Raw genomic sequence first — 134118 nt, 5'->3', positions numbered from 1 at the left:
CATGCTTCAATTTGTTCTTAGAGTACATCAGTTCTCTCTCTGGAGCTAGATAGATAACATTTTTCATAAGTCCTTCGGAGTTATCGTGACTCATTTTATTGACCAGAGTAGCAAAAGCTTTCACTGTTGATCATTGTTACAATATTGCTGTTAATGTGTACCGTGATCTCCTGGTGTTGTTCACTTTACTTTGGATTAGTTCATATAGGTTTTCCCAAGTTTGTCTGAAAGTATCCCCATATACCACAGACTTGTTCAGCCATTCCCCAATTACTGTACATCCCCTTAATTTCTAATATCTCCTCCCACAAAAATAACTGCTATAAATATTTTTGCACATATAGGTCCTTTTCCTTTTGATGAAGGATCTTTTAATATATTAATAAGGTATCTTTGATTAATGATCACATTAAACTGAAACCTTAGCCAAATCTGGAATCTGGGGTGCCTGCAAGAGCATTCCCAACAATTACTGTGAAGCCCTAAATGAGTAACTCTCTTTCAGTGTTAATTGTCTGATTCTTTCTGAAGCCATTTGGAAAAATTCTCTTTCTACTAATACTGAGCTGGCAAATCGCCATTCCTTGAAAAACGTAAGGGCAAGAAGGCTGTCGGATCCAAAGTAGTGTCAGGCTAGATAAATGTTAGTTACACTTTACAGGAGATTAATCCAAACTGAGAAAACTAGTTCTTAACTAGTTCTCCACCCCACCTCCTCACCCTTCTGTTCCCCCAGCAAAAAAAAAAAGAAAAGAAAAGAAAAGAGAAGAGAAGAGAAGAGAAGAGAAGAGAAGAAAAGAAAAGAAGAGAAGAGAAGAGAAAAGAAAAGAAAAGAAAAGAAAAAAAAGAAAGAAAAAGAAAAGAAAAGAAAAGAAAAGAAAAGAAAAGAAAAGAAAAGAAAAGAAAAGAAAAGAAAAGAAAAGAAAAGAAAAGAAAAGAAAAGAAAAGAAAAGAAAAGAAAAGGAGAGGAAAGGAAAGGAAAGCAAAGGAAAGGAAAAGAAAAGAAAAGAAAACCGTCTCTGGGAACATCTTTATTTTTCTCTTTGCATTTAAACCAAAGATCTTAACCTTGGGTCTGTGGTCCCCAAGGACTGATTTCACAGGGTCTCTGAATTTTAAAGAGAAAAAAAATTACACCTTTATGTTCACTAACCTCTAAATGAAATTTAGCATTTCTTTGTAGAAACCGCAACCAACCACAGTAGTATTAGTAGTACTTGTGAATTTGTCCCCAGTTGTAAGGTCCGGGATGCCCCTGGCTGGGGAACCCTACCTTTCCCTCATAGCCATGGGGTTTTCTTTTGATACCAAAGGAAGAGGCCAAGTACTTCCAGATTGACAACAGGTAGTAGTTAATTCATCATTATGAATACTTATAAACAGGGGCAATCTTCAGTTTGCGGCTGTGGCCAGACAGTTCAGTGGATCCCTGCCAAGGACTCCAAAAATCCCATAGTAATTATAGAAAACAAACAGAGGGAGGAGGAGCTGGAGAGTGCCTCACTACCAATTGGTGGTTATTTTTGGTTTTCCCCTTAGTAATGAGCTTGAAAAATGAGCCAATGTAATTCACAAATATAAGTTTCAGTTTAGGGGTCTAGGTCCCATAAGGCCATCATTTTCCCTTCAAACAAATGGGACCCAAATCTTTTGGGGTAAGGGGTGAAGGTCTTGGCTTCTGAAACTGCTTCCTGCTGGCCATGGGCATAGAGCTGTCGCTGCCTCACTGGGTCCTGTTCCAGGGGTCAGACTTGGAACCTGGCTGACACTAAGTCCAGGGCTTAGGGGCCTTTGACTAGTTCCAAGGTTTGTATGCAGCCTGAGCAGTCATCTGGAAGTTGATGGCCTGGACCTTGGAGGGACAAATCTGGCCAGGAGGTTCAGTATACAAGGCCCAGATATAAGGAGAATTAAAAGTGATGTCGAATGGGGGAAAACAAAGTACCTCCCTCTAAGAAGATGGATTGCACTGAAACTCTTTTTCCCAAACTGAACTGAAGATGTTTCTGATTGATTTCAGTAATTCATAGCAATATGTATTCCAGCCTTAGTGTATAGGATAATGATTCACAGGCAGGCAGATAACAAGCCCGAGTACTAATTTACCCAGTTGTTTGGGATATAGAATGACTACTCTTTCGGGTCAAAACAACAAGATCTCACATACTTGTATTGTGCTTCTATCTTTCACTGTGCATTTGCTATGATTAGAGAAATTTGCTATAAAAGGATAAAACTGGGATATGACTATGCCAAGTATGACAGGATTAAACATCCTTAGCTCTGTTTGAATTCAGATGATTCACAGTTTTCCAACCATGCAGTATCAATTCCACCTCATAGCCAGAATCAGGGATAGCCAGGTGGGAAACATTCCTTTTCAAAGGAACACAATGGGGAAACTGAGCCAGGAGGATCCCACCTTAGACTGAGGCTAAGATTGTCCTCTCAGCTTTTCCAGATGCAGACCTCCACCTGTATCACATTCTCTCTGAGTAGCTTCTGGCATTTCTCTCAGATGGTGGATTATTGATTATTGATTATTGATGGATTATTATGATCCATCAGACAACTCAAAATAAAAGCAGTTACAGTCTCAAGAGCTTTTTCCTCAAACAGCAAGTTTCACTAATCACAGTTTGGCAAAAAGTTACCAAGATTTACCTTTCAAATTTAAATCTGTGCTGGTGTAAAAGCCAAATGTTAGAGATCACTTACAGAAACTTACAAATTCTCAGCAAGCCAAGTTTATTGTTTAGGAATTCCATCACCCAAACGAGCTCCTTGGTAAGTTTACAAAATAAGGGACATCAACAGGGATCCCAGAGCAGGGGCTGCCTATCACTGCCATCTCCCCTTAGAGCTGCTGGGCTGGGCCTTTTGACTAGCCCTGAGGACTGCTCTGAGCGGGCAGAACCAATCAGGATAAGGCTTTCACCTCATCACCTCCTTTCCACACACATACTGAGTAGTCAATTACCAGTTTTACATTTTAGCATTAAAAATGACCCAAAATACTTGGTTTTCTAAATGTCACTTAGAAAATATTATAAGACAGGGTTAGCAGGAAAACAATCTTTCCATTGTCTTTTTAGTTTCTCTCATTTCATACTCTAATAACATCCAAGTTAGGAAAAGATGCTTGACAAAGCTGATGCAAAAGTTTACCAGTTTGAAACTTGAAGCAAACCCATTATCACTCAGGCATTTTAATCTGTTGAATGAATTTCCAAATTACACAGAAAATGTGTCTCATAATGAACATATTGAAACCACACTTTAAAAGAGGGAGCTTACCAAGTGCAGAGGCTGGCTGGCTTCTTACCTCCTGCTGCCTTAATCCATCCCCGTCCCCTTCCCTCCCTCCCCAGGGCAGCTGATGCTGCTTGTAGCTGCTGGGGTGCGAGGTAGTAGTGAGCAGGATTGCTGACCACAGGTGATCCTTCCAGGCTTTCTGGGCAGGCTACAGGGTGCCAAGGGGCCCAGAGCCATTGCCAGTCCCCCAGCTGTAGCTGCTGCCATTCTACCCTCCTTCCTTTTGCCAGCTGAGGGAGGGTAAATTCAAAGGTTGGGGAGGGTGACTCAAATTCCCTACCATTCGCAAGCACTCTCTTCTCTTAGTCTGATCATATTCCTTTTGAAGGTCTTGGGGACCAAGTTTTTCCAGTTCTATGAAGATAACCTAGGGGCAAACATTGGGGAAGTCCCATTGAGTCTGCCTGAAGAGGCTGAGGATCCAGAGGCCATGAGGCCAGAGGAGAAGGGGAATCCTGCAGGCATGGGCATAGGGACTGGGAGTCTCTCTGTGAAGGAGGATCCCTGGGTGTAGAGGGAAATTTGCCCATTTCGTTGCCTGTAAGCCTCAGGAAACCAAAAGCACCTATGGTTTCTCAATTCCCTAGCATCCAAGAGAAATAAGAGAATTGGGCATACGTTTCCTGATAGGATGTTCCCTATGCAGCAGAAAGTTTGCCCAGGTCCGAGACAACATACCAAAATTTAGGGAATGCAGCCAAAGCAGTTCTAGGGAAACTTTATATCTCTAAATGCTTTCCTCAATACCACAGAAAAAGAGGAGATCAGTGAATTGGGCATGCAACTAAAAAAGCTACAGAAAGAACACATTAAAAATCCCCAATTAAATACCAAATTAGAAATTCTCAAAACCAAAGGAAAGATTAATACAATTGAAATCAAGAAACCACTGAACTAATAAATAGAATTAAGTGCTGGTTTTATGAAAAAGCAACAGAATAGGTAAACCTTTGATTAATTTGGTTAAACAAAGAAAGAAGAAAAGTAAGTTACTAGTATCAAAAATAAAAAGAGTGAATTCACCACCAATGAAGAGTCAATTAAAACAATGATTAGGAGCTATTTTGATCAACTATATGCAAATAAATCTGACAATCCAAGTGAAATGAATGAATATTTACAACAATGCAAATTGCCCAAATTCATAGAAGAGGAAATAAAATACCTAAATAACCCAATTTCAGAAAAAGAAATTGAAAAGGCCATCAATCAAAAAGCCCTAACAAAAAGTCTCCCAGGCCAGATGGATTTATAAGGGAATTCCACCAAACATTTAAAGGACAATTAATTCAATACTATATAAACTATCTGGAAAAACAGGAAAAGAAGGAATCCTACCAAATTCTTTTTATGATATAAATATGGTTCTGATACCTAAACCAGAAAGACCCAAAATGGAGAAAGAAAATTATAGGCCTATTTCCCTAATGAATATAAATGCAAAAATTTTAAATAAAATATTTGCTAAGAGTTTACAGCAACTTATCACTAGGACATGGCAGTATTTATACCAGGAATGCAGGGCTGGTTAAATATTTGGAAAATTATCAGCAGAATTAACCATATCAGTAACAAAATTAACAGAAATCATATCATTATCCCAACAGATGCAGAAAAAGCTTTTGACAAAATACAGCACCCATTGCTATTAAAAACACTACAGAGAATAGAAATAAGTGGAGTTTTTCTTAAAATGAGAAGTAGCATCTATCTATCACCATCAGCAAGCATTATAAATAATGGGGATACGCTAGAAGTTTTTCTACTAAGATCAGAGGTAAAAGAAAGATGTCCATTGTCACCACTGTTATTCAAGATTTTACTAGAAATGTTAGCTTTAGCTACAAGAGAAGAAAAAGAAATCAAGGGAATTAGAATAGGCAATGAAGAAACAAAGCTATCATTCTTTGTAGTTAATATCATGTTATACTTAGAGAATCCTAGAGAATCAACTAAAAAACTACTTGAAATACTTAACTTCACTGAACTTGCAGCATATAAAATAAACCCACATAAATCATCAGCATTTTTGTAAATTACTAACAAAGCTCTGTAGCAAGAGATAGAGAAATGTGTATTTATCTGATTCCCTCTAATTTGCAGCAATCCCTGATGGCAATGATAGTTCAGTACAGAACTTGAAGCTAGAATGGGTTTCAAACATATTCTACTCTGTATTCCTCATTTTACAGATGAACACAAATCAGATGAAAGGGAGATGTATTCATATCCACAAATGCAATAGTAAATTTTAGTTTGAATTCAGATCCTTAGGATTTTATTCCATTCGTATCCCTAGACACACATTAGACAATTAATAAGTATTTGTTGAATTGAATTGAGTTGAAATCACTGCACATTTTCTAACTGTTGATCCTCATGATATCATTACTCAGTAACCATTTCTTTAAAATGTCAACATTCTATTGGCATAGCAGTGCAGCCATTTAATAAGATACAGGATACTTCTATGGACTGGTCTTGGATTTGCATTTTTCTATTTTACCTGGTTTGGTAAAAGTGCTGGACTTCTTTATCTTCTAGAGAAATCACAGTTCTGCCATGTACTTCTACTTACAAGTCTTTGTATCATTTGTAAGACTGCTTTGGAAAAAGGTAGACACATATAGCCATTGTAATCACAGCTGGGTGATCTAATCTCCAAGCAGCTTCTTCTTTTATAGTTCTTATAGTTAGTCATTTACACACAACACATACACACATACACATACATATGTATCTGTATGTATATTATAAATATATATACATTTATATATGCACGTATATTTTAATAAATATATGTGTGTGTACACACACACATATAAATAACACATACCCCTCTCTCTCTGTCTCTCATATATATATATATGTATGTATGTATGTATGTATGTATGTATGTATGTATGTATGTATATATCCACAATTAATTGTAGCATTCTGTGGTGGGGAGTAGGGAGGAAGGGGAAAAAAGAACAAAGTGAAAAGTGTACAGCAGAGAAGCAAAGAAAACTTACAAGAAAGCAAAGAGAAGATGGACAGATCTCAACACAATGTGTAGTATTTATTACATACACTTTCTTGAAATGGAAATTTATTGCGTGTATTTTGAATCCTCTCTCACATTCTTCTGTGCACATGACAATGCTTGTTTTCTTTTTATTTTGTCTTATTTTAGTTTTAGTATTTAAATTTGTTTCTTTTTTCTTTAAGTTTAATTTTCAAAAAGTATTACAAATGAATAAAAACAAAGAAACAGTCACACTGCTGTGTTTTAGACATTCTACTTCAAAGGCTTCAAAAGCAGTTCACTTAATGTTTGGTGCCCATTTTGTAGCACTAGTTTTGGAAACGGGAGTAGAACCTGTCATGTAGGACAACTGAGTTATATTGGGACTTTTCTGATGTATTCACATATTTCAGCATACATGATACTCCACATATGTTTTTTTTTTCTCAGAAGCCAAATCAGTGAAAGTCTCCTTAAGAAAAATTTGTCCTTAGAGTACAAAAGCTTCATCAAATGGGAACACAGAAAAATAAAAAGAGTGTCCTCAAAGAATATATAACATGTATAGGGTCAGACCAAGCACTGTCAGATTAGGAAGGTCCTTACGTGATATGTAACACTGGGCAAAAATTATTACAATTGAGCCTCAGTTTACTCAGCCAAAAATGAGAAGTAATAATTTCTTCCCTCTCTATCTAACAGCAGTATGATCAAGATCAAGATAGACAAGATGACAATACCTTTGAAGGAATTTTGTGGACAGCAAAAGATTAAGCAATAGAACAGAATTATTAAGTCATCAATATTTGAGGGACAGGCACCAGAAGATCCCAAATTTCCCAATGTATTACCCCACTCTTGCCCTTCACTGACTGCATAGTGCTAGAATCATCTTTTGGATTCATCTTGTAAATTCCTTTGGCTGAGAACAGTATTACATTAATAGTCATTAGGATAATAGAATAAATTAGTTAGCATTGCTCTAGCATATAGTAGGGATGTGTTAGAAGCTGTGGGCCTGAACAAGGCTTTGAGTAAAGGGTGAAAGAGAGATGATTTGGAGAGGGTAGCACAAAGTGGGGTGTGGCATTGAGGACTGAGGGCATTCTGGGACACTCCATGGAGAATCCTTAAAAGGAAAGTAAAGGACACCAAAAACATGTATTGCTTAATTACAGCACCAATTTCCTAAGGATACCTTTCCTGTTTAATCCACCCTTTTGCCCTCCTCAAGGTCAGTCCCATCAAAGGAACACAAATTTAAATTCTTCACCATTTTACCTTAATCAAGAATAGCCACAGCGAGGAACACTCAGAGCAAACAGTCTATCTTGAAACTATCCTAAAGAGGCCAGCAAGAAGTCCTCTCCAGAGTTATAATGCAATGCCCTAGTCGGAACCATCCTATACTGAATTATACATGGGTGCTGACAAGGAGGTAAAGTTTGTCTTCAAGAACCATCTTCCTTTTACTCCTTTCCCCCATATACATTTCTTTGTCACCTTCCTTCCTTTTGAAGGTGATGCCCAGTGGCTCTCTACCACCCCACGGATTGTCATTAAGCTTCTCACCCAAGTCTTCCGTCCTAGACAAAATATCAGTTAAGATTATGTTCTCCCCAATTTAGATTATACATTTCTCTCTTCTCATCCAGCAAATTTTGCATGACTGGCAAGATTTTGTTAACAGGAACGGATTAATTCGAACAAATACGTAAATGACTGGTATTATTTCTTTCAGATATCATTTGTTTTAGCTGTAGAGGCCTACCCTCATGCAATAGGTACCTTCTGTTCTGGTCAGACGTTGTGAGGGTCCTTCCACTGCATCTGGGGCCACTTCCAGAGGTCCTGACCTTTGGCTTGCCCAGGACCCTGATGATTCTGGAGCAGAGAGTCGGGCTGACGACTTTTCATGACTCTTTCTCCTTAAATACAATGCATTTGCAAGTCAAGACATCACCTTCCTAATGTCACTGGTCTTATTGGAGAATGAAGCATGAACAATCAATACCTATAACCCAATTGTACGGATTCATAAAATAATTTAATAGATACGATTCATGTATGATATTGTATATGAGAAGCTAGGCGGCACAGTATATATGTAAATATGGATACAGTATATTTATTTATATATATGCACCTATGTGTGAATAAACACAAGTTACTGCAACAGTTACAATGTAAATACTGTGTTTTCATCATCTTCTTAGATAGCAAGCCCACCTTCTTGACTCCAAGCTAGCCAGGTCGCACAGTCCACCAGGGGCAGGTCCTAGGAGACCTTGCTAAACAGTGAGAAAGAGACTACAGTGGAACCTCTTTGAAGACATTGCTGTCAACTCCACCTGGACCTTGAGGTGTCCTCCCCATTTACATATATATTGTCTCCTCACAGAACCAGCTGCATCACCAGAAGATCTATTTCAACCTTCTGCTACCTCTGGCATTGCAGACCACTTTTCAAGCCAATCTGATTCAGGAAAGTCTGCTGCTAAACAAAGGAAAGGCCTATATGACACTGTGATATCAACAATCAGGCATCCATTTTCTCACACATCTAAGAAAAACAGTCTAGTGGTGAGTCAGGTACTCTGATAGTTTTTCTACCTGCTTTCCACACCCTTACAAGATATAACATTGTGCAACAGTTGTCTGCAAACTTGCTTGGGCTTTTAGCCCATGTTATCATTGAAAAAGAAAACAATTCTGTTGGATGTCCATCTCCCCACAACTAATGAGGCTGTGTGTTACACAACTACTTTTCTTCACACTTACTAGTAAAAGTCACTAGAATTAAGATTCTTTGAATCCTTGCCCCAGTATAATCCTTGGCTTCATTGCTACCAACTCTGAAGCAATGAGTTAATTAATTGTGCCCTTAATGAGGGAATGGCCTGGGTCACAGGACCCCCACCCTCCTCCCTGAAACTGACCAGGGCTCAGGACTGATTCACCAGCCCCTGGGCTTTGGGTGGGCTGCCTGCCCAGATGTCAGGGATCATTGTTGGGGTTGTCTTTGGACAACTCCTCCTCATCTGTCCTTTTGTTTGGCGTTGCAGTGGTGACCAGTGCACTGTTCCTGAGCTTTTTTGGGGTTTTCTTGACAAAGATACTGGGTAGAAAGTAGTTTGCCATGCCCTTCTGCATCTTACAGATGAGGAAACTGAGGCAAACAGTTGTATCTGAGGCTGGATTTCAACTCAGGGAGATGAGTCTTCATGAGCCCAGGCCCAGCTCTGTCCACTGAGCCATCTAACCTGGCTGCCCCCTTGTCCTTCCTATTCTGACATCGAACCTAGGGTGGTGGGGACAGCCCACTTCCACCTTGTCACTCAAGGTGGCTTGGTGACTATTACATCTCTGTACAAGGGAAATTGGAGGGCTTTGGAGGGGGGGTTCCAGTGTGAATCTTTGTAGAACTGTTTGTAGATTGTTTCTTGTGAAGTGATGGGTAAAATTAATTTTTTTTCAGGCTTAATTCGAGTGGGGAAAATGAATACTTTTGGATATATTATTATTATAAAAAAATCAGGTGTTGATGGTTTCTGGTATCCACTAAACAAAACTACTTGTTATTTTGGAACGTGGGAGCTAAAAATCCGTGTTCTTACTTTGGTGACTAAGGACATGTCGCAGCAAAACAGGAATGTTGCTGAGGGGCCAGCACTTAGCTTTGCCCCTTCTTTGAAATCTCCTTTTTTATTTCTGCTTTGTTCTTTTTTACTTTATTCTCTCCCCTACCCCCATGGTTGATCCTCTCTCACATTGTAAAGTTTTGACATTAAAAATCTTGACAAAACTGTATACTTTTTTTAAACTGGGAAATTAAGCCGAAACTTTATCTCCTTTGTTGGAAATGTGTCAAACATACACTGGTGTTGGCAAAGACTGAAACATTTGATGCTTTTTCTAAGCCTTACTATAATATCCCTAAAGGAAATTAAAAGTGTTTGCATGTGTTCATTAAAATCATGTCCTAAATCTTGAATACGTGCAACTGCCCAGCTTTAACTAAGCAACCCTGCCCTTTATTCAATTGAATTCAAGGCCCAGAGAACTCTTGTCTGGTGACAGGAGACCAGAGCACCTGCTCGTCAGAAATCTTTCTGCCCTATGGGAGAGAGGAAGCCCTTCACTGTTTTTAGTGGAATTTAGTTGGATCAAAATTATGTCCACTTTCAACTAAGGTGATACAATTCTGCATGCAGCCCCCCTGGCTTTGGAAAAGACAGCCTAGGGCACCCACGAAGCAATAGTTGGCTGTGGAATTTAAAATCAAGAGTAATCATTTTTTGCTAACTCATCCTTTATTCACATAATACCACCGTGGTTGCTTTTGCTTTTAAGATAGATCAAACTAAGATAATTTCCTGATGTAAGGGAGAAATTTTGCTGCTCAGGAAAGTACTTTGTTTGCCACGTGACGACTGGTGGTGGCACTAGCAAACTGTGATTTTTTTAAACTCCTTACAAAAGCATATATTTGGTTCATTGACAGAACTTTGATGATAGCTAACATTTTTATATTACCTATTAGAAATCAGGCACCGTGCAAGATATCTTGCTTGACAGATGTATCATTTATGCCCATTTTATAATTGAGGAAATTCGGAGGCAGAGACAGAAGGGTTAAAGTGACTTAGTGTTTTGAGTCTCTATTAAACTTGAAGGGTCTTCTTGGCTAACACTTAGAGAACCCTAATTCCTAAATCACATTGATGAGATAATTTTGAAAGTATTAGAGAAAGAATTTGAACCAATGTCTTTCTTTGACACTGATAGTGATGACAGTAACTTTACGGTAATCCCTTAAAAGTTGATACTTTGTAACCAATTTTATAACATTATAACATATTAGGTTAGACACACACATACACCCTCTGCCAAGTTTGATTAAAGAAAGGGAAGAAACTGGGTTCCCTAAATAAAGGCACTCTGTGGCCTCAACTTTTCCTAGGTAACTCTGGGGGAGGACACCCCTTTAGTAGGGTTTACTGAGTGTGCCAATATAGTAGGTTTTTTTTTGGTGTCGTGTACTAAGTCCCTTGACTTAGATATCAGCAGTTTCTTAGCCAACATTTTTATAGCTTTTTAAAAAAACAACAAAAACTCTAATCCTGCTTAACTAAGGAGTCCATTCTCAAGATCAACAGGGAGTGAGTGTTAAGGAGGCAGAATTCTAATTTCCTGGAATGAAAATGAAGGTTGTTTCTCCCAAATTTTAACTGCTTCTGCTTTGAAAGCTGGCTTTGGGGTGCCCAATAACATCCAGCACAGAGCGTGGCACATAGTAGGCAACAGGCATTTAATAAATAAATGTTGATTATTTACAAAACTACTCCCATAAAAGAATGAACAGCTTTTTCATTTTTTTTCTTTTTAGGCAATTGGGGTTAAGTGACTTGCCCAGGGGCACACAGCTAGTATGTGTCAAGTGTTTGGTCTGAGGCCAGATTTGAACTCAGGTTCTCCTGACTTCAGGTGCTCCATCCACTGTGCCACCTAGCTGCCCCAGCTTTTTCATTTGGAAAAGATATTTTCATTCTGCCATTTAGTGGGAAGCAGTATCAATAGTAATGTCAAAACTTGTGTCAAAATTAGCTTTTTTTCCCTGAAATTCTTATAAGTAAAACATTCTTTTAAATTTGAATTAAGGGATACTGAATGCCATATCAAGCTTCAGCTTCCAGGAGTACCCAAACAGCAGTACAAGATTGAATTTAATCTACAACTTAAGGAGGCAAGTATGGTTTGACCTGAGTTTCGTTTTGCTTCTTATATATATATTTCAGTTTTATTTACTAAAATTGTCTCATTTTTAGGCCATACTGACTAATTTAAATTCTCAATTCCAAGTCAGTTAAATGGATCTACGTTTTGTCATCCCACAAAGCTTCAACACAGAGATTTAATTACCATAATTGATTGGTTCTTTCAGTAGGTGTAATTGGCAAGATCTTTCTTTCTCCCTCTCCCTGTGTATTCATATCTTTTTTGTTGTATTCAGCATGTGGAGCTAAGTACATTAAACAAATATATATATGTGTGTGTGTATATGGTATATATAAAAATATGTATATACATATATATACCTTTTTTAAAGATGTTACTGAGAATAATAAATCATGTGCAAAAAGGAGGAGAGTTTCTTTTGGAGCCCCTCTGAGACCCGAATTATTTGATCAAATTTACCTCCCAATACACCTCTTGCAAAAGGAGAAAGCCCAGAGATGAGCAAAACAGCATCCACAACCTGGGTCCCGAGAAACTCAATGATGAAGGTACAATATTTTAGAGAAGCATTTAAACTGTCTGTAGTTTAAATTATGCATTTCTCTATGATCCATACCCTAAATGCATTTTTAAGAAGTAGTGGTATATATTATCCTATCTTCAGAAATGGAGAGAGTGCAGTTATTTGTTGTTATGTTGGCTTCTCATACACTAGTGACTCAAGGTACTCCAGCCTGTAAGGGGAGCATCAGGTCTTCATATAGAAGATGCTTGAACATGCTTGAGTGCCCTGAGTTTCTCTAGGTCTGCTATGGTTATCGCAGTGTTTAGAAAAAAGCTGAGATATAAAATCTCATTTAACATGTGCCATCATACATAGCATGTGATTCACAAAATAAGCAAAACCTTTTTTTTGCCCATTATACACTCTGCCTTAATCAGACCCTAACCTTGCAAGACCTCAGAGCATCAAAGGGAGGTGATGGGTACATTGTAGGGCCTTCCGATTCTAAACATGTTCAGCTTCTGCTTTGTGTTGCTGCTATTAGTTTTATACTTAGGGGCAAGTAATATAGTCCCTGTTTCCTAGGGTCACTGAAAAGAGAGAAAGATCTTTGCTACCCTGACAAATGCTGCTAGGTAAATAAATGAATCGTTTGCCAAGCAACACTGCCAACAGTATGCCCCTGTAGTTATGGTTGCTGCCACTGGGTGCTGGTAGACGGTGAATCTGAAGCACTGAGCTCTAGTAGTGATGGAAAACTCCATTCGTGCTTTTCGAACTGAAGGCAGTGGTCCCATCTACAGCAAACCAGTGAACTTGACTGTCAAAGGGAGATAAGGGGAGATGATAAGGAATCACCATTTGAGACCAGAGTAAGGCTTTTCTGGGGCTCAGACAAAAGGGAGTCAGATAACCTTTGGGGCAAGAGGCTTGCCTTGGGCCCTGCCCCCATCAAAGTTACACACTGTACTGTATAGCCAGGTCACCATGATCGGAAACATAGCAACAGGTGCAACAACAATATGGGGGGGGGTGAGGGGGCGGCGTCTTCAGGAGTTTCAGGCTTGCCAAACCTTCACTAGTTAACAATGGCATAGGGGAGATACCTGAGGTTGAATTCCCCTAAATCAGGTGATTTGTAGTAAACCAAAACTTAGGCCTGTCAGGCTGCTATGCCTGCCTTGAGTCTAATACAATTTCTATTTATTCTTCTAAGAAGTTTTCATGGGACCCTCATCCCACTCAGCCGTATCCCAAACCTTAATTACACTGAGGAGTCTTCACTGGGACATCCCATTCAGTCCTCAACAGTGTTTACATGTTGTTTTCCTCTTGGAAAATGAAACATTTACTGAGAATTCATACTATGTATATAAATGTTGTATGTGCAATTATGCTAACAAGTATACAAGAAGGACCTTCAATATGAACAGAAAATGAATTCTTAACTTAGGTATTGTTATATAATAGAGTGTTCATGTTATATATGAACCCATTTGGGGGGAAACATGACTAAATTCATAGGGGATAGAGAGAGGGAGGTGTTTTGGTTTTTAAAAATTCGTCTAGAGACAGACTTAAAAATCCCAACAATTTGAGGGACATTTTTCATTTTACTTTCAAGTATTCAATTACTAATTAATTGTTAATACAATTGACTAATTACTAGTACTAATATATTCCAAGAAGATATTTTCAAGCCTTCTCTTGTGTGTGTGTGTGTGTGTGTGTGTGTGTGTGTGTGTGTTTCATACAGATATAGACCAGGTGTCTTTCAGAAATATCCCTACAAAATGCACTGAAGAAAATATTGTAAGACCAAATACATCTAAAAAACATGCTGATGCTGATTTAGATAATGTGGAAGACCTTCTCACATGGAGAACGCTAACTTTAGAAACCAAAGAACTGACAGAAGGTGCCACAGACACAATTGAAAAAGCTGTCTCCACCCATGTAGCAGCTGAAGGTAGTGGAGGAGATCTGAGTCTTTTTTCAATTCCCACACATCTAGGGAAGAATGAAGAGTTTTGACTCTCCTTTTAGTGAACTCTGTGGCCTGATAAAAAATGACTTGGACGCCCAGAGCTAACCAACAGTCGATCTGCATGATAGCCATAGAAAACCAGGGCCCTCAAGTAAGGATGATGCAGAGTGGGAAGCAGAGCTTTTTTGTTCCCCCCACTCCAGCACCTTGTGGGGCAGCACTGTAAGGTGTGTCACCATCTCTGATGGGTCCAAAGATAACAGCAGTGCTGGTGAAAAAGAACCCGAGGACCCCTTCTGGAGCAACCCTTTTTTACAGTGGGATGAAAACTTCCTTGATGAAGAAGAGCAGTAATCACAACAACTGAGCACGCCCTCAAAATGGGGGAAGAGCAAAGAAGTACCTGCTGAGAATTCAGGGAAATATAGTAAGGGCCGCGGGAAAGAGGACAAGAGGAGGAGGTCAGCCCTTGGGGGGCCCCTGGTAGATGCCCAAAGTGGACCCTCTCTTCACACACTCTGGTCCCAAAGCAAGAGGCCCGACATATGCTTCTTGGGGAGTGGTGGCAATGCCCACCTGCCCAAACTGAAGAGAGAGGGTTCACCTCTTGAGCAGCCTGCTCTCAAAGAGAGCACAGGTGAATCTGTAGATTTGGCTAAAAACAAAGGAAGTCTGAAGAACAGTGGCAGGAATCCATTTAGTAATAAAAAAGAAAGCTCCAATTTCAGAAGAAACATTAAAAGAAATTGATGATGAACCATATTTCAAGGACTTGTTGGAAATGAAAGTTTCTAATACATATCTTTCTCCCGGACCAAGTAACTCCTCTACCGATTCCACAAAGAACCTGTTGATTTTTCTTCCAAAATTAACTCTAAAAGAGATGAAACCTCTCACAGATGGTTAGATGAGGATGAAGTTGCTGAGATACCTCATTGTGTATCACCTGATATCAGTGACTTTGATATCAGTGATTTTGACTCCTGATTCAAGTACTCACATACTGGGCAAATCTTAATTTCTAAAGAGATTCTACATTTCTGCTATTTGCATGTAGTAGTCTGTATAGTCTACATGTAAGCATGTTTATAAGATACATTTAGTTTGGGTACTTATTTGGTAGCTAAAGGGAGTTTTTCTGATGCAAGTTGATCAGCTCACTTCCTTCCCTCTCAAAATTATTGATTGCCTGTCTCCTCAACAGATCCGCATAATGAAAAGTTACATTTTTAGGGTCATTGATAACTGGTAACCCATCCAAAGATGCCATCAGAAGTGTAATGCAGAACATTATTTTACCAGGTAGTAGAACCCTTTAGGCCATGGAAACCTCCAAATTCCTTAGCAAGACCCTTATCTGGTTGCTCAGGCCACAGCCCTCAGATCATATCTCTGGAAGCCTCCATTATGAGAAAGTTTGCAGAGCATTATCATATCTAGATAGAGGGAGAGGGGTGTCCTTGACCAGCTCAAAAAAAAAAAACCAAAACTCTTTCTCTTGCCTGACTTCTAAGATCCATCCCCCTCCCTGTCCTGTATACTCCCTATATAAACCGTGGTTCGACCCCTGATGGGGGCTGCTTGATTTGGATGTGAATATCCCTGGCAGCCGCGCGCTAATATAATAAAGTCCACAATTTAAAATTATCCTGGGTGGTCAACTCGCTATTTTCTCAGTATAACATTCTGGAGGCCTCAGCGAGATAGCAGCTTACCGTGTCGCTGCAGAGACCCACCTGGAGAGGACATCGGCCTCGGGAGGGGGAATTGTTCTGTTCTGACTTCTAGGGAGCCGGCCCCTGATGATGTTCCAGGGCCCCAGGACTCAGGACTAGGAGAAGCCTCCCTCCCCGACTCCGACTGTACCTCATTTCGGCCCTCGTGGACCTGGTAACCCTCTGGAGGTAAATGTTTGCAAACCTATTTTCTGGTGGGGAACGAGTGCCAGACATGGCAGAGCACCTAATTAGTGCCTCAATCCCCAGGCACCCCGAGACGTCGGGACTATGCCTGTATCTGGTTCCTGGTACCCGGTTTCTGGTTCCTGGTTTCTGTCTTAGTTCTGTTGGGCCTGTGTCTTGTTCCTGGTTTCTGTCTCTGTGTTGCTCTATTAGTTTATATGTGTAGAGATTGTGTTTTTAAGAGATTCTGTTTTGCAATCATCTGCCTGAAGCCACCTCTGTTTCATACTGAAAGACAGGTGTCAGACTGGATTGCAGACAGTTTTCTCCAGACTTCCATTGGGAGGATGTGTTTGTGTTCAGGCTTTTATTGTTTGTCTGTGTCTGTGTTCTGCAATAATGGGGGGATACAGCCAGTACATCATTTCCCTCCCTTTTGGGTTGTTTGCAGCCAGACAGCCAAAGGCTGCAGCAGGACTCTGAAAAGTTGCCTTCATTCTCCTCCTCTCCCTCCCCAAGTAACAGCAGCTTCAAAGCAGTGCATGGATGGGAGAGGGAAAGAGAGAAGAATACTTTATTATTTAGGTTATATGGTTGGTAGAGGGCAAATTGGGAAGGATTTTTGAAGTGTCAGGTCAGAATTAGAAAGGAATGAGATATGTACAGGTTTTAAGGGGATTTTAAATCATTAGAAAGAAAGGCAAGGAAGTTTAAGCATGTAGAAGAGAGGAGTGTGTGTAGAAAATTTTAAGGGAATATGATTTAGTTGCATGGTGTGACTGGAGGGACTTTTGCATGAGTAATAGTTTCTCTCTCTCTGCTTTCTAACTCTGGCCAAGTTTGAGTGTGGAGACAAAGAGAAAAGTTCTTGCGTACCAGAACATAGACAAATGGTTTATGTGCTGAGGACTACGGCTTGCTGGGTTTAGTTGATATTTTCCCACGAGCCCCAGCTCATCCAAATTGGTAAATATGTGAGGTTTTCAATGTCAGCATTTGTTACACTGTTTTGCACTTAGGTACACTGAAGGAAACTCAGACGAGTGGATTGTTTTGAGTGCACAGTGAGGGCAGTTTGAGGAGAGATGGAGGGAATTATGTCCACCCACCTTTCAGGCTAGATCCCTGGGTGGGTTCTTTTAAAGATTGGTCATTATGGGAAAGAAAAAGCAATCAGAATACTGGTCCAGTACATTTCTAAATTAACAAGGGTATTGCATTTGGGAATATATTTTTGTCTACCCCTCCAAAACTAAATAAATAAATAGGAGAGAATGAATGGGTTAGAATAAACTTCCAAATTTTATTTGCTCTTAAGAGGAAGCTTCACCTATAATTCTTATCACATCTGTGTAAAAGTCTCTTGTGTTGTGAAATTCCTGAGGAAATGAGAATCCTCGAGATAAAAACTGAGTACATTTTTAAAGGTTTGATAATATTTGTTATTGTGGTAATGTTCTTCACGCATTATAAAAACTGAATTTTTTTTTCTCTCTTTTTGACTAAGGAGCTTTGTGATGTCTAGGAATTCTGTAACAACTAGGAATTTAGTTTGTTATGGTACTTTGGGAAGTTATTTATGTTACTTGAGGACATTTTACATCAACTTAGTTTTAATGAATTCCATTTTTAAAAGTTTATTTTTACTTTAAGGTAGAAAGGAAAGATATCTATCACCTTAAAAATTTCTAACAAATGTTCTTCATGAAAGTTTAGTGATTATTCCTTCTAACATCAGGATAAACTGTAAGCTTTTTTGGAAAGGGAAATACTTTTTACAAAGTAATGTTTTGCAAAATCTTTTTGTATGATTTTTAGAAGGCCTACTAAATTTCCATTTGCAAGCTAATTTGTTGCAATAATTTAATACTGATAACAATTATGTCTTAATCCACTGTGAATTTTCTACGTTTCATTCCCATGTAAATTGTGTCCTTGAATTGGCCTTAAATGGGTGCTTTCAGAGAAACAGAGTCAATGGTTCCTGCTTCAGGTAGCATAAGAAAGGGCACTGGTCTCAAGAATGTAGGTTTGAAAGTTCAATGCCCCACTCTAAGTTTTAAGGGGTGGACGTAGAAGTGAAAAAGATAGGACAGCTAAAATATCTTAGCAGATTCTGGAAGTTTTTGAGATTGATCATTAAGGAGTTTTTAAACACCTCCTTACAATCTTGTCACTCCCTTACCCCATTTCCTCCCCTTGAGTCAAGAGGGTTTCTCTGTTAACCCCTTTCATCCCAGATCAGATTAGGAAGAGAGTGTTTTACTCCTCCTCCCCTGCCCGCAAATTCACCTTCCTCACCTGGCTATAGGAAGGAAGGGGAGGGGCAGCAGCTACAGCCTGGAAGTATCTTCCAGCACACAGCCATGGGGAGTAAAAGGGGACGGGTCAAGGTAAAGAAGCCCGTCTATAGGGGTGGGAGCGGCTCCAGGAGACTGTTGGACCTGGTGAAAGGGTCTAGAAAGAAGAAAGATTTTTTATTGGGTCAATTGTATTAGTTATGTTGCTGGAAGGGCAATTTCTTTTATAATCTAGAATGTTAAATTAATTGTGTCTTCAAAAAAAAAAGGAGTCAATTTGGCTGTTGGGGCATTTTATATGCTCCTGTTTTGTAACATTTCCTTTTAAATATTGTAATTCAAGGAAGTATAAAATTTACAAATTTTGTCTCTATTGAAAGGGAATTTTCAGTTGAAATTGTCTTGTTATAATTTATAAAATTTGTGAGATTGTTAACTAAGTTATTTGGGGTTATTGTTTTAATATCAAAACCTAAGATTGTTAATTGATTACTTTTGTGTGAAAAGGAGGGGCACATGGCAATTCCCCTTATTTTGTAAACTTGCCAGGATCCCTGGAAACTATCTGTGGTGGGGTGGGCAAGGTCATCTGCTTTGAAAAAAAAAGTGCAGCTTCCATATGTTTGTTTGACATGTGGCATGGGAAGGGAATTTTCTTAATTGAATGGGTTGTAAATTCAATAGAGCGGGAGGGTGTCCAGGTGTCAGTTGAAATTATAGACCAAGATATCTGTGTTTCTTTTACCATTAACATGACATAGCATAGTCTATGTCCATAAGATACGAGGTAAGAAAAGTCCCATTGTTTGGGACTTTTTTGTTTTTCCATAAGCAGAGTGTTTGGTCCCAGACATCTTGGCCTTAGTGATGACACACAGAAAGAATGTTGGTCAGTTCTATCTGGTCCTGGAAAGGGGTGTTTGTGGTTCACTTGAAAAAAAATAAAAAGAATTAGTTCAGGTTTTTGGCCCTTATTAGGGTTCAATTGATTATACTCACCTCAAGATGTTCCCATTGTTTAAAGGAATTATGAGAGCAGTAGTATTTTTCTGTAATCAGTCTCTTACTATTACCAATGTGAGATTAAATTCTTATTATCTAGGATTTGTGATTTTATGGGACAGACATTTACTATTGTTTTGAGCTTTGATTACCAGGGTACTTGTCTGAGTTGTCATAAAGCCAATAGTAGAATGGCATGTGCTGCAGGCTGATAACTGATAAAGGTGGAAGTCTGTTCCTGGGAAGATAACCTGTTCTAGCTTTATACAATGGATTCAAGTGTTTTACCCCTATCTCCTAAACAGATTTGGTCAGTTGGATCTGAGACACTGAGATGGTCATTGCCACCTTCCTTTTCCCAATGAACAAATTTTGTTTTCTGGGGCATGGAGAAGGGAGGTATCTAAAACACCACAAGGGGGCAGCCACGCCCACACTGGAGGGTCCTGGGGCAGGGAAGGGAGTCGCCTGTAAGCTACTGGGGATGCGGCAGCTTTCAGTGGTCTCAACTCCCACCTGAGAGCAAAATTAGAAACAGCTGCCATATCCAGCTTCAGTCTGGAATGGCGGACCTGCTCTTGGAGCCCCTGTAACTGATCAGTGGAACAAGAAACGTGCTCCCCTGCCCCTTTCTAAACCTGTGCTTCAGGTCCCTGGGAGCTGGGTTCAGCCTCAGCCCCCTCAGGTGTGTGTTGTACCTTCAGAAGCACCATCCTGTCTGTTTTAAGGAGGGAATAACATACACATTCAATTGGGTATGGAAATCTGTCTTAGGCTACAAGAAAATAGGGGGAGAAGGGGACAAGAGAGCAGGGGGATGATAGAGAGGAGGGCAGATTGGGAAAGGGGTTGATCAGAAGTAAATACTTCTGAGGAGGACCAGGGTCAAAAGAAAGAATACAATAAATGGGAGGGCAGGATAGGATTAGGGGAAATAGAGATCGTTTTTCACAACATGTCTACTATAGACGTGTTTTACATAACTGCACATGTACAACTTATATTGAGTTGCTTGCCTTTTCAATGAGGGTGGGTGGGGAGAGAGGAAGAGAGAAAATTTGAAACCTAAAGTTTTAAAAACATACGTTTAAAAAAATGTTTTCACATGGTACTGGGAAATGAATATAGGAAATGGGGTACAGAAGTTTATCCTGCCCTACAGGAAAATAGCATGGGAAGGGGATAAGAGAAGGGGAGAGAGATAGAAGAGAGGACAGAGTAGGGGAAGGGATATTCAGAATGCATGCCATCTTGGGGTGGGGGGAGGGGGAAGATTGGGTGAAAATTTGGAACTCAAAAACTTGTGGAAGTGTATGTTGAAAACTAAAAATAAATAAATTTATATTAAAAAAAGATCTGCATATTCATTACCTTTATCTTCAATATCTTTCTCCCACTCTCCCATATCCAGAATTTTACTTTCTTTGACTCTTCCTTCCCTCTCACTTCTCATTTGAATGAATGAATGAAAAAGCATTAAGAGCTTACTGTGTGCAGAGCTTTGCTAAGTGCTGAGGATACAAATAGAAAGAAAGGCACCTAACCTCTCCTTTCAAGGAGCTCACATTCTAATGGGAGAGAGAAAACATAAGCAATTTCAGCTGTTAATGAATTGTTGGCTTGATGACTCATAAAGGGTCCATGGGTTCAGTGGAAAGCATATAGTAACACGTCCTTTGTAATGTTCTTTTCACTGATGAATACACTTATATCCATTTATAATGTTGAGCCATTTGACAATGTGAAGACTTTGATGGGAAGAACTTTTTTCCTGGTTCTTAAGTAAGTGTGACTACTGAGAAGGTGAAGGCTTTAGTACCGGAAAAGTAGGTGACAGGTCCCATCCCCTTCCTGGGTTGGTTTCTGGGATGATGGCTTCAGCGGCTGGGCTTGGAAGTAGGACTGGTTGGTGTAGGGAGTGTTCCCACTCTCTGGGTTCTTGGGCTTACTGGTCCATCAGTGGCAGTTGGTCAGCTGTTGGTGGGGGTGGGGAAGGGGGCCCCTTCCTCCACAGTGATTGCTTCTCTCACTTCTTGCTTCAGGAACTGGGCTAAAGCAGGACCAGTGTTCTAGGGGACAGTGATACTTCTAGGGATCATGGGTTCAGGGTTCTGGGCTATCTTTATGTGAATTAGTCTCATGGGAGGTTGTGGTGGAAGTGCTGGTGGTGGCTTGATTCCCCTGGCACATCCCACCTTGTATGTCTCCCTTCAGGTGCCTTGCTGCATTTGCTATGCTGGCTTGCTTGCCTTGGAGGTGTCAGTTGGTTGGCATTTGGTGGAGATGACATGCCCCATCTTGATAGAAGCTGTTTCCCTGGATGGTGGGGAACTTGTGGATTTCCAGGCAATTTACAAGTCTTTTCAGTTCTGCCTGTGTAACACCTTTCACAAATATCCATTGCCCTTTTTTATTTCCACTCTCATGACATCATGAAGTGGAATGTTTTTCCTATGTTTTTCCTTTCTCTATCCAATTTCTAGTGAATTAGTTTTGTAGGAAATTGAGCAAATGCCCAGTGACCCTTGGGTTAGTCTACCTTTTCAGACTGAAGAACTCACATATATGGCTATTGATCCTCATATGTTCCTTACCATAATTTCAGCCCCTAGAATTTCTTCTGTGTCATGAAAGGAATTAATGTAATCTTCTGGGAGAAGGCAGTTGAAAACCATCTCTAGGTATTCTATTTCTCAGGCACATTTGGAAACAATAACTTCATGGTAGAAGGCACAATCAAAGAGGTAGAAGGTGGGTTGGCTAGTGGAAGAAGCTCTGGGATTTAGATTATAGTCTTGGCTGTGTTTAACTAGTTACATTCTCTGCCTTAGTCAAGTCAGTTAATTTGCATCATGCTTTCCTCATCTGGAAAATTGTGATAAAAATACTCACCCTTCTTTTGTTACAGGATTGTTATGAAGGCAAAGGAGATAGTAGGTGAAAAATCGCTTTTGCAGGTCAAATATTTTCATTATTATCATTATGATGAAGTGCCTTTGGGAACCAACTGAACAATACAGTACAGCAGGATTGCTTCCACCTAACCCTATTTCCTTTTTAGAGTGGTAGCTCATGAGAATGCTGCAGATTTTAATTTGCATCATGATTTCCTCATCAAGAAAATCAGAATGAAAATACAAGCACTATCTTCTTTATTATATAATTTCCTATAAAGATGAATGTCAGGTGAAAAAGCACTCTCATACTTCACATATTTTCGTAATTCTCTTCACTATTATCATTCTTGTTATCATTATCATAAAATAGCTTAGGGAAACAATTGAACAACACAGGAGAGCTGCCGGGTGATACAGTGGACAGAGTTCTGTGCCTGGTGTCAGGAAGATTCATTTTCCTGAGTTCATATCTGGCCTCAGATACTTCCTAGCTGTGTGACCCTGGGCAACTCACTTAACCCTGTTTGTGTCAGTTTTCTCACTTGTAAAATGAGCTGGAGAAAGAAACGGCAAACCACTCCAGCATTTTTGTAAATAAAGCAAAACAAAACAATTGCAGTCCCTTTCATATTTCTCATTTTATCATGTTTTGTTTATAAAGTAAGCCTTTATGATTTTTACTTTTTTGTATTTACCAGGAAATTCTGTATGCCCTAAAGCATGATCAGTTTCTGTTAAAAATCCTAGTTTTGTTTGAGAAGAAAATAAATGTTTTAATATTTCTATTAATATATATTAAATATTTAAATATTTAATTACAACACTATATATGCAGCTCATAAAATAAACCCACATAAATCATCAGCTATATTGCTAAGAAAGCCTTGCAAGAAGAGATAGAAAAATTAGATTTTTAATGTAACTGTAGACAATATAAAATATTTGGGAGTCTACCTGTAAAGATAAACCCAGGAATTATATGAACACAATTACAATACACTTTTCTCACAAAGAAATTCAGAATTAAATAATTTGAAAAATACCAATTGCTTATGGGTAGGCCGAACTAATAGAATAAAAATGAAAATCTTGCCTAAATTAATTTACTTATTCATTGCCATACCAAAACGACTACCACAATTATTTTATAAAGCTAGAAAAAATAATAACAAAATTCACCCAGAAGAACAAAACATCAAGGCCATTAATGAAAAGAAATGCAAGGGAAGGTGGCCTCGCAATACTAGATCTAAAACTGTTTTGTAAAGCAGCAATCATGAAAACTCCTTGACATTGCCTAAAAAATAGAATGGTGGATCAGTGCAATAGGTTAGGTACATAAGACACAGTAATCAATAACACGGAAATCTTTTTGATAAACCCCAAAACTCCAGCTTCTGGGACAACAACTCCATATTTGGCAAAAACTGTTGAGAAAACTGGAAAATAGTATAGCAGAAAGTAGGCATAGACCAACATTTTACACGTGTGCCAAAATAAGGTCAAAATGAATATGTTATTTAGACATAAAGGTTGAACATATAAAGAAATCAGGAGAGCAAGGAATAGTTTACTTGTCAGATCTGTGGAGAAGGTAAGAGTTTATGACCAAACATAAATTAGTTGCTAGGTCATTGTTTCATATTTTAATTCTCTGTCAATGCTTAATTTTGAATCTTGTTGATTTTAAGCATTTCCTTTGAGGTGGAGGAAAGCAAAATCTGTCTTGTAACTTGATAACTACTTTTCACATTGAGTATCTTTACTAGATAGAACCCTCCTATGGGGAAACCTTAGACATGAGTGTTGCAGCTAACAGGTTGAGAGGTTGTGACCCCTCAAAGACCAGAGTACAGGACAGGTCATCTGGAATGAATTCCCAGACTCAAGCATTCTTTAAGCCAAGGTGGCAAAGTTTATTGTTACGCTTTTCAGAGGGCAAGGATTCTTAAAGGATCCTGCAACCTTAGAGAGGTACAGGTAAAGTTTATGTAGGATAAAATGCAATAAAACATGTGTCAAATATGCTAACTAGGTGATTCAGGGCGGGATTAGGAGTGGTTAAGGAGTGGTCAGTTCTCAATTGAAACTCAAGATAAGAAAAATCCCATTATTCAAGAGAGTATCTGGTCCCAGACATCCTGGGCCCAGTGATAACAAACAGGAAGAATACTGATCAGCTCTGTCTGGTCCTGGAATTTGCTGACACAGGAAGGGGTGTTTTTAGTTCACTCAGAGAGAAAAAGATTAATTTAGGTTTTTGGCCCTCATTGGGGCCCAACTGATCCCAAATGATTATCAAGGGACAGTGTTTCTGAGGCTAGGGAGAAATTGGGGTCCAAGTACAAGCACCCAAACATAAGCACCCAAGCATAAGCACACAAGCACCCCAACAGTTTCAATAAATTATTCCTCATAAAAAGCATCTAACTGACCCAACAAAATTCAAAACACAAGAAAAGGTGAAAATTGTGTTTTGGATCTTTCCACCTTTTAAGAAATTATTCCATTAAAAAAAGCAAACAAATAAAACAAGCAACAAAAAGCCTAAGCCCTCAATGTGACAATATAAAAATGGTTGTACATGCACACTCACCCTTCCATTATTTTCCAAATGACAAAAGAAATGAAGAACACACAAATCAATAAGGAAGCAACAAGAATGTCCATTGTATTTAAGAGCTGTGATGCTGTTCGGTATTATCTTCTTTTATTTAGTAGACTGCCACTTGAACACCTAGTCACCCTCTAGTGAAGACCCCTGCTTGAGGTCTGCTAATTAACTTCTTTCTCCTGGTATTGCTATTCTGCATTGCATATGAGAGAGACAGAGAATGAGACAGAGACAGAGAAACACAGAGAGAGACAGACCAAGAGACAGAGACAAAGAGCAACAAATAGTGAGAGACAGAGAGAGAGAGAGAGAGAGAGAGAGAGAGAGAGAGAGAGAGAGAGAGAGAGAGAGAGAGATTCTTTTAAAAAGTACCAAGTTCTGTGACATTGTAGCTCCCTTTACATTAATTCTGAGGCATTCTACTCCCCCTTCTCCTCCCATTCTATGGCGCCTCAAAATATAGGAAATGCAGAGGAAAAACAAGCAGCAACTGCAAGGTGGGAGGATAATTCAAGTGTTGTTAGGTATTCATCAAGGGCTTTTTTGTTTTGTTTTCAATTGTGTTTATATCACCTTAATTTTTATTTTTTTTCTTTTTTGTTTGCTTTCGAATAGTTTGTTTCATTTATGATTTGTTAAACCATATATTCAGTTAATTCATCTTCTCTTTCACTTTTAAAAATGTAAACATTCAGAGATATAAACCTGCCTTTGAGAAAAGCTTTAGTGGCAACCCATCAATTTTGAGATGTAAAAAAACTACTGTCATTATGTTGTACTTTTTATTGTCTTTATGATTTGGTTTTACACCATTCACTATTTCACTAATCCTTATTTACCTTCCACTGAAGTTTACTGTACTTTCCCCCTCATGTGTCCTATTTCATGCTGGCGGACTGCCCGTTCAATTTGGATCAGTCACATGGCACTGTAACCAATAACGCTCGTGAAAGCTTAGGCTGAATTTAGAGACATAAAACCTCCCGAACTAAGCACCAGTAGTGCTGATGGGCTCTGTGCTGGCCAGCTCCCAGACGAAGTACTGTGTTAATTCGGGTGCTGCATTTTAGGAAGGGTGTTGATAAGCTGCATTATATCCAAACGAAGGCAAACAAGACCATGAAGAACTTTAAAATCATAACTTGTGAAGACTAGTTGGAAGAAGTGTGGATATTTAAACTAGATAACAGAAGACTTGGGACACTGTAATGAAGGAAATAGTCTCAGAAAGGTCACACGGAACGCCTTTGATCTGGAGATGTTTAGCCAACAGAATAGAAGACTCGTATGGCACTTGCATGTGTGTATGCATGACATACTAGCTATCTTCAAGCATGTGACGGTAAGTCACATGGAAGAGGCACTAGACTTGCTCTGCATGACTGTGAGGAGCAGAACAAGAAGCAAAGTTTTAAAGTTTTAAAAAGTGGCAAATTTGGGTTTAATGCATGTATGATATAAATATTGGTATGAGCAACGTTGGGGTTACGGAGTCTCCTTGACTTGAGGTTTTCAAGCAAAGGTTGAATGAGTCAGTCAGTCAACAAAAATATATTAAGTGTTTACTGTGTGTGAGACACTGTGTTAAGAGCTGGGATGAGCACTTGTGGGATATATTGTAGAAGACACCCTTGGTCATATGTGGTTGGATCAGATTGTCTCTGAGGTCCTTACCAAATCTGAAATTCTATGATTTTCTGTCTTACTGTGGATATTTTTTTGAACTTCAGTTTACTTATCTTTTCAATACTTTGTTCCCATGCCATTTGGAATATATATTAATATTAATAGGTGGTATAGAGGATAGAGAACCATACTTGGAATGAGGAAGACTTGTTGTTCAAATCTTGCCTTAGAATTTTACTAGCTGCGCAGCCCTGAAGAAGGTTACCTAACCCCTCTCAATCTCAGTTTCTTTGTGTGTAACATAGGGCTAATAAAACCTAGCTCACTGGGTTATTGTGAAGTTTGAATCAGATGATACACATAAAACCACTTTGCAAACTTATATGATTATTTCTACATAACTGTTAGTTATATTGTTATTTGTGGTGCTTTAAAAAATGAAATCATTTTCTTGTTTAACTCTGGTAATATGATATATTTTGGCTTCCACTTATTTGAAATCATCATTGATGCTCCTGAACTGAGGGTCAGCTAAGCTATAAACATTTTCTTCTAGTCTCTCACTTTCAATGAATATATATCCTTTAGGTTTTAGTATATACTCATAGTATATTAGCTTTAGGTTTGTTTCTTTCATGCAACTTTTTATTGAACTATTTTTAAAAAGTGTATTCCTACACTTTTTTCTATTTACATGACAAGTTCATCCCACTTATATAATAAGGATTATGACTGTTAAATTTATTTCCCCCACTGTTTTCAACCATATTAATGTTTTACTATTCGTAGGGTTACAATGACCATCCAAATTGATTAGATCCCAGATCCATTTGAGTTTTAACTTTTACTGAGCATGTAACTTCGCACTTTCACACAAACACATTCCACAACCTCCTTCTATCATGCCCTAAACATGGATCTTTGATTTTACTGAAATGAGATTATCTAAGCTTCTCATCCCCTCTTTTCCTTCCTATAGGTGTGTAGTTTGAAGAACTCCTCAAATCCCTCCAACCTCATCAATAACTTGAATTTTATCTGCAGTACCTACACTCAAGGTACAATAATTCATCCTTTTTCCTCTTTTCAACTCTTTCCTTTTTTTTTCCAGGGTCATCTGTTTTTTTTTTAATCTCTTGTGAAGTACTGCAAAGTCAGTCAGTAAGCACTGATTAAGTGCCTGCTTAGTACTAGGGATAGAAATACAAGGAATGAAACATTCACTCTCAAAGAATTTACATTCAGATGAGGGAACTAACAGGCATATATATATAGCTATATGCAGAAAAAATATAAAAGAATAAATAAAAGTAGCTAAATACAAGATAGGAAGAGAAGACACAAGGAGCTGGGGGGGGCAGAAATCAAGAAGGGTTCATGCAGAAATGCAGAAAGTGGTTCTTGAGCTCTGCTTTGGATTGATAGTATTCAGTGAGGCATAAGTGTGCATGCTGGAAAATGGTTATGGGAAGTGTAACGGCACAAAGCAAATGGAGAAATTTTGAAGAACATGAATAAGCTCACTTACCTTAGCAGCATACTTTCCAGGGATGTACACATTGATTATGAGACTGATGCATATATTTCCAGAGCCAGCTCAGTGTTTGGGACCATCTGAAGGAGACTGTGAGAGGAGGTCTTAGACTGACTGCCAAACTGAAGGTCTACAGAGCAGTTATGATTGGTGGATTCTTTCGATAACTATTTTACCCTCTGGTACTAGGACCTCAGGGCATTTTTCCTTGATGATTTCCTGAAAGATGCTGTTTAGGCTCTTTTTTTCATGATGGCTTTCAGGTAGACCAATAATTCTTAAATTATCTCTCCCGGATCTATTTTCCAGGTCAGTTGTTTTTCCAATGAGGTATTTTATATTTCCTTCTATTTTCTCATCCTTTTGATTTTGTTTGACTGATTCTCGATGTTTCATAGAGTTATTTGCTTCCATTTGTCCAATTCCAATTTTGAATGAATTGTTTTCTTCAGTTAGCTTTTGTACCTCCTTTTCCATTTTGCCAATTCTACTTTTTAAGGAGTTGTTTTCTTCAGTGTTCTTTTCCCCCCCATTTTGTCAACTGTATTTTTAAAGGAATTCTTCAATTTTTCTTCTACCTTTCTTATTTGACTTTTAAAATCCATGCTGAGCTGTTCCAAGAAGGCTTTTTGGGCCTGGGACCAGTTCATATTCCCCTTTGAGTTTTGGAATTTGGGTATATTGACCTTCTGCCATCTTGATTCATTCGTAAATATAAACCATATAAACAGTACGAGCACAGATAGGAAAAAAACATGACTAATAAGAAAATTACCACAATTGTTAGAATTTTCTTCCATCTCTCCCCTGGGAAGGTGAAGGAAGAAACAACGGCATTTGGGGATTAATAGGTGAGCTGAATTTCTGATCTTGGTTCAGAGACGCATAAACATGGCTTGGATGGTTATATAATATATTGGGGGTGACACTGAATAGAATCAATTACAAAATGGGACCAGAACGATTTATTTTCTCAACTTCTCTTTTTTGTGAAGGGGAGACTTGTGAAATGATGATGATGAACCCACTCTCAATGTCTATTTAACTAGCAAATTTTATCTTAGAATCGAGATGTCCCATGAGGTTCTCTGGAACATATTTTTCTTGGGGCAACCTGGAAAGTGTCTTGTCCTCAGCAGCATCTGTTCAGTAGAATTGTTTTTCTGGTGCCAGTTTGCTTGCAGAGACTCCTTAGATGTTCCTGCTAAGATGTTTTACAGAACAGATCTCAACAGAAACTTGGTATGGCCTCTCAAATTTGACTTCAGACTTATAACGGTGAACATCAGTGTCGGTACCCGCGTCAGAAAACCTAGTTGTTGGTGGGTTTTGCACACCCCATTAGAATGGTTACATCTGAAATACAGCATTGTATGATCTTGTTGCTCTCTCAAAATTTGCCATTGTGATTCTAATTCCTTTTGGAAAATCAGATGCTACTGGGGATTCAATTCTGCATATGAAAATATAAGTAACAGCCCTCTTGCAGGCAGAAGCTTTCCAACTCGGGCTCAATGGTTATAAAAATGAATTTACTTATAAGAGGCTGACTTTATTCCAATTACTGTCTAAGACTTGGGGGGATAACTAAATAATTAATTCAAAAAAGTACATAGCAGTAAGTTGTTTATAATAAGACATATTTTTACCACAGGACACACAGTACAAAAAGGTATTTTTCCACATTAGTAATAAAGTTTGAATGTGATTGACTTTTCCATTAATGTAAAAATATTCCATAAGTTACCTCTAAGAAAACTGATTGCACTGAAATTCTCTTTCCCAAAGCAAACTGAAGATGTTTCTGATTTAGTTTCAGTCATCAGTAGAATAACAGCTAGGTCCTTCAACCAGTTGTACCAATACCCAAGTATTCTTACATCATTTTGAAACACTGAAGGATCTTATTTTACCTTTGCCTAATTATTCCCGTAGTATTCTGAAAAAAATGAGCTATTTCAGGGACCTAATCTTTCACATAACTATGCAGGCAGTCAGGTGACAAGCCCAAGTACTAACTTACCTAATTGTTTGGGTTGTGGATTACTACACATTCAGATTGAAAAGAGCAAGGTCTCACATACTTGCATTGTGCTCATATCTTTTACTGACCACTTGCTCTGATTATTGAAATTTGCTATAAAAGAAAAAAAAAAGCACGGATAGGATTATACCAGCATCAAACTGGTCTTTCAGGCTTAAGACTAAGGGCACATATATAACAGGATAAAGCATCCTGAGCTATGTTTGAATTCAGACAAGAGTCACAGTTTGGCATCCAATCACATAATATCAATTCTCACTCACAGCCAGACGCAGGAATAGCCAGGTGGGAAACATTCCTTTTCAAAGGAACACAAAGGGGAAACTCAGCCAGGAGCATCCCATAGGCCAAGGAGATTTTAAGAAATCTGCCCATTTGATAGGGACCAGACTGACTTTTTTTAAAGAGAAAAAAAGATTATGAGAAGATTTGAATGGGATCAGGGAGTGGCAAATAGGCTAGGGTGGTCTGGAGGTAACAGACAATGAAGGGCTGGGCTGGGTCAGAGATAACAACGAAAGAACAGTTGAAAAGATCATTGAGTATTTAGGTAGGGATGTGTGCAAAAGTTCAAAAGCTAGTTTGTGTTTTTTGGGTCTAATAGGGTCCCCAGGTCCCATACCTGGTCACTTTGACCCCACCACCCTTATTCCCTCAAGGTGGAATAGATTAACCCTGCTACATACCCTTATATCCCAAGAAGGACTGTTCTGAATGGGCAGAACCAATTAGGATAAAGCTTTCACCGAATCCCCTCCATTCCACACACAGTAATCAATGAACAATTTTAGGTTTTAGCATTAAAACAGTAACCCCAAATAACTTAGTTAACAATCTCACAACTTTCATAAGTGATAGCCAAATTTGTTTTAGTTGTAACCTCCTCTTTAACTACAAGCAAAGCTGGAAATACCTGGTTTTCTAAATGGCAGTTGTAAAACATTATAAGACAGGTTTAGCAGGGCTGATAAAATAACATAAATGGTTTTGTTGCAGTCTGAGAAGTTGAGACCCCTCAAGACTAGAGTACAGGACGGGGTCATCTGGAATGAATTCACAGACTCAAGCATTCTTTAAGTCAAATTGGCAAAAAGTTTATTGTTACACTATATAGCAGGCAAGGATTCTTAAGGAACCTGCAAGAGACTGAAGATGGAGCTAGGTTTATATGGAAAAGAGTATGGGAAAGGAATACCAGGGATACTGATTAGGGAATCTAAAGGTCCAGGTGTCTTTGGTAGCTATGGATGGGAAAGTGTAGGGAGTATACCACACATAGAGGGAGATGTCAGAGGATCCTGGGAATCTGGCAGGAGGAAGAGTCCCTGGGCCAGCCAGGGACAAAACTCCTTGGGTAAGACAAGACTCCCCTGTCTCTCTGTCCTGATTAGAGAATGCTCTGCAACAAGGGAAAGTTTACTCACAAGAGAGGAGTTTACTAAGGAATTGGGAGGCTTCCAGAGACATGATCTTAGGGCTGGGGCCTGAGCAGCCCAGCACTCTCTCACTCAGCTTTGTGTAGCTGCACTAGGGAGAGGGATAAGGTCTTGCTGGGGCCCACTCATAAGTAATGCTAGGCACAGTGTTGCTGGGCTGGGAAGAAACTGTCAGAGACAATGTTTCTGAGACTAGGGAGAAATTGGGGTCCAAGGGCAAGCACAGGCACCCAAACACAAGTACCCCATCAGTTTTACACAATTTTCCCACCCTTTTTGTTTCTTTCAGTTCACACTTCAATAACATACAAATTATGAAAAGTTGCTTGACATAACTGATACAAAAGTTTACCAATTTGAAAGAATATTACGTATTTGAACTTGAAACAAAGCCATTACCCATCACATGACCCCAATCTGTTTGAAGGCACTTCCAAATTAACTTATACAGAAAATCAGGCATCTCATCACCACTGACATTGTATACTGGTCATATCTAATTAAGGAATTAATAATAATAGTTAACATTTATAGTGTTTGCCCCCTGCCAGCTATTGTGTTAGGCACCTTCCAATCATGTGAGGTAAACTGAGATAACTTGCTTAAGGTCACCCAGTTAACAAATTTCAGATCTGTGTATTTTCCCAATTTGCCTTAATGCAAAACAGTATGATAAATTCTGGCTTATCTCAAGCATCAAATTAGGAGTGACACATTTCATTGAAAATATGACCAGAATGAATTGTTAACCTTTTGGTCATGTCCCAATTCACACAAGCCTTTTCTCTTTTTGTGCCCAGGAAAGGATCAAGTGTCAGATGTATTCCAAAGTGCATGCCTTATTATTTTTCTTTCCTCTCTTCACCTTGAAACTTTCACTGACACAGCTCCCAAACCTGCCTCTTGATAATCACTGAAACGCAGGTGGCTTACTGCTAGAGTTTCAAAGTGATAGTAAACATTTCTTCTGTTTCAAAAGTTTCCAAACCATTTACTCTCAAACCCTCTGTTCACACAGTTCATATAAACAGATTATGACTTTCTTTCTGCCCATGCTCCTCTTATTCTACATGCTTAAACTTTCTTGCCTTTATTTCTATCTACTTATCCCTCTGGTGGACTTTGATTAAAGCCTCTCTTAAGATGGCACATGTTTTATTTCTTTCTTATTCTGATCCTACTTCTCTTACCCTCCTCTACTGGCCCTTAGCAATCATAACCTATCCTTCACTAAAAATATTTTCTTTCTCTCTCTTTCCCCTCCACTCACTCCTTTGAGGCTGCTACAGTCAGTGAGGGAGAAAGGGGGAGAAAAAGAGAAAGAGCCTTGGTGGTGGCTCCATTTAATGGCTTGAGTGAGGGCTGTCCCATATCTGCCACCAGCCTTATTTCCTAGCTAATCCCAACTCCCCCTGGCATTCCACTGGTATCATGCCCGGCTACACCAAATGTAAGGTCTGGAGTTTCCCCAGCTGGGGAACTCTGTACCTCCCCTATAACCGTGGGGTGTTCTTTTTAATACCAAAGGAAGAGACCAAGGAGCTCAAGGCCAATCATAGGTAGTAGTTTAATCAATCATTATGAATACTTACAAACAAGGGGCAATCTTCAGTCTGGGGCAGCACCCAGACAGTTCTGTGGATCCCCACTGAAGAACCCCAAAATCCTCATGGTAATTATAAAAATAGACAAAGGCAGGACGAGCTAGAGAGTGCATCCCAATTGGTGGATATTTTTGGTTTTCTGCTTAGTAATGAACTTGGGAGTTAAGCCACTGTTATGCCTGAACATAAGTTTGTGTATTGATCATGTCCCAGTCACAATATTCTTATTTTCGTTTTCATAGGTCATAGTATCTTAAGTTTTGACTCAGTGTCTAAGTTATGATTTAGTATCTAAGTTATGATTTGTAAACAGGTCACCACGTTCAGGCTTCCACCTTTCACAGAGTTCAAGTTTTTATGACTTTTCACTTATTACTGTATTTTAAGGCTTTTCCCCAATTTGAATCCTACAAATGGGAATGAAAATACAGGTTGAGGCCAGATTGTGAAAGTTTATGAAAACTAGACAGAGGAGGTCGTGTTTAAAGAGCCCCTTCTGATAAGGAAACTGGGGTAAACAGGGTTAAGTGACTTCCTTAGGGCCAACTAGCAAAAGTGTCTGAGGTCTCAGTTGAACTCAGGTCTTCCTAACTCTAGGTCCAGTGCTCTCTAACCGTTGTGCCACCTAGCTGCCCCCTCCCACACCTTATTAATAAAATAATGGAACTTTATTTGGAATAATTTAGAGACAATAGAGCCCAATTCGCTCCTCTTATATACAGAAACATACATAAGGCATGGTGAGGCATAGAGATTAAGGGACAGGTCCAATGATAAGCATTCGGTACCAGATTTGGGAATGCACTTTTTAAAGCAAACAACACTAAAAAAACATCCACAATAAAAGTTAAACGGTTCATACCCCTCCTACTATTTTCTCTGAACTGAGGTCACAAAATCTACTTCCATGTGGAAGGAACGTAAAAGACCGTCTCCAACCCCGTCATCTTACAAGTAAGGAAGCTGAAGCCAGGCTGGTGCCTCGTCCTCTAAAGAACACACAGGTAGCAAATGTGTGTGTGTGTGTGTGTGTGTGTGTGTGTGTGTGTGTGAGGAAAAAGCCTGCCTATCCTAGTGTGTATTCAGAGGCTCGTCATGTCGCCCTTGGCCCCCCCAGATCAAAGTGAACACAATTTTCTCGCAAACCAGAGGCGCAGCCCGCGGTGTTCTTTAGGGGGAAACGTTCCCACTTGTCCCTTCTGAGCCCCCGTAGTGGAGCGCTGACGCCCGCCTAGGGAAGGTCAGTCAGAGCTTGGCCTAGCGGCTCCCGAAGGGACGGATACTAACGCTCTTCCCCGATGTAGGAGGTACGCGTGTATGCAAAACACAGGCAGCACCCGTGCCACCCCCCCCCCCACCCCGCCTTCCCTCCCCCGCCCCTCTCCTACGCCCCCTGATTGGGTAAGAATGGAGGGCGAGCTTGAACATACACTAGCGGCAGAGTCCTTTGCCCTCCGCCTCCCGCTATAATGAGGCGTCCCGAAACCCACTCTCCCTCCAGCCCATCACTGGCGGCTTCCTCCTTCTGTCTTCTTTCTCCCCGCCCCCACTCTTCCCCCTTCCCCCTCTCCATGTACCCCACGCCAGCCGCCAGCGCGCACTCCTGAATCCTCCGGCGCCTGCGCAGGAGTGGTCGAGCCTCTTCTTGGTGGCCAGCACGTGGGGTCTGTTTGTCCTGGGTGCTGCGGGGTGTCTTTCAGTTGGAGGACTGTGGGACCCGAAGAGGGCGGTGGGCACAGAAGGGCCATGGCGCCGGCAGAAATCCTCGACGGGAAGGTGGTCTCCGCGTAAGCCACAAGTCCTTCCAGCTTGGGGGCAGGGTTAGGCTGCGGGCTTGGGAGGGGCGCACACCCCCTCGCAGCTGAGGAGGGGGCGAGGGGAGGAAGCAGAGCTGTCCCGGGTGGAGCGAAGGCCCCGGAGGAACGTGATCAGGGGCGCGCTTGTGTCCGGAGTCCGGGGGGGGGGCTGAAGTTCGTGGCCGGGCGTCCCCATTCCCCAGGTAGTGAGGCACTCCCTCGGTGACCTGGGCCATGACTTGCCCTTTCCTGTGACCAAAGTTAAGATAGGAGGACCCGCAGATTGCGCCCTGGTTCCCCAGGGACCCCTCCTGTGTCTACACTGTTGGAATCCAGGCAGCCCTTTGGGACGGTCCCCTCCTGGCATCAGGGAATCTCAGCGCTTGTTTGAAGGAAAAAGCCATTTTCTCCTCTTTCCAGCCCCTCGTGTTGAAGGCGGGTCCGTGATCATTTTCGCTGTGGCTGTCCTTCAGAGCCCCCCGGGACCCGGGAGCTGATCAGTCCTTTCTTGGGCCAGAAGTACTCTTGTTGAATGCGTGATTGTGAGAAGCTTCTTGTGGAATCGTGCCGTGTGTTTCCTTTCCACGGAAGTGTGAAACCTAAAGTTCCCCAGGATTGCATTAGTAGAGGAGTGCTTTAATGCCTTACTGTAGATGTGAAGGTTGAAGTTGCGGGCAAGGAAGATGCGTTCTTTTTGAATCCTGTTTGTGGGACCCTTGACCTCGTCTGTCACTTAATAACGGGTACAACTCAAGTAGCAAAGTCCCGCGAAAGCTGTTCTTGGTGTATTAAGAAAGTAGCTGATAGATAGCATAGTTGTTCCCAACCATACTTTGGGATTTAGAGATGCAGAGAGAAATGTCAACTGGACAGTATTAGAGATAGCCAGTTAGGGTGAAGTGTCTTGGACTGAAAACTTGGTGGGCGAAGGGGACAGATCACGTAGCTGAAGAGTTGATGTCTTCAAGTAGACTTGAGAGAAGGGACCGTTTTTTCTTTCCTCATAGTGGGCACATTGATAAAAGCTTGTTGAATTGAATGCAAGTATTTGAAAAGTTGTGATGTTCAACGGGATAAATTTTTTTTCTGCTTGTCCCTACAAAGCAGTGCTAGGAGCAATGAATAGAAGTTACAGAAAGCCTAAGTGAGGCTTGGTATAAGAAAAAGCTTCCTAATGACCGAAAATTATTAACACCAAATGTGAAATGGACTGCCACTCCCTTAATGATTCTAGTAAGGTCAGAATTTTAATGTCTTTACATTCCTACTGGTAAGATATTTACTCTTGATTAGGTTGAGCTGAACTCCCCCCTACCCTCGCACCCAGAGATTTTACCTTGTAAAGAAACCTAGTTGAAGGTGGATCTCAGCTTCTAATGTCCTTGCCCCCTTCCATGGGGATTCATGGCATGAAGGACCAAACAGCCGGAATGAAATGGGTTTTTTTGCCAGGATCGCCGAGGACGGCTGGGCTCTCATGACCAGGCCTTGCTACCTCATGCTACCTTCTCCCCGTCTTTTCCTAAAATTATAAAGAACCTTTCCTGGGTCTCTTAGATGAGAAGTCTATTGTGCTCTGAACTCATGGGACATCCCCCAGGGTGACAGTTTTGCAACCCTTTTATCTCAATTAAAGGTGCTTTATTCCTCAGCTCAAGGCTATGATTTATTTCAGGACTTAATACTACCAACTGAAGTTATCCAGAAGTAGAGTGGGGAAGGGTACTAGCATTTTCTGAGCATGTACTGCATGGCAGGTACGCACCAAGTGCTTTACAGATATTTCACTTGATCCTCACAGTTTTGTGAGGTAGGTACTATTATTGTCCCCACTTAACAGGTGAGGAACCTGAGGCAGATAGGGGTTACGTGACTTGCTAGTGTCTGAGGCCAGCTTTGGGCTGAAAATAGTAGGTTATTAACTCATTCTGGAGGTTTTTCAAGCAAAGATCAGTTGTGTTTTAGAAAGGATTCTTGTTCAAACATAATTTTGTCTATGGCCCTGTCGGTTTGGTAAATTCCCCAACCCCCGTGAAATTCTTAAGGATAGCAATGGTGAAAACCTTAGACTGGTGTCATGAAAGGAAGCACCCACATGACTGGAAGACTGGTGTGAGTTTTGGGGGTTTTTTGGTTTGTTTTTTGAGATGAATAATTAAGGTCTCTGAGGCTTCTTCCAATGCTGAGTTTGAAATGGTAGCTCATTTAGCCTCACTGGGCCTCAATTTCCTTACTTATATGTAAGGTAAAGAGATTGGATTAGGTGATCTCTAAGGTTGCCCTGGCTCTAAATCTTTTAGCGTGTGATCAGGACAGTGGATAGTGTTTTGGGCTTGGAATCAAGTAGGCCTGAGTTCAAATATGGGCTCAGACACCAGTTTATGACCCTGGCCAAATCACTTAACCTCTGTCTGCCTCAGTTTATTCCTCTGTAAGCTAGGGATAATGATAGCAACTACCTTCAGGGTTGTTGTGAGAGAAAATGAAATAATATTTTTTAAATGCTTATTAGCACAGACCTGGCACATTGCAGACACTTAATAAATACATATTTCCCTCCTTCCATGTGTTAAGTTTCTGTTTCTCCTTGTGTGGAATCCTACATCTTCCTTTCTGTTTCTCATCAACATATATTGCTAACTTTATATGTTTCAATTAAAAATAATTTTAATTTTCTATATACTTACAAGACACTATTTCAAAGTATTTTTTTTTCTCAGAGAGCCTTTTTCAGTAAGAATGGTTATGGAAGAGATGAAAGCTGGGCCTCCCACTTGCCCATTTCATTATTTTTATCTCCCCAAAATGACTTGTACTGAAAACTGGACCTTCCATACCTCTGAAATATTTCTCTCATATTTGTGAAAGTGTCACAGAGCATGAAGAGCCGTACACATATATGAAAAATTATTATTGATGATAGAATTAATATCATAGGAATGTGATACTAAAGTGCTTTTTTAATCTAATAAGCACTTAAGTGCCACTGCAAAGCAATGTAAAACAGCCCCTTCCCTCAAGGAGTTCATATTCTCTTATAGTAGGAACTTCATTGATTTTTGAACTAGTTAAATGTGACTTGGGTTATCACTTTGTTGTCATGAGGAGCTGGTTAGCAATCTGGAGGCACTGATACCTGAAGCTGGGTCTTCTGAACCGTCATGTTAGCCACATCTTTTGAACAGTCCACGTTGTTACAGTAGCTAATTCCTATTGGATGTGGTAGTACAAAGTATTTTACTTAGGTTTTGTAGTTTTGTCCTCAGCTATCCTGTGAGATATGTGCTCAGGCATGATCATCCTAATTTTACAGATGAGAATGTAGGGCTCATACCAACTGTCCATGGTCAGTCACATGTTATGTGTCAGAGCCACAATTTGAACCTGTTTTCCAGACTCCAAGCTCAAGTCTACAATTGCATTTGCTTTTTTTTTGCTGCCATGTCACACTGTTGATTCAGATTGCAGTCTACAGAAATCCCTAGTTTGTTTTTTTTAAAACTAGGATTGCTATCTTGGCCTGTCTACCCATTCATATACTTATGCAGTTGAATTTTTTTAACCCAAAAGTAGGACTTTACATTTGCCCCCAGTTAAATGTCATCTCATTAGATTGAGCTCATGCTTCTAGTCCAGAGCAGCAAAGATGGCAGCAGTCAGCAAGCTAAGAATGATGTTTACATTTTTAAAATAAAGTTTCATTCTATTTAAAAATGTGAAAAACATTCTTAGCTCTCAACAGCAGGCTGATTTGGCCTTCACACCATAGTTTGCAAATCTCTGTTCTTTTGAGAACTTTGGGTATTCTGATTATGTCATCCACCTTGTTAGCTTATCCTTACAGCTTTGTGCCACTGTAAGTTTGCCAGCATCTAGGTGATTGATAGAATATTGAACAGGTGAAGTCTGAGTACCAATCTTTGGGACATTCCACTGAAACTTTGGAGAATGGCTTGGAGTGGGAGAGACTTGAGAGAAGGAGGCCAGTTAAGGGGCTATTGAAAAGGTCTGGGTGAGATGTGATGAGATCCCCAACTGGTGCCATGTGAGTGGATAGAAAGTGACACCTACTCAGCAGATATAAAGGCAGAAATGACAAGATCTGTCCACTGATTGGTATTGTGAGATGAAAGTGAGGAGTCAGAGGTGACCCCAAGATTGCAAACATGGATAATTAGAATTGTGGTACTCTCAATCATATTAGGGAAGTTCAGGGAAAGAGTAGAGCTGAGGGAGAAAATAACTCGTTTCTTTTTAGATATACTGAGTTTGAGGTACTTGTAGAACGTCCTGTCAGAAATGCTCAGTAAGCAATTGCTCGTGTGTGACCAGAGGTCAAAAGAGGCATTAGGATTTCATAGAGATGATAATTGAACCAATTGGAGCTAATAAGATCACCAAGTCAGAGAATATAGAGAGAAGAGAGGGCCCAGGACTGAGATAGGGGTCTACCGCTAACAGCCACCAGCACCTGGATTTGGATTGTGAACCTCAAAGGAGTAGTGGTTGTTGAGTGGTGGTGGAAGAGAGAAGGTCTGGAAATGACAATGGAGACTAACTTACTCGTCCTCCAGGAGGGGAGAATTCCAGAGAATCATGAGAGTAGATGCAGGTAGTAGTGAAAAGGATGCTTAGAGGAGGCAGGTGTCTGTGAATGCCTGAAAATGGAAATAGAATCAGAAGTTGTCTTAAATCTAGGGAATTTTGTTAATTGTTGTTCCAGAGGGCACAGTGAAGGGGGCAGGCAGATTTGAAATGGTTGGTTGGCAGTAGCATAGGGTTGAGGCAGTGTCTCTTGAATGAGACATTATAGGGGTACTGTTGAGGTAGATGAGAGTGAGAGGGTAGGTAGCGGGGGTTATTGATGTTTAGCAATGGAAGGATTCAGTATTAGTATGGGGGCGCAGAAGAAGTTTGCTGTCTATTGCCAAATGAGTCCAGGTATTGTATCAGTGAATGGGAGGAAGTCTGTTGAGAAAGATAAGTGAATAGGATATTCAAGGTCTCCGTTTAGTCTTGGGGTCTTCCACCTGGTGAAGTGTTTTATCTAGAGTCTGAGCAGCCTAAGCATCAGCTTAGATATTGATTAGTTTCCAAGGTGCTGGGTTGGGAGTGGAAGGATGTATTGGTTGGGGTAACATTGTGAATGCCACTTATTCATCTACCGTTTCAGCCTAGAGAAATGTCCTTAGACTCTCTTGAGTCAAATTACTGATGGTACTAGGGGTTGAGTCTACATTTTGAACCTTTTGTTGCCCCAAATCTGTGCTAATGATTTTATTTCATATCTTTATTGAAGCAACATTTATCATATTTCCCCACTTAATTAAGCTTAATGCATTAAGGATTGTAGGATGTATTACTTACCTCTTTTCTTCATTGCCTCCTTTTCACCTTGTGCTGTGAGATGCTTGGATTGTACTAGCATCTGTCAAACCACTTTTCCCTTCATTACGTCAATTTGCGGGGTTTGGGGTTTTTTTTGTTTTTGTTTTTTGGCTAGGCAGTGGGGTGTGCCCAGGTAAGTGTTATGTGTCGGAGGCCAGATTTGAACTCAGGTCCTCGTGAATCCAGGGCCGGTGCTCTATCCACTGCGCCACCTAGCTGCCCCTACTTGTCAATTTGGGACAGGGGAATGGGGTGTTCAGTGAATCTGGCTCTTAAGGGCTCCCTGCTTCTAACCCTTGTTGTCACAGTGGAGCCAGGGAATATTGACAAAGCAGCCCAAGGCCTTGATGGGTGGTGTTCTTAGAAATGTAGATTAAATGGCCTATGAGCTAGTGTCTTCACCACCTGGACCATGCAGCTTTCCCTTGGCCTCAAACTGTCCTTTTCCTACACATTTTAACTGTGAAATGGCTTTGTCTTGAGAAGGTAGCTTTTCTGCCACATGTATTTATATTTATAATAGAGACATATATAATATATAATTTTTATATGTAATATAATTTATATTTATAATAATAAATATTTATAATAGCTCTCTTTGTGGTGGCAAAGAATTGGAAATTGTGGAGATGCCCATCAATTTGGGGAGTGGCTGAACAAGTTGTGGTATATGAATGTAATGGAATACTATCGTTCTGTAAGAAATGATGAGTAGGCAGGTTTCAGAAAAGCCTGGAAAGACTTACATGAACTGATGCTGAGTGAAGTGAGCAGAACCAGGAGAACATTGTACACGGTAACAGCAGCATTGTGCAGTGATCAGCTGTGTAGCCTTAGCTCTTCTCTGCAATACAGTGATCCAAAACAATTCCAAAAGACTCGTGATAGAAAATGCCATTTACATCCAGAGGAAACACTATGGAGTCTGAATGCAGATTGAAGCATATGCTATTTTCACCTTTTTTTTGTTTTTTGTTTCTCATGGTTTTTCCCTTTTGTTCTGATTCTTCTTTCACAACATGACTAGTGTGGAAATATGTTTAACATGATTATATATGTATAAGCTATATGAGATTGCTTGCTGTCTTGGGGAGGGGGGAGGGAAAGGAGAGAGGGAGAAAAATTTAGAACTCAAAATCTTACAAAAATGAATGTTGAAAACTATCTTTACACATAATTGGCAAAAGCCAAAATGCTATTATGTGCAACAATAAATAAATTTTAACAAAACCCAAGAAGGTCTGTTTTTCTTCTTAACCAGCCATTGCAAGGAAACTTGAACCCTGAAATAATGCTTGTAGCCCAAATTTAGTCCCAGATAGAATATTTGCCTTTGTGTTTCATTTCTATTTGCAGTATGAATTTTTCATTGCTTTGTAATTCCAAAGAGAGGGTAGGGGAGACTAATCTCCCTATAATGATTTTGGTTTTAATTTCAGAGAGAAAAATACCTATTAATTTCCTAGGTTTTGATTTCTGGTCAATAGTTAAGGGAATAACCATTTATTTTTCGCAAGTAAGAGGGATATTGAAGAGCCAGGTTACCCAAATTGAGGGAGCAAGCCCCAGGTTTCAGACCAGGCCTGGCGATTTTACAGGTATTATGATGTCTCCATTAAAAAAATTTGACCCATAGGAAATAAGCAGTTTTAATTTGAAATACACTAAAGAATTGCCATATTACCTGACCACACAGTACGCATACTTTCAGCTTCCAGATACATTCTCTTACTTCTTGTAAAGTCTTTGCTAGGAATGGATGCTGTATAACATAATTTTCTTCCTTCCCTATTATCTTGCCACTGTTGCTTTTTGTTGCCAATTATTTCCCATTAGAAAGGTTGGGGTTGCTGGAAAAGAAAGACAATTTGAAGGCCTGTGGTTATATTCCCAGCACATATTTTCTGCTATGATTTTTTTTTGTTTTATTTTGTTTTTTGCTTTTTCACAAATTGCCGAGTGAGAATCAAAGGTTTGTTATAGAACTGTGCTAAGAACACCCAGGGACTGGTTAGTTCTTGGTTTATTTGGGGAGATCTGTTAAAGAGAGAAAGCATGTCATGAGTAAATCCAGGTTTCCATAATACTTTTCTTCAGCAGTACTTTGCTTAAAGGCTTCTATGTGACCCTTTTGTACCCTCCTTTTTTGGATGGGTTAACCTTCAGTGTTTTCATTAAGCAGAAAAGCATTGTTTCTACTTGGCTGCTTTGCATGGATTTACCAGGAAATGTATCTATGATGGATTTACCTCAGATATGTTTCTCTGCTAACACAAAGGATAGTGTGGTTTGTAATATAGATTATGATTAGACAAGGAATTGGGGAAAGAAGATTATAGGCTCTTTTAACAATACTTACCCTTGCTTTGTATATATGTCTTGAATGGCCTGTTTCTACTTCACAGGCAGGTAAGTGAAAAAATAGCTGCTTAATAGTCGTGTTGAGTCTGAATGGACAGTTGACCTACAGTAAGACTGACATGTGAGGTATTTATAGTAATTCTGGAATATTTGATTCATTTACAATCAATGATATCAAATTTGATTTTTATATGCATTATTCAGGAGTAAGGATGGTTGTAAAAACTCAGGGAGGAGCCTGGGAGATTTCTTGTTACCATGTTTTGGTTAGAGAAGTGTATTGCACTTTTAGATCTTTGGGTGAAGCTGCCTTTGTATAGTGAACCTTACCCTTGCATAAAACGTCATTTCCATGGAGAAATAACTCGGAGATATAAAAAGACAACTCAAAAATAAACTTATAAGATAAATAAAAGCAAATCTTAGGATGGAAGTAGTATACAGAAAAGTATTGACAAGAGCCTTGCCCTCAACACTTAATCTAATAGGGCAGATAAAACCTGAAACCATGTAAAAAATTAAAATAACAATAAAGATTTTTTAAAGTAGAAAATATTGATTTTCCTTAGAGAATTATCATGATCAGTAGTAAATCCCCTTCCATTTCCCATGCCTCAGAGCTGCCTTATCTGGCACCCTCTTTCCAAGACTATGCTTTTGGTCAAAAAACTCAGATACCAATTCCTTTCCCATTTATATCTCCTTCCACATATATCACTTCAATCCCTTCTCTGCACTTTTATGGCCACCATTTTATTTTATATGCTCAGTGTTTTCCACCTATGTTGATATTTTCACCATATTTTTCCTTTTATTTTTTTGCTTGTTTCCCTTTATTTTTTATATTTATTTTTAATTTTCAACATTCACTTCCATAAGCTTTTGAGTTTTAAATTTTCTCCCCCTACTTCCTCCTCTCCCCCCTTCCCAGATGGCATGCAGTCTAATATAGGGTCTACATATACATTTATGTTAAACGTATTTTCACATCAGTCGTGTTGAAAGAAGATTTAAGACCAATGGGAGGAACCATGAGAAAGAAGAAACAAAACAACAAAAACAACAACAAAAAAGAGAGCAGATAGTATGCTTCAGTCTGCATTCCGGCTCCATAGTTCTTTCTCTGTATGTGGACAGCATTTTCCATCATGAGTCTTAGTTGGCTTAGATCCCAATAAAAAATTTTTAAAGTGTTCCAGACAGTATTAGAAGAGATGTTGTTAGGTCCTATGTGATTATATAGTAAATAATTGAATAGATAGGTAAAAGTGAGCAGGGGCCAAGGGAAGATGCTTTAAGCTGAAGGAAAACAAGTCATGTGTAACTTTAGGATTACCTCCAATGCCGAATATATATACACATATATGTTACAGTGTTCCTCAGATTCCAGAAAAGCAAAGATAAATATTAATCATTAATTAAAATATTGATCCATTGAATCATTGGTTAATCAATTGGTTCCCTTACAAGCAGTAGTCTTTTGTAGTGGTGGGGTCATGGCAAATAGATGATGTTTTAGGTCCTTGAAGTATAAGTAATAATACTAACTCACATTTAAATCATGTGTTTTAAGATTATAAAACACTTTCGGTTCCTGTCATCTGAACTCCCCAACACCCTAGTGGTCCACATCTATACAAATTATTCCCATATTTTTGATGAGAAAAATGAAACTCAGAGCTAAGCATAGGTACTTTAGAGCTGAAAGAAACGTCAGAGATTATCTAGTCTGATCTAGATATTCAAGGCCATACAACTAATAAGCAGCTTTGCTGGAACTTCAATCCAGGTATTCTGACTACAAATTCAATGAGGTGGGTTTTTTTTCCTATTATACCACTACTTTATTATATGAGAATATTAGCAACTAAGGAGGCTGCACCAAATAGGGTTAATCTAGTAGGTCAACCCTGAATATGAAGCCATTCTTTGCTGTTTTTATTTACAGGATCTAATATTTAATAATGTAAAATGAAAAAGTTTGTGAAAGCAGACTAGAGAGAAAAAAGATCTAGTTTTGAGTCATGTTTTTTGTCCAAGAGAACAAAATACATAATGACGATGATAATGCCCATTTTTAGAGTAGCATGTTTTTCCTTGGAATCCAAATAAGGGAGCCAGCTTTCTATTGAAATTGTCCTAGGCATATTGATTTTGTGTATTTCAGTCAGATTGTGTTCCTTGTCTTTTTCCTATAAAAACCAACACAATGCAATCACAGAACTCCCACAACCCGATTTTTAATATTTGTTGTCCATTATACAGGCATTTCCTCAGGTTCTTTACTGATGACTCATGGCATATGAATTTTAAAATAGCAATTCTTTTTTATAGCTGGGCCTGGGACTCCCTTGGTATAGGAAACTCCTGGGGAGGAATTTCCTCTACCAGTACAGTTTAGCATTTCCTGGGATACTGAGAAATTTGGTCTTGCACATGGTAGTAAATCATTTTTGTGATAGCAAAAAAACTAGAAACAAAATGGGTTTCCCATAAAATGGAGAATGGCTGAATACATTGTGGTATAGGTGAATGTCAGTTGGCCAACAAGCATTTATTAATAAATGCTTGCTGTATTCTGGGTAGTGTACTAAGTTCTAGGGATAACAAAGAGAGAGAGAGAGAGAGAGAAGGGAGGGAGGAAAAAGATTGCCCCTGCCTTAAAAGAGCTTACGTTTTAATGGAGAAAACATGCAAAAAGATTTTATATACAAAATATGTACAATGTTAATGAAAGTTAATTTCTAGAGGGAAAGCACTAGCAATGGGGAGGACTAGGAAAAAGCCACTTGCAGAATTCAGGATCTGAACTTGAGTCTTAGAGGAATCCAGTGAGGAAAGAGAGAAATGCATGGGATATTGCCTGTGAAAAGGCGAGGAGTCTGGAGATGACCTTTGAGGAAGAGAAAGAAGGCCAGAGTAGCTCAGTTGTACAGTGCATAGAAGAGAGGAGAGTGTGCTGCAACACTTTTGTCCCTGTGAGAAAGGATGAATATGAGGGATTCAGAGAAACACAGGAAAGTTTCTATTAACATTATCTATGTTGTATTGTGTTTTCATTTATTTTGTTGAATATTGTCTAATTACATTTTAATCTGGTTCCTGCTGGACTTTTGTAGGCAGGAAGTTTGACCACAATGACAACTTTAATGAATGTAAATTAAAAAAAAAACCTAAGAGGCAGCTGAACTCAGATAAGTTGCAGTGCAAATCTTTGCATTTACATTATTGAAATCATTATTTATATTATTTTCCTGGTTTTGCTTACTTCATGTATAAGTCTTCCTGTTTAAAATTGATTTCATATTATAAGATACTGAAGAAATTGTTTCACACTCCTGAAAATGTTTATTGCCAACAAGAGCTGCAGAGTTCTTTGTCTTAGGAAGAAGTTAGAGGTTAACAGATCTCTTAAGACTGTTGTAGAAGCTGTGCAAGCAATCCTTGTAGTTTCCTCAGCCTTGAATGTGAGAAAGGAGGAGGGAATGTTACATTCTTGTTTATGTTTATTGCTTGTTGTCTTTGTTTACTCAGATTTAAAAGACAACGCAGGACATAGGACCATAAACTATATCTAATTAATGATTTCCAAAGGTTGTGTATTTCTGTGTTAAAGTCTTCTAGATACATTACGTACATCCCCCAAAGTTAGCTGTAATAAGATTTGTTTCAATAAAAAACTCTACTTTAGCAAACTCAATTTTAATGGTTCTTCTATGTATTATACCTCATTAAATAACTGTGTTTATTTGTTCTAGGTTGGAGATAGAGATGATTCAAATCTTTATATAAATATGAAGCTAAAAGCTGCTGAGGAGGAAAAATCTACACCCGTACACAGTGATCCCATCACCACTTCTCTCCCCTGTCCCCCAATTAAAATTGCTCTGCCTTTATCTTAATTTGACTTGTACTGCAAATTGTAAATAAGTGGCTTCTAACTAGAGCCTCTGTCTTTTATTTACTTGCTTTGCTTCTTAAACAGAAAGCTAGAATGGAAAAATTAAAGGAACACAATAAATCTGAAATGTTGTGGGGAAATAAATAAATGGGTAATTGTATGGCAGTGGTTCTCAAACTTTTTGAGCTCGCAACCTTTTTACACTCTTAAAAATTATTGAGGACCCTGCCTGAAGATGTTATGGACTATATCCTATCATTGTTGATAATGTTAGGAATTAAAAATATTAGTATTATTATGAAAATAGTTCTGACTTTGTGGACTGCTTGAAAGGGCCAGGGACTCCCAAGGATCAGTCCATTACTTTCAGAATCACTGGAATGCTACAAGTTCCTTTAGGACATAGGAATTTAATGACAAATAATACCTTTTAATCTGTATTTAGTCATTATTACCTAAGAAACACGTCTGTCTCTCAGTCCTCCTACTTCTTCCAGCTAGTTAGATCATTCAACGTGTTTTACATTTTCATTCTTACAGATTGGAATCAGAGCCACACCTATTAAACTACCAAGAACCTCAACTGAGGCAGAGGTAAACTTTTGGGTTCATGTGGAGCAAACCTTCTTATGGTTCCATATCATGGTTATGATTTATTGTCATTTTCAGGGCTAAGGGGTATGTGAGTGTGTGTGTGTGTGTGTGTGTGTGTGTGTGTGTGTGTGTGTGTGTGTGTGTGTATGTGAGAGTATGTGAGATGGGTACATACTTTGCCCCATAGTCAAGGCTGCCTTACTTCAAGGGAAGGGTCCTGTGATGCAGGTGGTTCAACATTGAACACACATCTATTAAGTGTCTGCTATGTTTAGAGCATTGTGCTAGGAACTGAGGGAAATACAAAGAATAAATACCTGATCCCTGCCCTCATAGAGCATACAGTCTAAGGGGTGCTTGTGACAGATACAGTTGTCACATAAAATAACTCAGATACGTAAGAAGAGGTACAAAGAACCTAGTTCTCCACAAGAGGTGCTACATATGAAGTTATATAAAAAGTTCAACATCTATACTGAATACTTTGTTTCTCATAAATGCCCTTTCCTTTACTCCTCAAGGGGTAAATTCTATATTCAGACCTTCATACGTGGAGTTTGAAATATCTTCCTAATTGTTGTCTCAGCTTCCATTCTTTTTCCCCTCTCTCATTCATCCCCAAAACAAGTGCCAAAATCACCTTCCTAAAATACAGGTCACTCCCCTACTCAACAAACTTCTCTTGCCTCTAGAATAAAGTACAGACTCTTCTGTTTGGAATTTAAAACCCTTAGCTAACTTTTCCAGACTGGTGTGATATTCCTCTGTTTATGTAGTCTACATTCCAACCAGTCTGGCCTGCTGTCCTGTTGCTCATACATGACATTCCATCTGGCCCTCAGCCCTTGAATCCATTTCCTCCTCACCTCACCTCTACCTTTTGAATCCCTAGTTTCCTCTAAAGCTCAGCCCAAATGCCATTCCCTACATGAGGCCTTTTCTGATTATCCTGGCTGCTAATAACTCCTCCCCCCAAAAAATTACCATGTATCTGTTTTATGTATTTATATGTATATATTTTGTCTCCTCCTATAGAAAGAAAACTCTCAGGCAGAAACAATTCCATTTTTGCCTTTTCAGACTTTCTTTTAGTAGATTCTTAATAAATGCTTAATGATTGCTCGATAGTAGGCACTTAATAAGTACTTATTCAATTGATTTGTGAACAAAAGCATTCCATTAATAAGATATAAATAATAAAGCTCATGAGAGGGCCCTAAATGTTTAAGTAAAAAGGAAGGCCAAGAAGCAGATCAGCATATTAATTAGAGAACCAGCCTCAGTGTCAGGAGGACCTGGATTCAAGTGTTACCTCTGACAGATTAACTGTGTGCCCTTGGAGAAAGTACTTAATTTCTCAGTGTCCCAGACATCTCTCTAGAGCTATAAAGTACAGAAGTTGCAGTCTTCTATCTAACTATCTGCATTGGTAAGAGCTTCTTCACTGAGAGTGCCTTACAACAATGAAATCATAGATCTAGACCATTTATCCCCAGAGGTTCCCATGCCACCTCTCCCACCCACCGCCCACAAACCTTTCTTTAACTGTTACCTCAACATACCTCTCTAGTATCTAGAGATATCATTGGGAGGTGTTTTGGTCTAACAGGAAAGTTATGTGCAGGACCTATATGGTAGTGGGTTTTTTCTTTGAACTCTGAGCTAAAACTCTTAGAGGGGAAATCAAATTGGATATGTTTTGTCTTATACTGGTTTTCATTCCTACTGTCTGTCTTCAATTTATAAAATTTGTTTTAAGGTTTTAGAGTGCATCACATCTTTGAATGAAGACTCTACTGTACATGGACACCTGGTCCAGTTCTCTTTAGGTGCAGAAAAGACCATTAACACTGAGCTGGTGACAAATAACTATTGCTCCCAAAAAGGATGTGGATGGGTGTGTTTGATATTTTGAGTCACTTCATTTTAAAGCTGTTATATCTTTAGAACATGTATTGGTAACTCAGGGAAACTCCATGCCAATGTTTAAAAAGGTTCAAAGCTTTTAATTGCCTTGTTCTTATTCATTCTGCATTTAATTTAATGTTTCAGATTGACTAGTGTCAGTGCTGGAAAGCTTGCTAGAGGTGACGTATGAGATTATTTTATTCCCTGTACACCTAAAGGGATGCTTGAAACTTATCAAAGAGACAGGTAAGGCTAATTTTTCAGAACCTTCCCCTTTTTTTTTAACATCTTGTATTAATGTTTGTATTTTCTATTCATTGGTTCCGTGTAAGACAATATGCATCAATTCAAGGACCTTTTCTGTACTAGGCACTGCTAGGGAGCTACAAAGTTTATATAAAAAACACGTTTCCTCAAGCTTATATATATCATAACCATTGGAAATATGTTTATGATAAATTAAAAGTATTTTAATTTTTTAGAGTAATGGATCTTTTGATTTAGTTTTCTATGATTTCTTTTTTTCCCCCTTTTTTTCCTTTTTGGTCTTTCCATTCATTCATTATTTAGTCACCAAGCATTTATTAAGCACTTACTATATGTTAGACACTGTGCTAAGGGTTGGGCAATACGAAGAAAGGCAAGAAATTGTTCCTGACCTTAAGAAACTTACATTCTAAAGGGGGAGTCAACATATAAGTGACTAGGTACATACAGATACATATACAGAACAAATGGTAGGTAATTTCTTTTTTTAAAAAAATAACATTTTATTTTTTCCCAATTACATGTGCAAACAATTTTTAGCCTTCATTTTTTAAAATCTTGAGTGCCATATCCTCTCCCTCCATCTCTCCACTCCCTCCTCCCTGAGACAGTAAGCAATTGATATAGGTTATACTTATGCAATCATACGAAATATATTTCCATAGTAGTCATGTTATGAAAGAAAATGCAGACAGAAAAGAAACCCCCCACACAAAAACTGAAAAATAGTATGCTTCAATCTGCATTAAGTCTCCATCTATTCTTCATCTGGAGGTAGATAGTACTTTTCATCAGGAGTCTTTGGAATTGTCTTGGATCACTGTATTACTGAGAGTAGCTAAGTCATTCACAGTTGATCATTGTACAGTATTGTTGTTTCTGTGTACAGTGTTAGCCTGGTGCTGCTCACTTCAGTTTGTATCAGTTTGTGTAAATTTTTAACAGATTGTTTTCTTCTGTTAGTTTTTGTACTTCCTTCTTCAACTGGCCAATTGTGTGTTCTAGGGACTTGTTTCCTTCAGCATACTCTTCTGTTAGATTTTGTACTTCCTTCTTCAACTGGCCAATTGTGTTTTTTAGGGACTTGTTTCCTTCAGCATACTCTTCTGTTAGTTTTTGTCCTTCCTTCTTCAATTGGCCAATTGTGTTTTTTAGGGACTTGTTTTCTTCAGTGTATTTTTTTTCCAACTGGCCAATTGTATTTTTGAAGGACTCTTTTACCTCTCTCATTTGACTATTAAAGTCCTTCTTGAGCTCTTCTAAGAAGGCGTTTTGGGCTTCAGACCAGTTCATATTCCCTTTTGAGGTTTCAGGTGTGGGTCTGTTGACAATGTTGTATTCTTCAGAATTCCTGCCTTCATCTTCACTGTCCCCATAATAAGAGTCTTTGTTCAGTGTTTGTTTTTGCTTTTCGCTCCTCTTGTTTGGCTACGAAGCGTAGGGGGCACTGTCCCAAGCTTCTCATGCTGGGGACTGCGCCTTGGTCACTAACTTTGTGTGCTGCAACTTCAGGTGCTAGCAGCTGGGGGCTATGGGGTCTGACAGCTTACCTGGTGCCGAGCTGGTGTCTGGCATGTGCTGAGGCCAGGTGGCATTTTTCTGCGTTTCCCAGGGCTACATTGGAGCTCATGGAGGTCTGGCTGCTGGAGAATACCTGCCCAAGCAGGGCACACTAAAGTACATGGTGGTCCTGCTGTTGGAGGATGCCTGCCCAGCCAGAGCACACTAAAGCTGAAAGATGTTCAGCTGCTGGGGGATGCCTGCCCACATGAGGCTATGCCAGTGCATGTGGTGGTTCTTGAAGCTGGAATCTGCCAGTTTCCCTAGCTGTGCTAAAGCTTGCATGGGGGTGGGGGGGCCTTGTGTTGGTGTTTGCCTGCTATACCTGGGGCTCAGGATCTCCCACTGGTTTGCTGAGGTGGGGCTTGCTGTTGGCTTGCTGGGACGCCTCCTATCCTAGACTGTGCTCCACTTTTACCTGAATGAGATGTACCTTTCTTGGAGATCCTCCAAGTTTCCTGGGTTAAAAAACTGCTTGCCTCTGTCTTTTCAGTGTATCTACTGTTGCAGGATTTTTCCTGGGGTGCTATTTTCTTGGTTTTTTAGAGGTCAGTGAGGGAGAATGAGAGTGATTTACTGCTTACTCCACCGCCTTCACTCCTGGAAGTCTTGGAAGCCAGACGTACTTCTAGGGACCTGTAAGCTTTCAGTTCTTCCTAGCTGGTATGATCTAAGGAGAGGTGTTTACTACTCTCCTAGTCTGTGCTCTGATCTGGGAGCAACCACAAACATTCTTTTCTGCCCTGGAACTATGAGGAGAGTTCCCCTTCCACTGTGGCTGTGATCTCTGCTATGCCCGTGCTCCTCCTCACCCTGGGACTATCACCCAGGAGTGTGACCTGGATTTGAGTATGGGCAAAGCAACAGAGTCCTGCCTCAGTGCTAGCAAACAGACCCCTGTAATCTTCTCTCCAGTTTTCCATCTCCCTTACTGTCTGTGGGCTGAGAGATCCGGAAGTAGCCACTGCCGCTGTGGATTCAGTCACAGCCATCACCTGCTCCTGGTTTGCTGTGGTTGGGGCAATGATGGCACAGCCTTCACTGGACTATGCTCCCCTCTCACCCAGGTGCAACAGACCTTTCCTGCTGATCTTCTAAGTTATTTTCCGTGTCTATGGGCTGAGAGGTCTGGAAACTGCCACTGCTGCCAGTGATTCAGTTACTTCTGAGGTGTGTTCTGGGTTTTCTGGAGCCAGGTCTACACTGCCATGGCCTGCACTGGACTGGTGCAGTGAAATCTGGGTGTGTGAGTCTATGTTTATATTTAGAGAAGAAAGAGAATAATGATAATAACAATAATGATAGTTGGCATTTATATGGTACTTTAAGGTTTTCAAAGAGCCTTACCAATATTTTATCATCAAAACAACCCTGGCAGTTAGGTGTTATTAGTATCACCATTTTATAGGTGAAAGAAACTGAGGCAGAAAGAGCTTAAGTGCCCTGCAGAGGATCACACTGCTACTGAGTGTCTAAGGCTGGATTGGAGAGCTTGGAGATTCTAGAGTGTAGGTACCACTGGAATGGCAAGAGTTCAGGGAAGATTTAGTAGGTCAGTGTGGTTGGAAAGTAGAGTGCATAAAAGAGAAAAACATGGAATAAGGCTGAAAAAATAGTTTGGACCCAGGGGAGAAGGAAGAAATGTAGTCAGACTGTGCCTTAGAATTGCAGTCCTTCAGGCAATATTGCTTTAGAAGCTGTGTGGAAGATGGATTGGAAAGGGGGAAAACTAGAAGCCAGAAAACCATTAGTGGGCTAGTTTAGCTTTGAAGGGAAAGAGAGAAATAGCCTAGTAGCTTGAGGGGATAGCAGACCCTGGAGAAGATTTTTCTTTGTTTCTTCTTTTTTTTTTTAAATGATAAGGGAAACCTGAGAATGTTTATAGTCAGAGAAAGAAATCAGTGGAGAACCAAAAAAATTGAAGATGCGAGACAAGGAAGGATGATTCCTCTTAATAAGGCCATCCTGTAGACTAGAAAATATATGATCAAAGGCATATGTTCAAGGGTTAGCCTTGGCAGGGAGGAGGTATCCTTGTTCAGGGACAAGAGTAAGAAGATAAGAGATTCTGAAGTTGAAAGAAAGGAAACTAAGGGAGTTCACATTGTATGATCTGTGGTCTTGGAGTCAAGAAGACTCGGGTTTGAACCCTACCTCTCAGGCTTATTTATTAGCAATATAAAAACAGGTCAATCACTTAATCTCCCTAAGTCTCAGTTTCCAAATCTGTGAAAGAGAACATAATACTTATTGTACCTATTTCAGGGGATTGTTATGAGAGCAAAATGAGATAATTTATGTAAAGGACTTTGCAAACAATGAAGATGTAATGTGTAAGAGTGAGTTACCATGAGTATTGATGATTAGAGCTAGCACGGGCATGAGAGATCAATGTCTTGTCACCTATTTTAGCATCCTAATTCTGTGAATAAAATATATATATAACATTTTTCTATTATGCTAGAAATCAAAAGATTCCCTTACACGAGAAAAGGAAGTGCATCAAAATAAGGAAAGAATCTAGTTATGGAACCCACCTTGAAGAATGGTTGGGAGGACCGCATGAGACAATTACTTTTCATGCATTCCTTGCACTTGTCTGTCTGATGTCACAGTATTCCGTTTTATTTAAACACCAGTGTATTTACCTATCCGCCTTTTGATGAGCATTTAGGTTGCTTCTAACTTCTCCAGTAGCAAGGATAACTGGTGTGAACCATGATTCCTGGCTCAGGTTTTGGTTTTCAGACACTCATTCTATATTTTGAACAATACTGGCTATGAGTTAACTGCTAACTCCAACATCCTCTTCTCAGTTCCTACTTCATTTGGCCCTTTTATTCACTTTCTTTTGTTGTTAATCAGTTGTTTCAGTCCTGTTAGACTCTTTGTAACCCCATTTGGGGTTTTCTTGGCAAAGATACTGGAGTGTTTTGCCATTTGCTTCTGCAGCCCATTTTACAGATGAGGAAACTGAGGCAAGCAGTGTTAAGTGACTTGCCTAGGGTCACACAGCAAGTAAGTATCTGAGGCTGCATTGAGGCTGCATTTGAACTCAGGAAGATGAGTCTTCCTGACTCCAGGCCCAGTGCTCTATCCACTGCACCACCAAGGTGTCCTTATTCACTTTCTACCCTGGTGACATTTTTCCGTGAGTTCAGATTCTCTCTTTTGAACTCTCTTTTCCCATGTCATCTGCACCTGAAAATCAAACAGTACGTCTAAAGGCACCACCATCCTTCCAGTCACCTCAGTGTGTAAGCGGGGAATGATTATTGATTCTTGCGTCTAACTCACTGGCCATCCCCAGGCAGTCTCCAGGTCCCGTCCATTCCATCTCCACAGCATTGCTCACATCCCTCTCCTCTTCCCTCACATGGCTCCATCCTAGAGCAGACCCTCACCATCACTTAATTGTGAACTCCTTGACTACAGGGACTGTCATTTGCTTCTTTTTGTATTCCCAGCACTTAGCACAGTGCCTGGCACATGGCAGGCACTTAATAAATGCTTATTGAGTAAATGAACCAGACCACTCTACACACTTCCCTACTGATCCCCCTGCGTCCCTCATCTTCCACACCTCAGTGCAAATAACCATATCACATTAAAGATCTGACCATGTCATGTTCCTTCTTGAAAACATTCCACTGACACAAGGATAAAATACAAGCTCTTTAGTCTGCGTTTAAAGGCTTCCACTCCCTTACTCTGATTTTCCTTTCCAGAATGAATTTGGAGTCGGGAAGACTTCAGTTTGATTTTTCCCCCCAACATACACTGTGGGACTACAGGCAAATCACTTCACCTTTATCATCACCTAGTGCCTGGACTATTAGTCCGTGTTGATGATGCAGCCTGCTGGCTAATCCTCCCTGCTTCCAATCTCTCTCCATTCCAGTCCCTTCTCCACTCAGCTATGAAATTAATCTTCCTAAAGTGCAAATCTGACCATGTCACCCTCTAGTTAATGAAACCTAGTGGCTCCCTATTACCTCCAAGATCAAATATAGAAATCCACTGCTTGATTTAGAAAGTTCTCTATGACTTGCCACCTTTCTACTTCTTACGTATCTTACATATACATTTTCTTCTTACATGTCCCCATGTGCTCTGGGATCCAGAGACACTAGCATCCTTCAGTGCTGCATCTCCAGACTCCAAGCATTTTCCCTGCCTAGAATTCTCTTCTTCCTCATCTTTATGTCTCATATTTCCTGTTTTTGTCTAGGCTTTTCTTTGTATGCCCAGTGCTTAGCACAGTTACCTAGCACATAACAACATTTAATAAATTCTTGTTTCCTTCCTTCCTTCAATCAGGGCTTCCCAAAGAAAATGAATCTAATTGAGTTTGTCTGAGACTTGAAATGAATTTTGCTTGATGTGGATTATATTTAAATTTTCCATGACAAAAAATAACCTCTGTCAATTTCATATCTCAGTTATGAGGATGGAAACTGGCAATATTTTTCATCTTTCACATTAAAGAGGTCTCCTTACATAGCATAATATCGACTTTGACCAGCGTGAGAGGAGACCTAGTAAACTCCTTCTCTTGCATTTCTGTGCCATAAAGAGTTAGTTGAAAGATTTTATGAAACTTCAGCAAAATGGTTATAACAAATTCTGGGAAAACTAACTGAAGAAAATGAAAACAACGAAATATATATCTAATGAAGCTTTCCTACTTTGAATGCCACTTTGAAAGAATGCCTTACATCCTTCATATGACCACACACCATAGTGGTAACCAGAAGCATAATCACTGCAGACAGCACAGAAGTGGCCATCCCTCTTTGAACCTGGGCTGTTGATAATGGACCTGTTAGAACTGTTCCCATTAATTTTTCATTGTCTCTCTAGTGGCAAAGAAAACACCATAAGAAAAGCAGAAGAAAAATTATTTTTAAAGACAATAAGGCAAACATCACAAGAACTCCTTGTCAATTTACTTGACTCTTTTTATTTATCTCTGGAGTTAATGTCACTGTTTTCCAAATCTGAGATCTATATGGACACAAAGAATGGACGTCCTCTTGGAGCACTCAAAGGCCAATCGGTTTATACCACCCGATTCATATTGTAGAAATACAGCATTACCAGTCCATTCGATTGTAGCTTTCGCTGTGCCATTTCATAAGGTAGTCTGTGCAACAGACAAAGACGAGACAAGTATCATATCGTATTTTCAGAGCTGGTTTTATCCAAGGTAGAGGAGGAAGCTATTTTGCTACAGTGAGAGTCTTTTACACACCTTTCAATCATCTTAGTAGGCCTTTATAATGCCTAGTTTCATTCCATAACTGCAGAGAAGGCTTAAACTAACAATAACCTCAGGAGAGGTAATATATACATTTAAATTATAGACAGCATGGTGTATTAAAAAGAGACCTAGACATGCAACCAGATGACCTGGGTTCAACTTCTAGTTCTGACAGGTCCTAGCTTTGTGAACATGTTCAAGGTGTTTAATCTCTCTAAGACTCAGTTTGCTCATCAATAAAATGAGGATAATAGAGGTGTACTGGAGCCAGCTCAAACTGGTTCATGATAACCAGCCTTTTAGTTTTAGTGTGGGCATTTACATCTCAGAAATGAGCAAATGCTACAAATAAGGGCTTGATTTGTTATTTTGTTGACTGTCGAGACTTAAGAAAATGATGGAAAACATGATAATAATGCAGATTGAATTTTAAAAAATTAATATGCATTTTTTTTTTGTTAAACATTTACAGGCACACTGCTGAAAACAATACTTGCATTGATAAAGTCATAGAATCATTGTGAGGGAAGTGTTTGGTAAACCTCAAAAAGACTACATAAATTTACCTGTTTTTAGTATGTGTGTAAAACACAAGGTCCATAAGGGCAGCTTATTGTTTTGTTTTGTTTTTGCTTTATCCTTGTATCTCTAGTATAGTGCCTCACATATAAATGGTATTTAACTACTTGGAAAAGTGGTAGTCAGAAGTGTTTAATGGAAAAAAAGATGTCAAGAAGCAGTAGATAGAGTCCCATTTAATTCTCTATATCCCAGTATAGGATATTCCAATGAACCTGAACTCCAAACATTATCCTTTCAATATTATGTTGTTTCGATTTTTTGTTGGTTTTTTTTTTAGCTATAGCATAGCTATAGATAAATCTGTAAATGTTAAAAGAAAAATAAAAAATAATTTAAAAATAATCATGAAAAATTCAAGCGAATCTCCTGGGACCATAGGTATGGCTTACTGCATATGCACATTGTTTAGGATTGCAGAATTTGTTTTCCTTTCTTGATACTTTATAAGGGATGGCCGTCTGAGAGAGAATGAGAGGAACATAGTAGGTGATATAGATGATATTAAAAAGATATCAATAAAAATTAATATAATAAATTAAACTTATAAAATAAAAAGATAATAAAAAGATACACATGAAACCCCCAAAATGGAAAATGAAAAGGCTGTTTTAAATCTCTCATATTTCAATATGACAAATTTCAAAGCCCACAATAGGAAAAAATGCCAGAATTTTTTTTCCCCAAACATACTTAAAAAGATGGCTCTGGAATGTGATAGTGGCCTCCACAGACAAATACTTCAGTGGCCTGATGATCTCCTGATGTGGGTATTTTCACTTCTAAAGCCAAAGGGACACAACTTTATCTTCTATGTCTTACCCTAAATGTTCCAAAGAGAATTTTTTTTTCACTTTATTTTGTCTTAATAGTTTTTATTGATGACTTTTGGTTTTGCATAACTTCCATTTCGGTATATGTTATTCTCTTCTGCCCTCCTCAGCAAACCAGTATAAATAAATATATATACATATATATATATATGTGTACACACGTATCTATAGCTATATCTCTGTATGTCTGTAGTAGAGATATATAGCTGTATCGGTAGATATAGGTATAATATAGCTAAATATCTACAGATGTACCTGTATAGTGTGGTGTGTGTGTGTGTGTGTGTGTAAAAGAGAAGGGAAAAACAGCAGTTCAACACAACTAAATAACACATCAACACAGGTCTGGCAGAATATACAATGTGCCACACCTATAGATCTACTTTTCTAGCGAAGGGAGAGGTATATTTTTTAGTCTTGTTGAAGAACAAGCTTGATCACTATAATGACAGTATCCTATTTTTTTTGTTGAAATTCTTTCTTTAAAAGTGTTCTTTAGGTCTCTCATTTTCTCAGGAGCCTGGCCCTTTAATGCCAGCTCCTCTGCCTTAAGCTGGGAATTCTAACTTCAAAATAAAATGGAAGGAGGAAATGCAGCTGCCATCCTGCCTTTGGCTTTCTGGGACAGGTCCAGCCCACACTAATCATCTCCAGGAGCCTAAGGGAGGGAAGCAAGACCACAGTCATGGATGACTTGAAATGTTGTTATTTTTGTACCTTTGCTCCTCAGACAAATTAGACATATCCCTTTCTATCCAATTTTTCTTCTTGGATTTTAGTTTCAATATATCTTTATGTTGTGAAAAAAAATATCGTGGTAGCAATGTGTTCCTGCTTCTTACCTCACTCTGTACCAGTTCCTTTCAGCCTTCCCAAGCTTCTCTGGATTGTTCATGTTCATCTTTTCATACAGTGTAGTAAAATTCCATCACATTAATGTACTGTGATTTGTTTAATCATTCCTCAGTCAATGGGTACCTGATTGGTTTCCAGTTCTTTGCCACCTTAAATAGTGCTGCTTTGAATATTTTAGGGATATATAGAACCCTTGGACCTCCTCAGGTCATAGACATTTCTGTTTGTGTCTATGTATAGAAGAATGTGTCACAAGTTTGTGGGAAGAATATTTTGTACCATGCCATCGAAAGAATTACCTAATTCTGTCTACTGGCTAACTGTTAATGAGAAGGACATTGGTGGGGGCTCATATGCTATCAGTTTAGGAGTACTATAGGATTACTCCTAGAACCCAAAGTAGCCGACACATCCTGGGGATGTAACCTGCTAATGTAAATTGAGGGGTATCCCAGAAGGGATGCTAAACAAAATACACAGGAAACTAGCAAAATATATAAGAATAGAAGCAATTCCCCTATAGTTAAATGGTCAGAAGGAATGAACAAGAATTGTTTTGTTTGTTTGTTTTGTTTTGTTGTCATAGGCAGTTGGGATTAAGTGACTTGCCCAGGGTCACACAGCTAGTAAGAGTCAAATGTCTGAAGCTGGATTTGAACTCAGGTCCTCCTAACTTCAGCACCAGTGCTGTATCCACTGGGCCACTTAGCTGCCCCTGAACAGGGATTTGTCAAAAACACTGTCGTTCGTCACTTCTTTGTGACCCCCTTGAGGATTTCTTGGCAAAGATACTAAAGTAGTTTGTCATTTGCTTCCCCAGTTCATTTTACAGATGAGGAAACTGAGGCCCACAAGATTAAGTGACTTGCGTTGCACAGCTAGGAAATGTCTGAGGCCAGATTTGAACTCAGGAAGGTGAATCTTCCTGAGTTCAGGCCCGGCACTCTATCTACTGTGCTATCTAGCTACCCTATTGAAAAGAAAAATTGCAGGCTATCAATGCCCATAAAATGAATGCAGTTATCTATTTTTATCTTTTGTCATCTGGAGGCCTTCATTTTAAAAAACAAATTCAAACTATATTGAACTTGGTTAGACAAACATATAGGAACTTTATGTCTACATGGGTAGATAACCACAAGCATTAAAAAAAATTGTGACAGAGATGGAAGAAATACATAAAATTCCCCTATACTTGAATGCACAGAATTATTAAAACTTTAGGAAAGTTTCAAAGCTTACTCTAACATCTAAACATCCAGATCTTCATCTGTTTTCACAAGACTACATTATTATTTTAGTCCAGAGGTTTATGGTAAAAAAAAAAGCCAACACATTTCCTTCTCTGTCTTCATGTGTAATATTTCACTGAAGTCATACTTTTACTATAATTGTTGCCATGGAAATAAAGGTTCATGAATTCCAAGTTACAATTTCTTTACAAACGGAAGCCAAAGAACCCAAACTGAGAGAAATAGTTTTGTTGCAGGCCCAGATACCTTCATCAAGAACAAAATGAGTTGTGTCTAATCCTTGCTCTACAACCATAATAGAGACCTCAGTTTTGGTCTAGATTGCTAATTTGTATTAAGACTAAAATATTGTGAGTCTGTCTTATTTAACAGCTTTTTCTTGGGAAGGTTTTTAAAACAAATAAAATCTGAAGGTTTTAATGTGAAAAAGTCAATCCAACAGTTAGTTTGTGTCTACACAGTTCTAAGGTTGCATATGTGGGCTGATTAAGTGAATTCACATTTACTACTTACCTACAACTACCCATCTGTTTGGATCAAAGATTCAAACAAATCACTTTATCTTTCAGTGGTAGTTTTGATTGAAATTTACAGACACAGGTATTTGCTTCATTGATTTGGTCTGCCTGTGTAGAACTACATGATTATGATGAAGTATAATTTCAGCCCAATGTAACTGGCCAAATAAGGTCATTTAGGCTAAAAAAAATTCAGTTCATTTTAGAATCTAAATTAATTGAATTAGCTATTGGCAGTAACTTATAGCGGAAAGGAGCCTCACAGAACATGTATCTTAACCCCCTTATTTTACAGATGCGGAAACTGAGGGGGCAGTTAGGTGGCACAGTAGATAGAGCACCAGCCCTGGAGCCAGGAGGACCTGAGTTCAAATGTGGTCTCAGACAAATCTGGTCTGCCAGATGTGCGACTCTGGGCAAGTCACTTAACCCCTATTGCCTCACCAAGCAGATGAGGAAACTGACTCATAGTAACTTGTCTAAAGTTACTGATGGAACAAGTGGCAGGCTTGAATTTGAACCTAAGTCCTTTTGCTCATAATCTAGCTTTCTTTCCACTATACTCTGCCGCCTCCAGGTAATGACTTATTTTTCATTTTACTTTGTAGTATACACAGTTTATTACCTGTGTGGGAACTCTCAATTTAGCCATAAGTTTTAGTCTTAGAGAACTGCTCATTTCATACAGCTATTAAGTATGAAAAAAGGACTTGAACCCATATCTGCCTTATTCCAAATTCACTCTATCTACTTTACCATGGGGCCTGTGTTTAAAAAAAAGTTAGAAAGGAAAATAAAGCCTACTTTTTTTCACCTTTCCCACTAGAAGAATGGAATTCACATATCACTGTCACTTTCAATGGAAATGAAATTCCAAAATACTGACACATTAAAGAGATAATTGGCCGGAACAAATTAATATATCAATACCAGTGAGCTTAGACAAACATATAGGAATTTTATGTCTACATGGGTAGTTAACCACAAGCGTTAAAAAAAAATTGTGACAGAGATGGAAGAAATACATAAAATTCCCCTATACTTGAATGCACAGAATTATTAAAACTTTAGGGAAGTTTCAATTAGTGAGTTTAAGAGATAAAATAAAATCATTACTCACAGGACTCACTTTTAACAAGGCTACAACAGAAGTGAATGCTTGGGGGTAAGTGGGGCAGAGAAAGGATCAGCTACACATAACTGTTTCCAAACAAATGTTTTTCAAACTGAGGGCAGAAGGGCAGGATTCTTGAGGGTGTTTCAAGGTCAGGGAAACCAGAATTGCAGGGTTCAAATATGCTTTTAGTGGTGGTTGCTTGTGTACATACCATATGAACCATTCTCCTCCCCTCACTAAGTCCTTGCCTAGCTCTCATTTCCAGGCTTTACTTTTAAAAAAAATTTCTTATTTTACCAAGATCATCGAGCTCATCATTTCTCATAGCACAGTAGTATTCAATCACAATTATATACCACAACTTGTCCAGCCATTCCCCAATTGATGGGCATCCTTGCAATTTCTAGTTCTTTGTCTCCACAAAGAGAGCTGCTGTAAACATTTTAGAACATACAGATTCTTTTCCTTTTCCCCTAATCATTTTTGGAAATAGAGGTAGTAGTGGTATTGCTGGGTGTGTATAGGCAGTTTAATAACCCTTTGGGCATAATTCCAGATTGCTCTCCAAAGTGATTGGATCAGTTCACAATCCCACCATGAATTAGTGTCCCAATTTACCTTACCCAGGCTTTACCTTCCAATACAATGTTAAAAAGATGGCAATGCTATGACTCCAAATAATTCTTTAAAAGTAGTAGCAGTGATATTCATAAGACGAAGTATAGCCTTGTGATAACAAGTTGAGTCTGGTGAATGACTCATGTGACAGATTTGCCATTGGTGTGACAACCAACCAGAGGTCTAAAATTCAGTGGTGTCAACTTCAAATAGAAGCAGATCCTTTCTGGCCTCATGTTGACTTAGAAAATCACAAATTAACGTTATCTTTGTTGTATTATGGCAGCTAGGTGGTGCAGTGGGTAGAATACTGGGCCTAGAGTCAGGATGACCTGAGTTCAAATTTGTCCTTAGATTTTTACTAGCTGTGTGACCCTGGGCTAAGTGCCTTAGCCCTGTTTGCCTCAGTTTCTACATCTGTAAAATTAGCTAGAAAAGGAAATGGTAAACTACTCCAGGATGTCTGTTATGTTGGAAATCTGCAAGGGGATCTTTATTCAGCTGAATCACCTCTGGGTGACTTCAGGGTTTGTCTCTGTTGAATCTCCTTTTCCTTCTGTGGCTAAATAAATCACCTTCTCCTAACAGTTGAGTGATTTGAGTGTCTCATTTTGTTCCAGTATTGAACAAAAACTACCAAGGGACTTGTTTGAGTCAAGCCCTGCCCAAAACAGCACTTGACTCTTTCAATGAAAAGAGTATGATCCTGAGGCCCAATTCAGGGTGGATAAGGCAAAGCAAAAGAACTACAGATAGTAACACTAATGAACACTGATGAAAAGCTATTAAAAATAAATAATAGCAATGTATCAAAAAGATTAATTATTTTGGCCGATTTATATTCTAGCAATATGAAAATAGTAATTTTATTAGTAAATGGTCCAACAATAATAAATAATATTAATAATGGAAGTAAAGTCATATGAGTGTATCAGTAAAGAAAAATCTCATTTCTATTAAAAATACTAAAGCATATAAGAAGGGAATGATTTTTCTTAACACTGATAAAAGCATTTTTCTCTAAACCAAAGCTAGTTTTGTTTGTCATGAACAAATACTAGACATTTTCCCTAAAAGATCAGGAATGAAGCAAGGATGTCCACAGTCCCCATTATTATTGGACATTACTTTAGAAATATTATCTCTATAGCAATAAAACAAGAAAAAAATGAATAAACACTGGGAAAGAAGAGATTAAAGTATCTCTGCAGGTGATAAAATGTGTTATGTGGAAACTCAAGAGAATCATTAAAAACCTAATGGACTAATAAATAGCTTCAGCAAAGTAGCAAGATATAAGATATAATTAGATATATGGAAATTAATCTACAAAGAGACACAAAGGACTTACACTAATACCATTACAAAATTTTTTACAAAAATGAAGCCAGATCTAAACAATTGGAGAGGTATTCAATGTTAATGGCTTAGCCAGGATGAGATAGTAAAGATTGCAAAATGTAGTTAGCATAATATGAATCCAAATATGAATGAGATATTTTATAGAAGTGGACCAAATAACAGAATTCCTATGGACAAGTGTCAAGGACAGCAAGGAATTAATGTAAAAAAAAATTGTGAAATAATGGCATTGAGAGATCTCAATACCGGAAAGCAGAAATTACCAGAAAGTTCTGATATTTACTGAAAATAGAAGTCTGGTCAGAGGAATAGATTAGATAATGAAGATTTAGAAGCAAATGTGTACAAAAGTCTAACATTCAATAAACCCCCAAACATATTATTAGAGAAGAAATTCATTATTCACCAAAAACTGATGGAAAAATTGTGTTGCAGTTTGATGGAAAATGTAATTAACCCGACACCTGGCGCTCTGTGGGCTGGTTCCAGCTATGCTTTATGAAGTCTCTGGCTTCTCTTTACTAGATGACATGCCACCCAGAGTGGAAACAAGCCCTTGAAGGTCTTAACCCTTTCATGGCTACACCCAGTGTGCTGATTGGTGGTTGTTTAAATTGCTCACTACATCTAAGTCTGACTGTAGGCATGCTCTACTTAATTTTCAGCCATTTCACCAGCTGTAAAAGATGGTGAGTAGAAAGTGATTTCTGCAACATCTTCTCAGGGAGTCATTCAATCAGTAAGCATTTATGAAGCACCTAATTAATATGTTAGGCACTATACTAAGCCCTGATAGAAAGGCAAAAGACAGTCCCTACCCTCCTTTTTCACAGTCTTATGGAAGAGAGAATATGCAAACCATTCTGTACAAATAAGATATATTCAGGATAAATTGAAGACAATCAACAGAGGGAGAGCATTAGAATTAAGGGGGAATCAGGAAAGGGAGATGAAGAAAGGCTTTCTGTAGAAGTTGGGCTTTTCACTGAGACTTGAAGGAAGCCAGGGAAGACAGGAGACAGAGATGGAGAAGAAGAGAATTATAGGCATAGGGGATAGCCAGTGAAAATGGCGTATGTTGGGAGATGGACTGATTAGGATGATGTCTGTGCCAAAAGAGAGAAGAAAATACGTAGGAGAGATGTTACAGAGTTAGAATGGACAGGTCATGACAAGTGGTTGGATATGGGAGTGTGGAGGACACGTAGGTTTCAAAACAGGATGACTGGAAGGATGGTGGTACCTTTGATAGTATATTTTAATTGTTGAATTGGTAATTCAGTATAGTTTTGTGATTACAAATGTAAGAATAATTGCTACATTATTGGTTATGCTTTGTGACGCAATTATATTTGAATATAATATGACATAGTCTTAACTTTATCATAGGGCTTGGGAGGAGAGAGATAATGAATTCTGTTTAGGACATGTTGAGTTTGAGATGTCTGTGGGACAGACAATTTGAGATATCCAATAGATAGTTAAGTCTGGAATTTGGGAGAGATGTAGATGGCCTTCTCAAGGAGTGATATGTGATGTTAGCTAGGGGGATGGATATATCAGGGCACTATGCCCAGGAGCATTCTATGTCTGCAGGGGGCCAAAGAGCTATACCTGGTAGGCCAAAAATTTTCAACTTCATAACTCAGAGAATTCTGATCTGAGGTGAATGTGAAATATCTGTTCATCAGTTCCATAGTTACCTTTCCCTCCTGGGGAGTAAATTAGTTGCGAGGTCATTGTTTCATGTTTTAATTCTCTCTTAATGCTCAATTTTGAATCTTGTTTGTTTTAAGCATTTGCTTTGTGGTGGAAGAAAGCAATACTTGATAACTACTTGTTACAATGAGTATCTTTTCTAGATGGAACCCTCCCTTTGGGGAACCCCTAGACATGCGCCATTCCTAAGATTCAGGAGATTTTCCATGTTGAGGGTATAATGAGCCACAGAGAATGAGGAAAAGCCTACTTATCTCATTCCTGCCAAAGAACATGACCAAAGAGCAATTACAGACTGATGTCTACTAAATAAAAGAAGATAATCCCAAACAGCTTCACAGCATTTAAATACAGTGGACATTGTTGGTGCTTCCTTGTTAATTTGTGTGCTCTTTTGTCATTCGGTAAATAATGGAAGGGTGAGTGTGCATGTACAACCATTTTTATGTTGTCACATTGGGGGCTTAGGTTTTTTGTTGTTTATTTTGTTTTTTTCTAGTGGAAAGATAATTTTTTAAAAGGTAGAAAGATCCAAACACAATTTTCTCCTTTTCTTGTGTTTTGAATTTTAATGGGTCAGTTAGATGCTTTTTTAAAGCATCTTTTTAAGCCTTGTTAAGAGAAACAATTTAGTGAAACTACTTATGGTTTTAATTTGATTACATGAAAAGCCATTATATCTAACTGATATTTTTCCCATCTTTCAAAATTCAAGTTCTGCTTCCTTTGTGAAGACTTCTTTGATCCTCTGAAGTTGATATAATCCCTCTTCTCTGAAAAACCATGGCACTCAGTTTTTAACTGTCTTTGACATATGTTATATGATGTGTTAAAGACTTTTGTGTATTTATCTTATTTTCCTCTAACTTGATTGCAAGCCCATTGAGGCCAAAGATAGTTAAATACAGAACTTGAAGCTAGAAGGGGTTTCAAACCTATTCTACTCGATACTTCTCATTTTACAGATGAAAGAGAGAAGAAGTGATGTGTTCATGCCCACACATGTAATAGTGAATCATAATATGGATCAAGATCCTTAGTATTTTACTCAATCCAGTATCCCTAGCCACATTCCAGGCAATTAATAGTTATTTGTTGAATTGAATTGAGTTGAAATCACTGCAAGTTTCCTGACTGCTGATCCTTATGATATCATCACTCAGCAACCATTACTTTGAAGGTTAACATTCTACTGGCATAGCAGTGCAGTCATTTAATAAGACACAGGATGCTTCTACGGATTGGCCTTGGATTTGCATTTTTCTGTTTTACCTTATACAGTAAAAATTTTGGACTTCTTTATCTTCTAGATAAAGCATAGTACATCATATACTTCTATTTACAAGGCTCTACGTCCATTGTAAGAGTAGTTTGAAAAAAGGTAAGAGACATGTAGCCATGAAAATCACAGCTGGGTGATCTGATCTGCAAGCAGCTTCCTGTTTTATAGTTCTTATATAGTCATATGTGTGTATGTGTCTATGTATGGATATTATAAAAATATATGTATGTATGTACATATGTACATACACACAGAAACACATATTGGTGCTTAATTGTAGCCTTCAGGGGATGGGGTGGGAAAGAAGGGGGGAAAAAAAAGAAAGTTAAAAAGTACACAGAGAACAAAAGAAAACTTATAAGGAGCAAAGAAAAGATGGACATCTGAACACAATGAGTAGTATTTATTATATAGGCTTCCTTGAAATGGAAATTTATTGCTGTATATTTTGAATCCTCTGTCACGTTCTGCTGTGTACATGACAATGTTTTTTTCTTTTCTTATTTTGTATTATTATTTTAGTTTTAGTATTTAAGTTGGTTTTTTTCTTTTCTTATTTTTATTTAAATTTAATAATAAAAAATTTTACTAATTAAAATAAATAAATAAATACTATGTTGTAGACATTATAAAGGCTCCAAAAATTATTCAGTTAATGTTTTATAGCACTGTTTTTTGGAGATAGGTGTAAAACCTGCCATATAGGACAACTGAGTTATATTGGGACTTTTCTGATATAGTCAACACATTTTAGCGGACATAATACTCCACATCTATATTTTTTCTCTGTAGCAAAATCAATGAAACGCTCAATAAGAAAAGTTTGTCTTTGGAGCAGAAAAGATTTATAGAATGGGAACATAGAAAAATGAAAAAGAATGTCCTCAAAGAATACATCACAATCTATAGGGTCAGAGTAGCAAGGTACCTATGTGATGTATAACTCTAGGCAAATGTTATAACTTTTGAGCCTTAGTTTCCTCAGCCAAAAAATGGGAAGTAATAAAAGCTTCCCTTTCTATCTCATAGCAGTATGAGGAGGATCAAATTAGACAAGTTGATAATACCTTGAAGTGATTCTGTGAAGAGTAAAAGATTAAATAATAGAAAGGTATTATTAAGTCATCAGTATTTGAGGGACTGGCACCAGAAGCCAAATGTCTCAATCTGTCACCCCACTCTTACCCTTCACTCACTGTATAGTACTAGAATCATATCTGTTGGATTTATCTTGCAAATTCCTTAGGCTGGGAACAGTATTACCTTAATAGTCATTAGCATAATAGAATAAATTAGTTTAGCATTGCTTTAGGATACAGCAAGGATCTATTAGTATCTTTGGGCCTGAACAAGGCTTTGAGTAAAGGTTGGAAGAGAGATGATTTGGAGAGAGTAGGACAACGTGAGGTCTGACAGTGAGGGTTGGGGGCATTCTGGGGCACTGGATACCACATGGGGAAAGGAAATGGAGAGGACACCAAAGACATACATTGCTTTATTACAGCACCAAATTTTCTAGGGATACCTGGACCGTTTAATCCATTCTTTTGCCCTCTTCAAGTTCAGTCCCATTAAAAGAACACGAATTTCAATACTTCCCCATTTTACCTTAATCAAGGATACCTGCCTTAAGGAATCAAAGAATCTTTCATGGGACCATCCCAAAGAGGCCAGCACAAAGTCCCCTCCAGAGTTGTAATGAAATGCCTCAGTTGGAGCAGTCATATACTGAAATAAACATGGTAGCTCACAAATGTATACATTTTAAACAGGGATGGACCTATGCTACATTGTGAAGGAGGTAAAATTTATGTTCAGGAAACCTCTTCTTTCTACCCTTTCCCCCCACCTTCATTTCTTTGTCACCTTCCTTCCTCTTGAAAGTGATGCCCAGTTGCTCTCTACCAGCTTAGGGATTGTCATTAAGCTTCACACGCAAGCCTTCCCTCCTAGACAAAATCCCAGTTTAAATTATATAATCCCCAGATTGTGTTATGCGTTTTCTTCTCATCCAGCAAATTTTACATGACAAGCAAGATTTTGTTCTCAGGAACTGATTAATTAGAACACAGATGTAAATGAATGATGTTATTCCTTTCAGATATTACTTGTTTTAGCGATAGAGGCCTACCCTAATTTAATAGGCACTTTCTGTTCTGCCCAGAAATTCTGAGGATCTTCCACTTCCAGATGGATTCTTTTGTGAAGGCAAAGTAAGCCATCTTTTGCCTCATTTATAACCTAGCCGTAATCACTGAATGGGTGTTGCCTGAGACAAACTGTAACCTGGGAAAGAGCTTAGCTTAAAAAGGCCAACATCTCCTAGTGCATCCAGAGCCACCTCCAGTGGTCTTGACCTGCCTTGCCCAGAATTCTGATGATTGTGGAGCAGAGAGTGGGGCTGATGATTTTGCACAGCTCTGTCTCACTTCAATCCAATTTACTTGCATGTTAAGACATCACCCTCCTGATGTCACTGGTGCTCTCTGATAATGAAAGATGAACAACAATCAATACCTCTAACCCAACCGTACATGTTAAGATAATTACTTAATATGATTTATGTATTTATCTTTTTATATATGAGCAACTAGGTGGCATGATATGTATGTATGTACATGTGTAAATATACATACATATACATATATACACACACATATGTGTGTATAAACATAAATTACTACAACCGTTTCAATGTAAACACTGTGTTTTCATCATCTTTTTAGAAGCAAAGGCCGCCTTCTTGGCTCCAACAGCACAGTTCACCTGGGGCACCTCCTAGGAGAACTTGCTAAATAGTGAGAAAGAGACTGCAGTGGAACCGCTCTGAAGACATTGCTGTCGAATCTATGTGGACCTTGTGGCCTCCTCCTCATTACTGACATATATTTGTTTCCTCGCAGAACCAGCTGTATCACCAGAAGATCCGTTGGAAGCTTCTGTTACCTCTGGAATGGCAGATGAGTTTTCAAGCCAACTAGATTCAGGAAAGTGTGTTACTAGCCAATGAAAAGAGCTATGTCAGATCCTGATAACAAAAATGAAGCATCTCTTTTCTCACACATCTAGGAAAAACATTGCAGTGCTGAGTCAGGTACTCTGACTTTTTTCCACCTACTTTCCACATCTTTACAAGATATACCATTGTGCAATAGTTTCCTGCAAATTTGGTTGGGGTTTTACCTTATGTTCTCATTGGAAAAGAAACAAATGTTCTATTGGATGTCCACCTCCCCATAACTGATGAGATCGTGTGTTTCACAACTCTTTTTCTTCTTCATAGTAAAAGTCATTAGAGTTAAGATTCTTTGAATTCTTGCCCCAATAAAATCCTTGGCTTCATTAATCAGTACTCTAAAGCAATTAATAATGAAACATTTTCTTCTAATGAAAATGAAATCTGAGTTAATTTTGTTTCATTACTTATGATATGTTTTATGACTGTAACTAATTCTAACGGTAGAAATCGTCTCATCCACCTCCTTAATGTATTTTATATCTCATATTCTCAACAAAATGCCCTAGAACTCAGTAACAAAATATCCTCTTGGACAAGTGGCAAGGAAAAAGGAGGTTAAAAAGCTGAAAATATTAACTCTATTCCTCACCCTATTAAGGGGAAGGTCAATGACATCCTACTTTAAGGTTACCAGTTAATCAGATATACTGTAAACATGTGTTCATTTAAAAAAAATTGAAATTCAACCTCAAATGTTTTAAGTCTATTATTTAATCTAGGATTGTACTAGAAGAAAGAATATCCAATATTAATCGAAGTTACCAGGAAGAGATAACACACAGATTTTATTCCCTACCCCTTGAAAAAGGATTGCGTTAGGATTCAAGAAGATTGAGGTTGAAGTCCTGATACTGTTACTAACTTTCAGTGTGACTTTGAATGTTTGGTTGGAGAAGGGATAATTTAGGAGAATTTTTTTTTTTACGAATTCTAATATTTAAAGGGTTGTTATCAGAAAGTGGTGTTCTACTTAGTGCCAAAAGGAAAAGTTAGGAAGCTACAAGGCAGCATGTTTTGACTCAGTGTAAAGAGAAAACTGAGCTCTCTGTCACTGGAAATTTTGAAGCACTGTATAGATGGCCCCTTGACAAGAATAATGTTGGAGGAATTTGTGTTTGAGATAGGAATTAGACTTAATCCCCTATGAGGTCCTTACTGATTCAGTGTTTCTGGATGGTTCTTTGTTTAGAGAAAGCATAATATAGGGGAAAGAATGCTACCCAGTCTTAGTCTTAGGAGACCTAACTTAGAATCCCAGTATTGCTACTTGTGTGACTGTTTTTTTGTCCACAAAACAGTGACCTCTAATGTTCCCCAGAGCTCTACTATTCAGTGACATTTGTTCAGGGATACAAATGAAACATTTTTCTCTTTTCTCTTTCTTTCCTTCTGTATTTCCTCTCTCTGTCTCTCTGTTTCTCTCTCTTTCTGTCTCCCCTCCCCTCTCTTTTATCTGCAGACATTAGAAAGTTATTATGTTCTTTGTGTTTTAGACATCCCTGGTTCTATAGAATTTCTTTATTGTCAGTATCATCTTCTATTTACTCATATTTTCAGCCTTTCCTGAGTTGGAACTTTTGTCACCATCAGCTTCCTGCCACTTTAGCACTCTTAAATGGTGGGGTCTTGCTTCCTTTTGATCTGTATTATCTGGTCTCCCATCTCTAGTTGGTACTCCTACTGATGTCTGTGCTTAAAATACTGGCAGGCAGATCTAAGTTCAGAGTATTCCTCAGACACTTACTGGCTGCATTATCCTAGGCAAGGCACTTGTCTCCTATTTGCCTTGCTTCCTCATCTGCAGAATGGGGACATCCTGGAGTAGGAAATGGAAAACCACTTTACTGTCTGCCTTAAAACCCCATGGACAGAATGACTGAGCGACAATAACAGCAGCAACAGCAGAGCCCTGAGTTTTCTCCTTGGGGTCACTCAGGTCAGAGTGCGGCAGAGAGCCCTGGGATGTGTCCGATTGATTTGTAACGAACAAGACCATTTAAGGAAAATCAGCCACAGCTGAATGTAATCTGAGAATGCAATCTATGCTCCGTTTTGTGCTACTCTACTGTCTGAGAGGATTGTTTGAGTGTCTGTTTTCTAGTACCACTATTGGTCATTACAATTGTATTAGGCGTTAATAAGCTTAAACTCTTGAAAACTGATAACTAAGAAAGTATATTTTGGGGTTTCAAATTTTTGTATCATCAAGTTTCAAATGATCAATTTATCTTCTTCTGATGGCTACTTAACTGATAGTAGAATATTTTCCCTTGTAATTTAGTTTCATAAACTTTTTCTCAACAAAAAGTTAATATAACTGAGTTTAGAAATTGTTCTTCCCCTTATTGGACATGAGGGGGTGCTCTTGTAATAAAGGAAAAACTATATCTTAGCAAGTTAGCAGACAGATACAAAACTGTGGCTCATAACAACGATGGTGCTCCTGCTGCCGCTGCTGCTTATGATGACGATAGTAATAATAACAGTGATATAACCATGAGCTATATAATGTCAAAGTTTCCAGTTAAATTAGATGGATGTTGACCAAAGTAAGCAATCCATTTCACATTTCTGGGCCTCAGTTTTCTCACATGATCTCTCACTTCCCCCCCCCCCGCCCCCAACGTCCTTTCCAGTTTCAAATCCTATGATCCTCTGAAATAAAATGGCATCTGCCTAGTAACCAAAATAATAGGAAATCTTTATGGTTGACCACTTTGGCTTAATGTCATTACAAAACTTTTATTGGATATTAGACAAATTTTCCTCAGATTTTTAAAAATAAATTTTCGTGGTCCTTATACTCCCTAAATCTATCTAGGTAGATACATTCATTTGTAGGTCAAGTGAAGTCAACGAGCATTTATTAAGTGCCAACTATATGTCTGTCACTATCTAAGCATGGGGGATTCAAAGAAAGGCACAGGACAGGGCCCTACCCTCAAGGAGCTCCCATTCTAAAGGGGGAGGCAGCAAGCAAACAGGTACGTTCACACAAGATAAATGTTCAATCTTCTTTCTCAGAAAGAAGGTAAAGACTCTTTACTGATAGTCATGGCTAGACTGCTTTGGGGGATCATTAATAAGGTGTTCTAGGTTATCAGGGAAGAGCATTGACGTTTCTTGTTTCCCATTTGAGTGAGTGTGGTGGGATGGTCATTTTTTAGTTCTATCCACAAGGCTGGTGTTAAAGGCTCACATACTGAGGTTGTCCTTTCTCTTTTCAGTCCCCTTTTGACCCACCCCTTGAAGCTGTTGCCTCTCCAAACCTTGTGAAGTACTTCAAAAGTGGAGCCTACCCAGTTCGTACTGACCATGCAGTACTGCTAGGAAAAGACAAGAAGACTCTTCAGAGAGAGGTGTGTGGCTCATTTACATACAGAGTTTTCAGGGAAAATTCTTGCTTGGTAAATGTGAAAGAAAAACATACTGGTCAGTGGCTGTGCCTCAACTTGCTAACTACTATTTTCAAAATCTTTTTGATCTTTCAAAAATCTTTTATTTTAACTTTAGTAATTCCCATGTTTGGGTTTGGATTTTGGTTTTGGATTTTTTTGGGTACTTTTACAAGTGACTTTAATTTGGCTTTCTCATTTTCATACCATGTTCATTTTGGATTAATTTGCTTAAATGACTAATGCATCCATTGAAGGGTCTGTCTTGGAATCCTCTGTCCTAGTTCTTTTCCCATCTCTATTCTTTTTGGTGCTTTAGTTTTTTGCATTGCTCCATTTTAAACATTTTGTGAGCACTTTTTTTTTCATTTTCTGTTTGTTTGACTTTTATTTTTATAGAGATATTTTTAAAAGCTTTTCTTCTATTAGTATTTCTATTGTTGTATTTTTTGAGAGGTTTATGAAGAGCCTGGCTGTTTTTTAAGCCCTTCGCCTCATTGTCTTAATTGGAAAATCTAAAATGGACTATATCTTAACACAGAAAAGGTCTAGTTGCCAATTCAGGAACCATTTCAGAATCATCTCTTTGTGTTTAGACATAATATTGATTATGTAGAGCAAAAGCCAAAATCAATACAAAATGAGGAGAAAGGAGAAAGATGAGAATCTATTTAAACAGGCTATCAAATCTGAAAAATAGGAAATGAACAAAAATAATGACTTTGACTTTATTACCATTGCTTGGAGACGACACCTGCAAAACTGCTGTCAAAGCAGGAAGCCCAAAGGGTCCAGAAATCACCACAGGCAGCAAAGACTTATCTCCTTCTCATGAAGAAAGCTGTTGCAAAGACATGCAGTACCACTTATGAGTTCAATCTCATTTATAAAACATTATGGAGAATGAGAAAATTATGAGTAGCATCACCTCACAAATTTATTAAGTGCTTATTATGCTCTAGGCGCTGGGCTAAGCTCAGAATACAAACAAGAAGCATGGTAGTCCTTGCTGTCAAGGAGCTTACATTTTATTCGGGAGGACAAGACAACACATAGAAGAGAATGGTAGACAGAAGAGCTGCCCCTTCCAGCAATATGGGGCAGCAAGGTAATACAGTGAACAGAGCACTGGGCCTAAAGTGAGGAAGACCAGAGTTCAAATCTGGCCTCAGACCCTTCTAGCTGTGTGATCTTAGGCAAGTTTGCCTGTTTGCCTCAGCTTCCTCATCTGTAAAATGAGCTGGAGAAGGAAATGGAAAACCAGCCTAGTATCTCTGCCAGGAAAGACCCCAAAAGGGGTCACAAAGAGTTAGACACAACTGAAAAAGAGTTATCCAATTTTCAGTCACTGCCATGACAGGCTAACTGACCTGCTGCTCTTATTTCAGACTAGTGCATTCCTCATCTGAGGGTAAAAGTTGCTTTGATATGTTTTATCCGTTGCCTTTGTGGTTATTCCATTTTAGCTGATCATACAGCAGCTACCTAAGTATTGTGTCTTTTCTTTTAAGTTTTTGCTTGGTAGAATTGCTGATAATTGAGTAATATTATTGATTTCTGCAACCTGTGCCGTATACACCTCCAAATGCTCTAAGAGAGTGGCTTTCTGCTTGTTCTCCATGAAATCCCAAGGTTCCATGAAAGGGACCTATATGTCTCAGTGAAAGAGTCCTTGCTGACTCTGGGGTCAGAAAGACCTGAGTTCCAGTCTAGTCTCAGACGCTTACTAGCTTTTGACCCCAGGCAACCTCTGTTTGCCTCAGTTTCTTCATCTGTAAAATGGGGATAATAATAACACCTAGGGATGATAATAGCACCTACCTCCCAGGATTGTTATGAGGATAAAATGATGAGATGAATGAAAAGCCCAAAAGGCAGAGTTTCTGGGTAACTAATAATCAACTTACTAATTAGGCTTACTGGTAATCATCAAATAGATAGTCAGCGGGTGCTGTCTGTAACCAAAAGCACCTCATGGAGATACAGAATGCTTTGATATACTGTTAGAAAAGGGAGCGTGCCTGATAGGTGAGAATCAACTTTGATTGGTGAAGAATTAATTAGGAGGTGGACTTTCAAGTGAGAAGGTGGGCTGAAAGCCTTTAGCAGCTAAAGTTTAGCTCCTCCTGCTGAGAACTTGACTTGGTCATGAGACTCAGCTGCCTCCAGCAATCTGGACAAAGGAATCCATCTCCATCTAGACCACTCTGGTTGGTTTTCTCCTTCATGAGCTAGGTTTCCAGTGAAGGAGTTCAAGGACATGGGCTTAATGCTTTAGGGCTGGAATGCAATATAAACAAATTTAAGGTCTCTTAGTTGGGTAGGGTCCCTCCCAAGATCAGGGACCATGTACCCCAAGGATTAGGCTGAATGAACTACAAGGGCCAGTGCCAAATTAGGAAATAGAAATGAAAAACCTTAATCCTAATTTAATAATTATTATTATAATAGAAAAGTAAGTTCTCTCAATGACAATATTTCTAAAGTGTTTTACAAACTTTAAAGCACTATATAAATGGTAGTTATTATTACTATTGTCGTTGTTATCATCATCCTCATCATCATCATTAGATATCTCTAGAGCTTACTGAGAAGAGATTTTGGTCATAAACCTCAGAATCTCTTTGTAATTAAAAAAAACAAAACTTAAGCCACTAGACAATTTGTTCCTTCACTAGGTGGCTATGTGTGAATTTTTCAGAAGGCCTGAATTTGTCTACTTGAATTCTGATTTTATGTTGATTTCCTTGTGCATCCCATCAGGTTCAGGCTTACCCTCAAAATTCCTTAGTGGATTTGGGTTCTGAAACATTTAAAACCATGCAGGAGGGCTATAGAACTTTAGATCTGCAAAACAGTCATGAACGAAGAGGCTTAAAAATGAAGCCAGAGAACTAGCAAGTCCTTTAGGAAGCTTGTTGACAATACTACATTGTGGAATGTAGTCTGTGGCCTAATGGTAGTGTCCAGCCGCAATATGAGGCATGGGTAGGATGCAACCATGGAAACCCTGTCTAGTTTCTTGAATAGCTTTCATCAATATCATAGAATATTATATAGCAATGTAGTTGGACTTTATATTGGTTTCCATAGGAATAGGCAAGTTTGCTTGTTTTTTTTTCCTGCTCAAATTGTAGCTTAAAGCTCTTATTTAACTTTCTGAATGCATATCTCCTACCCTTTGTCCCAGTCTTCTTCAAAGATGTGCTGTGGTAGCTGAGCCCTAAAAATAGCACTTGGATTAAGTGTTTTTTGGGGGAAAATGTATTTGCAAAGTAGGGAAGTATATGAAATATTTTCTAGCCCTATGGATTGTAAATTCCTAGAGGACATAAATAATTGATGTTTCCGTATAAATGTTCTCCAGTAGGTTAAAGGAATATGTCATAGTAGATAGGACACTGGTGTTAGGTCAACAAGACCTGGGTTCCAATCCTGCCACTGACACATACTAGCTTTGTGACCTTGAGCTTATCACCTAAACAATTCTGAGCCTCAGTTTCCTCATCTATAAAATGGGGATAATAATGCCTGTAAATTTTATCTCCCTGGAAGATGAGGTATGTAAAGTGCTTTGCAAACTTTAAGGTACTCTACAAATGTCAATTTTTTCATGTTGATACAACATTAATATAAGATCTGTTTTATATGTATCATAAGCACACAGTAGCTTTTAGCTCATTTTATTTTTCTACTAGGCTTCTTGAGATAGAATAAGGCATCCTCCTTATTCTTTCTCTGAATGCAGTCTAAAGTAAAAACCTGTGGCTCAAAGCACGTAGTTCTTAGGTCGTCTTTCCTGTTAAGCATTACAGTGCTTGTAATTGATGAATTTCTTCCAGTAACAAAATGTTCCTGACCTTTTTCTGGTTATAAAGCAAATGTTCTTTTACAGTGTCAAGTAAAAGCAAATTTGTCTTTCTTTCTCCACTCTTACTAGTTCTCAAGATCACCCTCAGCCTAATAAAGAAATCTGAACTGGAAAATTAGATTAAGGCTTCATAGTTAAGGGCCAACTAAATGCAGGGGTAGCTCAATTTTCCTTCATTTAGAGGAGTTTATTCACTTGCTCAGACATTAGGAAGCAGAGATTTCAAAATTTCCCCAAAGAAAAGTTCTAATAACCCATTACTCTTTTTAAATGTGGTTTGAGAAAAGTTGACCAAGTCTCAAGATCTGTTAATGCCATTCACAGAGAGTGAATTTGGTGAATCTTATACCTGGGGCTAGTGGAGGAGAGGACAGTGTAGTAGGAAGGACATCCTTTGTTATTCATTGTGGGGTAAGATTAGGAACTAAACCCAAAAAAGGCTGGTGGTGATGAAGGTGGCTATAGAAGAGGAAATTAATTGGGAGAGATTAAGATACCTGTCTCTGAAAATACTAAACATGTATTTTAAAGAAGGAGAGAAAAAGAAAAAAAAAATAAGCCCTTTATTGAGCAAGAGAAAGAGGGAAGGGGAAAAAAGAAAAGGAAGGGGAAAAAGGAAAAGGAAGAAGGTCTTGTGAGGAGCATCTAAGGAGAAGCGTACAGGAAACTCAGGTCTGACTAATAATATCTAACATGGGATGCCAAAGCATCTCAGGTTTAGGAAGGTGGCCATTTCTTTAGGTGTTATGTTGAAAGCTCATGGTCATCTTTATCCAAAATGAAAGGAAATATGTCACTCAGGACCATAGCATGCCATAGCATGGCTGGCTTAAATTACACTTTAGGTTTATATTATGGTTTATATTCTTTTATGAACAAATAGCAGCATCATGACAGTGGATATAGATGAAAGTTCATTGTGTTTAGAGATTGCTCCAAACTTTGTACTAACCTCAGTGCCTCGCACATGCCTGGCACTTTGTAAGTACTTTTTGTTTGATTTATTGGCCTTGAAGTAAAAAAAGTCCTGGGTGCAAGCCCTACTTCTGAGACATACTAGTTGTGTGATGTTGGATAGAAGTTGAAAAGAAGGTATTGCTCTTCATTGGTAAATTATTTTTTTTTTTTTTGGTGAGGCAGTTAGGGTTTAGTGACTTGCCCAGAGTCACACACTAACCTCAGTGCTTCGCACATGCCTGGCACTTTGTAAGTACTTTTTGTTTGATTTATTGGCCTTGAAGTAAAAAAAGACCTGGGTGCAAGCCCTACTTCTGAGACATACTAGTTGTGTGACGTTGGATAGAAGTTGAAAAGAAGGTATTGCTCTTCATTGGTAAATTAAATTTTTTTTTTTTTTGGTGAGGCAGTTAGGGTTTAGTGACTTGCCCAGAGTCACACAGCTAGTGAGTGTTATGTGTCTGAGGCCGGATTTGAACTCAGGTCCTCCTGACTCTAGGGCTGGTGCACTACCCACTGCGCCACATAGCTGCCCCTTAGATTAAATTTCTTGCTGTGAGTTCCTTATACCAATCAACTTATAGGTCTGACAAAAAAGAAAAGTAATAATTTCCTAGGTGTGTATTAACTACCCTCATCATGGTTATGGAATGTCTTCCAGAATTTTGCAAGAAGAGTATAGGTAAAGAGCTAACTGTCTGTGATGATCTGAATGAAACACTTCCTGGATTGGATGGAGATCTCTTTAGATGTGTTCCCTGTTTTTCATTCTCATTTTAGTGCCATATCTTCAAATGGGCACAGATTTCCAAGAGAAGAACTTCTTTGGGATGGGAAATACCTTTGGCAAAATCCTGGGAAGGGATTTTCTTTACACAGTGTCACGGTTTCCTCTTTCCTTTTTGGAGACTTGAGAATTCCAAGGATTTCTTTCTTTTTTTGTCTTCCTTCTTTCTTTCCTTCCTTTATCTCTCTTTCTCTTTCTTCTTCCTTCTCTTTCTTTCTTTTCTTCCCTCTTCCTCCCTCTTTTCCTAATACTTAGGAGAGGGCAGCTAAGTGGCACAGTAGATAGAATGCTGGAAATCTGGCCCCAGACACTTATTGGCTGTATGACCCTGGGCAAGTCCCTTGACCCTGTTTGCCTCAGTTTCTCACCTATAAAATGAGCTAGAGAAGGAAATGGCAGACCACTTCAGTATCTTTGCCAAGAAAACCTCAGTCACAAAGACTTGGACACCACTGAACAACCTCCCAGGGTTGTTGTGACAATGAAAAGAGATAATAATTGTAAAGGGCTTAGCACAGTGCCTCTCACATATAAATGTTATCTGTTATTATTAGGGCAAAACAACACATTGCCCTTTTTTTCCTTTTTCTTATAGAGGGAAATGCCCTTAAAATTTTGAACTATTTTGTGTGTCATGTCCTAGGTGATCACAGCCAGAAAGGTCAAAGTTGTTGTAGGCTATATTAGTCAGGCACAGAGTCCAGAAGGAGAGAGTTAAGGGTCAGTCCAAATCTGGAGTAATATGTTCTAGATGCCACATTTTAGGAATACCATAGGTAAAGTCAGTGTACGTCCAGAAGATTGCAACCAGGATCATGCCATAGAAGGAGAAGGGATGACACGGGGAGAGGTGGGTGGAGGAAGTGGTAATTATCTCCAAGTATTTGAAGAGTCATCATTAGATTAAACTTGTTCTGCTTGGCCCCTAGAAGGAAAACCTTGGAGCAATGGGTGGAAATGGCAGTTTGGCAGATTTGGGCGTATTGTAAAAAAAAAAATGCAAATGTAAAATTACATTTATGTAAAAAACATTGATGTAAAAAATACCAGAAGAACTTCTTAATAATTACAGTGAGCCAAAAGTGGGATATTAATGAACATCTTCAAACCAAGGCTGGATGGCCACATATAGGAAATGTTGGAGAAAAAATTCTTGGTCAGGTATAGATTGGATTAGATGGGTTGTGGTGCTTCCAGTTCTGAGATTCTGTGATTCTGTTAACTGAAGCTGGAATTTTGAGACCTAGTTAGCCCACATTAAGTAGAAGTGGTAGTAGTAGTGTTAAAATAAATAACTTCCCTCTTGATATTGAGTCTCATTGGCTGACATGATTTTATTTTTAAAATATGGCTAACCTTTTTTTTTAATGCAGGGAGATTTCATTTTAGTTTATAAAATAAATATCTACTTTCTGGTCATGAATTTCTAGAGTTTTCTGGTATGAAAATTTTTTCTTCCTGTGTAGATAAACTGCCTTCAAAAGAGGCTCCTCAAGAAAAGAATCCTCATTGTGAGAAATGAAATCCAGGCTGGATAGTTGCGAAGAATATAATGCCAGACAAAGCTCTGAGATTCTGTCCTTGAAAGGTCATGTCAAAGATTTAGAAGAAATCAGTGCTTCGGCCAAAAGAATAAGCTCTTTGAAAGACAATCAGCATCCAGAACCTGGAAAAAGAGAAGTGGGTCTTAAGAGAAAGAATTGCAGAATTGAAAACCTTCAAAGTTAGGGTGTTTTCTCATTTGTATCCATATTGGGGGGTGTGGTGAAAAATTCTCTAGGCAGGATGAAGGCTACCTGGCTCTAGGTCCTGCTACTGATTTGCTTGATGACCTTAGGCAAATCATTTCATCTCTGTGAGACTCACTTTCCTAATATGTAAAAAGAGATAGTTGAATTCTTAACGGTCTCCTCTAAAAAATTCCTTTATTCTACAAAAAGGTTTCATCCTTAGCCTATTACTGTCCTAAGACCTCCATACTAATTGCCAATCATGGAGTTTATATCAGGACAAACTACACATGCTTTTGAATTCAGTATTATCAAAAATATTTATTCAACCTTTTGTTGGATATAGAGATAATGGGCTGCTGTTAGGAGAAAGGAGAACCATTATCCTTTTCTATGTGTGTATAGGAGGGTATGGTGGAGGTTGGGGGGTGGATTATAGCCCAGGTTATTTACAACAAAGATGCTTAAGAAAGTCCCAGGAATTACTATCATTGTAAGGCTTAGGAAGAGGAGGCCTAGAAAGGATTGTTCCCCAAAAAATACTTGAATTGTGTCAGTATCCTATTCTAATGCTGTGTTGCTTGTCATATGGCACACCATCCAACAGTGATTTTTCTTCTGAGACTTGCATTTCCCAAACTGTTTTAGAAGAGAAAATATTCAGGAGACTAAAACCGAGTTGGGAACCACATTTTTTATTAAGACCAAGAGATCAAAACAAACGTAAGGGCCAGTAGGAGGAAGAAAAGGATGATTCTGTCTGGTTGTTCAGACACTGCCTGAACCAAGAGTGGCAAAGTTCAAAAGAAGGACCAATTAAAGGCCACAATTATTAGAATGACCCTTAAGTGGCAGATCATTTCTTGAAGGTAAACCACATTTTCTAGCAGCTAGACCTTTGCCTGAGTGCAGTGTCTGGAACTTTGCAGCCTCTCCATTTGGCATGGAGAAGGCTTCAATAAAATTTTGAAATTAAAAAAAAAAAGTATTAGAGTAACTATTCAGCTTTTTTCACCACGAGCTCAAGGGTACTCTCTGCGTCTGTCTGTCGATGAATGAGATGAATGTTAACACGCTTTGCTTCACAAGGAAAACCAAACGTCTGCAAGAGACCAAACGTCATTCACCCTCAACTGAGAAATTAAAACCACCCAGACCCAGTCCCAGAGTTTCATCAGTCAACTTGCTATTCTTCTAAGCAACACCCTTATCCCTGTACCAGCTACAGAGGAAGCTGTGATGGAAAGGATACAAGAAATCAGTACTAATGAACAGTCTTGGATGTATCTGAGTATGTTGGCAGGAAAGTTGCCACTTTAAAATTTTCTGCTCTAACTAAGCTCTAAGTTGGTTCCTGAATGAGGAAATGCTTGTGCCTCATTTTAAATTATAAGCCCATTTCTGTTATTGAGCTTTTGCCACAGTAAGGCAAGAGAAGGACTAAAACAGTATATAAAGCCAATTTTACCATTTCTCATAGCAGGATGTTCCCAAATTTTAAAGCCCAGCAGTGCTGCTTAGCTCAGTTCTGAGGGAGATCTCCCAAAGTCACTTGGAAGCATATCTAGTGAATATGTGATAGTTATCAAACTTTTTTTTCCTATAGAAGATGACTGTCTACTACATATAAAACCAAAAAGGTATCAATAAGACTTTTTTTTAAAAGTCAAATCACTTCATCAGAATAGTTGAACCAATAGACTCATGTAGATAATTCATAACCCTGAAGTCTTCGTAGTGAAAACTGTCTCTTCCTCTCTTTCACCACTTCAGATTCACACAAATGTTGATGTTTATTTTGGATCGAAAGTTTGTTGCAGAGTCATTCCATAGAAATCTTGGTTTTGCCAAGTATTCTAGCTGCTTTCATTGTGGAGGGTTTTCTGGCGCCCTGAAAATTCCCATGGATGGTTCCATTATGAAGTTTAAGCTGAAGTGTTTAATTTTCATACATCAGTCTCTGTTCTCTCCTATTCATTCCAGCCAGTGATCTACACCACAGATTTCCCTAAGGGAAAGTCGTATCAGCATAATGAAATCCGTATTTTGACTACAATAATTGGAATTGCATGTTTGGCTTTGAAAATAGGGAGTAAACATGGGATATAGGGACATATCTGACTTCTGAAATTTACCTGCAGAAAAGTGTTGTCCTTCAGCAAGAGATCCAGTTGCTAACTCTGCATGTGGAGCAGCTGCATCAGCTTTATCAAGAGGCTGTGTGTGACTCATCCCAAACTGAAGAAAAGCTTCTGGAGCAAAAGAAATCCCTGCAGTTCTCTGAAGGAAAAAGTGCCGTTGATAACTTCTTTCAAGGGAGATGGGATTTAGAGAAGAAGAAAGGAAGGCTCCATTGAAGTTTATGGCAAGGAACAATTAATACTTTCAAAATTATACTAATGGCCTCAATTTTACCCAATGTACGTAAAAATAACATTGTTATTAGCATTCTTAAGGGTTTTTGGGGAGGGAGGTACAACAAACTAATTAATTCCTGTACTCGTGATTTGGTGCAGACCTAAACAGAAAGTCCATGCTCCCCCTTCCTCATTATAAACATATTTGATTTTTGGAGTGAGGAAATTTGTCATGCAATTTTCTAAGAAGGTCATATAAGAATGATTATATGATTATCTCATGGTGGAATTTCAGATGTAGTAACAACTAGATGGCAGAAGTATTTTTAAGCAGAGAGCATTACTGATGAAATGATGGGTTGGCCAATGAGAGCCCATTGCTAGGAGCACACACAGTACACTCTGGCTGATGCAGCTTCCTTATTGGATGTTTGGTGGGCCTGTTTCTGGGCATGTTCTGAAGAGGAGAGTAGGAGAACATATTGAGAAGCAGGCTCCCCCTGCTTACATGAGAGGGATTCCATCCAGCCAAGCACATTGCATATGCTCCCTAAGGACTGGGCTCTCATTAGTCAGTAATATTATACTGGTACTGTTCTCCATGAGCTCAGAAGCTAATGAGGGACACAGCATGGACATAACTAACATAGAGCCACTTTCAACAAAGTCACAAATAGTTACAGGTCATCCACTTGACAGTGTTGTTGTTCCTGCCATTTATGAGAGGCAGTATGGTGTAATGTAGAACTTAGGATGAGATCTGAATGTGGATCCTAGCTCCATCCACTGGGTGACCTTGAATGAACAGCTTCAACTCTTAGGGTTTATTTACTCATCTATACAATGGGGATGATAAGATCTAACTAAGTAACAGGATTGTTGTGAGGCACAAAGGAGTCAATGGATCTAAAATGCTGTGTAAACTTTTAAGTGCCCTGCAAATGGAAGGCATTATTATACCTAACAAGATTCTGTTCCACCGAAGAAAAGTGATTGCCCTGTGGGGAACACAATGCCAATAAATTTTGTGAATGTATTTTTCAGACAACTTAGGTGTATAGTAAATAATACAGATGCAATTAATGAAAATTAATCGGCAGTAATGTTTTGGAAATCAGATGGTCTGGTTTGAAAAATTTTTGTTTTATCAGATTAATTTATTTTTAATTTGAACCCTTATCTGAGGAGCTACTAAAGTTTTGATTCCATTGGGAATGAAAGCTTACTTGTGCTACACTTTAGGAATGTCAACATATATATATATATATTTTTTCCTCTTCCTCTCCTCCTTCTCTCCCCAGACCAGTTGGACTCAGCATCAACAAAGGCTTCATCAAAAATAATTATTTCAAGGTCTGCCAGAATCATTTTCAAGATTTCCAGAGACTACGCGGAACTAAGGCAGTCTGGATCAGTGTTTCCCAACTCCACTATGAAACAGCTTTCCTCTGTAATCTACATTCCTATCAGCCTTATCCTCCTGTCTGCATCCTTCCTCACAATTCCTCATCTGTTCCTTCTCCTGTGTCCAACTCGGCATCCATAGCACAGTGCTCTGATGTAGATTTCTGCTCTAAGGCTGCTCAGTTTTGAAACAAGGAATGGATGAAGATGGTTGGATTGCAGCAGCTATTGGCTGGAGTCTGGTTTCTCACACTCATTTTGTTCTGTGTGGGTAAACTCAGAAAGCTAACACCTGATGAATCCAAGTACACACAAGCATGAAATTTGGGACTCTATAGACAAGATTATCAAACTCCCGCCATTTTCTAAATGAAGAGAATAGTCTTAAAATAAGATTCAGCTTGCTTTTTAAAGGGGAGAAGAAGATGGAACTGTCCAGTTTCAGCAAGGATAATAGTATTTTCACATATAATTTCAAAGGGTTACTATTTAGCGCTGAGAGTTTTCCTCTCTCTATGGTTTAATATCAGAATCATTTCCATAAACATTTGCTGAATTGAATCGACAAGAAGAATTTAAGAAATATCAGTTGTGTTCCCAGCACTATGTTGACATTCAAGGATACAAAAAAGGGATAACCAAGAACCATTCCTCAATGATAAGTTGTCAAAAGATATGAACAGTTTTTGAAAGACCTGCAAATTATCAATTACATTAATTGCCATTTGGAAACTTTCTCCAAATCATAATAATAAAAGAAATACGAATTAAAACAACTCTGAGTTTTCAGCTCTCACCCTGAAAATTGACTAAGAAAACAAAAATAAGGATAGTCAGTGTTGGAGGAGTCATAGAAAGAAAGGAATACTCATATACTGTTGGTAGAGCTATGAATTGGTCCATCCGTTTTGGCTGTCCATTTGGAATTATACAAAAATGTTACACCACTGTTCATACCTTTTGATCTAATAAATCCTTCTGTTAGACAAGAAGTTCAAAGATGAAAACAAAAGAGTCTCAGCAGGACTCTTTGTGGTAACAACTACAGCAAAAAACTGGAAAGAAAGTAGAGCAAAAGTAAACTGGTTTATACATGTAATAATTTCTGCTACAATAGAAAGGAGAAACGTCACAAGAAGGAACCTGAGCTCTGAGTGACTGAGAAAGCAAAAAACAAATGGTAGCAGAGAACAGATCAGGGAACATACTTGTTTCCCTTTGACCAAAGTGAGGGGGAAATACACTTAGGGAGAATGTCAGAGTGAGTATGAGGTAGTTTTGTTTACTCGTTTTTCTTTGTTACAAAGAAGGTTTTGATAGGGGAGAGGGAGGGACAGTGGTATAGACCTAGAAATAACTGTGATGGAAAAATAAAAGGTATCAATAAAGCACTTTTTTAAAAAGTAAAAAGAAAAAAACAATTATTTCAGTGTCCTTCTAGTATGGGTACATAAGTCAATGTTTGGACTATGTTTTTGTCTCGTAAGGTATCACATGTACAGCTCTTAGCCAACCATAAAACACGATATGCATGTCAGGTCTCTAACTCAACCTGATGAGTGCACAGGTTGGTAAGGCTTTGGGGCTGATTATCTTTTTATCGAGGGTGTGAGTATGCCCACTGACAACACTACCGCCATCTGGTGGTTTGGATTAATCAAGCATCTACTCCTTGCCAGGCTGTTTGCTAAGACCTGGGGATACAAAAAGAGGGAAAAGATAGCGTCTGCCCTCATGGAGACCACGATCTAATTGGCGAGAAAACAAGCAAACAAATATGTACAAACAAGCAATACACAGAATAAATAGAAAATAAAAGAGGTTAGGCTGTAGTATTATGAGGTATTGGAAGGGATAGCTTGGTGGCACAGTGGATAGAGGACCTGGAGTCAGGAGGACCTGAGTTCAAATCCAACCTCAGACACTCACTAGCTCTGTGACCCTGGTCAAGTCACCTAAGCTCGATTGCCGTAAAAAAAAAAGGGTATTATAAAAGGTTTTCTGTAGAAGAAGGGATTTTAGTTAGAATTGAAAAAGCGGTAGAGGCTGGGGGGACAGCCAGTGAAAATGTCTGTCACCAGTATTTGTTACAGTTGGGAAGCCATTCCATGTAGAAATAAAAGCTTATATGCCTGAACAGATTTACCCATGGGGACCTTTACATGAGATATAAATAACTTACATGAGAACCCAAGATAGCAGCTGCCTTTGGGGACTTCAGCCTCTGAGTGCAAGTCAGCTAAGTAAGCCCCAGCATGGGTACAGCTCACAAAGGCTTCATCTGGGATATATTTGGGTGCTCATTAAAGAGGCTGGAACACACTGGAGATATTCTCCACACAGGACATGGCAGGGCTATCTGTAAATGCATGGACTACTTTTTAAAAAATCACAGCATTATTTAGGGATCCAGGCCCCTGCCCCACACCCCCTGTTTGGATATTTGGAAGGTGTTTGGAGGACACCTATGATCTATTCTTTGATAGTGGCCTGTGGTAAGCTATTCTAGGCTGTAATCATTCTAGATGGTCTTATGTGGATTAGGTCTAGAGAATCCCTGGGGTGGGAGAGGTCAAATTAGACTAGACCTTAGAGGAATAACAGATGTAAGAAAACAATCCTCTTGATTACTCACTCAAGAAGTAAATAAGAACCACCCACCAACAAAATCGGGAATCTCCCAAGTAATTGAATGTTATCCTGGGTAGCTTTCTTCATCCCCAAATTGTGATGTTATTGTGTAGTTTATCTTACTGAGGTATTGTGGCTTAATCCTTTTTTGACAAGATAAAGTGTCACTATTACAGTGAGACCATTTTCCTGTCAGAAGAATCCATTTGTCAAATTAGAGTCTAGATCACACTGAGTGATCAAAAATACACAGAGTACACTGAATGTGTGTATGTTAGAAAGAAAATTTAAAGTATGGACTTGGAGCAGACTACCTCCAGGATACAAAAACACTTGCTCCAATTTTACATATTCGGTGTGTCATAATGAAAACACAGAATTCAGAAATTAAAAATGAAACATTAAATACCATCATTTTATAATAGTTTAACTCTTCATGGAAAGTTAGTAGCCACATTTATATTTGGCTCCAGACAGATGTTTTAGCCTTGAATATTATTCCATAGATAGAACGAGTCATGAGTTGTGGAGATGAAAGTTGCAAGCCGAAGAACTCAATGAAGTATTCAGAGTTAGACCTTTAATAATGACCTTGCCTTCCCTTACTCTTTCTGGGAGGCAGAATCAGTCTGCTTTTCAATTAGGTAAATTCTGGGAATTAATCTGAAAGCAATTTTATTTCCTGGATGGTCTTCAAATACTTTCCATTTAGGAAAGCTTCTGCCAGTTGTGACAAGAACTATAATGATCGGTTTTTGCAGCGAGAGAAGTACTGCAGAAGCACCCTCAGATATTACTGGAGAGGTTGCCATGAGATTAAGGAGGAAGGGTGCCTGCATTTGGTAAGAGACCAATAGATAATTAATTATGCTGGCTAAATGAATGCTAAGCTCAGGTATTTCTATGCTTCTGAAGGACTGGAAGGGCTTAATGAGGTAGGGAGTAGGAGTAAGCCTTTATTAAACGCCAAGCATTGTGCTAAGTACTTTTTCCAAATAGTACCTAATTTGATTGTTACATTTTACAGTTGAGGAAACTGAGGCAAAGAGAAGTTACAGTGACTTGGCCAGGGTCCCATCTAGATTTGAACTAAGGTCTCCCTGATTTTAGGCCCAGTGCTCTATCCACTGTGCCACCATCTGCCTCAAAATGTAATGGCCATTAAATTGTGGTACATGGGATAAAACCCTGATCACCTCACACTTGTCTTGGCTCTTTCTCAGGCTATGACAACAGTGTGGAATGGGCCAACAGAAACTGTACAGGCAAGGAAGGACTGTTGTCAGTGTACGTGGGCTTCATCTTGGCAAGGTTGCTTCATTGTCTGCAACCCAGACAATGGGTTCCCAAGAAAGAAAAAATCCCAAATCTGAATGGCAGATCCAGTTTCTTATACTTCTTCTAGTCTCTCTCCTTTACCCCTTAATGCCAAGTGAAGTGATTTTCTTAAGCATTATTTCGTTCCTTAGGGTCACTGAAAGAATTCTATAACTGATTTGCATTGACTGAAATTTGCTTACTTTTCCTCTGGGCAACTAGCTGGCAAAAGAATAGAGTGCTGGGCCTTGAATCAGGAAAATCTGAATTCAGATCCAGCCTCAGATACTTGTTAGCTATGTGACCTTGGGGAAGTCACTTAACTCAGTTTCCTCATCTGTAAAATGAGCTGAAGAAGGAAATGACAAACCACTCCAGTGGCTGCCAAGAAATCCTCAAAGAGGGTCATGCAGAGTCAGAAATGACTGAAAAACAACATTCAGAGTTTCTCTTCATTATTATCTAAAAAATTTCACCTAAACCAATGTTCTTTTCTCCTCCAAGATTACAAATGCAGCTGTAAGGTGATATAAATTCAGGGAAATAGTGAATAAAACCTCATAAAAAATGGTTCCATTTGCTGGGAGGGTAATTGACAGAGAAACTGGGAACAAAAGGTGTGAGTAGGTCAGACAGACTATATTGTTAAGTATTTCAAATGCTCTGTAAATGAGAGCTTGAAATCAATACACCAGTTGAGCTGTATCTAATGGGGACTTTTGAAGAGAGGATCAGTACAAGAAAGATAGAATGCTACAACATGATTTAAACTGCCGTGTTTGGACCTCCTGAAGCTAGTGAATGTAAGAGTCCCTAGATGGCCTTAGAAATAGAATGAGTTAAGCTGAGCTAATAATAGCTAGTTTATATAGTGCTTTAAGATTTGCAAAACACTTTACATATGTTAAGTCCTTTGGTCCTCACAACACCCTTTGAGGTTGGTGCTATTATTCATCCCATTTTACAGCTGTGGAAACTGAATCACAGAGATTCTAAGGAACTTGGCCAGGGTCCCACAACTAGTGCTTGAGGCAGAACTGTAACTCAAATCTTCCTGACTCCACTTTCCATGCCCTGTCCACTGTACTACCTCGCTGCCTCTAAATGGTGGTTGTCCTTCCTTCTTGAAGAGGACCAAAATTATCATTTTGGCATCTCACTAAGTTGGCGTCAAGGTACAGCGTGTCCAGCTGTGGCTGATCTGACCAGTATGGGCTCAGAAGGCTTCACTCCAGTCCGGCATAAACAGTCCATGTGAACATTTGGAGTGAAGATATATCTCAGTTCACTCATCTCTCATTTCTTTTGGGCTACTGAGATTTTGCTTTGCTGACAGAGCACAATGCATCCTTTGATGCAGGTACACCATGCTGGGTAGTCCTGTATGGGCATCCCTGGAAAGTATACTGTCAAGGTAAGTGAACTTATCCACAGCATTTACAATTTCTCCATTTGCTGTAACTGATGATACCATTTGACCTTTGAAATAAAAATGTTAGTAAAGATTTGTAATGAAAAAATGTTGCTGTACTATATATTACAATGAAAGCTTTTTTTAAAAAAATGTATTGTTTATTTTAAACATTATTTTTTAAAAATTTTGAGTTCCAAATTCTCTCCCTCCCTTTAGCCCATCCCCCACCAACTGAGAAGATAAGCAATTCGATGTCAGCTATACGTATGAAATAATACAAAACATATTTACTATGTTGCAAAAAAAAAAGAAAGTTAAAAAAAATTATGTTTCAGTCTGCACTTAGAGTTCATCAGTTCAGCATTTTTCATCATAAGTCCTTTGGAATTGTCATGAATCATTGTATTGACCAGAGTAGCTAAATCTTTCACAGTTGATCATTGTTATAAAATTGCTCCTGGTTCTGCTCACTTCACTTTGCATCAGTTCATATAGGTCTTCCCAAGTGTCTCTGAGACATATACCACATATACCACAGACTTGTTCGGCCATTCCCAATTGATGGGCATCCCCTCAATTTCTAATTCTTTGTTCCCACGAAAATAACTGCTATAAATATTTTTGTACATATAGGTCCTTTCCCTTTTGATAAAGGATCTTTTAATGTATTACTAAGGTATCTTTGATTAATTATCATATTAAAATGAAACCTTGGCCAAATCTAGTAAAGCCCTAAATGAGTAACTCTCATTGTATGTTAATTCTCTGATTATTTCTGAAGCCATTTAGAAAAAAACAAAAAAAAAACAAAAAACCTCTTCCTACTTAATACTGAACCGGCCAATTCATTAAAAAATTTAAAGGAAAAGACACTGTGGGATCTAAACTAGCGTCAGTCTAGATAAGTGTTAATTACACGTTATGGGAGACTAATCCAAAACTGAGAAAACTAGTTCTTAACTAGTTCTCTGCCCCTGCCCTGCCCCAGAAAACAAAAAAGAAAAAAGGAAAACCCTGTCTGGGAATATATTTTTCTCTTTTTCTTTAAACCAAGGGTCTTGATCTTAGGTCCATGGTCCCCCAAGGATTGATTTCAAGGGGTCTCTGAACTTGAAAGACTGTATATCGTCTTTCACTCTTCATGCACTTTGAAGAGCACTTATAAAAATTCTCTTTGGATGACTCATTATCTGCCAATTAGCAAATATGACTCCAACAGGAGAAGGAATCTGCAGGAGTCTACGCTAGTATTTTTAGAATTCTACCTAAAAATCTGGCTAAAAGTGTGCTGGTACCAATGAGTTTATGGAGGGTTTAGTAACACTTGTCTGGGATGTCAAGGTAGATCTCTGCTGGATCTAATCAGACAAGAGGCAGCTAGATAAAACAATGGATAGTGAATGGAGTCAGGAAGACCTGAGTTCAAATCCTGCCTCAGATACTTACTAGTTGTGTGACTCTAGGCAGGTCACTTAACCTCTGTTTTCTCATCTGTAAAATTGGGGTAATAATAGCCCTGTTGTGAGGATCAAATGAGATAACATGTAAAGTACTTTGCAAACTTTAAAGTTAGCTCTGTAAATGTTTGCTAACAACAATAATAAACAAATGCACTATTGTGGTCCTCTGTTGTAGACAGGCACCATTTTATTTTTGTCTTTATGTCCTCAACACAGGATAGAGAGCCATTTTGGATTGATTTTTCTTTGTTTCATGGGTTTCCATGGCCAAAGATTTCATCATCATGTGATCAGCCTACTGGTAATGAGCCTCTCTGTGCGTAGCTAGGCTGGTCCTCTAAAAACAGACTTTGCTTATTGCCTGACCATCCTGATAGTAAAGACCTATTGGATGAAGAGCGTCTATTGCCTTGATTTCTACAAGCATTTGGAAAGGCAGCTTGTCCATCAGGACGTATACCTGGGACAGATCTTACAGACTGACATTGACTTGAGTCAGGATCGAATAGGAGGAAAATCTCTAGGAAACTGTGAAGAATGAGTGAATAGAGCACCAGCCCTGGAGTCAGGAGGACCTGAGTTCAAATCCAGTCTCAGACCAGACACTTGACACTAATTGCCTCACCAGCAAGCAAGAAAGAAAGAAACTGTGAAGAATGGTTCCAAGCTTCCCTCTATTGAAAAAGTTCATTTTTTTAAAATGCCAATGTTCTACAAGTGCTGCTTTATGCCAGTGAAAATTGAACCAAACAGTCTCTGAGGAGGTTGAAGTACACATCACATGGGGGCAGTGAAGAGGTGCATGATGGGCCTGAGCAGGCTGCCACATACAACCAATGAGGAGCATCACAGAAGAGCAAGAGGAAAAGTGTTCACCAAGAGCAGGAAGAGATGAGGGACTGGTTACATGGTGAGGGTGAGAGATAATAGGTGGATGCCCGGAGAGTCCAGTGTGATCCTCACGATGTCAGCAGAAAGTAAGGAAGAGCTCTAGTAGGTTAAGTGCACCCCTTGTAACATGGCATGAGCGACAACCAGTGAAAAGGCCCAGAGTTAGGAGACAGAGTGTCTTCTTCACGGCACAGCCAGTGTCACGGGATCAAAGACCATGATGCAGGGTGTAAGGTTAGATTAGAAAGGTTATGAAGGGCTTCTAATACCAAAGAGATCATTTTGGTTTTGCTTCTGGAGACAATAGGAAGCCATTGGAGTTTATTGAGTGGGGGGGGTAATATAATCAGACCTATGTTTTAAGAAAATCCCTTGGTGGCTGAATGGACAATGTATTGGAGTGGGGAGAGACTTCAGGCAGGCAAACCTACCAGCAGCTTTTACAATAATCTAAGCGTGAGGCGATAAGGACCCGCACTAGGGTGGTGACAGTGTCAAAGGAGAGAAAGGGGCATTTTCAAGAGATGTTACAAAGATGAAATCAGCAGGCCACAGTGACAGATTGGATATGGGGGAGTGAGAGATGGCGAAGAATCTGGGAAGACTCCTGGGATACAAGCCTGGGGGACTAGAAAGATGGTGTTGCCTTCTGCAGTATTAGGGAAGGTAGGATGGCGGTAAGGTTGGGGGGAAAGATAACGAGTTCTATTTTGGACGTATTGAGTTTAAGATGTCTGTTGTACAAAATATTTATAGCAACACTATCCTGATTGGTTGTTGTCCTACATTCTCAAAGAGGACCAAAATGACATCACTATGCAGAGTCAAGTTACAGTATGTCCGACTGTAGCTGATCAGATCAACATGAGCTCAGAATACTCTACCACAGGTTGGCCACAAATAGTCCATGTGAACATTTGGGGTGGATTCTCTAAATTTGTGCATCTCACATTTCTTTTGAGCTACTTCAGTTCTGCTTTGTCCATAGAGTACAGCACCTTCTCTAATGTGGGCATGCCATGGTGAGCATGTGCCAGTGTCTCCCATGTCACACAATCAATTCCAAAGTTCTTAACAGAGTCCTTGAGTGTGTCCTTGTATTGCTTCTTTTTTTTTTTTGGCTAGGCAATGGGGTTAAGTGACTTGCCCAGGGTCACACAGCTAGTAAGTGTTATGTGTCTGAGGCCGGATTTGAACTCAGGTCCTCCTGAATCCAGGGCCAGTGCTCTATCCACTGCGCCACCTAGCTGCCCCTCCTTGTATTGCTTCTTCTGACTACCATGTGAACACTTGCCCTGTGTGAATTCTCCATAAAATAGCCTTTTTTGGCAAGTGTACATTTTGCATTCAATGTGGCCAGTTCATCAGAGTTGTACTCTCTATAGTAGAGTTTGAATGCTTGGCAGCTTAGTTCGAGAAAGGACCTCAATGTCTGATACTTTATCCTACCAGGTGATCTTCAGACTCTTCCTAAAACAATTAAAATGGGAGCAATTCAATTTCCTAATATTGTATATCAATTTCATGAGGGCATGCTTGCCCATGTTCTGGATGACAGGCAATGCTCTTGTGCTTTCCCAGTCACCAGTAGAGTAAAACAAGGCTGAGTGTTTGCTCCCATCCTTTTTAGCATGATATTTTCTACCATGTTGTCAAATGGGATCAGCTACCACGATGATGGTAAATTCTTTAACTTGAAAAACCTACAAGCCAAGACCAGAGTGTTGGTGCATGATTTTCTATTTGCAGATGATTATGCACTCAATGCAGCCTCTGAACCTGAGATACGATAAAGTATGGATTGATTCTCTGTTGTTTGTGCTAATTTTGGCCTAACACTTAACACCAAGCAACACTATTACAGCCAAGAACTGAGAGCTAAGGGGTGGAGCTACCCATTAACTCAGAAACTGTGAACAAATTAAGGTATATGCATGTAACAAAATATTATTGTGCCATAAGAAATGTTGAAAGGAATGGTTTCAGAGGAATCTGGAAAGACTTGAATGAACTGATAGAGAGTGAAGTGAGCAGAATTAGGAGAGAAATTTGTATAATAATAATGGTATTGTAAAGATAAAGAACTTTGAAAGATTAGACAACAGATCAATTCAATGACCAACTTTGATTCCAGACACTGAAATGAAACATGCCACCCACCTCCTGACAGAGTTGATGGGCTAAATGGGAGAATAGGACTTAACATTTTCAGACACTAGCAATAGGAGAATTTGTTTTTCTTGACTCAGCATACTTGTTACAAGGATTTTGTTTTTCTGCTTTATCAGTTCAGATAGGGTAGTGGGAGAAAGTTGGAAGAGAGAAGAGAGCTAAGGATAGAGTTGCTTAAAAAAAGAAAAAGAAAGAAAAGAGGATCATTGAAATACATTTTTGCATTGCATAGAAGAGAACAGAAAGAAGGCCAGACGAAATTACAGACAAGAAAAATATCTTGAATGAAACATACTGAATTTATTATATCCTTTAAAAGAAAAGCAAAATTTACAGAACAGTAATGAAAGTTTCATATATGAACTTCTTTATTCTGTTGTTTATATGGAAATGCTCATTTTAGGTGGTGTTTGTTAAGTTCAGAATTTTGAATATAGGAAAAAGAAAGTCCTCAGCACCTAGCACATCATCTCATGCATGGTAGGTACTTACTATCTGTATAACATACATTTAAATGAATTCATAGCTTCTATTATATAATTGGAATCAAAATGGTACATTCCCTTCTAATAGAATGAGTAAAAAAAGTCATAATTAGCAATTCTAATGTTAAATGTAAATGGAACCAAACTCTCTAGGAATCACAGAATGGATGAAAGAAAAACCCACGGAACTCCAAAATATGTTATTTGTAGCAAATATATTTAATCCATAAAGATTTAAATATATTCAAAATAAAATTTACCACCCAGCCCTCAAATTAGGAAAAGCCAGGGTGGTACTAATGATACTAATGCTGGATTTAAGCTAGAAAGCATTAAAAGAGATAAGAGAGGATGTTATATTATGTTAAAATATTCTATTCAAAATGAGCATAACATCTCACATATATTATATATATATATATATATATATATGTCTATACCTATATCTATATCTGTCTATATATTTATATTTCTATATCTCTGTCTTTGTCTATGTCTATACCTGTTTATGTGTGAAATTAATTATTGATTATTGATCAGTTAATTATTAAGAGTTTGAGTAATCACTGTATCTGTTTTCTAGGACTTTAGACTGGATTTACTTTGTATATGCCTTAGTAGAAAAGTTTGTAAAAGACAGTGCAGGCAACTGAAATTGGTCCTGCCTTTTGAGGGAGATAAGGAAGATGGATGGAGGATGATTCAAGCAGATCAGGGGATGTTTTTCCCAGCACTGAGTTTCTCTGATAAACAGGAGGGAGGGGGGTAATGTGTTTCTGGCCCTTCCAGGGGATGTTAACTCAACTTTGTGTTTTGGATTATGGAGACCCCTCTTGCAAGTCAGCACAATTATGCCAAAAGTAAGCCCACCTTTATTTCTAATATAGACCAATCAAGACTTAGTTTAGTTTGCATCACTGGATCACATGTAACCACTAAACTGTGTAAACAGTTGCTTCGATTATAAGGAGGGTCTTTGGTCACTAAGGAACCAGTGACCTCTACTGTTGGTAATTACTAGTCTTGCCAATAAATAGATTATGCTCAGATTTTTGTGCCCTAGTTTCTTTTAATTGCAGATTTATTGTGACATAGCTTTATATCTCTGTATGTCTATATCTAATTCTGGCTAAGTCTGTGTTTATATCTATAAACCTATAATTGTGCTGCAAAATTCATGGAGAAAACCACACAATTTTGCAGGAAAGAATAGCTTAAAAATCAATAATTGACTAAAAATTAATAATAGATAAAAAATCAGTGATCAGAATAATACTATTCTACCAGTGGCTGGTGAGAAGCAGGCACTCTAATCCACTATTAGAGGATTAGAAACTGGCCTAACATTTGAGAGACACACTTCAGGGAGCCAAGATGGTGGAGGAAGCATAAATCGCTGTTATTCTCCCATATCGATCTGTAAAAAACTCCAAAAAATAGCACTATAGGAAAAATTCTGGAACAGCAGAGTCAGCAGAAAGACAGGGAGGAGGTCTTTTTAACCCAGGAAACTAGCAGGATCATCAAGAAAGGTCCATTTCGCTCAGGTAAAAGGGGAGCACATTCCTGGACAGGAAACATCCCAGCAAGCAAGCAGCAAGCCTCACCTCAGTAAACCAGCAGGATGTCCTGAACCCCAATTTGGTGGAGCAGGCAAACACCAACACCAGGAGCCCCCCACGTGCCTTAGCATAGCTAGAGGAACCAGCAGATTCCAGCTCAGGGACCCACCATGTAAGCCAGCATAGCACTGGGCAGGCAGACGTCCTCCAGCAAGCGGATCTTCCTGTGCTTCATCACTGCCCCTGGAGGGCAGGAGTCCTCCAGTGGCCAAACCTTCACGTGCTTCACTGTAGCCCCAGGGAAATGCAGAAAAGTCCCATTTGCCCTGAGTACATGCCAGACACCACCACCAGCACCCCAGCTCAACAGGTAAGCAGCCAGACCCCTAAAGCCTCCAGCTGCCAGCATCTGCAACCTCAGCACCCAAAGCCAATGATCAGGCCCTGGCCCCTAGCACAAGAAGCTTGGGATAGTGCCCCCTGTGTTACAGCAGGAGAACACAACTTTAAAGACCAGAAATAGGCAAACATCAATGAGCAAAAAGCAAAAACGAACACTGACATAGACTCTTTCAATGGTGAAAGGGAAGATCAAGACACAAACCCAGAAGAGGACAACATTGTCAATAAGTCTACATCTGAAACCTCAAAGGGGAATATGAACTAGTCTCAAGCTCAAAAGGCCTTCTTGGAAGAGTTCCAAAAGTATTTTAAAAGTTATATAAAAGAGTTAGAAGACAAATAGGGAAAAGACAGGAGAGGTATGCAAGAGAGAGTCAACAGCCTGGAAAAGGAAGGACAGGGGCAGAGGCAAGATGGCAGCGTAAAAGCAGTGACTTGCTTGAGCTCTCCCCCAAACCCCTCCAAATACCTGTACAAAATGGCTCTAAAGAAATTCTAGAGTAGCAGGACCCACAAAAACACAGAATGAAACAAATATCCAGCCCAAGACAACCTGGATGGTTGATTGGAAAAGTCTATTCACCAGGCTGGGAGAGGAAAACTGTTCAGCATGGGCCAGGCAGGCAAAGGCTGGGCCTCAGTGAACCTAGAGCAGGCCTCAGATGACTGAATCATTGGCAGCTGTGGTGGTTTTCAGACTTCTGAACCCACAAACACAAAAGACAACTTAAAAGGTCAGGTAGGAATGGTCTGTAGGACTGTGGTGAAAGAGGAGCTTGGTCTGGCCCCAGTCTTAGTGCAGCCCCAGAGTGGTGGCTGCTTCCAGAGCTCTCAGCCCACAGATAGAAGGAGAGTTGAGTGGCTGATCAGAGGGGGACTGCAGGAATCTCTTTGCTGGTGCTAAGGCAGGATTCTCTTGCTTTGCTTGTGCTTGGATCTGGGTCACAGTTCTGGGTGGCAGTCCTGGGGCAAGGAGGGATGCTGGTGTGGTGCAGCTTGTGGTGGCAGTGAAGAGAGAATCCTTCTCACAGTTCCAAGGCAGAAAGTAGTGCTTATGGTCAATCAGAGACCAGAGCACAGGCCAGGAAAAGAGTAACGCCTTGCCCTTAGTCATACCACCTTGGAAGAATGGAAAATTTACAGGTCCCTAGAAGTATCTCTGAAAACAGCTGCACAAAACCCCTGATGCTTAAGACAGTACATTCTCCACACTGGAAGCAGACCCCTACCTTAACAAAGAGTTTAAAACTCAAGTAATTGGCTAGGATCATGAGCAAACAGCTGAAAAAAATGTCAGACCATACAATCTTTCTCTGTTGACAAAGAAGATCAAAACATACAACTAGAATACAACAAAGTCAAACCTCCTACATCCAAAGCCTCCAAGAAAAATTTGAATCAGTCCCAGGCCATGGAAGAGCTCAAAAAGGATTTTGAGAAGCAAGTAAGAGAAGTAGAGGAAAAACTGGGAAGAGAAATGAAAGCGATGCAAGAAAATCATGAAAAACAAGTCAACAGCTTACTAAAGGAGACCCAAAAAAATACTGAAGAAAATAACACCTTAAAAAATAGCCTAACCCAAATGGCAAAAGAGATCTAAAAAGCCAATGAGGAGAAGAATGCCTTAAAAAGCAAAATTGGCCAAATGGAAAAAGAAGTCCAAAAGCTCACTGAAGAAAATACTTCCTTAAAAATGGAATGGAGCAGTTTTGATGACTGCTGCTTTACAATACAATTTAAGATCTGGAATTGCTAGGCCACCTTCCCCTGCATTTCTTTTCATTAGTTCCTTTGATATTCTGGGCCTTTTGTTTTTCCAAATGAATCTTGTTATTATTTTTTCTAACTCTATAAAATAATTTTTTGGTAGTTTGATTGGTATGGCACTGAATAAGTAAATTAGCTTAGGTAGGATTGTCATTTTTATTATATTAGCTCGGCCTACCCATGAGCAACTGATGTTTTCCCAATTATTTAGATCTGATTTTATTTGTGTGAAAAATGTTTTGTAATTGTGTTCATAGAGTTCCTGGGTTTGTTTCGGGAGGTAGACTCCTAAATATTTTATAATGTCTACAGTAAGTTTAAATGGGATTTCTCTTTCTATCTCTTGCTGTTGGGCTTTGTTGGTAATATATAGAAATGCTGATGATTTATGTGGGTTTATTTTATAGCCTGCAACTTTGCTAAAGTTGTTTATTATTTCAAGTAGTTTTTTACTTGATTCTCTAGGATTCTCTAAGTATATCATCATGTCATCTGCAAAGAGTGATAGCTTTGTTTCTTCTTTGCCTATTCTAATGCCTTCAATTTCTTTTTCTTCTCTTATTGCTAAAGCTAACGTTTCCAGTACAATATTGAATAACAGTGGTGATAATGGACATCCTTGTTTCACCCCCGATCTTATTGGAAATGCTTCTAGCCTGTCCCCATTACATATAATGCTTGCTGAAGGTTTTAGATATATGCTATTTATTATTTTAAGGAAGACTCCATTTATACCTATGCTTTCTAGTGTTTTTAATAGGAATGGGTGTTGTATTTTATCAAAAGCTTTTTCTGCATCTATTGAGATGATCATGTGGTTTCTGTTGGTTTTGTTGTTGATATGCTCAATGATGCTGATAGTTTTCCTAATATTGAACCAACCCTGCATTCCTGGTATAAATCCTACCTGGTCATAGTGTATTATTCTTGTGATAAGTTGCTGTAATCTACTTGCTAATATTTTGTTTAAAATTTTTGCATCTATATTCATTAGAGAAATTGGTCTATAATTTTCTTTCTCTATTTTGACTCTTCCTGGTTTAGGTATCAACACCATATTTGTATCATAAAAAGAATTTGGTAAGACTCCTTCTTCACCTATTTTCCCAAATAGTCTATATAGTATTGGAATTAATTGTTCTTTAAATGTTTGATAGAATTCATCTGGCCCTGGAGATTTTTTCCTAGGGAGTTCATCAATGGCTTGTTCAATTTCTTTTTCTGAGATGGGGTTATTTAAGTATTTTACTTCCTCTTTTAATCTGGGCAATTTATATTTTTGTAAATATGTATCCATTTCACTAAGATTGTCAAATTTGTTGGCATATAGTTGGGCAAAATAATTCCTAATTATTGTTTTAATTTCCTCTTCTTGGTGGTAGCTTTCCCTTTTCATTCTTGATACTAGTAATTTGGTTTTCTTCTTTCTTTTTTTAATTAAATTAACCAAAGGCTTATCTATTTTATTGTTTTTTCATAAAACCAGCTCTTAGTTTTATTTATTAGTTCAATAGTTTTCTTAATTTCAATTTTATTAATTTTTCCTTTGGTTTTCAATATTTCTAATTTGGTGTTTAGTTGAGGATTTTTAATTTGTTCTTTTTCTAGTTTTTTTAGTTGTATGCCCAATTCATTAATCTCCTCTTTTTCTATTTTATTTATGTAAGCATTTAGAGATATAAAACTTCCCCTAAGAACTGCTTTCTGCATCCCATAGGTTTTGGTATGTTGTCTCATTATTGTCATTCTCTTGAATGAAATTATTGATTGTTTCTATGATTTGTTGTTTGACCCAATCATTTTTTAGGATTAGATTATTTAGTTTCCAATTATTTTTTAGTCTATCTTTCCATGGCCCTTTATTACATATAATTTTTATTGCATCATGATCTGAAAAGGATGCATTTAATATTTCTGCCTTTCTGCATTGGATTGTGAGGTTTTTATGCCCTAGTACATGGTCAATTTTTGTGTATGTGCCATGTACTGATGAGAAAAAAGTATATTCCTTTCTATCCCCATTCAGTTTTCTCCAGAGGTCTATCATACCTAACTTTTCTAATGTTCTATTCACCTCCTTAACTTCTTTCTTTATTTTGTGGTTGGACTTATGTAATGCCTAGAGAGGGAGGTTCAGGTCCCCCACTAGTATAGTTTTGCTGTCTATTTCTTCCTGTAACTCCCTGAACTTCTCCTGTAAGAATTTAGATGCTATACCATTTGGTGCATATATTTAGTAATGATATTACTTCATTGTCTATGGTGCCTTTTAGCAGGATGTAGTTTCCTTCCTTATCTCTTTTGATTAGATCTATTTTTGCTTTTGCTTTGTCTGAGATCAGGATTGCTACCCCTGCTTTTTTTACTTCAGCTGACGCATAATATATTCTGCTCCAGCCTTTTATTTTACCCTGTATGTGTCACTCTTTTTCAAATGTGTTTCCTGTAAACAACATATTGTAGGATTATGGTTTTTAATCCATTCTGCAATCCGTTTCCATTTTATGGGAGAGTTCATCCCATTCACATTCACAGTTATGATTACTATCTGTGTCTTTTTCTCCATCCTTTCCCCCATTTATGCTTTTCTTTCTCCTTTTTCCTTTCCCCTTCACTAGTGTTTTGCTTTTGACCACCGCCTCCTTCAGTCCCTTCCCCCTTTTATTATCCCTTTCCCTTTTCTTCCCCTTTATTCTTACTGCTCTTCTTCCCTCCCTTCTTTCCCCCTCCCTTTTTTCCCCTTTTCTTTCCCTTTTCCTCCTACTGCCTATAGGGCAAGTTAGATTTCTATACTAACTGATTATATTATGCCCTTCTTGAGCCAAATCTGATGAGAGTAAGGTTCAAACAATGCTCCCCCCCTTTCCCTCTGCTGTAATAGGATTTTGTGTCTTTTCCTGTAATGTAATTTACCCTTGTCTGCCTCCTCCTTTCTCAGTACTTTTCTAAGATCAGATTGATCCACTTATTTGGATCCATTTAACTTGATTAGATTTTTTTTTATCATTACATCAAAGTCAACTAATATCCACCCTCTTTATGTATACTCCTTTAACAAGGTGTAATAACAATACAGTTCTCAAGGGTTGCAAGTCTCATATTCCCTTGTAGGGGTTTAAACAGCCCCCCCCCTTATTAACACATATTGTATCCTTCTGTCCCATTTACCTTTTTAAGTCCTTCTTGAGTTCTGTACTTGAAGATCAAATTTTTTGTTGAGCTCTGGTCTTTTTATCAGGAAAGTTTGGAAGTCTCCTATTTCATTGAATATCCACCTCCTCCCTTGAAAATGATGCATTGGCTGCATTCCAAGCTCCTTTGTTATCATTTCCATGCCCTGCGGTCTTTTAACATAGAAGCTGCAAGATCCTGTGTAATCCTGACTGTGGTTCCATGATATTTAAATTGTTTCTTTCTGGCTAATTGCAGCACCTTCTCTTTCATCTGGTAATTTTGGAATTTTGCTGTTATATTTCTTGGTGTTGTCAATTTGGGATCTCTTTCAGGTGGTGATCGGTGGATTCTTTCTATGGTTATTTTCCCTTCTGGTTTCTAGGATTCTGGGCAGTTTTCCTTTATGATTTCCTGAAAGATACTGTCCAGGCTCTTTTTTTCATCATGATTTTCAGGTAGTCCAATAATTTTTAAATTGTCTCTCCTGAGTCGATTTTCCAGGTCGGTTGTTTTAGTGATGAGGTATTCTACATTTTCATCTTTTTTCGTTTTTTTGTTTCTGTTTGACTGATTCTTGCTCTCTCATAGAGACATTAGTTTCCATTTGTCCAATTCTAGTTTTTAACAGATTGTTTTCTTTTAGTTTTTGTACTTCCTTCTTCAACTGGCCAATTGTATTTTTAAAGGACTTGTTTTCTTCAGTGTACTCTTCTGTTAGTTTTTGTCCTTCCTTCTTCAATTGGCCAATTGTGTTTTTTAGGGACTTGTTTTCTTCAGTGTATTTTTTTTCCAATTGGCCAATTGTATTTTTGAAGGACTCTTTTACCTCTCTCATTTGACTATTAAAATCCTTCTTGAGCTCTTCTAAGAAGGCTTTTTGGGCTTCAGACCAGTTCATATTCCCTTTTGTTGTTGCAGATGTGGGTTTGTTGACAATGTTGTCCTCTTCAGAATTTCTGTCTTGATCTTCACTCTTCTCATAATATGAATCTATGGTACGTTTCTTTTTACTCATGGTGTTTCTTTATTCCCTGGCCTTTAAAGAGATTGAGCTCTCCTGCTGGGGAACAGAGGGTACTGACCCAAGCTTCTTGTGTTGGGAGCCTAGGTCTTGGTCACTGGCTTTGTTGCTGGGGCCTCTTATGCTGGAATTGGAGGCTGTAGGTTTCTGGCAGCTTACCTTGTGTTGGGCTGGAATCAGCAAGGCTGGAACTTTCAGGCAATTCTAGGTTGCCTGCTTTTCCTTTCCTTTAGCTTTCTTCAGCTCCTTTTAGATGGTGCTGCAGGTGTTTATCTGCCTGGGGCCCCCTGCAGTGTTGTCTCCCTCGTTTCTGCTAATGCACGAGATTCCTTTGGTGGAGTGCCGAGGCTCCTGGTGGTTTTCTGAGCTGGTTTCCACCGGTTCCCCACCCTCACTGAGGCACTGGAGGTCCAGGTGTTGGTGTTTGCCTGCTCTACCACCTGGGCTTCAGGATTTCTTCACAATTGGAGGCTTCCTACAGCTCACCTGGTGTTGGGTTGGAATCAGCAAGGCGGGCTTTAGGAAGCCTTTAGGTTGTTTTCTTCACCTCCTTTCAGATGAATGCCTGCAGGGTACTTATCCCCTGGGCCCCTTGTTTTTGCTGAGGCACTGGGAGACCGTTTGCTGGGCTACTGCACTGCTGCTCCTTGTCTTTCTTCTAGTTCAGGTGTTCCAGGGTTTTTTTTTTTCTGGGTGATATTTTCTGGGTTTTCAGAGGTTGATAGGGAGAGTGAGAGTGACTACCTTTTCACTCCGCCATCTTGGCTCCCGGAAGCGGAACCCTGAGCTGAACTGAACAGGCAGTTCTCAGATGAAGAAATTAAAGCCATCTATAGTCATATGAGAAAATGCTCTAAATCATTATTGATTAGAGAAATGCAAATCAAAACAAGTCTGAGGTACCACATCACACCTATCAGATTGGCCAACATGACAAAACAGGACAATGATGAATGTTGGAGAGGATGTGGGAAAATTGGAACGCTAATACATTGTTGGTGGAGTTGTGAAATGATCCAAACCATTTTGGAGAACAATTTGGAATTATGCCCCAAGGCCTACAAAAATGTGCATACCCTTTGATCCAGCAATAGCACTTCTAGGGCTATATCTGAAAGAGATCAAACAAATGGGAAAAGGACCCACATGTACAAAATATTCATAGCCGCTCTTTTTGTGGTGGCAAAGAATTGGAAATTGAGAGGATGCCCATCAATTGGGAATGGCTGAGCAAGTTGTGGTATGTGAATGTAATGGAATACTATTGTTCTATAAGAAATGATGAACAGGCTGACTTCAGAAAAATCTGGGAAGACTTTATATGTCTGATGCTGAGTGAAGTGAGCAGAAGCCAAGAGGACTTTGTATACAATAGCAGCCACGTTATGCAATGACTAATGTTAAACTGAACCCTTCTCAGCATTACGAGGATCTAAGACATCTCCAGAGGCCTCGGATGGAAAATGCTGTCCACATCCAAAGAAAGAACTATGGAAGTCGAATCGCTCTCACTTATTTTTACCTTCTGTTGAGTTTTGTTTCATTTTCTGATGGTTCCTCGTATTGTTTTAATTTTTACTTACAACTTCACTAATGTGAAAATATGTTTTAATGGGCATGTAAATGTAAAGCCTATGTCAGATTGTGTGCCGTCTTGGGGAGCGTGGGGGGGGGAGAAAAAGGGAGAAAAAATTTTCAACTGAAAAGCATATGGAAAAAAAATTTAAAAAAAATAAAAATTAAAAAATTAAAAAAATGGAACCGAGCAAATAGAAGCTAATGACTTTATGACAAATCAAGAAATTGTAAATAAAACCAAAAGAATGAAAAAATAGAAACAATGTAAAATATCTCATTGGAAAAAACAACTGACCTAGAAAATAGATCCAGGAGAGGAGAATTTAAAAATTATTGGAGTACCTGAAAGCCATGGTCAAAAAAAGAGCCTAGACATCATCTTTCAAGAAATTATCAAGGAAAACTGCCCTGATATTCTAGAACCAGAGGGCAAAATAGAAATGGAAAGAATCCACAGATCTCCTCCTGAAAGAGATCCCCAAAGGAAAACTCCTAGGAATATTGTAACCAAATTCCAGAGTTCCCAGGTCAAGGAGAAAATATTACAAGCTTCCAGAAGGAAACAGTTCAAGTACTGTGGGAACACAATCAGGATAACACAAGATTTAGCAGCTTCTACATTAAAGGACCACAGGGAATGGAATATAATATTCCGGAGGGCAAAGGAGATAGGATTACAACCAAGAATCACCTACCCAGCAAAACTGAGTATAATCCTTCAGGGGAAAAAAATGGTCATTCAGTGAAATAGAGGACTTTCAAGCATTGTTGATGAAAAGACTAGAGCTGAATAGAAAATTTGACTTTCAAATACAAGACTCAAGAGAAGCATGAAAAGGTAAACAGGAAAGAGAAACCATAAGGGACTTATTAAAGTTGAACTATTTACATTCCTGCATGGAAAGATGATATTGTAACTCATGAAACCTTTGTCAGTATTAGGGTAGTTGGAGGAAGAAAAAATTATATGGATAGATAGATAGATAGATAGCACAGGGTGAGTTGAAGATGAAGGGGTGATATCTCAAAAAATAAAATAAAGGGTGAGACAGGATTATACTGGAGAAGGAGAAAGGGAGAGGTAGAATGGGGCAGTGGAGAGGAAGTGGGGAAAGTGAGAGGGATGAGTGAATCTTATTTCATTGAATTTGGCTTAAAGATGGAATAACATACACACTCAATTGGGTATAGAAATCTATCTTACCTGACAGGAAAATGGGGGGAAGGAGATGAGAGCCAGGGGATGATAGAAGGAGGGCAGATTGGGGGAGGGAGTAATCAGAAGCAAACACTTCTGAGGACGGACAAGGTTAAAAGAGAGGATAGAATAAATGGGGGGTGGATAGGATGAAGGGAAATATAGTTAGTTTTTCACAACATGGCTATTATGGAAGTGTTTTGAATGACTACACATGTATAGCCTGTATCAAGTTGCTGCCTTCTCAATGAGGGTGGGTGAGGGGGAGGAAGGGAGAAAATTTTGGAACCAAAAAATTTTAAAACAAATGTTAAAAATTGTTTTTACATGCAACTGTGAAATAAGATATACAGGCAATGGGTATAGAAATCTGTCCTGCCCTACAGGAAAATAGAAGGAAAGGGAATGACAGAAGGGGGTATGAGTGATAGAAGGGAGGCTAGATTAGGAGAAGGTATTCAGAATGCATGCCATCTTGGGTGGGAGAGGGGCAAGATGGGGAGAAATGTGGAACTCAAAATGTGAAAGTGAATGTTGAAAACTAAAAAGAATAAATTAATATTTTTTTTAAAAAGGGAAAAAAAGAAAGGGCAAAAATTGACTGTAGAAAACAATTCCTTAAAAAAATACAATTGTCCAAATGCAAAAAAAAAAAAATCCACTAAAGGAAACAACTCTTTAAAAAGTAGAATTGGCCAGATGGAAAAGAAGTACAAAAGCTAACTGAAGAAAACAATTCATTAAAAATTAGAAACAGGCAAATGGAAAACTAATGACTTCATAAGACATCAAGAATTAGTCAAAATTTTTTAAAAAATGAAATTAGAGTAAATTATGAAATACCTCATTGGAAAACAACTGACCTGGAAAATGGATCCAGGAGAGCTAATTTAAGAATCATGATTCTACTTGAAAACCATGATGAGAAAAACAACCTTTCAAGAAATTAACAAGGAAAACTGTCCTGATATCCTACAACCACAGGTAAAATAGTCATTGAAGAATCCATCAATCACCTTCTGAAAGAGATCCCAAAATTAAAACTCCATGTAGTATCATATCCAAACTCCTGAATTATTAGGTCAAGGAGAATACTGAAAACAGACAGAAACAATTGAAATATCATGAAAACCGTAGTCAGGATTATGCAGAACCTTACAGCTTTTATATTAACAGACAGGAGGGTTTGGAATATAATATTCCAGAAGTGAAAGGATCTTGGACTGCAACCAAGAATTAACTACCAAGAAAACAGCATACTCTTTTCAGGAGGTGATGGATATTCAATGAAATAGGGGACCTCCAAAGTTTCCTAATGAAAAACCAGAGCTGAACACAAAAATTTGATCTTCAAATACAAGAATCAAGAAGCTCAAAAAGGTAAACAGGAAATGAAAAAAATAATGTTATTCAATAAGGTTAAACTTTAAAATCCCACATGGGAAGCTGATATGTAACTTTTGAGAACTGTATTTATTATAATATTTAGAAAAGGTGTGCATAGACAGAGGGTATGGGTATAGCTGACTTTGATATGATGATAAAAAATTAAGGGGTGGAAAGAAGGATTTTACTGGAAGAAGAGAAAACAATAAGGCAAAAAAGGGTAAATTACGTTATATGAAGAGGCAACAGAACCTATTACAGTAGAGGGAAAGAAGGAGGGAGGGGAACATTATTTGAAGCTTACTCTAATCACTTTTGGCTGAAAGAGGGAACAACATACACACCAACTGAGTACAGAAATCTGTTTCCCTATAGGAGGGGAAAGGGGAGAAAAAAAGGCAGGGGGCTGATAGAAGGGATGGCAGATTGAGAGAGGCAATGGTCAGAAGCAAAATATTCCTGAGGAGTGAAAGGGAAAAGGGAGAGAGAATAGCATAAATGGGGGAAATAGGGTGGAGAGAAAGATACAGTTAGTAATCATAACTGTGAATGTAAATGAGATAACTCTCCCATAAAATTGAAACAGCAGAGTGGATTAAAAACTAGAATCCTACAATATGTTGCTTACAAGAAACACATTTGAAGCAGAGAGATATACACAGAATAAAGGTAAAAGGCTGGAGCAGAATATATTATGCTTCAGCTGAAGTTTAAAAAAGCAGGGGTAGCAATCCAGATCTCAGACAAAGCAAAAGCAAAAATAGATCTAATTAAAAAAAGAGAAAGAAGGAAACTACATCCTGCTAAAAGGCACCATAGACAATGAAGTAATATCAATACAAAACCTATATGCTTCAAATTCTTAGAGGAGAAGTTAAGTGAGTTACAGGAAGAAATAGACAGCAAAACAATGCTAGTGGGGGACCTCTCTCAGAACTAGATGAATCTACCCACAAAATAAACAAGAAAGAAGTTTGATGAAGTGAATAGAATTTTAGAAATTACTGGTAAGATAGTATGATTAGGGGCAAGTGGTTGAATGAAAAGACTCAATAGACCTTAATAGACTAATGTCTTCTTGGTAGGAGGACTCTAATGTAATTCCCCAGGGATCTGTTGTTGGGCCTATACTGCTTCACATTTTTATCAATGAGTTGGATGTGGGCAAAAAAAATGAATGTTAGTCAAGTTTTCAAATTGTAAAAGGATTAGCTGATGCCATGTGAAAGAGAAAGGATTTAAAAATTTCTTGACAAACTAAATCCCATTATGCCAAATAAAATACAAAATTCAGTAATCATAAAAGCAAATTTGTATATTAGGGACTTGAATGATTTGATTTGATTTGAAAAATTTAGGAAACTTTGGCCACAACTGCTTCATTTTAGAGTGTGGACATATTTACTTTCACCTTTTTCAGAAGAAAAAGTCCTGATTAAGTCTCAGTGATTTGGAATGCCTCCACAATGGTTGATTGTCTCAGACCCTTAGAAGGAGCTTGCATATAAAAGTAAGCCAGTAGCCCTGCTCAGCCCTTGTTAGCTACTTTTCATCTTTTCATTTGGCCTTTCTTCTGGAATGCAGTGGGAGTTAAGGAATTTTTCCTTTCCTACTTCAGGAATCATTAATGTCTTCCTTGAGGTGGAATTTTATGGTCTCACCCAAGAGACTGAAGAGGAAAATTTCCAAGAGCAGACTTTCTCAGACTAAGAGATAAAAGCAAAACGGCAGAGGTGGAATAATGAGTTTCTGAGGTTGATGCTTTCTTGTCCACTTGTCTCAAAAGGAGAATTTATGAAAAATATTTCTGAACCCCTGACTCCTTATTAGAAGAGGAAGCATGATGTTAGAATCTAGCATTCTAGCCAGAGAAGGGAGATTATTTTGGTAGGTCAAGCCTTAGGCTCATGAGCTTGAAAGTTTGGGGTCTGGCCTTCTAGAAAAAGGAGTTCTTTAACAAATTGGCTTTTGGTGATATGGTTCCCTGAAAGCTGGAGGATCAGTAAGTGACTGAGTGTAGAAAACAATTCCTTAAAAAAATACAATTGTCCAAATGCAAAAAAAAATCCACTAAAGAAAATAACTTTTTAAAAAGTAGAATTGGCCAGATGGAAAATGAGGTAGAAAAGCTAACTGAAGAAAACAATTCATTAAAAATTAGAATCAGGCAAATGGGGGGAATAGGATTTCTTATAAGCATGAATTGTCAGATGTTATAGGTTTGATGAACATGGACTGTTTGTCCAGCAGCCCTAGAATGTGTTGCCATCTGGGAAGATTCCAAACCTCAGGGTACTTGGAGGAATTGTGTAGGTCTCTCAGAGAACTAGGGATTCAGCACAATGTTGGAATATTAGTCTGCCATCATCTCCAAGTTCAATTCTCTTTTGTGTAGGGTCTAAACTATGAAATGAAACTGAGTCAGAAGAGCCTTAGGACCATGCTGGAAATGTGGGTCCCAGGATAACGGAAGGCACAGGACATATGGCTAAGTGGAAGACCAGGGTTGAAACTTGGACCCAGGGGTCTGAGACATGGAAGCCACATGCAGAACAAGTGACGTGGGAGCAAGAACCAGGTAAACAGTAGCACAGTGCAGTTAGAGAAGGGAAAGGGATTGGGGGAGGGGAGGGAGTGTAAATTGCCTAGCCTCAGGCTATGCCACTTGGTCAGGTCATATAAAGTCCATTTTTTAAATGTGTGTATTTTTAGTTTTCAACATTCACCTCCATAAGCTTTTGAGTTTTAAATTTTCTCTCCTTCCCTCCCCAAGATGGCATGCAATCTGATATAGGCTCTCTATATACATTCCTATTAAACATAGTTTCACATCAGTCATGTTTTAAAGAAGAATTAGAGCCAATAGGAGGAACCATTAGAAAGAAGAAACAAAACCAAAAAAAAAAAAAAGAGCCAGTAGTAGGCTTTGATCTGCATTCAAACTCCGTTCTTTCTCTGAATGTGGATAGCATTTTCCATCATGAGACTTCTGGAGATGTCTTAGATGCCTACATTGCTGAGTAGAGCTAAGTCTATCAAAGTGAGGTATCACACAATGTGGCTGTTACTGTGTACAACGTTCTTCTGGTTCTGCTCACATCAGTCAGCTTCAGTCCATACAAGTCTTTCCAGGTTTTTCTGAAGTCTGCCTGCTCATCATTTCTTATAGCACAATAGTATTCCGTTATATTCATATATAACGACTTGTTCAGCCATTCAGCGTCCAATTCTTTGCCAAGTAAGGTCCATTCTTAAAAACCACAAAATTAAAAGCACATCTATATGTCATGAAATGCAGCCTTCAATTGACAAAGAGCTAAAGGTGCTGAAACTAGCTCCATTGGATTTCAGCTGGTCAGTGTCAGACATTCTTAGCCATCCTAGTGTCAGTAGAAGTACACATGCGTGACCACCTGTTACAAAAGGAAGCCAAATCAAAATTATTGCTTGCCTCTCTTAATTCTCATACCACTGCCAAAAGAGCCACTGTGGTAGGATTTCCAATACAGAGGCATAGACCCTCAAAATCCAGTCATTTGAAAGGAAGACTCAGGCACAGAGCATATTTAATAGAATGGTCATCATACATCTCATCTACTCCTATGGGTGTAATTATCACCTCTATGTAGAGACTCCCAGATCTGTATACCCAGTCCAGTTACCCTCCTGAGCTCCAGTCTCAAAGTGCCAAATGCCTATAGACCTTTCAAACCAGAGGCCTATAGACTTACCAAACTCAACCTGTCCAAAATAGAACTCAGTATCTTCTCTCACCCACACTCTTCTGAACTTCCCTATTTATGTTGAGAGTACCACCCATCCTACTCTGTCTGCTAGATGTGTATCCTTGGTAATGTCCTTAATTCCTCACTCTCATCAGAAAATTCAATCAATTGCCAAATCTTGCCATTTTTACCTCTATGAGGTGACACTTTCTCTCTGTTCACAGAGCCACCACCCTAGTGTATACCCTCATCTCCTCTTACCAGGTTTATTGTAGTGGCTACCTAATTGGCTGCCTAATTGGTCTCCTTGCTGCCTCTCTTTTCCCTCTCCAATTCATTCCACACTTAGCTGCCAAAGTGATTTTCCTTAAATTCAGGCCTAACTCTGCTGCTTCTAGGATGAAATATAGAGTCTTTTGATAGGTTTTTAAAGCCTTTTACAGCCTGACACTGATCTACTTTTCCAGTCTCATTGCACACAAGTCCTATTCCCTTAATGTTTGGTCCAGCCAAATTAGCCTTCTGTTGTGTCTCTCAAGCCATTCCATATTCCATCTCTGTTCCTTTTCCCTATCTATCCCTCAAATACAGAATTTTAATCCCTCCTCATATCTTAGACTCCCTTACTTCAAGATTTAGCTTGAGTCCTACCTTCTACCTGAAGTTTTCCTGATTCTTCTCCCCAGCTGCTACTCCAGCCTTCCCTCCCAAAACTACTTTGCATTCATTTCACATATATTCTGTATATAATGATGTGTTACATTTGAGGGTGATCAGAGGATGCCTGATCAATTGAGCCCCCCAATCTACTTGATTAAGTGACTGGATTCCTGATAGACACAGACAACAAGAAGGCCTATCTTTTCAGACTTTGGTCACATTTGCAGGTTTGAAGGGTGTGCCTCTTTTTGCAGCACTTTAACAGCACCATTTTTTAGGATTTTAAATGCTTAGCTGGAATTCCATCACCTCCGTTAACCTTCTTGTTAGCAGTGCTCCCTAAGGCCCACTTCACTTCATTCTCCAGGATGCCTGGCTCTAGATCAGTAACTAAACCATCAGGTTATAGGTGATGTTAAGCTCTTTCTTGTATAGTTCTTTGGTGTATTCATGCTACCTCTTAATCTCTTCTGCTTCTGCTAAGTCCCTGCCATTTTGTCTTATATATCTTGCCCATTTTTGCCAGAAACTTTCCCTTGATATCCCTAAGGTAGAGTTTAAAGCTTCTTTCAGACTTTAAGTGGTTAACTTGAATATTAAAGGATCTGAAGCCTACACTGAGAATATGCAAAGATACTGGATCTATGTGATTTGAGCAGTATCTACAATTCCCCTCTTCCCTCTTATAGGGTATGGTAGTTCTTTCCTAAAAGGCAAGGGAGGTGTCCTCAAGACTTGATTCCTTCCGGGACTAACACTCAAGCTGTGTTTGTGACAGCTTCTGGACAGCCTCAGCTTGTTAATTTGAATTCCCTTGGTCACCTGTTGTCATGAAAAGATGGCTCTATTGTCAGGACCTTTTTGGCTTGGCTGATGTCTCTAGGCTATGAGAATAGGTATACCTTGCCTGGGTGGACCAGAGGAGTTTCCTTAAGGCCGAGAAGGGGACTGTCTACTTGAGTTGAGTGCTGTATCCTTGTGGAGTGTCCTTTCTATACTGTGGCTAAGTAAACTCCTTTTGTTAACTGTTGAATAAATGACCTAAGAGTGTATCCAGGCATGTGCTGGAACTAGCTTGAACTAGCTTAGAAGAGCCCTGTTAAATTTTCGGTGTGAACATTTATGCCTCTGAAATGTGTGACAAATCAGGCTGGTTTATTACTTTGTTGATTGTCTATACTTAAGTGCTGTTGTTCATCCTCCATTTTGAAGAGAACCAATGATATCAGGTGTGATGTCTTGCCTAGTGCTTTGAATTAGATTTAAATGAGGCAGTGATGGGGTGTGGCGCAAACCCAGATCTTAGCCCTTTACACCAAAGGGAATCTGACTCCCATTTGTCTACAGGCCCCAGCCCTTCATCTCCCTTTGAAAGCCTTGGCCTTACTTTTTAATCTTATTCAGATGCACCTTTGCCCTCACCCTAAAAGAACCTGGCTCCCTTTGTCTATGGGCCCCAGAAAGCCTTACTCTGGTCTCCTTATCTCCCTTTGAAAGTCCTAGCCCCACCCTTTGATCTTGTGCAGATGCCTTTCAAACTTCTGCCTTCCTGTTCCTTCCATTAGCTATTCCCATTGTCTATTCAGTCTCTCAGGACCTTCCAACTGGAATTCTCACCTAGACCTTTTTCCCAGCCCCCTTCTCTGCCACCCAAAGTTACTTCAGTGTATAAACATTCCACCTTGGCCCCCATTCAGACGCTGAGAATCTCAAGCCGAAAAGGCTGAGACTTTCTCATGCCCACTCATCCTTCCTTACGGGTGTCATGGCCTATGCGATTTATCACTAATAAACTTTCTTCTGCCTGAAAGAAGATTTGAGTTGAATTCATTGAGGCAGGGCCCGGTACCACGATCGTGGGGTTGCAGCACCCCAAAAGTCCTAGACCTCTTCAGCAGTGTTGCGCAGTGTCATCAACCTCACTGTCTCCTTCAGTCACTGAAGTCCAGTAACAAGACAAAAGTCAAGATGACTGGTAATGCCCTGGGGCTCAGCGGATGACCCTGGTGTCTTTGATATCTGACCAAGCTCTAAGTGCTCCACAGTGTCTGCTTCAGCTGCCTTCATGGATTTTGGAACACATTGTTCTCATCCATCTACCAGGGGAAGTCTTCACATGATTGATTTGAGGCGTGTAAGTTACCCTCAACCTGATTTGGCCTGTCTGCCAAGACAGTCTTACAAGGGTGTGGTCACTGACCATGCTACAGCTTCCTGGAGAATAGACTATAAGCATAATGGAGGCAGCTAGGTGGCTCAGTGGATAGAGTCTGGGCCTGGAATTGAGTTCAAATCTGGCCTCAGACACTTGCTAGCTGTGTGACCAGTTAACTTAATCGACTGGAGGAGGAAATGGCAAAGTACTCCAGTATCTTTGCCAAGAAAACCCCATGAACACCATTGGTGTGTTTTGGTCCATGGGATCATGAAGAGTTGGATATAACTGAACAAAAAATAATACAAATAAACATGATGTCAAGAGTGTGACATGGTAATCAAAAAAGCTAATGAAATCACAGGGAGATAAAGCATCCAAGACATCATACCTGATAAGTGATCTTCTAGCTTTGCTCAAAGACATGCAATGAGAGGGAACCACTGCCTTCCAAAGCGACGCACTCTGCTTCTTCTGTTTATAGATAGCCCAAAATGTTACTCACTTTTTCCTTAAATCAAGCTTAAATTGTTCACTCTGCAGTTTTTCTGAGTACTCTCTGGGGTCAAATGGAACACATCCAATCTCTCTTCCATGTGGCAATCCTTTAAATGCTTGAAGAAAGCTTTCAGGGCCTCCCTATGGTTTTTCTTCTGCAGAATGAATATCCCCATTCCATCGATCATGATGATGATGATGATGATAATGATATATACTAGATAACATTAAATAGTACTTACCACGTTCCAAGAACTCCAGAACCTTTGCCCACCTACCTCTTTGAATTCTCTCCAGTTTGTCAATATGCTTCCTAAAATGCGGCTTTCTAGAATTGTTCTGAACAGTATTGAGGATGGTGGAACTGCCACCTATACTTAAGAAAGTGATGGCGAGGGGGCAGCTAGGTGGTACAGTGGATAGAGTACTGGCCGTGAAATCAGGAGGACCTGAGTTCAAATCTGACCTCAGATCAAACACTTGAAACTTATTAGCTGTGTGACCCTGGGCAAGTCATTTAACCCCAACTGCCTAAAAAAAAAAGTGATGGAGAAAATATTAATAATGTAGATTAAAGTTTAAAATGTGTTGTGCATACAAACTTTGAGAATGGGTTGCTAAATATTTACCAGCACACCTCTGAGGATATCTTTCATTCAAATAGTGAACTTAAACTAGCTGGGAACCTGCCTGTGTCAGTGTAGTGTGAATAACTTATTCACATTATAAATTCATAATTTCAATATGAAATCACTAATGTTAATTTAAGATGAGCGACTCCATTTTGTTTTAAGGCTCCATTTTGTGAGTGAGTAGTTGTTATGTAAGTTATTTTTCTGTAATAAGATAAAAACTTGAGTAGTATAGTTTGTTAATTACATGTAAGCCCCCCAAATTTGGTAAACAACTTATAATGACATTCGTATGTTCCCCAAATTTGGTAAGCAACTATCCTCCAAATCTGGCGAACTGCTAATGACATGTTTATGTTTTTCAGTCTGGGCAATAATTAAGAAACACGTGCAAATGGTGTTTGGAAACTAGTATGTTTCATTCTAAGTTTAGGTAATTGATCACCAAGCAAAACTTAGAGGCATTTTGTAAACATCCTTAGCCAAAATCATCAAACCCAGTGGAGGCCCCAGCCCTCAATCTGCTTCTGGGTGGCCACGAGAACTGACTCCTGCATTTCCTCCCTCAGAGATCTGAGCATTCTGTGTTCACATGATAGCAGTGCTAATTGATGGAGATTTGTCAGTTGTTTGTAGACAAACAACTTTCAGCTGGGCAGAGAGGGAACCTTGTCATGAGCACTGGTATGTGAAACACACTTACCCTGGAATCTGGTGGTTTGTTTCTAAAAGGGTGACGTTTGCATACATTGATTAAAATGTTGATTGTATGCATTGTAAATCTAAATGATATTTCCATTGCCCTAGTTAGTATATAGAATGATATATTGGTTTTAAGGGCACCATGTGTTACACTCAGCCTAAGACAATAATTAGTGGTCTGTGGTTGGAATTAGATGACATAATACTGACAGTGGTTGAATAGGCTGAAAGGAGGGGCAAATACAAAGATTGAGTGATCATTTGGCTGGGTCCTGTACTTTGGCATCCTGTGAATAAAGCCTTTCCTGTGGTCGATGGAGATTCCTCCCAATGGACTAGAGATCAGCTTCCTACTAATGTGGAGCATTAGCTCATTTGATGCTGGAAGAAGCTGCCAGGGAGATTAAGAAAGGAACCAGGTTCAGTTGTCCCTGGTTGTTGTTGACTTTCCTGTAGAAGTTGAATTGCCTGTGTAGGACACTGTAAGTATATTGGCCCAGCTAGTAATTAGAGGCAGAGTTTTCTGTTTTTAAGAACTGTGCGATGAAAGCTGAGGGTAGCTAATGGAGCTGGTAACAGCACAAGTTGAAGATGGGGGCAGGGACAGACAGGCCACTGGTAGGGTACCCTGTAAAGTTTCAGACCCAAAGGTTTTGCAGTATCCTGCTGAGATCAAAATCACAAAATAAGAGATTTAGAGCAGGAGTGAGAATGAGACTTAGAAACCCATTTTGGTGGTAAGCAAACACTGGGCTTATCTTATTGCAATGATTTCCTCCAAAGAAAGAGTAGAAGAGATGAGTGGTGTTTTATCCCCAGGGATCTGAAGAGGTTGCAAAAGAAGTTTAAATAACTACTTGGTGAGTCACTGAAATTGTGGCTTCTGCTGATGGTGCAATGAAGTCAATGAGGAAGATCTCTGTAGCAGTCTTATTGACTTGAGGAGATTTTAAATCTTACTTTTGCAAGCCAATTAAATCAGTTAGCCACCTCAAGTGGAAACCATGCTCCTCTCTTTTTAAGTGCAGATTTGTCCAGACAAAGATGAATTCCATGATGGAGATCTGCAAAGAGAGGGGATGAAGTTTACTAAAGGAAATAGGTGTGATAGAGTGGCTCTATGCAACCTTCCTTCCCCCCAGTCTGAGCCCACCATACCCTAGGACCAGCCTGAATGGAGATGATTAGACCTTATTCTCTGGGCAGCATGGCATCAAGCTTTAGCTATGGGTCTCAACCAATACACAATTATACATATATGGGCAGATAAAATGGTGAAATTTGAATGGAAGATTGGGAAAGCCAGTGGTGCTCTGAGGATGAAGGAGCCTCCCCTCAGAGCCTGAGCCTGATGATACTTTCTCTTGGAGGGAGCTTTGAGTGTGACTTATGAGGAAGAAGTAAGTATGATAAGAAAGATTGATAGCTATAGAAGTTCTAGTAAAATCTACCATTAAAACAAGCAGTAAAGATCCTTCAAGCCCCACCTAAGCTTAAGGCATCAGCAGAAGTGCCTCCCCATTTTGGAAACAAGGGCTGTTGAGCACTGGCACAGAAAACCCTCCAGTGTGCTCACTAGGTCACTCCAGTTTCTATAGAGGTCAGACCACTGAGGAAAGGGGTATTGAGCTCTTGAAAGTCAATGCTAGAATGGACCCTTTAGTCCATTAGTATGCCAGTTATTGTTGTAAGTCCAAACAAAACCTTTGGAATTGCCCAAACCATTCCATATAGTTAACACCAAAGATTATCTGGTCCGTAGAGTTGTAAAAGATGTCTAACTCGTCTAGTGATGAAGGAAGAGATGAAGGAAACCAAAGTACTTCAGTATCAACGTCCCTTACAACAACCCTATATGACTTGCAAAGAAGAGAAATGGCTTATAGTGGGCTTATGGTGGACTACAGGAGATAAAGTCAATTATGCTCACCATTCCAGTCATTCCTAACACTGGCATTGCAGTGGACCATTTTTAGCTCAGGCCTAGGGTGAGTGGTATGAGTTTATTGGACTTACTAATGACTTTTTTCTTTATTCTTGTGGCTAAGACTAGTCAGAAGCATTTCTCTTTCACCTGGGAAGGAGTTGAGCATACCCAAGGCCTACCTGAGCTTTCTTTCATACTTTCTCAGACTGGTGGCAGAGAGACCTGAAAGATGCTTCCCTTCTTGAGGGCATTGATGTTGACTACCACATTCATGACATTGATTTGACCAGGCCTGATAAAGCTATGATTGCTGAGGTCTAAATTAGATGGCAGTCCATGTAAGGTATAGGGTTGGAAAATCAATGCTAGGAAAACCTGGGTCTAGTCAGGGGTGTGCTGAAATCAGCTTGAACTAGCTTGTGAGAGTTAATGATAAAATGTTCAGTGTGAGCAGTTAAACTTTGGAAACTGGCAAACACTGAAAATCAATGCTTGGTTTATTGTTTTGTTGATTGCTTAGATTTTAGAAAATAATGGAGAAATTGTTAAAAATGCAAATTAAACTTAAAAACGTGTTGTGACTTTAAAAAAAAAATTTTTTTTTTGAGAACTAATTGTTAAACATTTACCAGGAAGCTCCTGGGTCCAGCCACTTTTTCAGGTTCTGGGGAATAATCTGGGGTCAGCTATTGATATTCAATTCCCCATAATCTAAAAAGGAAGACCAGAGGCTTACTAGTCTTTTCAAGTTTTGGACAACCTATATTACCTGCAAGCCTCCTTAGCATAGAATCAAAAACAGGCTATAGCCTTGGAAAACCTAAAGCAAGCCCTTCAGGCATCTCTCTTCCTGGGCCCTTATGACCCTGTGGGGTCCAAGTGTGTCCATAAAGACCAGATTGAGAAGACGTCTTTGGTGGGCAGCTTGGAGTACCTAGGACAAACAACCCTTGGGCTTCTGGAAGTATAAGGTCCCCTCACTATTTCACTTTAGAAAAATAATTGCTTGCCTGTTTTGGGGCCTTTGTTTGCTGTTGTTCATCCATCATTTTCAAAGAGGACAATGACATCAGGAGGATGATATCTTGCCTTGCTGTAGTTACTACTGAATAGATGCATTGAGAGTTGCCTATTATGAATTTGGTGATGTAAGGTGGCTTCTCCAATAAGATGGGTAGGGAAGAAGAGGCTTCTACTATTAAATGGAGGTGGTTCATTTAGAATTATGCTCTCATGATCATCCAGGTCCCTAGAGTACTGGTAGTGCCCTTCATAAAGGGGTTGAAACTCTGTCAGAGTATGAGACCTCCAGTTCAAACCTTGACATCCTATCTCATTTGCTACTCCAATGAGCTCCTGCCTGAGAAGATTTGACTCTTCTCTAATGCTGTTTTTCCTGGTTTGTCAATGGTTCTGCCTGCTATGAGAGAGAAGAATACACAACTAGACTTCAGAGGCCATTAGTCCAGTAACAAGAGATACTGTGAGAATGAAGGGTTCTGACTAAGAGAGCTGTACGGGATAGGTCAGATAAGATCTTCATATACACTGATTCCTGGGCTGTGGCCATGGCCTGAGGTCTGGAAAAAACCAGAATGGGTTAGGATCAATGGAAGAATTTTGTTAATGGCTCCCAACCACATTGTGAAACATGTTAACTCATATAGAAGACATCATGAGGACCTTAAACTTCCAGAAATAATGAGATAGCAGCCATTTTGGGAATGGGAAAGGTTGGAGAGTAAGTATATTGCCAATCTGAATGTAGAGACTGTGATACCAGGTTGTGCTGATCATATGACTGCTCTAAGAATTAGGCAAGTATTCTTGCTCAGCTGGACTCTTTATGATGAACAGTGTGCCCACTCAGTTTACGTATCAGCACCATATTTGTATCATAGGAAGAATTTGGTAAGATTCTTTCTTTGCCTATTTTTCCAAATAATTTATATAGTATTATAATTCATTGTTCTTTAAATGTTTGGTAGAATTCACTTGTAAATCCATCTGTCCCTGGAGATGTTTTTCTTGGACTTGTTCAGTTGTTTTCATTGATGTTCAATTTCTTTTTCTAAAATGGGGTTAACTATTTTATTTCCCCTTCTGTTAATCTAAGCAATTTGTATTTTTGTAAATATTCACTCATTTCACGTAGGAGCTGTTTTATCCAACTGTATGCCAATAAATCTGACAATCTTATTATTGTTTAAATTTTCTTTTCATGGTGATTAATTCACCGTTTTTTGTTTTAGATAATGGTAATTTGGCTTTTTTTAAAATCACATTAACCCAAAGTTTTATCTATTGTGTTGCTTTATTTTTTTCATAAAATCTCTTAGTTTTACTTATTAGTTCCATAGTTTTCTTAATTTCAATTTTATTCATCTGTCCTTTGATTTTCATATGTGGTCTCATTATTGACATTCTCTTGGATGAAGCCATTGTTTCTATGATTTGTTGTTTGACCCACTCATTCTTTAGGATTAGATTATTTAGTTTCCAATTTATTTTTAGTCTGTCTTTCCATGGTGCTTTATTACATGTCATTTTTATTGCCCTAATACATGGTCAGTTTTTCTGTAGTTGCCACATACTACTGAGAAAAAGGCATATTCCTTTCTAACCTCATTCAGTTTTCTCCAGAGCTCTAGTATGTATAACTTTTCTAAAATTCTATTCATCTCTTTAACTTCTTTCTTCTTTATTTTGTGGATATATCTAATTCTGAGAGGGGGAGGTTGACGGCCCCCAATAGTATAGTTTTGCTGTCTATTTCTTCCTGTAACTCCCTTAACTTCTCCTCTAAGAATTTGGATGCTATATCACTTAGTACATATATATTTAGTATTGATATTACTTCATTGTCTATGGTACTTTTTAGCAGGATGTAGTTTCCTTCCTTCTCTCTTTTAATTAGATCTATTTTTGCTTTTGCTGTGTCTGAGATCAGGATTGCTACCCCTACTTTTTTAAAAATTTCAGCTGATGTATAATATATGCTGCTCCAGCCTTTTACCTTTACTCTGTGTGTATTTCTTTAATTCAAATGTGTTTCTTGTAAACACCATATTGTAGGATTCTGTACTTTAATCCACTCTGCTATCTGCTTTTTTTTTAATGGGAGAATTCATCCCATTCACATTCACAGTTGTCTCTCCATCCTATTTTTCACCCTGTTTATGTTTTCTGTCTCCTTTTTCCCTTTCCCTCTTCACCAATGTTTTGCTTCTGACTACCGCCTCTCTCAATCTGCCATCCCTTCTATCCATCTCTCCCTTTTCTTTACCCCTTTTCCCTTCTACTTCCTCGAGAGTAAAATAGATTGCCACACCCAATTGAGTGTATTTGTTATTCCCTCTGAGCCAAAACTGATGAGAGTAAGGTTCAAACAATACTCCCCTCCCTTCGTTCTTTCCGTCTACTATAATAGGTCTTTGTGCCTCTTGTGATGTAATTTACCCTTTTTTGGCCTTCTCCTTTCTTCTTCTCCAGTACATTTTTACTCATTTTTTTTATCATCACAACAAAGTTGATTTACAGCCACATCCTCTGTCTATGTATACCTCTTCTAAATGTCATGATAAAGATACAGTTCTCAAGAGTTAGAAGTATCAGCTTCCCATGTAGGGATGTAAACAATTTAACCTTATTGAATAACATGGGTTTTTTTTTTCTTTTCTGCTCACTTTGTTATGCTTCACTTGTGTCTTGTATTTGAACATTAAATTTTCTGTTCAGCTCTGTTTTTTTCATTAGGAAAGTTTGGAAGTCCCCTATATCATTGAATGTCCATCTCTTCCCCTAAAGAGTATGCTCAGTTTTGCTGGGTAGTTGATTCTTGGTTGCAATCCAAGCTTTTTTGCCTTCCAGAATATCATATTCCAAGCCCTCTGATCCTTGAATATAAAAGCTGCTAGTTCCAACATAATCCTTACTGTGGTTCCATAATATTTAAATTGTTTCTTTCTGGTTGCTTACAGTATTTTCTCCTTGACCTGATAATTCTGGAATTTTGCTATGATATTCCTTGAAGTTTTCATTTTGGAGTCTCTTTCAGTAGATTCTTTCAGTGGATTCTTTCAATTACTAATTTACCCTCTGGTTCTAGGATATCAGGGCAGTTTTCCTTCATAATTTCTTGAAAGATGCTGTCCAGGCCCCCCCCCCTTTTTTTAATCATGGCTTTCAGGTAGACCAATTATTCTTATATTATCTCTCCTGGATCTATTTTCAGTTGTTTTTCCAATGAAGCATTTTAAATTTTCTTCTATTTTTTTCATTCTTTTGATTTTGTTTGACTGATTCTTGATGTCTCATAGAGTCATTAGCTTCTGCTTGCCAATTTTAATTTTTAATGAATTGTTTTCTTCACTTAGCTTTTGTACTTCCTTTTCCATTTGGCCAATTCTGCTTTTTAGCAGGAGTTCTTTAAGGCTTTTTTGGGCTTCAGATCAATTCATATTTCCCTTTGAGATTCTGGGTTTAGGCATATTGACAATGTTGTCCTCTTTTGAGATCAGTGTTCATTTTTGCATCTTGTTCATCTCATTTGCCTATTTCCTGGCTTTTGAAGTTGAACTCTGCTGGTGGAGCACTGTTCTAGTCATTGGCTTTCTGTGTTGGGCCTTCAAATGCTGGGAGCTCAAGTCTGTAGGGGTCTAGGAGTTTACCTGATGCTGAACTGGGGTCCTAGGGATGGTGTCTGGCATGTGCTAAGGCCAGATGGAGTTTTTCTGCTTTTCTCTGGGGCTACATTGAGGCATGGGGAGGTCTGGCCACTGGAAGATACCTGCCCACTAAGGGTTACACTGGTATACGTGGTGGTTCTCTGAGCTTGAGTCTGCCAGTTCCCCTAGGATTCCTAAGGTACATGGGGAGTCCTGGTATTGGCTTTTGCCTGCTCCTCCACAATAGGGCTGAGGATCTCCTGCTGGTTTACTGAGGTGAATGAAGCTTGCTGCCAGCTGGCTGGGGTGCTCCCTGCTCTGCACTGCACTCTGCTGGCTCTGCAGTTCCAGGATTTTTCCTGAGGCATATTTTCTGGGGGTTTTTAGAGGTCAGTGAGAGAGAGTGACAGTAACTAACTGCTTACTCTGCCATCTTGGCTCCTGGAAGTCCCATAATTTTCTATAAGCCCTTGCAGCAAACAGTATCAAAGGCCTTGGTCACATCTGCAAACCTTGTGTACAAAACTTTGTTCTGCGATGTTTCTCCTGGAGTTGTCAGGCAAGAAACACCACATTGACCATTCCTTGGCCCTTTCTGAAGCCACACTGGCTTTCAGGTAAATGACCATCTTCTGCCTTTTAAGGAGGACTCTGGCAAAAATCTTGCCAGCAGTGACTAAGGACTCCCCCCACTCCCTCTGCCACCATGATTGTCACAGGACAATCTATTTCCTTTATCTTTATAGAAATGGACATTGGAGGCATCATTGAACTCCTGGGGGATAACCTCCACTTGCCACATAACAGAGAAAATTTCAGTCGGCTTTTGTATGAGCAGTGGACCCCACCACCTTGTAAATCTCAGTTGGAATAGAATCAGCACCAGGTGTTTTGCTACATGAAAGGAGCCTAATGGCATTCAGAATCTCTTCTTCAGTTGGAACTTTGGTTAGGAAGGGATTGACTTCAACCTGAGGTCAGTGGCTTCAGCATTGATTGATGATGGTCTGTTGAGAACACCGTGGAAGTGGTCAGCCTATCTTTCTAGGATCGTGTCGTTATTACTTATCAATGTGGCTCTTTGGCCCATAAATGGCCTTTAGTGCATCATAAAAGTGCTTCACATTGTTACTAACAGAATAAAATGAATTTCATCTGCCTTCTTACTGAGCCAAGAATCCTGCATCTCTCTTAAGCTTCATCGGAACTTTACTTTTGATGGAATAAAATGCTGCCTTCTTAGAGATAGATGAACTATTCCTGCTGGTAAACCCTGTGGAGTTCTCATTTTTCACTTAACATTTTCTGAACTTCCCCATCATTTTCATCAAACCAATCTTGATGATTGTGAATGTTCTCATCCTGATGAGCAAATGCAATACAGGACACCAAATCTGTGAAAGCTGGCCACTCCTTTTATGCTCCCCTGTTGCCAACTGTGTGTTGGCTCAACTTTCCCTCCAAGTCAGTAACAAACTGTTCCCACTCAGAGAAATGCTCTAATCTGTTGACATTAATTCTTCCAGTAGTCATTTTGCCGTGGGGCTGCTGCTTTTGTTGAAAGTGAATATTTAGCTTGGAGAGGATAAGTCTATGATCAGTCCAGCACTCTGTGCCACAAATGGCTTTCATCATTCTCACGTCTGGTCTGTCTCTTCCTCTTACAGTCACATAGTCTATGAAATGCCAATGTTTGGTGTGAGTACATCCATGAAATTTTATTGTGTTTAGGTAAACAGAAGAAAGTGTTGTTGATGAGAAGGTCATGAGATGCACAGGTCTTCAGTAGTAAGTGACCATTGCTGTGGCTGTTTCCAACTCCATTCCTCCCAAGGACTCCCTGCTATGTCTGGTAGTTTCACCTACTCTAGCGTTTAAAGTCACCCAGAATTATAAGCTTGTCCTCTTTTGGCACATTGATAGTAAGAGTCTACATGATTGGCTGTCAGATATGACTCATGTCCAGAATCAAACAGAATTAAGGGAATTTTTTTTCCATTTTTTTCAGCATTTGCTCTGTTTAGCTTCAGCCATTCACAGGTTAGAGGCCAATTCTGGACAGGTTGACACATCTCAGAACAAGAAAGAAAGAAAAAGAAAAAAGATATGTTTTGGTCTGTCTTCAGATTCTATCAGTTTGGAGGCTGATAGCATTTATTATTATGAGTCCTTTGGGATTATCTTGTATTGCTAAGAATAGCTAAGTCATTCACAGTTGTTAATTATACAGTATTGCTGTTACTCTGTACAATGTTCTGCTGGTTCTGTTCACATCACTGCATCAGTTCATGTTTTTCTGAAAGCAACTGGCTCATCATTTCTTATAGCACAGTAGTATTCCATTAAAATCATATGCCACAATGTATTCAGCCATTCCCTAATTGATGGACATCCTCTCAATTTCCAAACCTTGAATAATTTTTTAGAACTGACTTTGTTATAGACTGATTCTGACTAGAAGTTTCCAGATGAAGAATCAAAGAATATATATCAAAATTTTGTGAACTCAGTGCCAAATCATGTAAAATAAAAGTGTAACAAAATGCCATACTAAATATTTAAAAAGTTTTAAGGTCTTAAAATTGTAGGGTTTATTACATATGGTAAGAAATCTAATTATTTTACTTTGTCCCAAGTAATTCGCACACTGAAGTAACTTGACATTTTGAGCCATGTTAAAGTATAACTAACCTCGGGAAAGATGATACACTAGCCTGTCATCACCATTTGCACCTTAGAGTGAATGAAAGATCTGAGAGTGGTGTATCATGGTGGAATATGGAAGCGTTGGAAGGGGAGCCATATTCCTATTGTATAGGATGACTGAGATTATTGAAAGTCAACTTTCCCTAGGACTGGTCCATCCTGGGGAGGGGAGGAAAAGGAAGGAAAGGATTTAAACAAATACACACACACACGCACGAACACACAGAGGAGGGATTCTTTCACTTAAAAAAAAACTTGAGGAAGCTGAGTGTTTCTTTTTCCCCTTGTGGTTGAAAATAAAATGCAAACCATCTGGGTTCTGAACAGACATAATAGACTAAATAGTGTTAACTGATGGATAATCCAAATCACTCCTCGTGACCTCTTTTTTAAGTCAGTCCACCGTGGATGGGAAGCCTTAGAAGCAAGGCAAGGAAACTTCCCTAAATTCTATGGGAATCTCTAGTATGTTTGCGAAAGGAAAACTGAATGCTGTGCAGTATTAAATATATCACCTCATAGTATGTTAAGGCTAGGCATGGCAAATGTATTGGGGCCAATATATAATGTCATAAGATGCTACATGGCTAATATAATATAGCTATGAAAACAGATGTGGAGTGTACTACCTGACCAATGCCAAAGATTAGAATCCACTGGACCTTAAATAAGCAGGAGACTAAAAATTTAAGGTTCTAGAGTATGGTTGAAATCTTTGGATAGAATTGGAAACGATAAGCAAAGGCTGTCAATCCTGGTGTTCAGTGGATTTTAGTATCTTGATGACTTAGGATAAATTTAAATATGATTATGAATTCATAATTCAAGCATGCTGTGCAGAAAAACACCTTTTTATGAAAAAATTTCTGCATCTTCTCCTTTGAATGGCCCACCACAAGAGGGAGACATGATTCCATTGAGTACCATATACCTCTCTATGATACAATATTATTGATCTTGACCAAAAGATGAGAACTGACAGTTTCTATTAAATTTTACAGGTTAGTCAAAATGCTGAACCCTGAAATAAAAAAATGGAAACAAAGGTCCAATATATACCAAAAACATTCATGGCAATACTTTTTGTGGAAGCAAAGAGCTGGAAACAAAGTAGTCACCCACTGACTGGGAAATAGCTGTGAAAACTATATCATATGAATGTAATAGAATATTATTGTGCAGTGAGGAATCTGAGGAAACAGGAACATTGATATGAACTGTTACAGAGTAAAATGAATAGAAATGAAGGAACAACATACATAGTCACCACAACCATGAACATGAAAAGACTGATAAAATGAAATGCATCTCTAAAATAAACTCTAAATATTACCTCATTAATGAACTCTAAGTAATGAAGGTGTTGAAGAGAGATAATGACATGTTTTTCTTCCCTAATAGCAGAGAGGTGGGGTGGGGGGAGGGGAGAGTCACCGGGTCAGAATATTATCCATATTGTCAGGCAGTCTCTGATAGATGTTTTGTTCAATTATTTTTCTTTTTTGCAAATGAGGTTTTAATCTAAATGCATAGGTTTCTGAAGTGGGCAGTATCACCCCCTGGGGGCCCTGGAATGGTACAATTGGGTGCATTTGGGGGTCAGTGAATAAAAATAAGGGGTGGTGGAAGCATAAGGAAAGAAGAGAAGTTTTGAAAAACTGTTTGTACATGCTTCATCCGTTGTGTAACAGACCTAAAGTTGCAGTGATTACATTATTTTCCAAATAAACACACAAAATGCAAGTTATAACCCATCAGTGGTCACGTCCACTAATAGGGTCTTAACAAGCAAGTGTTGGCAGGCAAGCATATTGGGCATTGTCAGGAAGTCCAGCATGCATCAGCAGAAATATGTGCATGCAATGACTTGTTTAGAATATGATACTATATGATTACATGATGCAATATTGCATCATCAAAATTTCAATGCAGGAAAAAACCCACAAATTTCCAATAAATTATTAAATTTAAGATGCGTCATTTAAAAAAATTGTATTTTTTGAAACGACACAAATTTCAAAAAAATTGTTAAAGAGTTAAATAAAGTAGATTTTGGTGTGGGGGCCACTGAGTTATTTTTTTAAAAGGGAGTGGTAGGCCAAATAAGTTTGGGAACCTCTGGTCTAGCGGGAAGTGGAATAGCTATGATGTAAAGGCCAGTAATCAATGAAGCATACTAAATAGAGATGCTAAGCCTTAGACGCTAGCTCTAAATACTGCCACATGTAGCACTCATTGTTTTGAGCCCATGGTAGATCTATGTTAGTCTGGAAACTGAATTCAAATGAAGATACATTGGAGTTAAATACAGGAGTGATCTTGGACTTGTCTGTAGATGAATCCTCTCTCCATTTCACCCCACAATCCATAATTTAGTTAAACTGTACAGACAAGGTTCTAGAGAGGGTGCCAGCATTTTGTTTGTTTGTTTGTTTCCTATTCTATCTCCAGGGCATCAACACTTAATTGCCTATATTAGTGGTCTTAAACTCAAATAGAAACAGATCCCTGCAGGTCACATATTGATTTAGAAAACCACAAATTTATGTTAGCTATGTTTATTGTATTTTTATTTTGTTAAACATATCCCAATTGTATTTTAATCTGGTTCATTCCCACTAGGGAGTTTTCCATGCGTTTAACACCTCTGATAGAGTAACTCTTTGCTTTCAATGGGATATCTTTCCTGCAAAGTCATGTCCAACTCTTTGCTAGCTGCCTATATCTCTCCCTACTAGACTGGAAAAGCTTGAACAGAGAGCATGTGCCAGTTCTATTTCATTTTGATGCCTTCCACCTAATAAACACTCAAATATTTATTTTTAAGAATCGGGAAACACCAAATAGTTTATAACATCAAGACAAAGCCAATTTTTAATCATAGAATGTTTAGGAGAGCACAAATATTTCTTCTAGATGGGAAAAGACTTAAGGCTAAGAAGTCTTAAGCTTAATAAATAGTGCTTAAAAAAAAGAAAGAAGGGCAGCTAGGTGGCACAGTAGATAGAGCACTGGCCCTGGAGTCAGGAGAACCTGAGTTCAAATCTGACCTCAGACACAACACTTACTAGCTGTGTGACTCTGGGAAAGTCACTTAACCCCAGTTGCCTCACCAAAAAAAAAAAAATCAAAAAATTAATGCTACTCAATGTCTTTAATAGGACCTATCATATCCTTTTGACTAGTCACTATCACACCCTTTGAGTGTGTCACTTAAGCAATTCTGAATCTACTTAATCTGTTGTCTACTCCATACCTCTATATATGAACCCCAAAGACAACATAAAAGACTTAATCAAATTCTTTCTCCTGGTTTTCCTGATAAAGTCCTTCAAAGACTGAAGTGTTAAGAGTCCAACTACATGCATCTTTATGGCTTGAATTCTAGAAGAGTCTTCATGACACAGATAAATTTTTTTACTAGACATATATCTGTTTGTTTGTGCCTTGCTAGTAGTTGGAGATATGAGCAGAGCTATCTTCTGGTATTACTTGTCATACAATTGTACATTATTTTAAAAATGTATATGACATTGCTTTTTGTTTTTTGAGAATCACTTTTTAAAATTTTTTTTTAATTTTAGGCAATTGAAGTTAAGTGACTTATCCAGGGTCACACAGCCAGTAAGTGTCATGTGTTTGGTCTGAGGCCGGATTTGAACTCAGCTCCTCCTGACTTCAGGGCCAGTGCTCTATCCACTGCGCCACCTAGCTGCCCCTATTTTTTGTTTTTTTAATCCATGAACAAGAGATTCCACAACACTAGAATCATATTCTCTAGATCTCTCCTTCACTTTTAGGGCTGTGCAGATGTGATTTCTAGTAGGAAAAAAAATGTCTGCAGAAACTTAATCTCTTCTCTTGTGTTCATCAAGGATATCTTAGATATATGCCAAGTCTATTCTCAAAGATTTTATGGAACTGAGAAAGTCAGCATATGGGTTGGTGGCTGTTGGTGCTAACTCAGTACTCTTTTTTTGGGTGAAAATGCTGTCTTTGATACTTTCTGCCCTTCTGGACTTGTTTTCTTTTTGCTGTTAGTTCACAAGTCCAGTGATTTTGTTACTGGCATATGTATAATAATGGAAGAAACTTGGCCTGGGGCAGAGGACTGTGGCCCTGCTTCCTTCATTTAATCTTTTGTCCTCCAGCCAGCTTCATTTACACCAATTCAAGAAGGAAGAGGAGCTCCATTCTCTTGAATCTCTTGAAAAGCTCCTGTGGCTTAAGGGTGGGGTCTGGGACAAAGTGGGCCCACTCATGTTGGCCATACAAACACAAACAGGCATTAGCTCACAATGAATAAAAGGAATTTTCTCACCTGAAGTCAGATAGCTGTACGGTACCAAGCACCTTGAATGGGCACAAGAGAAAGGAAGTCAATAGACTAATTTGTGCTCTGGGCAATTTTGCTGGCTTTTGTTTGCTGCTTTGTTGAGTATGATGGCGCATTTGTTGTTCAGTTGTTTCACTTACTTCCAATTCTTCATGACCCCATTTGTGGTTTTCTTGGCAGAGATACTAGAGTGTTTTGTCATTTCCTTCTCCAGCTCATTTTATAGATAAGGAACCTGAGGAAAACAGGGTTAGGTGACTTGCCCAGGGTCATACAGTAAGTGTCTGAGGTTGGATTTGACCTGGACTTGATGAGTCTTCTTGACTCCAGGCTGGGTACTTTATCCACTGTACTACCTAGCTGCAGGTGATGGTTCATAACCCCCAGCTATCAAAGGACTGTAGGCCTCCCTGCCAGGAAAAAGTATTCTCACTATTACACCCAGAAGATGGTAGTAGAGAGAAAAGCAGTTGATTGTGAAGAAACTAAACACCCAAGACCCAGAAAATGGTAGCACAGAGCAGTTTGGTGGCTAGGAGACCAATGGAGTATACATAAGTGATGACGTGATGAAGAATGGAGATAAAATACTTAGCAGAGATCACAAGAAAGAATGGCTACATCACTGTGGCAATGGAGATATAATTTGCCCTGACTCTATACATACCCAGGCTACACGTGTCTTTATGTATATGCTTTCTACAAGCTAGGTGACTTGGCTTCTGGCATGTACTTTTATGCACATAGACAATGTTTTCTTTCTCTTTCACATTCCCTGGTCACATATGCCCTCTTAATGTGTGCTCTCCCTTCTACTGTTGATGTGGTGACCCAGGGGAAAAGATATGCCAAGTAGGCATAGGGAGATCTTGTCATTTTGTTATGCTTTCTAATTAAATGTTTGTTTGTTTTTTAATTTAAACTAATTTGCCTTCTGGGTGGTTGGTAAAGGTGTTTGCCTTATGAGCTGTGAAACTCATGAGTGGATCCTGACCCATAGAGTGCCTTGAGCCTCTGTGTGTGTGTGTGTGTGTGTGTGTGTGTGTGTGTGTGTGTGTGTGTATGAAAGAGAGGGGAGCAATGAGGAGGCAGATGCTACAAATGAAATATCTCTAAAAATCAATCCTTTAGTGCCTTTTCTAGCACAGATTTCTTTTATATGTATTTGATCTTGCCCAATTGTTTTTCTCAACTTCATCTTTCTTAAGTACAAACATTGCTTCCTCACAATAGTACATTGGGTGCTGAGGTATCAGTCCAAATACGGTGTTTCCACGATGATTACTGAGTTGCATAGATCACAATAGAAATGCCAGAAGATCGGCTCTGTTTTGTGTCTATGTGTTCTCCCAGTTTCACCCCCAAGTTCTCTGAGAATGAGTGGATTTAGCTGGGTCTCATGCCAAACTCTCTGTAGGATGGCTTTCCCTTCACTTTCTTTTGACTTCTTTTTTTTTGGTGAGGTGATACTTGTAATCTTTCTTCTACCTTTATACTGTTTTGCAAATTCTTCTTCAAATTGTTATTATCGATGGCTGCCAGGCCATGCTGTTTGTCCAGAACAACAAACGTTTGCTGCATACAACTGAGAGGCGGCATAGTTTAGTGGAAGGAGTCCTTATCCTGGGTCGGGAGAGATCTGAGTTAAGATCCTAGTTTTGCCATTTTGTAGCTATATAATATGAGGTTCCTGAGAAAAGTGTCTGTATTTTAAAAACAAAAAAAGCAACAATTCATATAACAATAATAATAGCAGCAAATGTTAGAGAGTATTTTTGGTTATCTGATTTCATCCTCACAACAACCCTGTGAGGTAGTGTACCTAGGGTAGAAATTTTTATTCGCATTTGATAAATGAGGAAACCAAGGGTTGATGAAATTAAGGGTCTTGCCGTAAATCACACAGCTGGTAAGTTGTAGTATCTGCACTAAAGGACATTATGAAACACTTTCAGTAACTATGAGCCAAGAGAGGCAGCATTATATCGTGGATGATCAGTCAGCCTGAACAAACATCAATTAAACAATTACTGTATGCTGGACTCTGTGCTAATGCAATAACATAACAAAGAAAGGCAAAAACATGGCCCCTGCTCTCAAGCAGCTCACAATCTATCTAGTAAGAGAGAGAATATAATAGAATACAACTGCAAAGTAGATGATAATACATTAAGAAGAGTTGAGTTCAAGTCCTTTCTCTGACACTTATTAGCTGTCTGAACACGCACAGGTAGGATAATTTCTCTGAGCCTCAGGAAACCCTGTATAAATACTGTATTTATAATGTGTCTCCATGTGGAGACTCACACAAACAGAGTCTGCTCTATGCATCAGAGGCATCTAAATATCAATTTCTTTCTAGAGGAAAATAGAAGGAAATTCACTCACTATTTTCTCTTAACACTAAGCTACAAAGAGTATAATCGTGTTAGTAATCTTGGCCTCTTACCTGCATATGCTTCAGTTTTATTTTTTTTAACCTCATTACTAGGGGTAGATACTTTGCCTGGCATGTTATTTTATGTTGTCTTATGCCAAAGGACATAAGAGAGCTACCTTTTCAGAATGAAGTTGAGACATTTACAAAATTGCAGATTACAATATGATGCCACAGCCAGTAGTTCTCTAGCACTTTCTTTTTTTCTTATTCTATCTTCAAATTCATTTTTGCATCCCCTAGTTCAGAAGTTCCCAAACATATTTGGCCTACCACCCCCTTTAAAAAAATTACTGAGCACCCCCCTGAAAATCAACTTAAACCTTTAATCTTTAATGGTTTTTTTTTAAATTTGCATCATTACAAAAAATATACAACATTTTTAAATGACACATCTTGAATTTATAACTTATTGTAAATTTGTGGGTTTTTCCTGCATTGAAATTTTGATGATGCAATATTTAATCATATAACCGTATAGTATCGTATTATAAACAAGTCATTACATGCACATATTCCTGCTGATGCCTGCTGGACTTCCAGACAATGCACAACCTGCCTACCTGCCAATACTTGCTTGTGAAGACGTGTTGGTGGACTTGACCACTGATGGGTTATAAGTTGTATTTTGTGTGCTTATTGGGAAAATAATGTAATCGCTACAACTTTAAGTGTTACACAACAGATGAAACATGTACGATCAGTTTTGAAAATTCTCTTCTTTCCTTATGCTTCCACTACCCCCTTATTTTTATTCAATGCTCCCTCACTGCACCTAGGCTACTGCTCCCCACCCCCTACACACTCCCAATTGTTCCAGCACCCCCAAAGGGAGGTTATCACCCACTTCGGGAACCTCTGCCTAGTTTCTTGTCTGGATCTAGCTCAATAGAACATGGCATGAATCTCTGCTTTCAATGAATATCAATTTTCCATCCTATTTAGCTTAATATAGTCAATTATCTAAGACCGTCGGTACATTATGCTAGCTAAATTTTACATGTGCCTGTACTCTCTCAAGAAGCATGGTTATACCACCTCAGTTACAACATAAAGTGGAAGTCAGTCCTAACATCTTTGTTTAAAAAATCAGATGTCAAAAATTAATCCTAAAATCAAGACAGATGAAGACCAGTGGTAGTTTATCAGAATGGCCTGGGTAATGTCTAGATGACTTTGTGGTGTCAATTTCCCAGAGCCCTGTGTTCATTTCAGCTGCTAGCTGTGACTGACTCAATTGTACCTATGCAATGAGGAACTGGTGGCAGAGAAGTGGCAGCTAATGGCTACTCTATTATTTACTTCACCAGCTTCTCCAAGGAAGGCATTAGTAAGACGGAATACCTGTGGAAGAAAGCACCAGGGGATCTTCCTCTTAGAATGTCATATCCATTGAAGACCTTTCTAATACTTCATCCAAAGATGGCCAAGTGCTACAGGATGAATTGAACTTGAAGGCTAGTGTACCTCACTTTGCACAAAGGTTATGCTACTGAAAAGCTGCACTTAAGTGTGATTTGTGTAAATCAAGTGGACTAGGGAATCTTCTATTTTAAAAAAAACTTTGAGATATAATAGTTTAGTAATGCAAAAAAAAATCATTGGTATAAGTACTTATATCTTCATTTCTTGGTTTTATAAATGTAACCTAGGGCTGAAGTCCTTGCGTAGAACTCTCCTCATTGGTGAAAAGAAAGCTTGATAACTTGATGCTGTGGGCTTGCATGTGAGGTAGAGTTGTCAATCATTCTTCCCACTCTCCATGAGAAAAGTCTTATGCAAATGCACTAGGTTTGGACCCTGGGTTATATAAGTATAAAGTAATTTATTGGTTCCTCTTGAAGTAGGACACACCTATATCCATGATAGAGCAAGTACAATGTCATGTTAGAAGATCTATTATGTTGAATCAGAGCCTTTGCTTGGAAACAAAGGGAAGCCATTTCCAGAGGATTCAAAGTTTCAAACTTATTGACTGTTATGTATTCATTTGGAAAATAATGTAATCACTGCGACTTTAATTCCATTACACACAACAGATGAAACATGTACAAATGGTTTTTCAAAATCTTCTCGTTTTCTTTCTTTATGTTTCCACCACCCCCTTATTTTTATTCAATGCCTTGCCCCAATTGCACCCAAGGATACTACCATCCCCCCTGGACCATTCCAGGGGCCCCCAGGGGGCAGTATTGCCCACTTTGGGAATCTATGATTCTAGACAAAATAATCTGCCTCCACAAGAACACAATGGATTCCCCACTTTAGATTAAATTCCTTGACAAAAACTGAGGACAGTGAATCCTATCTCTTTGTCAGTAACATCCTTCAAGAGACTAAAATTAGGGGGCAGCTAGGTGGCACAGTGCATAAAGCATGGGCCCTAGAATCAAGGGGACCTGAATTCAAATCTGGTATTAGACCAGACACTTGACCCTTACTAACTGTACGACCCTGGGCACGTCACGTAACCCTATTTGCCTGGTAAGGAAAAAAAATAGACTAAAATTAAAATCAGGACTTTGGAAGAAGGGAAGAACTCTGAAATCTCCCCAAGATATTGGTTATTAATAATCATTTCCCTCAGACTGAAGAAACTTGAAGAGACTGGAGTCTCCTCTCTCTTGCCCTATCCCTGACACAGGTATGGGGCATTGATCTCCACCAATGAGGAGACAGTCCCATACCAATGGGCTGTGGGACTTGGGTTATATTCATGAAAACAGGAAACCAGCAGATGATCAGCTTCTGGTGATCATACATAGGATGAGCTCCTCCCTGACCTGATCCTGGCCCCATCCTGCCCCTAGTGGCGGCCTCCCCAGTAGCTTGTGGTACTTTTTGTCCCAAACAATGAGATTTCTCCCTTTCCCCTAAATTGAACATGTCTTAGAAAGTTGATTTGAGGGGCCACTAGGGGGTGCAGTGGATAGAGCACCAGCCCTGGAGTCAAGAGGACCTGAGTTCAAATCCAGCCTCAAATACTTAACACTTGACACTAGCTATGTGA

The 134118-nt window shown here is 38.9% G+C and overlaps 1 protein-coding gene across 1 annotated transcript; it reads left to right on the top strand.

The window, feature by feature from the left end:
* Positions 1 to 35118: 35118 nt before the first annotated feature.
* On the top strand, positions 35119 to 84193 carry LOC110203827 (uncharacterized; the record flags this gene model as incomplete). Its single annotated transcript, XM_078151652.1, has 4 exons — positions 35119 to 35298; positions 72932 to 73063; positions 82586 to 82864; positions 84103 to 84193. Coding segments are annotated over 3 exons (528 nt in total), but the record flags the coding sequence as incomplete, so codon positions are not given.
* Between the last annotated feature and the right edge of the window lie 49925 nt (positions 84194 to 134118).

The sequence above is a fragment of the Phascolarctos cinereus genome, unplaced genomic scaffold, assembly GCF_003287225.1.
Source record: "Phascolarctos cinereus isolate Bilbo 61053 unplaced genomic scaffold, phaCin_HiC Scaffold_3;HRSCAF=262, whole genome shotgun sequence".
Lineage (NCBI taxonomy): Eukaryota > Metazoa > Chordata > Mammalia > Diprotodontia > Phascolarctidae > Phascolarctos > Phascolarctos cinereus.
Note: the sequence above shows the minus strand (reverse complement) of the source record. Positions and strands in the feature narration are given on the sequence as shown.